This window comes from Syngnathoides biaculeatus, chromosome 6, assembly GCF_019802595.1.
Source record: "Syngnathoides biaculeatus isolate LvHL_M chromosome 6, ASM1980259v1, whole genome shotgun sequence".
Classification (NCBI taxonomy): domain Eukaryota; kingdom Metazoa; phylum Chordata; class Actinopteri; order Syngnathiformes; family Syngnathidae; genus Syngnathoides; species Syngnathoides biaculeatus.
The window spans coordinates 28,289,013-28,399,355 of NC_084645.1; the positions used below are offsets into that span (position 1 = coordinate 28,289,013).

Here is a 110,343-nt window from a genome sequence, read left to right on the forward strand (position 1 = left end):
CACACACACACACACTTTCAGATTATTAATCCCACTCGGGGAACAGGCTGTGACCCAAAATCTCATCGGAAGCAACAGATGGCTCACCAAACAACAACAAACACAAAACATTGACTTGTGTGTGTGTGTGTGTGTGTGTGTCCCACCTCTATTAAAGCTGCATTTTCACTTCAAAATCAAGAAAACTTTTTAGTCCTCGGAATTTGTCGTTGACGGAATTATTGCCAAAAGTTCTTGGTTCCAGGATAAAGTTTCTTGCTTCTCAGAAGGGTCTTCTTTTAGCCATGATTTTCTACCTTGGAAATAGTACAATATTGTACAAAACAGGAGAACTTGCACTTGCAATGTTTTGTGTTGTAAATATTAAAAATGCAGTATTATATGCTCATACAGAGACTAACTTGGAAGAGTTTCACTGTAGATGGCATGAGTTGTTTTACACAGAGGATGAAATATATATATTTTTTTTTTAGCCCCAGACACAAACCTGGAAGAGTTTCACTGACTCTGTAGACGGCAAGAGTTGTTTTTAACAAAGGATAAAGAATATGTGCCTGCACATTAGTAAAGGATCTGTCTACATGAGTTGCTGCATCTTTTCTGTTCAATTATCCACTGTAGAGGCGGCACGGTGACGCAGCTGGAAAGCGTTGGCCTCACAGTTCTGGCTACCCGGGTTCAATCCCACCCCGCCTGTTTGGAGTTGTTTGCTAGTTGTTGAGTTGTTTTTCACAGAGGATAAAGAATATGTGCCTGCGTATTAGTAAAGCATCTGTCTATGTGAGTTGCTGCATCTTTTCTGTTCAAGTATCCAACGTAGAGGCGGCACGGTGGCGCAGCTGGTTGGCCTCACAGTTCTGGCTCCCCGGGTTCAATCCCACCCTGCCTGTTTGGAGTTTGCATGTTCTCCGGTTTCCTCCCACATCCCAAAAACATACAACATTACTTTGACACTCTAAATTGCCCATAGGTGTGATTGAGGGCGACTGGTTTCTGTCTCCATGTGACCCGCGATTGGCCGGCAACCAGTTCAGGCTGTACTCCGCCTCCTGCCAGATAACAGCTGGGACAGGCTCCAGTACTCCCGTGACCCTTGTGAGGATAAGCGGCTAATGGATGGATGGATGGATATCCACTGTAGAGTCATATATTTACCGCACCGTTGATGTTTTTTTTTTTTAGCCCATATATGGCATTTTGTATTTGGTATGTGCATTCAGCTAACAAGTATTCAAAGGGATGTGGTTGTTTTAACGATGTGTCTTTGTTTTAGGTTAAATTTGACTGTAAACGCTAACTGGGAGCGGCATACGGTGCCTTGAAAGTACATTTCTTATTGTTTCTTATCTGTAAAACTACTCGCTGTGAACTTCACTCATGGTGGCACAGTTGGTTGGATTAATAATCCATTTTTCTTATCAGTCAAAGCAAAAGAAATCAGCATTGCGACAGCTCGCACTTTGAAAATCACAAATCGGGTCACTCGTACGAATGCACTACGCCCCGAGCTGGCGAGCATGGCCTCCCGTTAGCGGACTGATTTTAGCATTTGGAGCTAACAGCCGGCTGGCATTATTTTACTGTGACTTTCGCATCATTTTCACACTCGTCAGGGCAGGGTGGGAGCAAACGGGAAAATCCTTCCTGCCTTCTGCTTCATTTCTTTTCCCCGCTTCTTCCTGGTTCAAGTCGTGAAAGTCACACGTCACATTTGAAGTTCGGGGAAGGAATGTGTGCCGTGGGAGGACAGGACTGTGTACACAGCGGCCTCGCTTGGCTCCCGGGCCGTCGTCACCCGCGTGCTTGCCGGCCTTTTCTGTAAGATCGTCTTTGCAGAGAAAACTTGGACGCGAAACAGTTGACATCTGGTTCCCACTTTTTTTGATCAAAGGCAAAAGTCAAGCGCGTGTACATAGTGGCGCCATTCGAGTCCCGAACCGTCGTCAACCGCTTGGTTCCTGAAAATTTCGAGAATCATGTGGCAGCTCTGTGTGAAATTTCTACCGCATTGGTGCCTTGAGATCCATGTTTGATTCCTTCTTTGACCACGCTCAATCTCAAAATACAACACAGAAACTGCACTTTAGAATATCGTACTTAATATCCATTCATTCATTTTCTTTGCCGCTTATCCTCACAAGAGTCGCGGTAGTGCTGGAGTCTATCCTAGCTGTCAACGGGCAGGAGGCGGGGTACAATCTGAACTGGTCGCCAGCCAATCGCAGGGCACATAGAGACAGTATCACAATCACACCTATGGGCAATTTAGTGTGTCCAATTAATGTTGCATGTTTTTGGGGGATGTGGGAGGAAACCCATGCAGGCACGGGGAGAACATGCAGACTCCACACAGGCAGGGCCAGGATCAAACCCAGGACCTCAGAACAGTGAGGCCAATGTTTTCCAGCTGTCACACCGTGCTCCCTCTAGGTTAAATATTTGAACAGAAAAGATGCAGCAACTCATGTAGACAGATGCTTTACTAATGGGCAGGCACATATTCTTTATCCTTTGTTAAAAACAACTCTTGCCGTCTACAGAGTCAGTGAAACTCTTCCAGGTTTGTGTCTGGGGCTAAAAAAAAAATAACAATGGCGTGGTAATTATATTTGATTCTAAAGGGGATAACCATCCATTCATTTTCTTTCCCGCTTATCCTCACAAGGGTCACGGGGAGTGCTGGAGCCTATGCCAGCTGTCAACAGGCACCCTGAACTGGTTGCCACCCAATCGCAGGCCACATCATGACAAACAGCCCCACTCACAATCACACCTAGAGCCAATTTAGAGTGTCCAATTAATGTTGCATGTTTTTGGGATGTGGGAGGAAACCGGAGAACATGCAAACTCCAAACAAGCAGGGTGGGATTGAACCCGGGTAGCTAGAACTGTTGAGGCCAACCAGGTGCGCCACCGTGCCTACTGTACTTAATATAAACTAATAATTTCATGAGGTTGGCTCTAAAGAATTTTACATTATGATTTAATGCTGCAATCCAGTGCATTTTTCTGCTCCTTGTGTGGTTCCCGATTTGACCACTAGGAGGAAGTATAATAATATACTGTCATGCAAACGAAATATTGTTTTTTTTCTTCTACTATGACTACTGCCATTGCTACTGTAAATAACTCAGTAAGATGCCTTAATATTGGTCTTTTTTTTTTTTGCTAAATGATAAAGAAGACACGTCTATGAGTATTGTGACATTTTCTGTCTAAATGTGTTGCTCCACCGTTTGTGTTCAAATAAACATTGCTTCTAAAACTGCAACCATTAAGCTAACTGTCAGCGTTTCAGTGATGTTTTTCATTCTTTGTTAGCATTAAACTAAGAGGACTTAAGCTACGTGATGAAATTATTCATTGTTTGTTTATTGTTTTTTTTTTAGAGTAAATTTCAACTGAAAGTGTCATTAAACACCTTGAAGGCTGTTTTGGGTTTAAATAATTGTTCACTATTTGCCAAACTCCTGCTTGCTGTGAAGTGAGCTGAAATCACTGCTCTCTGCGTAGCGCTCGTATCTATTATTAAGTTTGCGTCTGTAAATCAAAGCAAAAAAATTGGCCGAACGACGGCTCGAAGCACCACTGCGTACTGTTAAAAAAAAAAAAAAAAAAAAAACACTGACAAATAATATCTTAAGTAATCCGATAAAGCGTAGGTAGCCTGTAGCACATATGCTGCCCGATGATCGGTCGAGCACTTTCATCACGGACGTTAGACGTGCGTGTCGGGATGTGTTGCGATTAAGGACATTTTTTCCCCCCCGTTGAGCGTCGGCGGTCTACCCGTAACCTGTCGGCTCACCGCCGAGTCACGATGCAGACTTATGAAAGCTTTCCGTCCGAAAAAAAAAACAAAAAAAACTATCTATCTTTGGCTCCTCTTCAGCCTTTGAGTCATCCGAACTCACTCGCCCACGCCGTAACACTTCAGGGCTCTCTCACACAACACTACATGAATATATGGATGGATGGTTGGATGGATGGATGGATGAAGGGAGAGAGAGAAAGATTTGTCCATTGAAAAAGGTTAAGTGTGAAGGTCTTGAATCATGTGTGCTGTCTTCATGCAGCCCACAGAGTACTGTATATAAATAGACGCACAAAGACGGCAGCCTTGGAGAAAACTGGGAAAAAAAAAGTATAAAAACAAGTTCAAAATGAGAGAACACAGAGAGCTGAGGACACGGATGAACCGTACTCTCAGCTCAGTCATTGATTGAATGCGCGCCATCGCTGAATTTACACTGTCGCGTCGATCAATTCGCTTGATTGGCACAAATGAAAGATGCGATTGGTGGATGGTTGAATAGATTGGGTTATGCAAGGTTGAGTCGGTTGACGGATGTTTTCATGGATTCATGAGTGGATCGATCAATAGGTTAAAGGATGGATGGATGGGATCAAATGATAGATGATTGAATGGATGGAAAGATTAATGTTGATATGGATGATGACAATGGATGGGTGAATGAATGAATAAAGGAGTTGATGGATGGATGGATGGATGGATGGATGGATGGATGGAAGGCAGATTGGTGAATGGTAGATGGATGGATGGGTGAAATGATAGATGATTGAATGGATGGAAAGATTAATTGCGATACGGATGATGATGGATAAGTGAATGAATGATTAAATGAAGTGATGGATGGATGATGGATGGATGGATGGATGGATGATGGAAAGGCAGATTGGTGAATGTGTGGATGGATGGAAAGGCAGATTGGTGAATGGGTAGATGAACAGATGGGTGAAACAATAGATGATTGAATGGATGGAAAGATTAATTGCGAGATGGATGATGATGATGGGTGAATGAATGATTAAATGAAGTGATGAGTAGATGATGGATGGATGGTTGGATGGATGGATGGATGGATGGATGGATGGATGGATAGAAAGGCAGATTGGTGAATGGGTAGATGAACGGATGGGTGAAATGATGGATGATTGGAAAGATTAATTGCAATATGGATGATGACAATGGATGGGTGAATGAATGATTAAATGAAGTGATGGATGGTTGCATGGATGGTCAGGAGCTTGGATGGATGGATGGATGGATGAATGGATGGATGGATGGATGGATAGAAAGGCAGATTGGTGAATGGGTAGATGAACGGATGGGTGAAATGATGGATGATTGGAAAGATTAATTGCAATATGGATGATGACAATGGATGGGTGAATGAATGATTAAATGAAGTGATGGATGGTTGCATGGATGGTCAGGAGCTTGGATGGATGGATGGATGGATGGATGGATGGATGGATGGATGGATGGATGGATGGATGGATGGGAGAATCACTAAGCAGTTGGCTGAATGGATGAGTAGTTGGATGAGGATGAGTGAGTGGTAAAATTTATGGATGAAGAGATGGGAAATTCATGGATGTATGAATGAATGGACAAACTAATGGATGACAGAGGAATGGATGACAGAAATAGAGGAATACATGGATGATGGATGGGTGAATGTAAGCCACAGTTTGCCAAGTGCATTAAAGCAGTATATGGGCCAGTTTGGACTTGACACATCTTTCTTGTGGGTTTGTGGGAATGGATTTTATTTTCTCAAACAATTCGGCAGCTCAAAGAATGACCTCCAAAACCTCATTTTTCTTGTGCCTAATCATCATCAGTTCCTGTGCACCAATTTCTCGCAACCTAAAAAATTGTTATCAAATCTGGGACCTCCACCAGCCTAGCGCTTTAATTACTACGACTACTTTACTTGAACTACTAAAGTACCGGGACTTTGATTCTTTTGTGAGGAAAGAATGGTCCGATTATTTAAAAAAAAAATTTTATTCAACAATTCCCCTACCATTTTCCCCATTTCTGCTCTGGAAATCCGGGAAAGTTGTAGAGAGAGATGGAATCATACCGAACTGTTTGTACAAGTAAACACAAGAACTAAAATTAGAAAATGATTTTAAGGAAAAAATTAAACATCTCACAAGAAGAATATGCAATTAATCCGACAGCCCAATCTGCTGCCCCTATACATCAACTGACTTGCACACGGCACAAATTTCCCCCGCATGCAGAATTCCGCTGTCATCTCTTGTGATTGGTCCATTTTAGTCACATGCCGTGATGACGTACTCACCGTTCTTCCCGACTCCGCACACTACCTACGCCGCCGCTTTTTCCTTGAACGATTTTGGAATATAATTAAGCTCAATATCTGGTCATCCAGGTCCGTTTGCTCCACGTTCACCAAAGTTCAAAACAAACACTGGGATGGACCTTTCCGACCTGTCAATCACTCGTACAATAATAGCCAATCAGATAGCCGCATTGTCTTAACCACGCCCCTGCCGCCATGTTGCCCCACAAGCAATGCCGCTTGTCAGTAGCGTGTGCTTGGAAAAGTTAATGTTATGTAGAAAATGGTCCTCGGATGCGCTTGGGGAACGTGCAATTCTGATGAAAGATATCCGGCTAGGTTACGAGGGGCCCGGTTGATACATTTTCCAAAGCCTAAAACGCAGATGACGAAATGTCTACGATGGATTAAGGCTCGCGGAAGACCCCACGTACAACTAAATGTGGACAAGATCAACAAACACGAGGTTGTATGTTCGAAGGTAAGTGAGGGGGAAGTATCTTCTCTGAGTTTGATTGAATTATTATCAGTGCTTTACACATTGCAGGAGAACAACATCTTTCACTTTGTTAGTGTATCACTGACCCGCTGAACGAATTGTGTAAGGTTTTATGCCGAAGAGTCGGGTTAGGGATACGTAAATGCGCCATGTCATGCAAGAGAAACGTCCATTTGCCTATTTGTATCACATCGGACTTTTAAGACAGAGCACTGGGTTCAGTTACGAGCCAAGTCAAATGAATACACCCACTCGATATTTCTCATGATCTTTCCATGTAAGAAATACTCACCCTGCTTTACATGCGCAGTACGATTCCACTATTTTATCCTGTTGGATTTCAATATGAACTTTGTGAGCCGTCAAACTTTTTTCGCATCGATCGCCGACGTTTCACTGTAACTCTGACATTGCATGCTGCTCCGTCCAAAATCTTAATTCCGCATACATATCTTTGCGTGAAATAGTTGAGACCTCTCTGTAGAACTCTCTTAGACAAGTCTGGCGCATTTAGCAAAAAAGCATACCCCGATATTATCCGGAATACGCGATAGAGAATCCACTTCAAACGTGATCTGTTCAATCCCCATTTTGGAAGATCGTGGGACATGGCTAAGGGGGCGGAGCTTAAGATGGCATTCGGAAATGCGGAGGAAACTCCACCCCGCGGCGTCCTAGCCAAAACCGGCCGCAGCGACATCGCCGACTTGGACATTTTCAAAACAACGTGCCCTGGGTTGTATAAAGAAACCTTTGCCTTGTCGTGGTCTTCCCTCACGGCGTGTCGTACTACTGCCCTACACAACACCCATATCGAATGTGTCATTGTCTTTGATATATAATGATTGACTGTCTTCATCTTGTTTTGTCTTTGTTTCTCTCTCCCCTCTAGAAACCTTGTTCTGTCCGACTGATGGATTCTCAATAAAGTTCCGACCAAAAATTCAAAACTGACACAGATCCTCCATTCTGCTTGACCTAACAGCTGATAGCACAACAACAAGAACAAAAAGATGGGAAACAGGACAAACGTGGAGGTGGATGGACGTTACATGAGGCGATGAATGGCTGGATGAATAATGGATGAATGGATTAACAGACGGATGAGCGAACAGGTCGGTCTGCGGGTGAATTGATGGATGGGTTGTGGCGTGGTTGGTGGAGTAGATTTGCGGATGAATGGGTGGATTATGGCGGTGGGAGCGTTGGCCTCACACCTCTGAGGACCGGGGTTCAAATCCCGGCCCCTGCCTGTGTGGAGTTTGCATGTTCTCCCCCGTGCCTGCGTGGGGTTTTCTGATGGATTGATAAATGCGGTCATTGGATGCTAAACAGATAAATGAATGATTGGTTGAATGGATTATAAATTGATATCGGTAGCGACAATGCTAAAGGCAGCCAAGATACAAAATGACAAATACTAGCAACAAATGTCCACCATACGTATTACCGTATATGCATTACACAAGCAAGTTTTCCAATTTTATGACTTTTGTCACTGAGTTGAGCATTCGATGTTATCAGCTCCTTTACTTCGCCGTTGCATAATACGCCAGTGAGACATTTACCAATACGTACCGAGCAAAATGTCCAATAACAGCGTACTAAAGAGCAAAGTGCACGAATAGAACAAAGTACTGTGCGTATGAAAGCGAGCCGAGGATATTTCCTCGAAATCGAGGCGACCCGATGGAGCTGGAGGTGGAAGGCGGCAGCTTCCTGGTGAAGGTAAGCGCCCGCCATTACGATCGCGAAAACGTGGGAGAGAAGATGAGTGAAGGGATGATTGTGTACGGTTCTTCTACGTTCTTGAGCTCCTCCAACATATTTGTTCATTTCCTTCTTAGAATAATTTTTGGTGTCTGCGTGACTGCGAATGGTTGCGAGTGACTGGCGACCAGTTCAGTATGTCGTCCAAAAAAAGCAGCGATTGGCTCGAAATAGAGACATAACCGGATAAGCGGTATTGATCGTGGATGGGTGCAGTATTTTTGCAACTCTTTGGATTTTTATTCTGTCAACTTTAAATGTGCTTTTTAAAAAAAAAAAAAAAAAAGTGATTGCATAATGGGTTTTAGATATATATTTTTTCTGAAATAAATATGACTTCATTTACTGTAGTTTATTGTAATTGATTTAACTCTTTTATTTCACTTGTAATGGCATGGGTATAATGCCAGATTTTTAGTATTTATTAAATGAATGTCTTTTTAAAACAATTATATTACTTTATTTTTATTTTTGTGATAGAGGGCTGTTTTTTATTTGTTGTGTTTTTAATCAAACCAACATGACTTTATTTACACTTTATTTTTACACAAAAATTTTATTGGACTCAAATTGAATTTAGTTAATGTCTCGCTGTATGTTGGATGCATTCCCGTCTTTATTTATTTTAATTCAATAAATTTTACATTTTTGAACGTTTTATTAGGCTTAATTTATTTTTGTGTGCTTGGTAAATGAATTAAAAACATTTTTTTTAAACTTTCTTTATTTCCATGGGATTGCATTCTAGGTCTACTCTGGGTGCTATATTGTTTCCCCTTTTTTGTTATTGTCATGTATTTATAAATACAACATATTACTTAAAGATAATTTTACTTCGTTTGAATTTATATTTTAGGGATTACACCTGGGGTCCAAATGATTATTATTATTATATACATGTTTGCATTTATATAATAAATATTTCTTTAAACATTCTATTTTACTTAATTTTATTCTACATATTTTTAGTGATTACACCTGTGGTCCAAATTATTATTATTATATGCATGTTTGCATTTATATAATAAATATTCATGTAAACATTTTATTTTACTTAATTTTCTTCTACATATTTTTTGTGATTTACTGACAAATGCCACATTCATTTAAAAAAATTGTTCTAATTAATTTTGACTGTTGTATGACTACAATATTTTGTCACTTAGCTTTTTATTTTTACACTTCCATTTTTCGATCAATTTTTCTTCATGTGTTTTTGCAACTGCATCCACGGTAAACGTCAATATTTTACCCATTCATATTCATTTCATTTGACCTTTATGCATTTTAATTGCATGTGATCACAGAATACAATATTTGATCAAAATGTATTTTTCACCCGTGACCATAGTGAAGATGAATGAATGAATTTTTCACTCACTAACTGCTCATTCACCATTTTTATTTCATACTTTCATTCTTAGAATGGAAGTGAGTCCAACTGAATAACTTGTTCAAGATGTTTTCATTTAACTTTTTTAATATGCATTTTTTTCTGTATTTTTATTTGCACCATATGGAACATTTAAATATTTTTTTCATGATTCTTTTTAACTTACATTTTCATTTATTTCTACCTTTGACACCAGTAAAGTTGAGTTTAGTAATATGTCAGCGCTACTGAAACACAGATAGACTGATAAGAAAATTACAGTAGGCAGTAGTGTGTGTGAGCGTGTAGCTGCAGACACAAAACACTATCATCAAAAAGATATGAGGTCTTCCTGCAGTCAGGAAGGCAAAGATTGCATTTTCTTCCAAGTAGTCGACAGCAGGATGACATACTGTAATTCACAGGACACTTAAATGATGAATGCTTCCATTTTTTTTTTCGGGGGGAGAGAAACTGCACCATTTTCTCACTGGGATTTTATTCATGTTTTTTTTTTTTTTTAGAATTTTTTTCTTTTACCCCCAAAACGGTTCTCATAAATTAAAATATTTAATGTGCCATGTTTTTAAAACCGGAAAATCAAAATTTCCTAAAATTATGCTACTACTCATAACAATCCGTTTTTTAATTTACTGTAGAAAAAAATACTCAAAGAATTGCTTAGTTCACAAAAATACACGTTTATCTTTGCTACTTTTTTAAAAACGATGACTTTTTTTTTAAATCCCCAAAATGCTTTCGCATTATTACTTTTTTTTTTTTAAATCCCCAAAATGCTTTGGAAAAAAATGCCAACATTTTCCCTCTTCAAATTTTAGAATGCATTTGTTGTTGTTTTTTTCTTCTCAAAATGAAGATGCTTATTTCCACCAGAAATGCGTGTTGTTGCGTTTTTCCAAATGTGAAAATGCAGTTGTTTTATTTGAGTGTTTTTTTTTTTTTTATCGTATCTTATTTTCCGGCCAGCTTGGCCAACACCTGAACCTGGCCGGGCCAACCTTTACGCGACGACTGCGCTGACCTGTCCAAGTAATTACAAGAATAACAAAGCCCAATGCGGTCTGCTTCCAAGAAAGGTGTAAATATTTTCTCCATCGCTTCCAGCTCAGTTTTTTTTTTTCCACTCCGGAATCCTTAACGAGGCTTGGCGCGACAGCTGCCTTTTTTTTTTGTCCGAGGGGGCGGAGCCAGCACACGGAAAGAAGGAAGTGAAAAGGCATTCTTTCCGAACTGAAGGGGGCGGGGCGTGCTAGGTGTTGAGGTGAAAATTCACCGGGGTTGCGGCGGACATGCAAAATTCACACCTTACTTGGTTGTTTAGCGAGTGAATAAGATAATTGGTGAGTGAAGGAGCAAATGGGTAAGTTTACGAGTGAATGACTTATTGGTTATTTATTGACTCGCAGCCACTGTTCCAAAAAAAAAAAAAAAAAAGCGGTGTTGTCCATTGGTTGAGGCCAGTTGGCCGCCATTTTGGTAATCCCAAAATCTGTGGGTTCGATTATGGCGGGCGGTTTCTCGAAATTTGGCATGTAGAATTTAAACTAGTCGCATGAGCATGACATTTTTTTCAGTTGTGGTAACATGAAGGAATTTTAATTCGACTTGGTAAGCTAAAAAAAAGCGTAACTTCAAAGTAAAAACATAACAACGTGACTAGCAAGAAAAATTGCATATTACCTTGGGCCCGATTTCCGTGACATGTTAACTTTTCCCAAAATACGATGTGAAGCACTATCATCATATCATACCAAACAAAAACATAGAATTTTAAGTCAGTTAGCTATATTTTTGGAAATAAGGACTCGCAATGGGGAAATACATGCACAACGCATTGTTCATTTGTTGTCTCTGCGACGTCCTATTTCAGACGGAAAATTTCAACTTGTTTCCTCGCATTTGAAAATCAGATTCAATTTGCAGAGTTCTGTATTATGAAATTCATCAAAACATTTCACGGAAAATGTGTTTTTTTTTTCTGATCCGCTGATGAAGTTTGGGAAAATATTTACATCGCTTTTTTGCGAAAAACAAAACGCTAGTTTATAAAGGTGAAGCAGGGAGTGAACAACAACAACAACTGTAAACAGAAAATAAAATAAAACCTTTACCAACAAACTTTAACAGTGTCAAAGTAAATCTTTCTAATGTACATGCGGAATATTTTCTCACTGGCGATTAACGCACAGGTCGGCATGCTTGTTTCGGGAGTATCGAGATGGCGGATGGCGACCGGTTTTGGTGGCCAATGAGCCATCCAGTCTTTTTTTTTTTTACGATAAGTGCTCGCAGCCCACAATTCTAATGAAGATTGGACGCTGTGTAAAGAGTGAATGAAAATGGAGTAAAATCATTTGCAAAACCATTTCAACCTGTACTCATTTGAATACACGAGGGGACCCAAGATTTTAATGTTTAAATTAATATACTCTTGTATGCATTTACATGACTTGTGAATGTCTGCTTGTTGTAGTTCAAATGTGTAAAATGTGTGCTATACTTCATATTGAATAGTTATGCGATTTGTATTCCATATGCCGTATGTATGCAGTATCTTTTTTTCACAGCGTTACTTCAACCCTGCGCTGTTACTTTGGCCTCGGTGAAAAATTAAAACAAGAACATGTCCGAGTTTCTGTCCCTAACAAATTGAAGAAAAGAAAAAAAAAAAGTGTAAAGTGTATTGAAAGCTGCCATTGTTGACCCCGGTCAGGTTTTATTGACTCTACCTCTGACCCGTGCCCCCCACCCCAACGCACCTCCCCCTTTAAGAGCCAGCTTTCAAGTGGAACACTTGAGGAATTCCCGGCAGGCGTTTGGTGCTGTAAAAATTCCTGAGCATCCTGCCAAGTAGAACTGACCTCATCCACGCAGGAAGTACGCAAGGTCGCCGTTGATGACGGTGGGCCGCAGGAGGGGGGGGGGGGGTCTTTTTTAACACAACGCCTGATAACCAAGCTGATTACAACTTTGACCCTTTTTCCACACAGCTGCTCAGAGCTGATAGACTGGAGCACATCGCTTGACCGCCGCCCAAACAAAAATTGATTGAATTGATTCAATACATCGACGTCCTTTGTCTTGTTTTTGCCGTTTTGGCCGAGAAGTTCAGGATCCCAAGCGAGGTGACGAACGAGCGCCCTAAATGAGAACGCCCCGCACAAAAGTGTGTTTTTCTTCTCCAGACACGCTTATGCAAGGTGTTAATCATCACTTTATGATTCATGCCTTGCGCTCCATTTATAAACTGCACCGCATGTCATCGTTTTGCAAGCGACTGGAAGCGAGTGACACGCGCATACATGACGTTCCATATTTCGTTTCGTTCGTTGCCACATCTGCGTTGGTCATGTTTATATGATAACTAAGTTTGATTTTTATAGCCATCTTCCTATTGGTTCTTCTAAATAATTGAATTTATTTTAATTGATTACCAACTCTTTAGTGATTAGATTTCTGTTTATTTGATTATATTTAATTCTAATTCAACTTTGTTTAATTTCTATAATATCGGTTCAAACAAAAACCAAGATGAGTGAATGTTCCATGAAAAAAAAAAAAAATCCCAAATTAAAACTTAAAATTATTCACCGTTGTTGTGTACAAAATTCTAAATACAAGTATAACTTTAAAAAAACAAAAACAAAAGGTGTGGCTTCAATTTCATATTATGTTATGTTATTATGTTTGAGACCGCAGCAGAAAGGCACATGACCAGAGAGAGCCAATCAGGTGTTAGCTTTTGAAGGATGTGATGATATAAAATAATAATGATAATAATTCAAAGCTTTTACAGTTAATTGAAATGAAATTAAATTGTAATCATGGAAATGTTCAAATTCAATTAATTTGATTACACCTTTTCTCCCATCTAATGGGTTACAGTTAGATTCATTGCGCTTATCCTCACAAGGGTCACGGAAGTGCTGGAGCCTCTCCCGGCAATCGTCGGGCGGAAGGCAGGGCACACCCTCAACTGGTCGCCAGCCAATCGCGGGGCACATCGAGACAAACAGCCGCACTCACAATCACACCTCGGGGGGATTTAGAGTGTCCAACTAATGTTGCATGTTTTTGGCATGTGGGAGGGAATCTCCCCCCCATGCCTGAAACATGCGAACTCCTCACAGGCGGGGGCCGGGATTTGAACCCTTCCTCAGAACCGTAATCTTATTACGTCGCATATCGATAGTGGGTGGCGGTACAGTAGATCAACGCATCCCCTGCTAAATGCTAAAGCGCAGTGCACCATCGCCGCCATCCTCATCCTCAACATGAAGGATTCCTCCGTTGCATCACAGGGGAAGGGGGCGAGGTAGGAGGTCGCATTTGCCTCCGACCCCCCCCCCCCATCATATCCTTCACTTGACCTCCCGCCATTCCTCCTTCCTCCCCCCTTACGTAACTCAGTGACTGCGACTATGAATGAGTGTATGACTGACTGAGGGCCTTAAAATGATGAATGAGTTCCGCCCCCCAGCCCCCTCCTTGCGCTTCCTCCCTCATCTTCATCTTCCTCAGATTAAGCTGTAATCCTGCAGGATGATGTCGCTGCAGCATGGATGTGTGGTGGTGTTTGGAGGCGGGGGTTTTGGGGGGGGGTGGCAGAATCATGATGATGTCATGCTTTCTGGGCTCATTCATGAGGATGAGAGAGAAAGAAGGGAGGGAGGAAGGGGGGGGATCAGATGCATTTTTTTTCCATTAAAAAAAAATCCTACATCTATGACGGTTAAAAAGGACGAATTATACCCTGAACACTAAAGTAAGGTTTGGGGAAAAATTATTTACATGATTTGGAAATTGATGCATAGGATTCAATCTTTAAAAAAAAAAAAAAAAACGGAATAACTTATTTTTATGAGGCTTGTTAATGTGACTAGAAATCTATCTATCTATCTATCTCTATCTATCTATCTATCTATCTATCCCCTTCTCCGTTTTTTTTTTGACGCATGCGTTCACTGCTACCTCCACCACCACTTCCTGGTTTATGTTGGAGCGTCCCCTGGTGGCCATTATTGCTCAGTATTTTCCATGACTATCCCCAGGAAGAAGTACAGAAGTTTTCTGGTTTAACGCCTTCATTGGAGTAAATTTACTTCAATACAACATTTTAAAAAAAGAAATAAAAATGAATTTTTAAGGCCATTGACCAGTGATAGCTGAGTTGCAGACGGTGTACATTATAAAAGTTGCAACTTGACTTGGACTTGAAGAGCGAGGAGCATAAAGATAACAAATAAAAAAATAAATATGACAGTTAAATAGGATGTACAGTACATTTAGGAAACAATGACATTTAACGTAACTATATGGAAGTTAATTATTGGGAAAACAGAAAATAAAATCCACACTGCATTCTGGGAATTCCGCGGCTTGACGCGGCATATGGTTGTTTTCTTTAGCATTAGCAGCTAGCTTTGTGAGCAACTACGCAAATTGATTTGCGGTGGGCCGGCTGTGCACTATCTGGACTCTCCGTACATTCCAGTCTGGTTTATTCGGTCTTCCCACAAATCAGTACTGGATTTTATTCCTTTTTTTTTAAAATTCAGTTTATTTACCAATCGATGAGAAGACAGCATGTATTACACATAAAGCTAAATTATTCTTCGTGTCCTTTTCTTTTCCTCTTTTTATCATAATATTTTGCCACCCAGTACATTTGTAAAGGAAATACCATTTGTGAGATACATGCGCCGAAGCCGTGTAAAAGCCGCAAGTGCCCACATTGAAACCAACATTGAAACCCGACATATTTGCAAAGAAAGACGGTACACAGAGAGTTTAACACTACCACCACCGTGCTAGCACTAATGCTAGCACTGCCGCGCTCACGCTGGTGCCTCTCCGTGCGCTAACGCTAGCGCCGCCGCGCTAACAGGGCCGGTTAAAATATATATACATCTATAGATATACTGGTATAAATCACTGCGTTGACACGGCCGGACCGGTAAAAGTCACTTCCTCAGCACATATATTCCTGTCTCACTCACAGCACTAACGCTAGCGCAGCGCTAACAGGGCCGGTAAGTCACTTCCTCGGCACATGTATTCCACCGGTCCCAGTCTTACCTTTTCCGTTCGAGTGCCCCTTGCGGCCGTTAGAAAAAAATGTACAAATTAGCCGCATCACCGCATAAACCGCAGGGTTTAAAGCGTGTGAAAAAAGTCGCGGCTTATAAGCCGGAAATCATGGTATATATTTTTTTAAATTCCCTCACTAGAAATATTTTTTGAAAATGCAATTTCCTGCTATATGCACAAGTCGATTTTTAAGAAAACTACAATTGATCATCTAAAGGAGTAAACCAATTGGTCCTTCATTATGAAGTGAAATGTCTCTTTTTCTCTTGTGTATTCATAATTGCTCTTTAAGCATAGAAAAATCTCTTTTATCAAAATATTTGATCATTCCGATTGAACTGTCAGTAGAATGCTTGACGCTTAATTGGTGCACTACTGGATGCAAATTCTCATTTGTGACGGGTCAGGGGGCACAGTGATGGTTTGAAGTTGAAGTTTTGCTTGACTTTTGAAACATATGACAAATTCTCAAGTTTGTAAGCGACACTTCCGGTTCTTTTTAAAAATCATCTTTTGAAGCATATTTTAAAAAAGAAGAAAAAAAACCCATAGTGTTTGTTGTGTTACTTTTGGAGGGTGTCAATATAATAGATTTCCTGTTCTTTGTTTATCTTCACCGTCGCTGGGCTGAAGTCTCACACGATTCCTTCACATCTCACTTTGGGATGTTTGAACTATGAGTTTTGTTTGACTTTGAAGGCATTTCAGGATGAACTCCCAAATTGTTTTGACCCCAACATCCGACTGCGGTTGCCTTGAGGGCCCCGCCGGGCTGAAATTTGACAAGGATTTGCTGACCTTGTGTTTTGAGTCATATTGCGTCATAAAACTTTTTGTTTTAATGTTTTTCAAATGGGAGTGTGTTCGCCAGCTGAGCATTGACATTGTTTGTCCTCATACCAGCCTGCGACTGGTTCTTTATTTGTCTAGTGGCTGCTCCATTTCCGCGCTTCGATGATAACAATAGTCATAATACATTTATTGTCTTGAGCATGTCATTGACTACATGTGCTAACACGCCTCGTTTGTATATCGTCACACATTTGCAATTCATACTGTTCGTGCGCGCGTGCGTGTGTGCGTGACCACTTATATTAGAAGTGATGACGGTAAGGTCACAGCACATTAGAAGTGAATAATGATGATGTCAAAGTACGCCACACCCTGTCATTGCACCAGAAGTCAGCAGTCAATGCAAAAATGCAGCAACCGTAATATAATTGAACATATTTACATTTTATTTAGCATCTATACTCCTCTATGTTGCATTTTAAATGATGTTTTATACAGCTAATGTAGCATATTTCCAGAATATTTCATGTATACTATACATAATGAGGCGGCATGGCGGGGCAGCTGCACAGTGTTGGGCTTACAGTTCTGAGGTCCCGCGCCCGCCTATGTGGAGTTTGCATGTTCTCCCCGTGCCTGCGTGTTTTTTTTTCCGGGTGGTCCGCTTTCCTCCCACATCACAAAAACATGCAACGTTAAAGGTCAAGTGTCATGAAATGCATGATTTTTAGTGTTATTAATGGGGAAAAAAAAAGTCAGCCAGAATGAACCCATCCATTTTTTCACCACGGAAAATTATTTTGACGTGTATGACTTTTTGTAACTCCTGCCATGAAAATCCTCTCGAGGGATTTTTTTTTTGGGCAAGAAGCAGGAACGTTGGAGGCAGTAGCGCGCTCAAGTGGACTCGTTCGTTTCTATTAGTTTTACCTGCAGGAAGATACCTTTTTGTTCTTTCGTGTTAGCCAAAATGCCGGCTCGTTGCATTGCTGGATATTGTTCGAACACTCGGGAGGATGGATTTATCCTTCATAAGTTTCCAAGAGACCCGGTTCGTCGTGAAAAATGGATTGCATGGGTGCAAAGGATGAGAGCTTTGTGGGTTCCAAATGACCTGGTATGTGTGTATCGAGCTACAAAAAAAAAATAATAACAGTGCGGGGGCACCACGCAATTTGTCTCTCGTAACGTAACAAAAGATTCGCGTACGTATGACAGGGGTGCTAAATGTGTCGATCTGCGCGTCGGACGACTTCTGTGTCGGGCTCACCAGCCAAGCCATGCCTCGCAGACGAGCCGCCGGCCAAGCCCTGCCTCGCGGACGAGCACGGCTTCGGCCGGGCTGGCTCATACATACCGTCTGGGAGTCTGTTGTTAGTGAGAAGTCATCCGCATATCATCTAAACATGGGTCGAAACAATAGGGTAATATTTCCCCGGACACTTCACTCGATTGTGAGATGTTCTCTTCTTCAAAAAGAGCTTCAGTGTCTGAAGGGGGGTGTTCGTCTCCCATAGTAGGGGTCACAGTGTGTTTTTAATGGCGAATGTCCGGGGGGACTTCACGGGCAGGAGATGCAGCCAATATGGCGACCACTTGGATGTTGAATGAGACTTCCGCAACTTTGCGCATGGATGACGCGCTCTCCGCTCATATTTATTTTATCATATATAGATTGGAAGTGCATCATGTTATATATATTTTTCATTTCAATATCTATTTTAGAATGTTTATAGGGATGACACTTGACCTTTAATTGGACACTCTAATTTGCCCCAAGGTGTGATTGTGAGTGTGGCTGTTGTCTGTTTGTCTCAGTTTCCCCCACGATTGCCTGACAACCCGCTCAGGGTGTACCCCGCCTCCTGCCCGATGACAGCTGGGATAGGGTCCAGCACTCCCCCGACACTCGTGAGGATAAACGGCTAAGAAAATGGATATACATAATGAAGCATATTTATATCCCATATAATGGCTATCGACCTTTATTGTCTTCTTCTTTTCCTTTCGGCTTGTCCCGTACGGGGTCACCACAGCCTGTCATCTTTTTCCATGTTAGCCAATCTGTCTCCTCCATCTTACTCTCATGTCTTCCCTCGCAACATCCATCAACCTTCTCTTTGGTCTTCCTTTCTCTTTTTTAACTTTCAGCACCAATGCACACTCACTCTCTCTTCCCTTAAAATAGTAATTTAATTGAGTTTGTGTCCTAAAAAGAATTGTGCCATGATTGTGGCGCTGACGTTGCAAAACACATGCTAGCAAACACGCACACACATTGGACGTCCTTTGAGGTCAAGCTAACTTCCTGTCACAATGACACGCGCTAACTCGAGGCGAAGCTTTAACGGGTTTAGCGGGGCAATGTTTGACACAGTCTAATGTGCGGCAGCCAAGTACCGGGTGTCACAAGGCTCAGGAAATGTTTCCCCCGATTAATTTTACTTACGTTATCTTCCATTTTTGTCACGCTCGACCCTTGGACGGGAAGGTACGCTATGCTACATTAACTCCACCAACGCTAGTTATGCTTAGGTGGTGACCTGAAAGAGCTAAAAAAGGACAACGTGTCATGGCTAGGGTGTGTGGTTATGATGATATTTTGGTGAGTTACGCTATCAGTATACTTCGTATTCTATTTCTGTACTTTTTAAAGGTCAAGTGTCATCCCTATAAACATTCTAAAATAGATATTGTAATGAAAAATACATGTAATATGATTCACGTCAATGTCTATATGAAAAAATAAATATGAGCGGAGCGCGCATCATCCATGCGCAAAGTTGCGGAAGTGTCATTCGACGACATCGAAGTGGTCGCCATATTGGCTGCATCTCCTGTCCATGATGTCACCCCAGACATTAGCCATTGAAAACACGCAGTGGACCCGACTATGGGAGACGAACAAGCTCCTTCTGACACGGAAGCTCTTTTCGAAGAAGAGAACATCTCACAACCGAGTGAAGTGACCGGGGCAATATTACTCTATTGTTTCGAGCCATATTCAGATGATATTCGATCACGGCCAAACCGCCTCCCCGTCCGATCCACTTCCGCGGTGGAGATGAGCCATCGCGGCCCGGCGCCGTGACGGGCCACAAGATAAGATGGGACAAGGCCGGGGTGGCTTATCATGTCGCCGGGCCGCTTTACGGCATTGTTCGTAGCCGCCGCCGTCCGCAATGAACAACACCGCCGAGCTGAGGCGCTATACGGCATTGTCGTCGCAAGTGGCTGAGTGCGCCATTGTCGGCAGCGTTGTTCAGAGCCACCGCCGTCCGCGAACCCAACACGGCAGCCTTCGCCGAAGCCGTGACCGGCAGACGCGGCGCCTCGGCCTCATTTTCGACGCCGAGGTGGCTTATCACGGAGCCGGGCCGCTTTACGGCGTTGTCGTCGCACGCGGCTGAGTGCGCCATTGTCGGGAACGTTGTTCATAGCCGCTGCCGTCCGCGAGCGTAGCTGTATACACACCTACCTGTCATTTGGAACCCACGAAGCTCTCATCCTTTGTACCCGTGCAATCCATTTTTCACGATGAACCCGGGGTCTCTTGGAAACTTACAAAGGGTAAATCCATCCTCCCGAGTGTTCAAGCAATGTGCAGCAATGCAACGAGCCGGCATTTTGGCTAACACGAAGGAACAACGAGCTACCTTCCCGGAGGTAAAACTAATAGAAATAAACGAGTCCATTTGACGGCGCTCCTGTAATAGACGTCGCTTCCTGCTTCTTCTCGAAAACAAATCCCTCAAGAGGATTTTCAGGGCGGGAGTTACAAAATCATGTTTTGTGGTGGGAAAAAAACGCATGGGTCCGTGTTGCCTGCCGTTTTTCTTTAATAACATACTCATCATGCATTTCATGACAGTGGCCCTTTAAAGTATGAATGACTTTTTTTCTCATCTATATTAAAATTAATTCATGATCATTTTCTTCAATTATTAACTGTATCACGATTAAAAGAAATTAAAAAATGGGAAAAGCAATTATTCAAATACATTATTGTGTGATTTATAGTCATTTTCCCACCGTTGAACTACACGAAAATACAAATTGTAAATAAATAAATACAATAATTTTGGAAAATAATGAATTAAATGAAAAATGAACACATGTATTCCAATTCCATCCATTCATTTTCCAAGCTGCTTTTCCTCACAAGGAGCAGATATTGACACCTTCACTGCGCGGGAATTGAAACCACACTGCCCACACCAAAGTCAGGCATGTGTATTTAACGACAAAATAATAATATTCAATAAAAGATATTCTTGTTATTTTAAGTGAGAAATAAATTCAAAGACACACTTAAATGTGTCCTTAAATTAATCTACCAAAGTTAAAAAACTAAAAATAACTAATTATATGATCCCCAATTATAGAAAATAATAATCATCACTTTGACCAGGTCTGTTTTATTTATTTTTTTTTTATACTTGAAAAATGGAAGAATAGTTCTTCAAAAAAAAAAATAATAATAATAATTCAGGACACGCTTTTGCTCCATCACATTTTAACTTTTGCATCTGAACCAATTTGATTCTTTCATGTTTATTTTTCCCCATTCTGATTGGCTTTTCTACATATTAGTTCCATTATAATGTTATTTTATGCTGCCATTTAGCCATTCTTTGCCCAAGTACACTCTGGTGACACGATGGCTCATCTTATCATTGATCTATTGATCATGCCTGGATTGGCAAAAAGAAGACCGCTCTTTTTTTCCCCACACTCGGCTCGTTGGGACTGATTTCCAACGTCTGGCGTCACGGGCTTCTTCCTGTGGTACGCGAAAAGAATCATTGCCTAAGTACAGTTCAGGTGTATTTAACTTTTTAAACGATTGTTTAAAAATTATTTCATGCATTTGCATTGCATTCGTCTTTAAGAAAGTTTCAGTTTTAAATATTTACCCATCTAATTTCTTTACCACTTATCCTCACAAGGGTCGCGGGAGAACTGAATCGTATCCCAACTATCTCCAGGCAGGGTAATTTTTAAATTTACCTTTTGCTGTTGGATATGTTTGCGCAGCGGAATTGTTCACACAATGCATAATGTGACAGCTGTTTAAAATAAGATGAAATATACTCTTTAGGGTTACTGATGGTGTAGTGGTACACACACCTGACTTTGGTACGGGCAGCGTGGGATCCACGACTGCTGTCTGTCTCCATGTGCCCTGCGATTGGCCGGCAGCCAGTTCAGGGTGCACAGGGAGAACATGCAAACTCCACACAGGCGGGGCTGGGATTGAACCCTCAGAACTGTGCGGCCAACTGTGATCCCCTGCGATTGGCGGGCAACTACTTCAGGGTGTACCCCGCCTCCTGCCAATTGACAGCTGGGATAGGCTCCAGCACTCCCCCGACCCTCGTGAGGATAGGCATCTAATAAAATGGATGGATCTACTCTTTAGGACTAAAATCTGCCCCCTGTGAGACGAACACCTTTTGTGATTTGATGTTGGTCATTGGGGAGCTGCAGTATTTTTTTTTTGGGTGGTTGTTGTTGTAGCCAAGTACGACGGTCGTTATTGCGTATGAAGGTCCAGAAAGTGAGCCACATCGGGCGGGACGCTCAACAGGTAATCTACCGTGAGCGTGGTCTGTGTTTGAGCACAGTTGAACATATGATGCGTATTGTGGGGGTGAAGTCACACAATGCGCATTTATCAATGATGTTGTTGTCGAGACGATGCTGGTAGTTGCTAGTTGATAGTAGAACGCAGTTGTGATAGCGTCGATTTCACGGGCTGCGGGAGTTGTCTTTCAAATTCAGCTACTAGAGGCAGGTAGGCGCCCAACTCGATGCTCGTTCGAGATTGATCTATGTGCCTGCACCATGCCTCTCCACCCCTAGATTCGCCCAAAGTCTCGAACCCCAAGTACGAATGGTCAACCGTTTTTAGGTGGTAGTTGGTGCAAAAGAACCACCGGGGTATGACATTGAGTGGACAGGAGAAAACCGGCGTACCTCCGACAAGACCAGGCGGTCATAAAACGTTAACGTGAATAGAGTGAACGAACACATGAGAAGTTGCTTGTTATGTCAGATGCTGGAGACCCCACCGAGTTGTGTTTTCACTACGGTGCTTGTGCCTGATGTGGTCCGTTCTGTTGACAAAGCTGGATAATCGACTGAGACCAGAGCTATTCGTTCGCTTATTGATACAGCTGACCATTTCCCATCTAACAATCCACCTATCAAATTTTTAATCCATTGTCATTCATGCATCAAACCATCCATACAGGCCCAAACCATTCAATCAGTTCATCCCTCTAATAATCCATTGAACAAGCATTTTGCCATCCAGCAATCTTTCCATCGTCCTTCCTGTTTGCGGTAATAATGGATAGGCTGACAGATGATGTTAGACTGGATTCCTCTTGGACCATGATGTTCGCAGATGATATTGTGATATGCAGTGAAAGCAGGGAGCAGGTGGAGGAACAGTTAGAAGGATGGAGACATGCACTGGAAAGGAGCGGAATGAAGATTAGCCGAAATAAAACAGAATATATGTGGATGAATGAGAGGGACGGAGGAAGAAGAGTGACGCTCCAGGGAGAAGAAATAGCGAAGGTGGACGACTTCAAAAACTTGGGGTCAACAATACAGAGCAATGGAGAGTGTGGTCAGGAAGTGAAGAAACAGGTCCAAGTGGGGTGGAACAGTTGGCGGAAGGTGTCTGGTGTGTTATGTGACAGAAGAGTGTCTGCTAGGATGAAGGGCAAAGTTTACAAAACAGTGGTGAGGCCGGCCATGATGTACGGATTAGAGACGGTGGCACTGAAGAAACGACAGGAAGCTGAACTGGAGGTGGCAGAAATGAAGATGTTGAGGTTCTCGCTCGGAGTGACCAGGTTGGATAGGATTAGAAATGAGCTCATTAGAGGGACAGCCAAAGCTGGATGTTTTGGAGACAAGATTCGAGAGAGCAGACTTCGATGGTTTGGACATGTCCAGAGGAGAGAGAGTGAGTATGTTGGTAGAAGGGTGCTGAAGATGGAGCTGCCAGACAAAAGAGCGAGAGGAAGACCAAAGAAAAGGTTGATGGATGTTGTGAGGGAAGACATGAGGGCAGTTGGGGTTAGAGAGGAAGATGCACGAGATAGGCTTGGATGGAAAAAGATGACAAGCTGTGGCGACCCTTGACGGGACAAGCCGAAAGGAAAAGAAGAAGAAGAATCTTTCCATTGTCCATCCGTTTCGGTGTTTGAACATCCACTGATATCATACAGCCGTTCATTCATCAGTGAAGCAATTCTCTGTCCAAAGAAGCCAATCAATGAGTCATTCATTAGTTCATCCATTCCATAGTACATCCATCTATCCATCTCACATTCAGTCCGTCCCTCTATCCATCCATTCATCCATCCATCCATCCGTCCTTCATTAGGACAGTGAACAATTCCAACCTCACGTAAAACATGAACCCGTTGACCTGGGAAAGGTTTTATAACGTATCGATTTGTAGTCAATGCAACTCATTGCAATGGTCAATTTAGTTGGTTGGTTGACCGAATTGAACTGCTGGTGTTGGACTTGTCCAAACTACATTTGGGGTCTCTACAGTCAGACTCTTTCTGACGGTCTCCACACGTGAAGCGTACCAGAATGCTTGGGAGGTGAACTGATGACTGGTCAATGGTTAAGTCACCCTTTCTTGTCACTCCCACGTTCCGCTGCTAACGAGGGTGACCAATGAAGCGGCACATGTGACGGACACGCTCTCACAGGACCAGTCCTGGTCACGCATCACATGACCTTTTTAGTCCAGTCCAGGGGGCGGGCGATCCCAGAATCTCTCAGCAAACTTCTTGTGAGTTGATAGTGAGCTTCAGTTGCCGTGGCGACCTATCGTCTGAGTACTAGACTTTTGCTTTTTTTTAATCTCCCCCCTACCACTCCTGGGCCGGCGTTTGTCGTTTGCCCGCCCTACAGGATGCACCTCACTGTCAAGGAGGAGTGCTTGGAACTGGGCCTGAAGGAGCTGGGAGCCCACAACCTGGCTTTTGGGGTGAGTTCAACCACACGGCGTGATCAAAAAACTAAACCAAAACTTCATTTTCGGACATATTTGTAGAAATTGTGCTTGTTGTTCTTACGGCGTTACAGCAGTAAGCCACTGTGGAATGTGGAACTGTCGTAAAAGTGTGCTAAATGTCAGGGAAATCGATTGCAGCTTGCTTGGGTGGAAAAAAAGCCAAGATGAAGGATTTGTAGACTTTTTGACAGTTTGTCACAACACTTAATACCTGGTGGTACATGCACGGCAGTACTATTTAGCTGTATTTCTCTTTTCTACATTAACATCAACATGTTTTCTACCATTGTTTATTTCTTACAATTGGAATTGAATCCTAGAATAATTCTTCAAGAGGACTTCGTCGCCAAATGACCCTCAGGTTTGATCTATCGACCTTCTCTATGAACTTGACAAATTAGAGCAGGGATCGCGAGGCAGTTTTGGTCGATCACGACGGCGTGCCGCGAGGGAAAAAAAAAAAAAAAAAGCAGTATCAGCTGTATTTTTCTGATTTTAGCTTACCGCGCATGTGAAAACAACGACAGTACAGGTAAACACGCTAGTCGGCGGGTTCCCCCCTATTTTAAGCCCTCGCTTAAGAAATCTTATCAAATGTGAGTATGGATGCTGGAGTAAAGAGGACAAAAAAAACGTATCAATTTCATACGGAACGTGAGGCGGACTGCCAGTGTACTGAAATGTTTCGTGGCATTTTCGAGCCGACAGTCCGCCAAAAAGCGAGCTGAGAATGAGAAAAGTGAACGAACTAAAATCCCAATTGCCCGCACAGCAGTCACTTTTCACACAAAATAGTTCAACAGCGAAAGCCGCCACCGGAGCACCGTTCCGGGTCCGTCGCATCGTCGTTAATAACCAGAAGTCCTTCCAAAGCGAAGACTGTAAAAGAGGCATAGCTGACTCCTTGTTACGATCTTTTAAAAATAAGGCGGTAATATTTTCTTCAAAAAAATGCTCTACCGAATCCACTGATGTGTGAGTTGCTCAGTGCAGGTGTGCATTTTCATCTGTGTGGTGTTTAGTGATCATCAACGTGAACCCGGATAGTTACAAAAAAATATTTAAAGTTAATTATGTTGTGTAATATTGGCTCATGCGGTTATGCAAGGCACACAAACATACGTTTACATATAAAGAATCCCCCCCGACTGGCTGCTTGAAAAGTAGATCTTGTGGTAAAAAAAAAGTCTGGGAACCCCTGAATTACAGTTTTCTATTGTGTGAAAAATCATCAGCATGTTTTTGGAAGAAAATTATCAAGGACCAGTTTGGATCCCTGGAAATTGAGAAATTCACCCTATAACCAAAATGGCAGACCATCTGTTCACTTTCAAGCACGGCTTGTACAAACCGTCCAAAATTTATGTCGCTATGTTTAATCGTCTTTGGGGGATGAATCATGAGTTTCACCGTTCAATAGGCTCGCTATTTTTGTTGAATGTGAAAAGTAGCAACAATACGAAGTGGCATTGTGGACAGACGGGCAAATTCATACATAATAAATCTTACATCAAGCGGGCAAGAGCGCGTAGTGGTCGTAAAGTCTTCTACGGTGTGTTCGCAGCTGAACGGTGGCCGGCAGGACCTCCGCAGGACCGCCACAGCTTTGTACGAGGTTGATTTGGACCAAACGGACAGCGCTGGGCACAGATGTCACTCAATTGCTCAAAATGACCTCGTTTCCTCTGTCATTGACTAGCACATTTAGTCACCCTCGTTTTTTTTATTCCCTGTGATAAAATAACAACACAAGGTTGCAGCAGAAAGTACAACCAGACTTTCCATTTTTGTACCTTTGACATTTTTGTACATGGAAAAGGTACCAGAAAATAACTTTGGAATCCAATGATCCAATATTATTGATCTATTAGACCACGCGTGTCAAACTCAGGGTCCGGGGGCCAGATTTGGCCCACCACATGACTTTATGTGGCCCGCGGAGCCAAATCTAGAGTGTCAATTTTCATGATTCTTGCAAAATCTGTACCAAAATTTCAAAATGTCATTATCATAAATGATGATGTTGAGATATTACATGTATTTTTCTTACCAATTGGAAAACCACATTGCCCTTGATTTCTGATTCCAAAAGCAGCAAAGTTAAATAAGAAAGATCTTATTTTGTATTTTTTTTAAATGGTTTTAATCTTAAAATAAATGTCATGCTTAAAATTTTGAATGTTATGAGTCTCATATTTTTAGGGGAAAGTATGATTTTAACAAAAATTGTTAATTGTATTTGTTTGTGCCGCAGATGTAAAATTCTTTTTCAGGAAAAAAAAAATCTATGAGACTAAAGCCTTATAATTTTTCATCAAAAGTACGTACATTTTTAAAATACAGTTGTAGTTCATCGAAAAGAATATTTTTTTTCAAGGAAAAAGTCAATTTTTAATACTAAAAGTAGCAATACAGTATAATGACAAAAAAGTTGTATTTAAAAAATAAAACGACACCCCCCATCCTCAATAAAGTCTGTTTTTAACTTTTCAAGTAAAAAAAAACCCAAAACAAATCCTTTGAAGGAAAAAAAAAAACGTATTTGTGAATAAATAGGACTATTGGAAAATGATGACTTGAATTTGACCTGGAAAAAAAAGTGGCCTTTTATTTTGGAAAAATGAGCATTTTTGCCGAAGCCCCAAGAAATGAGTGAGCACGGAATATGAAATCCATTTCCGAGAAGCGTTGAGTACGCCACCAGATGTCCCCAAAAAGCCACGAATGACGTCGGGACACAGACTGAAGCGCAGGGGGGCGCACAAGCAGCAGATGTGCTTGCTGGCTGCCGTTTGACTTCATGCCGCTTATGAACATTGAAGTGGAAACTCCATAAATTTGCGTGGCTTTGATGTGTCAGGCCGGCAGATTGACGCAACGTGCCGGACGCGCTGATGGCGAGGCGCTGACATGCCCGATGTAGTGACTGATGTGCAAAACGGATGTCGACGCTCGTGGGGGGTGAGGGGGGATCTTGCACGGGAGACTTTTGGAATAGCTGGCCGTGACTAACGAGACTGATGACGTTTGGACCCGCGCGGAGATGACAAAGTTTCTTTCGGCTTGTCCCGTTAGGGGTCGCCCACAGCGTGTCATCTCAGATGAACGTTCATATTTGTTTGGCACAGTTTTTACGCCGGATGCCCTTTCTGACGCAACCCCTCGGGGGGGCGGCCAGTGACATACGAACTCACGACCCCTGGTTTACCAAATCTAACCACTGCGCTATGGGGCCTTGCAGAGATGACAAAGTACCCTTTTGAATGGCTGTAGTGACTGATGTGAGTGTATGGAGGAAAACTAGTGAATAAAGTGCAGCTTCGCCTTCAAGTTTCATGTTTTTGGGAAAAAAAAAAAAGATTTTTAATAGAGGTTGATGTGCAACTTTGTCTTTAAGACTTGCGATGAGAAGAAAAGCACTTTTAAATACTACTATAGTGCCTGATAACACAAATCATGTATTGCCGACAAAATAAACTTTAAATGGCACAAAAATCATTATTATTATTAATAATTATGGTATTTTTGAAAAATATTTTCCAAGACAAAAATGTGTTTAAAGAGTTGTAATATTACGAGACCAGTCATTCATTATATATATATATATATATAGAAACAAACAACAATTTGCATTTACGAAAAGCAACGGACAATTTATAGTCTTCAACGTACCTACACTGCATATTTTTGGGATTAGGGAGGAAAGCGCCAGTACCAGGGAAGACATTCAACTCTGGTCCTGGCCCAGACCGACAAGGGCTTTATTTTCCATTCAACAAATCCAGCATGCAGGTGGTTTCAGGTGTTTAGACAATATAACACAGGAGATGAAGCATGGCTTGCTTGAAAATATATCCATCCACCCATTTTCTTTTGCTGCTTATCCTCATGAGGGTGGTGGGGGGTGCGGGAGCCTATCCCAGCAGTCAACGAGCAGGAGGCGGGGTCCACCCTGAACTGGTTGGGTGAGAACGGGGGGGAGAACATGCAAATTCCACACAGGTGCGGATGGGATTACACCCAGGTCCTCAGAACCGTGAGGCCAAGACTCTTACCAGCTGAACCACTGCCCATGACAATGTATCAAACTAAAAAAGAAAAAAAAAGAAATATCACTTTTCAAGTTTAGGCTTTGGAAACTATCAGACAATAATACCTTTGAGGTCATATGTGGAAAATTATGTCATGTTTGAGACTTGCAGATAACCAGTGAGAGACAATTACAAACATCAACTTACAAAGTAGCAAGACTTAAAAATAATGAAAATCTGACCTTCTGCAGGTATTTTTCAAACGTGCTGCAACTAAAATTGTAATCGTTGAAATTCCCAAATGCAACTGTAATTTAGCGACACATTTTCTCGCAGTCATGTACAATTTCAGTTGCCTACATTTGGTAATTACCGGTATATTATGTAATCTCGTCTCTTGTGGAATGTCATTCCTTGTAATTAGTTACTCTTGTGTAAAGGAGCAAATAGTGCTGGGTCAGAACAAAATTGAAATCTAAGCGTAAACCCATATATTTAGATGTAAGTTCTATTAAAAAAAAAAATAAATAATAATAATAACTTTTCCTGGAACAGGCACTCAGTGAAGCTGTACGTTATTTTTCCAAAGTCAGAATCAGCCGTAGATCGCAAAACAAGCACTTGCACGATGCAGGTGGCTGTTGCCCAACCGTATTGTTTTTCTTTTTTGCTCCTCGACGATTGGCAACGCGTGTCCATCCCTGGCAAAGGTGGTCAGCGTGTGGGCGGAAAAAAACCTCAACTTTATGCCAACCAAAACAAGACTTTGGTTTTTATTTCACCCTCGGCTCGAAGTTGTGCTGCAGGTCTCAGGTGTCACGGGAGGTTATTGGAGGAAAGATCAGGGTGTTGACAACAAATAGACCCCCCCACCCCACCACATCCCCCCGCCCCCAAAAGAAAATAGGAGTTCCAAAGTCCTTATTGCAAGGACAACCGATTGACTGGACAGAGGGAACCAGAAGAAAGATGTGAAAATCAGATCTGAAAGGAATAGGAAATGTTTATTTTCTTATCTCTATAGATTTGTGTGTGTACCGTAATTCCCGGCCTACAGAGCGCACCCGGTTAGAAGCCTCACCTTGGGCATTTGTAAAGGAAATACCATTTAATACATACATGCGACGTAGCTGTGTAAAAGCCGCAAGTGCCCACATTGAAACCCACATTGAAACACGAGATATTTACAAAGACAGTACACAGAAAGAGTTTAATGCTAGCGCCGCGCTAAAGCTAGCCCTAACGCTAACAGGGCCGGTTTAAATAAAACTTACCGGTAAATATCACTGAGACATGCCAGTAACACTGCAGCAACACGCTAGCACAGCACTAACGCTAGCGCAGCGCTAACAGGGCCGGTAAAAGTCACTTCCTCGGCACACATATTCCACGGGTCTCATTCTTACCTTTTCCGCGAGGGGGCAGAAAAAAAAAATGCGCAAATTAGCCGCATCACCGCATTAACCGCAGGGTTGAAAGCGCGTGAAAAAAGTCGCAGCTTGCAGGTCGGTAATTACGGTATTTCTGTTATTCCTGTGAATGTTGATGCAAGGTCATGATGGTGGTGGTGGTGGTGGGGGTCTTGTTGCAAAGTTTAAAGCTTATTGGTATCGGGGAAAATGACGGCAAACCTCGAAAGGGGTTTGGGGGCAGTGGAGTTACTGGTTGGTGCAAAACTCATGTTCAATAATATTTTCTCCTTTGCTCTGTCTTTAAGCAGGAGGAGAAAAATAATCAGGTCAAAATCATAAAAATTGACATTTTATTTGAATGTCACGTTCTCGGCCCGAGTGGGATCAAAGCGTCTCGTTTTCGCACGATGCCAAGGAAAGCGATCGGACCCGTGTGGCTTTTCTGAACAGGGAGTTGACTTTTTTTTGTGGTTTTAGGCACCGCCAAGCCACAAATCACATGACCTTTGCTCCTCATGCTTTTAAATATGCCAACAGAGTAAGTAAAAACCATAAGGATGGATGACATCACAGACTGGGTCTGCAAGCGTGTTCTGACCGTTGAATCCTTTGGGACGCACAAATAGTTAATTTTTTTTGTCCTTATCTAGATGACACGCAACAGCGTTTACTTGTTTGTTCCACACTAATTGTTTGGTTTACATCAGGGCTCACTCGATGGGCATGAGGGGAAATTCCTGGCCCAAATGGAGGCGGACGACGTCCCATTTTCATTTCATGGAATATTTCAGCTTCCCATTTTATGGAATGTTCTACTTCATTCTTTGTAGTTCGGTCCCTCCTGGTCTGGCCTGTTGATGGCCACATCGCAGGAGCCTTGTTTAAAGTTTTTTTTTTTTTTTTTTTGTGAAAGGGTGTCTTCATGTTAATCAATTCAATCAATATATTGGGACATTTTTATTACTCTGATACTGATGTTGTTTGCTCTTTTTGTTTCTGCTTTTGCGTTAAAGTAGCAATTGTTTGAAGGGACTCAACTCCTGGGACAAAAATGCTAATTTCTGTTAGCTCATCGATAGTATTTGTGTTAGCTAGCATTCAGCTAGCAGACTTCCGTGAGCTGAAATGATCTGGAGATTGATATTCAAAATGACGCCGGTCAGATTTCCGCACATCAGAAGTTCTTGGGGCAGAGGTGGCTTGGAATTTGTCAGCGATCAGGTGTCTTGCCGAGGCCTCCGAATTTTATACAAATTAAATCCCTGGGTGTGCACCACTTGTTATGTTTCAGGGTTTGCTCATTTGGGGCGCGCCAGGATTATTAATACGTCTAATAAATTACAGGGTACACCGATTTGTGTCCCAGCCGATCGCTTTTTTGGTATACACCAGGCTTCGGTCATTTGCATTTGTGCGTCAGTTCTTGTTTTTTTTTTTTTTTTTTTTAACCCGGACCAGAGATCCAGCTTTGAAGCAGGAACACGCCCTTATCATTTACTGTACCACAACACCTTGTTAAACCTGAGCCTGAACAGGGCGCTTTGTTGTGACATAAATACGAGAACACAAAGACACCAAAGACAAGATAACAAAGGCTATCGGATTCAGGGCCACAAAAGAACCCTTGTGGCTATTTCTGACTGCATTGTGCTAGTAGTGCGTCGTCTCACTGGACGTCATGCGACGTGGCGGTGAGGTCAGGTATCAGAGGCGCCTTTATGTACGGCAGAAAAGTGCACCAATTGGTCTTGATGTTTAACATGAAACCCAATCGGGTGCGTGTCAAGCGACCATCGAGCAACGTAGTCCACTCTTTTGTTCACCCGCCCCGTCATTCCCGACCGTGACTTTTTACCCGAACCATTTTGGAATGCCTTCTTCGTGCGATTAATAGCGGATACATAAGATGAGTGTATAAGAAGTTTGGGCTAAAGAAAAAAAAAAGTCAGAATTGATTAGGGCCGTACTTTTCTAGATTAAAAAATTACTTACGGGAGAACAAACTAATATTACAGCAACAGCCTTTTTATTTTTTTAATTATTTAGATTGTCCAACAAAAAAGCAGTAATGCAAGTCCTTTTTAAAAATCCCCTTTGCAAGACAAAATTTTTAGAATGTTTAAATTTATGAAAATAAAGCCATGAAAAAAATAACACTTGAGAATACACCTGTGGTTTTTATAATGGGGGGGGGAAAAGATTTATGGGAGAACAAAATAATACACCAACAGGCTTTTTAAAATTATTTATTTATTATATATATTATTATTATATTATTTATTTATTATTTAGATTGTTTCCAACAAAAAAAAAACAGTAATAAAAGTCCTTTTTTAAAATCCCCTTTGCAGCACAAAACATTTTACATTTTTAGAATTTGTTGATTTATTTAAATAAAGCCATTAAAAAAGAATAACACTAGAGAATACATCTGTGGTTTTTATAATGAAAAAAAAAGATTTACGGCATCAGGCTTTTTCTTTTATTATTTAAATTGTTTCGAACAAAAAAGCAGTAATACAAGTCCTTTTTTAAAATCCCTTTTGCAACACAAAATATTTAAAATTTTTAGAATGTTTACATTTATGAAAATAAAGCCATAAAAAAGCATAACACTTGAGAATACACCTGTGGTTTTTGTAATGAAAAAAAAATGTCCATCCAGCCATCCATTTCTCAGCTGCTTATCCTCACAATGGTCACGGGAGTGGTTGAGCCAATCCCAGGTGTTATCGGGCAGGAGGCGGGGTGTACCCTGAAGTGGTCGCAGGGCACATAGAGACAAACAGTCGCACTCACAATCACACCTTGGGGCAATTTAGAGTGTCCAATTAATGTTGCATTTTTTTGGGATGTGGGAGGAAACCCACACAGGCACGGGAAGAACATGCAAAATCCACACAGACTGTGCCAGGGTTTGAACCCCGGTCCTCAGAACTGTGAAGTTGACACTATAACCAGTTGTTCCACCGTGCTGCCATGACATTTTATAACAATGTTTATTTTTACTGATTAAAAAAAAAAGTAATGTATTTCAAGGAAAAAAAAAAAAAAAAACACTGACTATAACCTGGGCCACCTTTGTTCCTTATAAAATGGAGTTATTGCTCTCCAGATGTTGAGCGAGCGCTGACGCAAAGGAAGGCGCTGATGACTGCGTAAATCGTGACAGTAGACTGGACCGCTGCGGCAACCCTACCCTAACCCTAGACCCAGTCCATAAGGTTTTCCTTTGTTTGTAGAGGGTTTCGGCTAAATTGACTTTGGATGCAATGATGACGCCCACCGTCCCCCCCGCACTAATGTAAGCCATACTGTGCCTGACTTTCATCTCTGGCCTGTAAACTCAATACGTCATTCCCGGCTAATGCAGTTCAGACCGCACGTCAAACATGTCAGGGTGATGTTGTATGCAAATCTGCTCTTCCTTCTCCCTCCCCCTCTAAAAATAACTTTTGCTCATTCCAAAGCCACAGGTGGTGATATGTGTGAACGCAACCCATTCCCACACCCTCCACTTATACTTAATAATGATATTGCTTGTAAAAAATAAAAAAAAAAAAAAAAGAAAATGACATTCCATTATTCAAAACGAATGAGGCTTGGTCGCTTGGTTGAAAAGTTTCCAACATGTTGATAAACTTCTGCTTTTGCGACAAACGGGTCAGGCCGGGCAGTTGTTTTCACGATCACCGACACCTTGCACAACAAAATATGACTGCAGATGTGACGAGAACACACCCAAACGGGCCGAGACTTGAATGTGTACATTTTGAGGTTTGAGAAGAGCCCCTAAAACAAAAACGTTATGGGAACACACCCAAATGGGCCGAGACTTGAATGTGTACATTTTGTGGTTTGAGTAGGCCCGTAAAAATTGGAGTCTGGTCTTAATTCAAGAGATGAAGTAGGAGGATCGGGAGGTGCTGAATTATTAGTTGTGAACAGATTCAATGCATGTGTCTCATTACCTCTGCAGCAAAACAACATCAAGTTGGAAGGTTGGTTGGACCACCGGGGCTGACAAAAACCTTCATCTGTGTGTGTGTGTTCACGCTCAGTACTGTATTAGCTTCTCAGGTGAACTGTGGGCCCGTTCCATTGCACACACCAAGATCCAAATCTCAATAAACAAAACCTTCTGCTGTGTTCCCCGTCTTGTCAATCGGGATTCACAAGCGACTTTGCAATTGGGTGATTTTCCTTTGACGATGCGCATCTTACGAAGGGCAAAGATGACGACGAGCAGCCGCCGGAGGACGCGGGGGCCCGGCAGCGGACCGCCGACTCGGCCGCCGGCCTGATCTACAGGCTCAACGACCGGCCGCCCTGGTACCTCTGCATTCTGCTCGGATTCCAGGTACGTTCACCTCCAGCTGCTGCTATGAAGCATGCAAGTTTTTGGAATAGCTTCCTTTTTCACTTTTGATTATATCCATATATATTTTACACCTCTATTAATCATGTTTGATGTAATTCTATATATATGACATACCTTATGAATTAATATGTGAGAAACTAGTGTGTACCATGCCTCAGTACACTATATATGAAAAATATAATGTAGAGTAGAAGCTCAAAACTTAGGATCTGTTGTCAAATTAGGTCTTAATGTACGCAATTCACGGGATTAATAAAGGGTTAGTAAAGGGTTCCAAAATAGTAAATGGTCAAAAGCGATTATGGCATTCAGGGCTAAGTACAAAATAAACTCACACTCACTCATGCACACTCGCAAAGTACTAGTGCCACAGTCCAAGACAGTAAGCCTGATGTTCTTCGTGCAAAAATATTATGGACCGAGTACTCACAGGTCCCGGTGTGACGGTCTGAGCGCTCCCGGTTTGCTCAAAAGTCTTCTTGTGATTAATGCGCGCGTGCGTATATTCATGCGCGTATATTTTGTAAAACTTACAGCCAGTCTGAAACATCCGCATCCATGCTTCAACGTGTGCCATCTGACAACTTGTCGCCGCATGTTCATGTTCGCTATGGACGTCTCAGGAAGACGAACCCAGCGAATGTACAGATATGTGTTAACTTTTGTTTTAAGGTTAGGCTATAACGTATGTTAGCTCCCTCTATGTAAAAGAAGGGGAACTATGAGACCCGGTGATTTCCCAGTAAGCGCCTGCTGCGTACCCAGAGTTCCCCTGTTGGTAACTCATCCGCATTAATCACAAGGGGACTTTTCAGCACGAGGGAGCACTCAGACCGTCACAGCGGTGAGTGGGAGTGGCGGGGACGTAAAACTCTTTTAGAGAAAAGGAAGACTGAGAATGGAGGAGAGAGTAGAAAATACAAGTGACAAATAAGGAAGGCAGAGATGAAGTAGTCACATGTTTCACTGAACGGAGAAAGTCAGACGTCCGGCAGCGCGGTTTCCTGACTGCTCAGGATTTACCAAAACTGTTCCAGAATTAAAACGACAGTACTGAGATTCAAGTATATATACTATTTTGAATACAACTACCAGGAAATTGTCTCTCAACTGGCATTAATAATACCAGCCAGAGCTATCTAACATCACTGGTTAAGCAAATTGCAATTAGCTTTAATGCTAATTTGAACAAAACAGATGGTAATTTTTATTATTTTTTTCAAACACAACTAAACAGATGTAATTACCTCTTATAAATCCAGGGTGTGGAAACATCCAGCAAAAACATGCTGTTTACGCTGATAGAATGTGCAAAAAGTTCAAAATCGTTCAGTTCCCTCCAGTTTCCCTCCCTCGTAAAATGGCTGTATCAAACTAAAATGGCAGACATCATCTGTTTTTGTTTATTTTTAGGGTCTAATCCTAATTGACGTGCCTACCAAAACATTAGGAGCTAAGCAGAACTGGCTTGAATTGAATTTTGCCAAAGGTTTGACCTTTTTTTGACACTCAAAGCAGGTCAGGCCTTGCAGGTTTGTTGGCAGTTGGAGAAGATCAAAAACTGGCTTTGCCCTCCACCCCCGACCACCACACCTGCCATCTTGTCTGAACCTTCCCCACCCATAGTGGTACTGCCCAATAATCCCGCTGGGGGAACATACCTTGCCTTGAGGCTTCCTCCGCCATAAAACTGATTCCCCTCTCCTGGCCTACCGTACAAGCGTTCAAAACGGTCGCCATAAATCTGTCTAATTTTAAGTGGAATGTCTCACACACACACACACACACGCACACATACGCAAAAGTTGTAAAACAGGCAACAGATTGAAAGATAATGTAAACATCCCGGTGTTTGATTGCCCTGCGGCGTCGGCAGAAGTGAGAACGCAAGAGCGTGGGCAGTGTCAGAAAAATGTTAATTTGTTTGATGATAGGAACTGTGTGTCTTTGTGGTATACTGTAATGACGACTTGGCCTTCTTTTCAACCACCTGCACTTAAACAGCTGGGAACCCTGCAGAGTTTTGGAGGGGGGGGGAACCCAACAAAGGCTGCTTGGAATCAAGCAGCAATGAGATGTTCTCAGCTCAAGTTCACTCATTGTGAAAATTTCCCAAAGAAATTCATGGAAATTTGTCAAAAAGGACAGCAATGCCTTTTAGTTCCAAACTGTTTGTGTGTTCATCAAAATACCAGTAGTAAAAGTAGTGCTAGACTCGTACTTATGAATCATAATTGATGGGATATTTCACAACGTGTGAGTAATTATGCATTTACGGAACATGGATTCCTTTTGTGGTTGAAATAACGGACAGTGTGTCAGTGAAACATTGCTAGGTTGTGAGTCATAACTTGCTAGCTAAAGAGCTAACAGCTGTGTTGCACATGCGCAGAGTAGCTTGAGTTAATTCAGCTTTGATGACGAAAACTTAAACAACAACAAAAAAAAAAAAACAAATATCTTCCCAGTTGGCTTGTTGTACGGATGCTAAAAGTCCCAGAATTCTTTTGTCACTGTGACATCACCCATCACTTGGTAATTAGCGTTCCCGTAGTGAGTTCTGAAACTTCCGTAAGAGGAAAACACATGACATAAGTCAAAAATCAAACTGTTGCCTGGATTACTTGTGTCATTCCTATACTGTAGTTGAAAAAGTGGACAGTATGTAACGCATTTTGTCATCTGTCATAAGCGTTGTCGAATGCCGCAACCAGCTAGCCAAACAGCTAACGTAGTCTCAGTTATCATCATGCGCACTAGAAGCAAGTATTTGTGCAGGTATCACGTAGAACCTAAAAGCAAAGCTCGTTCGGCTTCTTATTTGACTTGAATGGCGGTTTGCCACCAAAATTCAGGTCCATGAAGACCACCTACCGAACTGGAGTGCGGCTCAGTGGATAACCTGGAACCAAGCCCTAAGTCTCTTTCTTCTTTTTCTTTCGGCTTGTCCCGTTAGGGGTCGCCTCAGCGTGCCATCTTAGATGAACGCATATTTGTTTGGCACAGTTTTACGCCCGATGCCCTTCCTGACGCAACCCCTCTGCATTTTAGCCGGGGAGAGAAGCTTACAGCACCTGGTATTCCCATGCGGTCTCCAATCCAAGTACTAACCAGGGCCAAACCCGCTTAGCTTCCGAGATCTGACGAGATCGGGCGTTCTTCCTTCGATCCACATGGTTTTACATTGCCTTGCCAATTCTCATACTACATGTTATTTCCTTTGTCACACTTTTCATTCTATTTGTTCCACGTCTTAGGCAAATGCCATAGTGTCAGACACAATAATCTGTTAAACTTCCTCGGGTTTCATACCGGCGTCAGATCTCCTGTAAAAGTAGAGCGATGTTCCCTTCCACAGATACAATAAATTAGCTTAGCTCTTTGTTTGCATTATGCATCACGTTCCCCAGCATATCCCGTGCTTTGCATGGATCTGCAAAGAGTCGCTACGTGCCCTTACTTCTGATTTTTTTAGCACCTCGCTGGCGGTAGACTTGCGTTATAAAGTCAACACTAACTAGTTGGGAAGCTTTCTTCATCAAACTTTATCATTAGCAAAAATCCTGGATTGGTCACCGACCAATTACGGGTCACATCAGTAGACAGACGAGCATTTACACTCGTCTTTGATGAGGTTAAAATGCTTCTTTTTGAAACATAGAGATGAAACTTAACCTCAGCACAGAAAGGCCCGAGCCCCACTGCCAACAGATATTAGATCTAAAACAGGGATCTTATTCAGGGATCAAAACAGGATCTAACTAAGAACAGAAGAGCAATGCTGGTGCTCACAGATCTGATTCAAACATCAGTTCAAAAAAATCGCCAGCTGTTTTCAAACAGAGTAGTACACCCATATGGACTGGCTTATTAAAATTCATTTATTGCGTAGCTAATTTCATGAGGAGGTTATTGCGAGGCCTAATACATTCTTTCCAACAGCCGGAAATGTAATTAGTTTCTTGTGTCCATATTTCATCCACGTTTAAAGATTGCTTGAGTTTCCTTGTGTATGAAATCTGCTCTGTCAATACATTTTGCTTGTTATCATTTGTAACCGTTTTTTTTTTTTTTTTTTATTCCATCACGTGACTCCGTTTGGCTCAAATCTCAGCGACTTACCCGCACGAACCTCAGCTCACTTCGGCGCAAAGGCCAACCCTTGCGTTCTTCAGTCATCGCCTTGCTGATTGAGACTGAAATAGCGATTTACCCTAACACCAGATCTTCATGCTCTAAGATTGAGTCGCCAATCAAAATACTTGTGATACTTCAGTCATTCAAGCGGTAATGTACAGTATATAATAACCGGAGCAGCATGGGGAGTAACTAAACTTTTGAGGTCTTGTTGAACTAACTTGTGGTTGGTGGGAATGAGTTTTTCTTCCGCTCGGGTAAATCCAAATTGGATAAGTGCAGCAGCACACCGCACCGCTCTGCCAGTCAATCCCATTCGGATTGCGTCCTATGACATTCTGGATGAGTGTTCAGCTATTTTGGCTCGAAAGGTGATGTTTGCGGGGAAATAATTAAGGAACTGTGGCAATGTAAATACATTCTCAGGTTAAACACGATAAAGAGTTCGAGGCATTTACAATGAGGCTGAGGCGTGGGCAAAAAAAGAGAACATTGTCGTTCCTTCCGTGCAGCAGGGAGGCAGTATCCAGGTACAGATGGAGCTTTAAAGCTCAAGTGTCATGCCGATAAACATTCTAAAATAGATATTGTAATGAAAAAATACATATAACATTATTCACGTCAATGCGGATACGAAAAAATAAATATGAGCGGAGAGCGCGTCATCCAATGCGCAAAGTTGGGGAAGTCTCATTCGACATCCAAGTGGTCGCCATATTGCCTGCAACGTCTGTTGATGACGTCACAGAGGAACAACAGAGATTTTCGGATTTTTTCGACTCCCCTTCTGACACGGAAGCTCTTTTCGAAGAAAACCTCTCACTGTTGAGTGAAATGATTTAGGCAATATCACCCTATCATTTCGGACCATATTTTGTTGATATGCGATCACCTCTTACTAACAACAGACTCCCTGAGAGTATGTAGCGTACTCAGGAAGACACATACCAGGGAGGAAGCTCCTTTCTCCTCCCGCACGTGGCCAAACCACCTCCGCATCAGGGCCGACGCGGAAGCTGTTCGACGCGCACATCAACACATTTAGCACCCCTGCCAGATCTTTTGTTACGTTACGAGAGAGAGACGGATTACATCCCCCCACCCAACTATTATTATTTTTTTTTAATTGCTCTATACGCACCTACCTGTCATTTGGAACCTACGAAGCTCTCGTCCATACACGCGTGCAATCCATTTTTCACGACGAACCGGGTCTTTTTGAAAATATGAAGAATAAATCCATCCTCCCGAGTGTTGGTGCAATATCCAGCAATACAACGAGCCGGCATTTTGGCTAACACGAAGGAACAAAGCGCTACCTTCCCGCAGGTAAAACTACTAGTAACATACGAGCCCGCCTGAGTGCGGTCCCGCCATGTACGTCACTTCCTGCTTCTTCTCGAAAACAAATCCCTCAGGAGGATTTTCATGGCGGGAGTTACAAAAAGCCATATACATCAAAATCATGTTTTGTGGTGGAAAAAAACGGATGTGTCCATACCAGCTGCTGTTTTTTTTTTCATTAATAACTTACTAAAAATCATGCATTTCATGACAGTGGACCTATAAGTATCAATACATGTTTTCATAAATAGTTGCATGGTTCCATCTTGGAGTCATTTGTGTATCACTGAGATAATCTCACATGGACAAAATAGCGGTGGTATATTCAGTTTTATGAAAAACCTGAAGTGGATTGTGAACAGTAGACTACGTGAGATTGAACTACACAGGATGTTTGTGACTTTCATCTTGTCCCATCGAGATTGTCAAAGCGAGCAATTGAGATAAAACAGCTGAATTTAAAAAAAAAAAAAAAGATTGAGTTGAATATGCTTTCATTTAGTTTCCCATGGTGTATTTTCTTGAATCCAAAAAGGTATTGTGACTTGTTCAGAGATTTGAACTTTAACAAAGATGTCGACTGTGTCGTAGCATTACGTCCTGGCGTTTGGTGGCATCATCGCCATCCCGCTCATCCTGGCTGAGCCGCTCTGCATCGGTAACGACAACGCGGCCAAAAGCCAGCTCATCTGCACCAGCTTCTTCGTGTCGGGCCTCAGCACGCTGCTTCAGACGACTATCGGCATCAGGTAAGAAAAAAATGAGGAGGAAATTCCATCCATCCATTTTCTTAGCCACTTCTCCTCACAAGGAACGCGGGAGTGTCTGAGCCTATCCCAGCTGTCAATGGGCAGGAGGCAGGGTACACCCTGAACTGGTTGCCAGCCAATCGCAGGGCGCATAGAGACAAACAGCCACACTCACAATCACACCAAGGAGCAATTTAGAGTGTTCAATTAATGTTGCGTGTTTTAGAAGAATTTAAGGTGGAGGTGGGACTGCATCAGGCATCCACTCTGAGCCCCTTCCTGATTGGAGTAGTAATGGATAGGCTGACACATGAAGTTAGACTGGAATCCCCCTGGACCATGATGTTCGCAGATATTGTGATCTGCAGTAAAAGCAGGGAGCAGGTGGAGGAACAATTAGAAAGGTGGAGGCACCCACTGGAAAGGAGAGGAATGAAGATTAGCCAAAGTAAAACAGAACATATGTGCGTGAATGAGAGGGGCAGAGGAAGACGAGTGAAGCTCCAGGGAGAAGAGATGGCGAGGGTGGATGACTTCAAATACTTGGGGTCAACAATACAGAGTAATGGTGAGTGTGGTAAGGAAGTGAAGAAACAGGTCCAAGCGGGGTGGAACAGTTGGAGGAAGGTGTCTGGTGTGTTATGTGACAGAAGAGTCTCCGCTAGGATGAAGGGCAAAGTTTACAAAACAGTGGTGAGGCCGGCCATGATGTACGGATTAGAGACGGTGGCCCTGAAGAAACAACAGGAAGCAGAACTGGAGGTGGCAGAAATGAAGATGTTGAGGTTCTCTCTCGGAGTGAGCAGGTTGGATAGGATTAGAAATGAGCTCTTTAGAGGCACAGCCAAAGTTGGATATTTGGGAGACAAGGTTAGAGAGAGCTGACTTTGATGGTTTGGACATGTCCAGAGGCGAGAGAGTGACTATATTGGTACCTAAAAGGTTGAGGAAATGATTAAACCTCTTTGGTTTTCATGGTTTTCAAACTCCGTGTTTGCAAGTGCGTCTAAATCCTGCTGAAGATGAATAAATTCAATTTTAGGTGTCCTGAACTAGTCCACATAAAAACTTAACCCAGTAGCAACTCCTGGGAAGTTGAGCAAATTTTTTGTTTTGACCCCGCGGATAGGCCTCTGATTACACCCATAACTGGTGAAATCCCAACACCAGTTTCATAAATCAACCCTAAATTGGGCAAACATCCATCATAACAGGATGCACGAAAAAAGTTTCAAGGAGCCGTGCCAAAAATTGAGCAGAAAGGTCAGTCATTGTTTTTTAAGCGCGCTTTTGACGAAAATCCAGAGCTTGTACTCGGCAATTCGCCCAAATGAGTATCAATCTTAGGAGATGGCTTGGCAATGCTAAATTCCCAGCTTTTAACCCGTCATCTGATAAAGCATGGCAGAAAAAAAGTTGAATTGTTTTGGGCATTCGCCATTGAAAATGGAATGCGAGGTTGCTCGTTCATTTTTCTTCACATCTTTTATTAATACTTGTCCTCAGATCAGGGTTTGGCGTTCTAACAATAACCTATTTTCTGTCATTCGCACCGCTGCAAAATACTCAAGAATGCAAAGTTTTGATGACATTGTGAGAGCTTTGCTGAGGACTGCATACACACACGCACACACATAAATGTGCACACATTCTTTCTCATATTTCATGCCCAGAGAAATTTCGCAAATCAGGCTCACCTGCTCCCACCCTCTTGCACCACATGAATAAAATATTCACTGTGTTCTCAGCTTAGCACGCACAGCTCACGCGTCTATAGGGAGCTTTTGTTAAGCGCACTCGCGGGGGTGTAAGGTGAGATGACGATGATGATGAATATGATGATGATGACGGCGGCGATGCATCCATCTTTACGAGTGCGGCGCTGCCCTCCCACGCACGGCGCACAATGAAGTCGGACATGCTCTGTACTGCAAAACCCGAGCAAATAATGGAGTCCTTTGTCGGAGGTGCCGGCCCACGCAGGTCGCAAGAAGCCAGAACGCAAAATCAACAAAGATCGGGTCAAACGCTTGGGTCACATTTAATCTTTGTTTGCTTTCGTGTTTTATTCAAACTGCCAAACGGGATCCAAAGACAAACAACCTGTTGTGGAGTCGACGGGGTAAAATGTGCACAGTGAACATGCTTTTGTTTTTTTTTTCGTAGTCATCTATTCATTATCTGAGCCGGTTGACCTCACGAGGGTCGCGAGAGTGGTGGAGCCAATCCCAGCTGTCATAGGGGAGGAGGCGGGGTACACACTGAACTGGTTTCCAGCCAATCGTAGGACACGTGGAGACAGACATCGGTCGGACTCACAATCACACCTAAGAGCAATTTAGAGTCTCCAAATTTATGCATGTTTTTGGAATCTTGGAGGAAACCGGAGTAGCTGGAGAAAACCCACGCAGGCACCTGAAGAACATGCAAACTCTACACAGGAGGACTCGGGATTTGAACCCCTGTAATCAGAACTGTGGGGCAGACGCGCTCCTCCTTTTTCTGTAGTTCATTCCTCTAAATTTGACATTTAATTGCTCTAAATTGAAAGAAAATTCAAGACGCTTTGTTTTCTGCACTAAAGATAACGCAATCTTTACACCCTTGAATTATGTCGCTGACATATTTGGGTCATTCCAATTTTTCATACTTTTGTGTCAAGCCCTGCTTTGCACAATCCGTCTAAACGCTCTCGGCCAGACTACCGCGTGATTATATCGGAACGCTAGATGGCAACAACGCTCCTTTTTGTTCCTTTCGCCGTCGTGTTTCCATCACGAAAGCTGCTAGATGATGTTCCCACTCGATAACCGCACATGACGGTGTTATGCCTCTGTTACGATGTCAGAAGCCGGAAAATTTCCGGGCTTAAGTGGCTTAGTGTGGAAAAAAGGCTCAATTCTTTGCTTGTCAGCACAAGGTATCACTTCAAAGCCCTTGTTATCAACTAGATGTAAGACAGTGGAGTGAATACAAACACGTCAACGAACGTCAGCGTTTACATCAATTATGTTAGCGGCACCCATTTATGCAGTCTATGTGCAAATTTTCTGCTAGTTGGACAAACATTCCAGGGAGAGATACCTTAAAAAAAGCCAAATTACCCTCAAACAGTCGCTCAAGGGTAGAGGAGGGAGCTATGACTACGAGGTTTTTTCTAATGACCAAAAACGCATCTTGTTGCTTTTCCACAATTCTACTCAAAAATTCTAGATTGGGGACCATGGTGAACGAGTTCTGAAGGTCAGGGTTCAAATCTGAACTCGTGCCTTCCTACGCAAAAGTTGCAGGTTCTTCATAGCTTTCTCTCAGTAGGGTTAGAATTGGGATTGGGGTTAGGGGCCTAGGGTTAACTCCTAACCCTAGGCCTTCTCTCCAGATCGCAACAAATAGCATGTTGGTTTCATTAATCTAAATTGCCAATACAGTGAAGAAAATAAGTATTTGAACACCCTGCTATCTTGCAGGTTCTCCCCCTTAGAAATCATGGAGGGGTCTGAAATTTTCATCATAGGTGCGTGTCCACTGTGAGAGAGATAATGTAAAAATCCAGAAATTACAATATATGATTTTTTTTTTAACGATTTATTTGTCTGCAAATAAGTATTTGAACACCTGAGAAAACCAATGTTAACATTTGGTACACTAGCCTTATATTTCCAATTACAAAAGTCAAACGTTTCCTGTAGTTGTTCACCAGGTTTGCACACACTACAGGAGGGATTTTGGTCCACTCCTCCACACAGATCTTCTCTAGATCAGACAGGTTTCTGGGTTGTCGCTAAGAAACGCGGAGTTTCAGCTCCCTCCGAAGATTTTCTATTGGGTTTATGTCTGGTGACGAGGTTTGACTATGAGTGGTCTGTCTGTCTTGTATATGCCCCGCGGTTGGCTGATGAGCAGTCCAGGGTGTACGCAACCCCTTACCTAAACTCAACTGGCTCACCCGCAACCCTCATGAGGATAAGTGGTATAGAGAATGAATGAACAGATGTCAGATTGTTGTAGTAAATGTATTGTGATCATTTTTAGATGTGCGCTCGTGCTATCTAATGAGATTCAATCTCGCTGCCGTGCAGGCTGCCAATCCTCCAGGGCGGCACCTTCAGCTTCATCACTCCCGCTCTCGCCATCCTGGCGCTACCCAAGTGGCAGTGTCCGGCCCCACACGGGCCTACTGTGTTGTCTGGGCATAACGGCACCAGCCCAATCCAGGTGACGGAAAGCAGGGACGAGGTGTGGATGTCCAGAATGCGCGAGGTAAGTCCAAAATGTTCACAGCTTTGAAGTGACATGTAAAGAGACACCCTGAGCATAAACACGGGCACCCACGTATTGTGGATCAGCCACAGTTTAAACCCATTGATTTATCGAAATTGAAGTGAGAATTGAGTGAATTCTGAAGTCCAGTAATCGCAGTAAATTGTATTGGAATTCTGGTGACGCATCTTGAAAAATCACTTTGTAATTGGAGTCAATCCTATCGTAGTTGGGGTAAATTGGAACATAATTGGAGGGAATCATTTTGCATTCTAATCGGACTGAATTGCATCGTCTTAATAATTGGAGTGAATTGTTTCTTAGTTGTAGGAAATTCCATCATAACTGCTCTGAATTGGATCGTGTTGTGAGAATCATAAGAATTGGAGAATCACATCATAATTGGATGTATTGTGTGTCGATTTGGCAAATTGGGTGAAAGTGTTTCTTTTTCAAAACACCATAGGAACTTTAAATATCTACAATGTCTTTTTTCAAATCCAAAATATCAACACAGAGCCACAAAAGATGCCAGCAGGAGTACCTTTGCTAGCATTTTATATGGGCGGTATCATACTGAATAATTGGTGCACTCATTTTAATGCGTTGAATCATCTCACAACTGATTGATGACAAAAGTGGCTGGTTTCATCCCTCACTCGACAGATCCAAGGAGCCATCTTGGTGTCGTCGCTGGTCCAGATCATGCTGGGCTTGACTGGCCTGGTGGGCTTCGTGCTCCGATACATCGGACCACTGGCCATCGCGCCTACAATCAACCTCATCGGCCTCTCGCTGTTCATCGAGGCCGGCAAGAAGTCAGGCCATCACTGGGGGATCGCTGCTCTGTAAGTCCGCGTAGCTAAGAACTGATGAAAACATTCAAACGCTCATGATAACCCTTTTCAATTTATGAGCATAAATACAGAAACTTTCGCAGTACTGTATTTTGGTTTTAATGAACAAGACTGATTTTGGTAGCCATCATGGATAGACTCCACCAAAAAAGTTTAAGGAAGGCAAAAGTCTGAAGTCTGACATTGGTTTGAAACGGCCGATTTCTGGTCATTTCGTCTGTTTTCCACTCCTACTTGATAGATTGGTGGCTTTACGTTTTTAAATGTTTGACTTGACGGGGGCATAGCAAGGAAGTTTGCTCGCTGTCCTGCATACCAACCTGTCAGTCACCTGCCTTGTGGCGAAACAGTTTGCTCATAGACACTCTTCCCGAGCGCTCACATCTGCATTCCCTGAAGATGCTCTGTGGAGAATCTGTGCGGCAGATGAGAGGTTTATGCCCCCACGGCGAGGGGGGGGGGGGTACGTCTTCATCCCTGTGCCCTGATGGGTTTTGATGGTGGTTTTTCTTTTCTGGTGGCCTTGGCGCTAAATAGCTCAAGTCATGAAGTGGGATTTGCCACAGACGGTCTGGACGCCAGAGCTGCAAGGCGAACGAGCGCCTTTATTCATTTGACGTCATTTCCACGTCGAAGTGAGCAACTTCTGCGTTTGCACGGAGGCCCGCTTTTGGGGACTCTCATGGTGCCCTGGTAGACCTTTACCCAGTATCCACCAGACAGGCACAAGGTAGCCTAGTCGTCCTCAGAGTCAAGACAGACACACTAAGCTTATAAGACACTGGAAACAAATTTATTCTCAAGTCGATTTCTTGCTTCCTGATGCACATAAATGTTTTTGTAGATAGCAGAGATGGTTTTCATCCATCCAACCATTTTCTTTGCCGATTATCCTCACGAGGATTGCAGGGAGTGGTGGAGCCTATCCCAGCTGTCAACAGGCAGGAGGCGGGGTACACCCTGAAGTAGTTGCCCGCCAATCACAGGGCATCACAGTTGACCGCACAGTTGTGAGGGTTCAATCCCGGACCCGCCTGTGTGGAGTTTGCATATGTTCTCCCCGTGCTTGCGCGGGTTTCCTCGGGCACTCCGTGTTCTTCCCACATCCCAAAAACATGCATCATTAATTGGACGCTCTAAATTGCCCATAGGTGTGATTGTGAGTGCGACCATTTGTTTCTATGTGCCCTGCGATCGGCTGGCAACCAGTTCAGGGCGTACCCTTGCCTCCTGCCTGTTGACAACTGGGATAGGCTCCAGCACTCCCGCGACCCTCATGAGGATAAGCAGCTAAGAAAATGGATGGATAGATGGATGGACTTGCTACAAAGGCAGAAGAAATAGCTAACTAGCATGGCTAACATCAGTTTGTTTAGGCACTCTTGTTACTTCACAAACTGGACTCGAGGAGAGTAGTAGGTGCTTATTTTCTCTGAAAAAAAAAGAAAGTATTGTTGCATTTGTGCTTAGATTTTATGTTGAAAAATGTAAATGGTGAAATTTTTTTCACGTTAAGTAATGTACCAACAATTGTTCAGTGGAGAAAAGTTGCTTTTATCCGACCAAACATTTTGAAATAATCCATTTTAAAGTTATACTTGGTATGCCAGGATACTCTAAAATCATATTGTCAGAATCTGATATTGGCCCATATTGATGCCAAACGTATGTAACAAAAAGAAGGTTTCTCTTTGTAAAGCTACCGCATAGGGTTGTATAAATGTAAAAGACAATTTTGTCCCGGCAATAAGCATTTTTGTACAGGTCACAGTCCCGACATTTTATAGTCTTTATTACTTTTTTAAATAATAAATAAAATGTAAGATGATTAAATTTCTATGAATATATATAATCTAACAAATAAAATGTAGGGTTAGTCTTCAATGAACGTGACGTATGCATTTTTGTAAGCATCAAAAACCATTTCAGAGCCTTAACTGACATTTTTTTTTTTTGCAAACATTAAAGAAAAGTTGGAGTCCAGATCAGCAACCATACGTGCTTCTACAGTTGCCAAAGAAAAATGTTTTTTTTTTGTTCTCCTCTGACTTTATTTATGATTCGTACACGATTGCAAATTCCAGGTGTAGGTAGGAATCCTTGCAAATGTTGATTGAGGTTCGTGTGCGAGGAGGGGAAAAAAATGAATTTTCAGCATTGATGCTTGCCAGGTTGGACCCGATGTTTTGAACATTTCCCTGGAATGAACAATATTGAACAATGTTTCTGCCTGTCTCCAAGGGGCAGCCGCCACAGATGATTTGACTCTTAATATTTAGAGACGGAGGCAGTGCATGATGTCTTGTGACAATGAGGATGTTATTAACTTGTTTTGCTGTCTCATAATGAGGAATTATAGCAGCATCGCGCCCGTCACACATGGTTGGCATCAATTCCTCCACTCTTCTTTCATGGAGCGTTTTGAAAGGTGCATAATTCAAGATGGGCCTGTTGTTGTCCCTCTGCCAACAACGCAGGGTAGTGACTGTCTTCTTCTTCTTCTTTTTTTTTTTTTTTGTTAACGCATTCCCACAACTCCTTCTCCACCTTAGGGCTGTGGTCCCGCTTTGTAACAGCTGCAGATGAGCTTCTTGTCAACACATGAATTTCGAAGCCATCCATCACGCCACAAGAAAGTGTCACACTGTTTTTCCCACATGAAGAAATACATGTAAAATCATCTATTTTCCAGGAAAAATGTTCTTAAAGTTACTGGTAAACTGAAAATGAATATGGCTTGAATTTAATACGCCACAGGAGGACCATGTTGGTCATAACCCTGCCAAATTTGGATGATTTAAGAAACAATAATCACTAAGTAGGTGTCAAAATCTTTAAAAATTAAGCCGTTTAAAATGGCATGAAAACAATGAAAATGACAAACAAAATATTAAAAAAAAGACAGTTAAGACCGCATACAGTGCAAGTAATATGATCAAAAAGTGTATATATTTGAAAAAGCATGAGAAAAAATGAGTTTTCAACCTGGATTTAAAAACATTTACACAAAGAGGAAAGATGGGAATTCACTCAAATAAATGTTTGATTTTTGCAGTAAAATTCCCTTCTGATAGCAACAGTGATCGCTTTCTAATTAAAGCAGCCGAGTAACGTGTTCTTCTTTTATCTGAATTTGGATTATTTAAGAGACAATAATCACTAAGTAGGTGTCAAAATCTTTAAACATTTTGCCGTTTTGTCTCTCAAATACCGAATGGACTGAAACTACGCTGTGTGTATGTGCTGATATTTATATCGCTTCCTAATGCTGTTGTATTTCTACTTGAGTTCTCATATTAGCAAAGCAAATGTATTTGTATAGCGCATTTCATACACAAGGTAACTCAATGTGCTTCACATGATTAAAGGCATTTGAAAACAACGAGATAAAACGTTTAAAATGGCATGAAAACAATAAAAAGGACAAACAAAAATATTTCAAAAAGACAATTAAAACCACATACAATGCAAGTAATATGATCAAAAGAAAGAAAGAATGAGAAAACAAAAGTTTTCAACCTGGATTTAAAAACATTCACACAAAGAGCAAAGATGGGAATTCATTCAAATAAATGTTTGATTTTGCAGTAAAGTTCCCTTCTCATACCAACAGTGATCGCTTTCTAATTAAAGCGGCGGAGTAACTTGCCCTTCTTTTATCTGAATTTACATCTTTTCACAATTTTGCCAAGAACATTTCTGTGCGACTGTCAGAATCCTTAATAAGTTATGGCTTTAATACATTTTTATTACATCAACCTTTTAATGGTGGATGCAGCTGCAGCCTGAAGCGAAGTACCAGTATATGAGATCTCCACATTCCATCATCAAAGATCTCTGTGTCTATGGATGAATTCATTTTGGCAATGATGCTATCAAAAGTGATTTAAAAAACAAACAAAAAAAGGTATCTATTCGAGCGGATCGTCAAAATCAAAACTTTGCACTCTGTTTATAAAACAGACAAATAACTGCTGACAGACTGCAGTAGATAGTTTATGTATGGACAGTCATTTTTCGTGTCTATTCTGTGCAATGTACTTCTTGTACACACACAAAAAGTACATGTAATTTATATTACATATTTATAGAGGTCGTGCACGTGACGTCACCATTTTCACGGCGCCATATTGCCGGTCAAATAGAGCTGCTCGACAGTGTCGGGGACATTGAACTGGAGCAGAATATTCACAATGCCCGAGACTTGTTGTGCTGTTGGTTGTTACAACGGATGAGACAGATATTCAAAGAGATCATTTTATGGAATATCAGCTGAAAAGACCGGAAAGGATCGATGGATTTTGGCAATTAAACATGATGGATGGTGCCCAACCAAAATACACACACGCCCGTGTAGCGATCGCTTTATTTCAGGTCAGAATTATTCTTCTCAATCTCAAATTATCAAGAAGTATTTTTCATGCCAAGTTGGGTCATTTGAGAACTATGCGTATTTTTTTTTTTTTTAAAAAAGGTCTTTCACAGAGAGGTTTATGGAGGTGTGTGTGTGTGTGTGGTGTGTGTGTGTGCGTGCGCATGTGGTCGCAATACGCTTCCGTGTACTGAGTAGCCGACTCCCTTTCCTCTTTTTTTTCCCCAATCATAGATAATGAATGTGGTTTGTGTAAAACCAGGGGTCATTTATTTAAATATTGGTATTTGTATTGAGTACCAGCTGAAAAGTCCAGAAAAGATCGATTGATTTTGGCAATTAAATGTGATGGATGGTGCCCAACCTAATACACACGCCCGTGTAGCTATCACTTCATCAAGTAGGATTTATTCTTCTCGATATCAAATAACCAAGAAGTATTTATAATGCCAAGTTGACTCATTTGAGAACAATGCGTATTAAAAAAAAATGAAACAATCTGTCACAGAGAGGTTTTACGGAGTTTAACTTGTGGCAGCAATACGCTTCCATTTACGGAGGAGCCAACTCCCTGCCCCCCCTCCCCTCCCAATCATAGTTAATGAATGCGAGTTTGTGTAAAACCAGGGGTCATTTATTTAAATATTGGTATTTGTATTGAAAGAAGCTGAGAGGCTCAATCACAATGTGGGATTTATTCTTGATTGAGAACAGATCCAGCAACAGAGTATTCGTATGCGTCCAAACTTTTCTACACTTTCAAACTCTTCTGTGTAAATCTCAACGACTTACTTACCAGATACATGTGTAGATCCAGTTGTGCAAGACAAGCGGAACCAGGTTAACACTCCGATTTCTTATCAGTGGAAACTTCGGCATTAAATACGGGTCCTCTATGCCACGTGTCTCTCATTTTTCCACGTACCTTCATTTATTATCACCTTCTAAACGTTTAACGGTATCGGACAAAACTCTGGGCGTCGTCCTATAAGACGGATTTTCGTGTCGTCTCAACGGACTTAGCGTTGAACAATGCTTTGCTTGACCGACACTTCCGGCCAGTGACGTGATTCGATGACGTAGGTGCACGAGCTCTGTATATCCCAGATATAATTTTTGTACAAATTAATATGCCCTCAGTATTTTGTGTTCCAGCCATAACACGGTAGCCTGAATAAAATCAGAATATATAAGGATATATATGTATGAATACGAATAACGACACCAATCTGTTCTGGAAATTGTGACATCCACAGAAGATGTATTTTCAAATTGTAAGCATTGCTAGCTCGCTAATTAATTCTTGTAGTGAGAGAAATGGGGGAAGGAACTATACGGTAATTACACATTAACTGAGAAACTTTGATAACCGCTGCTGCTCATCAAGGTGCTCAAGTTCTTATTTTGTAAGGGGGAGGGGGCACTTAAGCCAGGCGTGCTTCACTCAGCCCCATTTTGGCCACATCTACAAGTCAGGAACAACAGAAATGCTGGAAAAGACTTCTTCAGTGCACAGTTCAGCGCTACGTTGTTCTGAGTCTTGGCTCAGGTTGTGGGCAGTTATCTTAAAAAAATCCATCGTGCATTTGGAAAAAGAAACGTCTGAATTCACTTTGCATAGGGTTTAAATTTTCACATGTGAAAAGTCATTCATGCACCATTCATAGCTCAACTTTTAAATTAGTCGTTCGAGCCTTCTCAAGATAATTCGGGTTAGGTTTCAACTTTTCTGTTCAGGTTTAGGGTTTGATATGCGGTCTTAAGGGCTGAAGCCCAGGTTAGCCTTTACGGCAATTGATTGAAGGCTTATTAACTTGTTATGATTTCAAGGCAGGGTCGCATGATGATTCAAAACGAGGTGTTCAACATAGTGTCTCAAGCGATTTCCGAGTCTCAACCAAAGTCAAACGTGTAAGTCGGCGCTCACCTGTTTTTGTTGTGTGTCACGCATCCACAGCACCGTGTGCCTCATCCTGCTGTTCTCGCAGTACCTGAGCAGAGTGGACGTGCCGCTGATTGCCTACAAGGACAAGAAGTGGACGGTGTTCCGCTACCCTCTCTTCAGGCTCTTCTCGGTGAGTCAGCGGCTTCCGCGCTTGAACTCCTTTGCCCCCCGCCATCCAAAATGTTTTGCGTTTCTTGCGACTGTTGAGCTCACACTCGCACCTGGGATGCTGGCCCGACTCCTGGAGCGCGTCAAGCGTGACTTTGTGGAATGTACGGGGGCGCCAGTTAACTGTGCTCCTTCATTGACGTGACATAAAGCGTCAAGCTGAGTGGCAGAGCGTTATCTTTAATTCAGCCAAAAGCTGTCGGAGTCACTTCCGCTCCTGGCACTGGATGAGAAACAATCAATAAATATTGCGCTTGTTTTTCAGTCTGCGCTTTAGTCCATGTTTCCTAGAACCACTCAGCCTGGCTGATTTTACTGGATCTCTTAAAAATAATAAATTCCTCCCCTTGGGCCTTTCAGTTAAATTGGTGTGTGTTTAAACCTGTGCCCCCCCCCCCCCCCCCCCCAGTGAATTTGGTCAACAACTGCCACTGTTTTAAGTCATAACTTCATTGCCATATACTAAATAAATGTGAATAAGTATAAGGCGGCCTCAGCCAAGCTCCTCACAGCTGAAAATGTGAACATCCATCCATTTTCTTCACTGCTTATCCTCACGAGTGTCGCGGGGAGTGCTGGAGCCTATGCGAGCTATCATGGGCAGGAGGTGATGTACACCCTGAACTGGTCGCCAGCCAATCGCAGGGCACATAGAGACAAACAACCAATCACCCCTACGGGCAATTTAGAGTGTCCAATTAATGTTGCATGTTTTTGGGATGTGGGGGGAAACTAGAGTGCCCGGAGAAAACCAACGCAGGCACGGGGAGAACATGCAAACTCCACACAGGCGGGTCCGGGATCGAACACGGGACCACAGAACTGTGAGGCAAACGCTTTACCAGCTAATTCACCGTACCGCCAAAATGTGAAGAAGTAAAGAAGAAAATAAATATGGCTGGAGCGCGTGCTGTTAAATCCACGGGAAAATAAATAAATTTGGCTTTCAAACTATGATTATTGTTTGAAACAATGGTGTTGGGGTTTCAAGCCATCTTAAAATTTTCCATCAAGGTGCAAATGCAAGAGCAACGTTTAAAATTGGGGTCCCGAGCCTGGGTTCAGAGTTTCATTTAAGGTTTTTGATTATTTTTGTTTGTAGGAATAATTTGTCTTTCAATCTTCCTTTAGCATTTATAGTAATGTTTAGGGGTTCAAATTTCAGGTGGCACGGTGGCGCAGCTGTAAAGCGTTGGCCTCGCAGTTCTGAGAGTCAGAATAATCTTTATTTGGGCAAGTGTGTAAAAAAACACCCAGGGGAATCTTTCTCTGGCAGACGGTGCTGCCCTGGTACAACATACAGAACAAAGAACCAAAAAGGCTCCAGTGTTCGATCCCGGCCCCGCCTGTATGGAATTTGCATGTTCGCTGGATACTCCGGTTTCTTCCCACATCCCAAAAACAGGCAACATTAATTGGACACTCTAAATTGCCCCTAGGTGTGATTGCGACTGCGGCTGTTTGTCTTGTGAGGATAAGCAGCTAAGAAAATGGATGGATTAGGATTTCAAGCCTGATTTAAGGTTTTAAATTAGGGTTCTGAGGCGGAGTTAGCATTTCACATGCAGGTTTTCAGCAAATATCATGGTTTAAAGCCTGTTTTACCCATCTGCGGCAGACATCAAACAATGGCACCAACACAAGAAGTCGAACCAGACCGATTTTTGAAGATAACTGCCCACAAATCGTAATGTGGATTTAAAAAAAAAAAAAAAAAAATCACGTATTGTCTTATCGCTCCAGGAAAAATCAACACCAAGCAGGCAAACAGGTAAACAAATAACTAAAAACTAAAGTAGCTTTAAGGGTTTTAAAAAGTCTTAAATGGCCTACCTTGAAGCTTCAGGTAACCTGATCCGTGCACATTATCTGCCTTCTATAATCCTACACATCCAGCAACAAGTCCCGATAGCGTCAAAAGACGAAATCCACAAAGTCCAAATCAAATATTTCAAGGGATTTTGCTCGGGCTTCGGGCAGTCTGCATCTGATAACGCGCTTGCCGCCCTGCGGCCGTCGCAATCGCCCTGATGCAGCAACTTGTGCTCGTCAAACTGCAGGCCTTGTTCGGAATGTGCGGCGGCTGGCTGGTCTGCTTCCTTCTGACCGTTTTTGACGTGCTGCCATCCCAGTCGGAAAAGTACGGCTTCTCGGCGAGGACCGACATTAACCTGGACGCCGTCGCCACCTCGCCCTGGTTCCATATTCCCTACCCAGGTAATCCCCTGGAAAAAAATAAAATTAAAAATGTAAGTATTAGCAAATTCAAATATAGATTGACGCTAACGTTTGTTGTCATATGTTTTAAATGTGGTGGCCGTAACAATGTTCAGGCTATTTAAAAAAAAATTGGGCAGCAAGTCTCAATTTCAGTGCAAATAGTGTCCTCCATTTTGTCTCCACTTGGTCACAAGGCAACAAATAATTCCCATAATCCACTGAATTCATAATGATCAGTGACTCAAGGGCTAGCTTGTGGGGTTGAGTGGTAGTGGGAAAACTCCTCGAGATGTTACAGGGAAAGGTCTGGGCGGCCATTAAGTGGTGGGTGTTAACACCCGATCAGCTGCTCATGGTAACGGCGGTGAATGCCCAACTAGAGATATGAGTTTGTTTCCAATATCCTGTTTATATTTAAATAAATGAGAAACAAATATGGCACTGAGTCAAAAACGCAAGAGACCGAGGACTGAATGGGAAAGGAGATTTGAAGATTTCCCTTAGCCTTTGTTTTTTTTGTTTTTTTTTTGGGGGGGGGGTGTGAGGATTCTTGGAAATACACAAACTGTTGTGGCAAAATAGTAGTGATTTGTTTACATTCAACCCTCGGGTACAGCTGCCAACTCGAATGACGTCACACTTTTATCGTTAGGTTACAAAATTGAGCGTCGCGGCGCCCTCATACTGGTCAACCGACACTTGATTGTGATCCTTTCTTCTATTTTATATTAATGTCACAGAATGTGTTGACTATGACGGGAAAGTGAATTCAATTCTGGCCCTCCAATATTCATATTTCAGTACTGAGGGAGCATTTGGCTCTTCTTCCCGTCCTGCGTGGAATCTCACCACAACTCCAGATATTTTGCCACTGACTTCCAACATGACGGGCAGAACATCAGGAGTGTCTCGATTACTTTTGTATTGATGATTCTTTCTGTTGTTTAACTTTGATTTATCCATCCGTCCATCCATTAATTTTCGGATTCACTTATCCTCACAAGGGTCGCGACAGCTGTCATCGGACAGGGGGCGAGGTACACCCACGCGCGGGTCACGGGGAGTATATACAAACTCCACGCTAGGCGGGGCCGGGATTTGAACCCTGGTCCTCAGAACTGTGAGGCTGATTCTCTAACCACTTGCCAGTTTGATTTATTAGTGATTTTTATTCATGTACAGCCCGTTGTTTTTTTGCTCTCAGTGTTAAGGTGAGTCACTGAATTGACACTGCATAACAAAAACATGGGACATGTTTGCTGTACCGTAAATTGTTTTGTTAATTTTCACCCGCCCCCCCCAGCCCCACATGTTAATATAAAAATGTCACAATTACACGGCACAAACACCGAAAAACCCCGTTGCAGGGAAGCACTTCTTTATCTCGATGATGAATGAAGACAGCTGGTATGGGAACCATGGCGCAGCCGACGCTCGTTAGGATTCCATTTGGTTATCTTAAGCTTTGCCAGCAGAAATCATTTGTTTATTCTGTTACAAATACACACTTGGGGTTTTTGTGTACTCTCTGTTCATTTTGTGTGTGTTTGTGTTCCATTCTTGGAAGCTAACCATATACGGACCAGTTGTTGCAATGCGTTAGTCTCCGAAAAACTCACATTTTTGTGTTTAAGGTGTCACAAGATGGCGCCAAACCCTAGCTAATGAGAAAGTAGCTAAGGTGTCAAGAATGGAAGGGAGCAGCTAGGTTTAGCCTGTGTTGTTGGTGGAAGTTACAAAGTCTTTTCTGTACGTGTATGTAGATGTAGCCTTCCACTCATTTGTTCAAAGTCAAATAATCTCTAAGCCACTTTTTTTAGGGGGCGTTGTGAAATGTATCTGAATTGATGATGATACCGTGATTTCCGGCCTACAGAGCGCACCTGATTATAAGCCTCACCCAGTACATTTGGAAAGGAAATACCATTTGGTACATACATAAGCCGCAAGTCCCCACATTCAAACCCGCATTTAAACGAGATATTTACAAAGAAAGACGGTACACAGAAACTTTTCAAAGTTTTAATACATTAGCTTAGCTTAGCTTATCTTAGCATAACATAGCAACAACACAGTAGCACGAACTGGGCTGGTAACCAAAAAAAAACAACAACAACATACCGGTAAAAAACTAAAAAACAGCCACGGCAGCTACATAGTAGTAACACGGTAGGACAGCACTAACAGGGCCAGTAAAAAAAAAACATACTTAAATCACTGAGATCCAGCTAACGCTAGCGTGGCGCTAACAGGGCCAGTTAAAAAAAAGACATACTGGTAAAAATCATGAGACATGGCAGTAACACAGCAGCAACATGCTAGCACAGGGCTAACAAGGCCAGTTAAAAAAAAACAACAACATACTGGTAAAAGTCACTTCCTCGGCACATATATTCCACCGGTGTCACGCTTACCTTTTCCACTCGAGTGCACCCGTGCGGTCGTTAGAACCCTGCTTTCCCTGGACCCTGACCTAAATAGTTAACTCTCGAGTGCGCGCTCACTACTCACCTCGTCGCCAATGGCCGCTCTGCTACAAAAAAAAAAAAAAAGCCCACTGGTCCTGGAGATCATGGTGAGGGTGAACGGGACTGATAGAACTCCCACCTCAACCCCACCCCAGAACCATTGGAACCAGGTGATTGTGCAAATGGATGTACAATACTCTGCAATTCTTTTCCCCTTGCAGATTTTGGCCTACGAATGTAATAAATTGTCAGAAAACACCTGGAAACTGTTTGATATTGGGGGGGGTGCATAACATCTCCATTAGATGCACACATCCACTGTAGTCTCACGTGTACTTGGACCGTAAATAAGCCTTAACGTCTGGCATCCACAGTCCAAAAGGCCCTCAACAATCCGATTTAATTCAGTGCATCCAGGATATGGTTGGCCCTGCGCAGTTGAAGTAAAGTTACAGCTGCAATTTTTTTAACCTCTGAGAAATTCAACACAAATGGATCCCATTGCAAAACAAGTCGCAGCAAGCACCAACGCCAGAACTAATGCGCCTTTATGCTTTGTTCTAAATATTCATGACCCGTTTAATTCATGCGGAGAGAATTCTCGGCACTACTTCTCTGTGAATACATTGAAATAACTGAGTGAAAAAAGAATATACATAAAATTAACCATCAACACATTGCTTTGAATTTGTGGTTCCACAGAATTGTTTTAAAATGCAAACTCCAGAAACTACGTCTAAACCTCAGCATCTTCATTTCTGCCACCTCCGGTTCTGCTTCCTGTTGTCTCTAATCCGTACGTCATGGCCGGGCCTCACCACTGTTTTGTAGACTTTGCCCTTCATCCTAGCGGAGACTCTTCTGTCACATAGAACACCAGACACCTTCCGCCAACTGCTCCACCCCGCTTGGACCCGTTTCTTCACTTCCTTCCCACACTCACCGTTGCTCTGTATTGTTGACCCCAAGTATTTGAAGTCGTCCACCCTCGCTATCTCTTCTCCGTGGAGCCTCACTCTTCCCCCTCCACCCCTCTCACTCACTGACATATATTCTGTTTTACTTGGGCTAATCTTCATTCCTCTCCTTTCCAGTGCGTGCCTCCATCTTTCTAATTGTTCCTCCGCCTGCACCGTGCTTTCACTGCATTTCACAATATCATCTGCGAACACCATAATCCAAAGGGATTCCAGTCTAACCTCATCTGTCAGCCTAACCATTACTACCACAAACAGGAAGGGGCTCAGCGCGGATCCCTGACGCAGTCCCACCTCCACCTTAAATTCTTCTGGCACACCTACGTCACATCTCACCGCTGTTCTGCTGCCCTCATACATGTCCCGTCATTGTTACTGTGACTCCAATTTCAAACATGATTCTGATGTTTAAGGTTCACCGGACTGTAGCCGACCTCCCTTGGAGTGGCCGTGAGAGTAAAATGGAGGAAAAATTCGAGACCAGGGACCGTTATGGATCATTCTTCCAATCGGAGTCCCAACTATATTATTCCAGTGTGTACAATTCACTGAACTACGGGTATATTCAGTTTGATGAAATTCATCATCGCTAGCCGATGCGTCCATTAAAAACAGCCGCAAAGAGAAAATCCTGCATCAATGAGAACTTTGAGTCCTTGACAAAAAATATTGTCTCCACGTGTGCTCCTCGCGACTTCCTCAGAAGAACTCTTAACTACGTGTATCGAATGCCGATCTCCCTGACGGTCTCTGACTTGGCTGGATCTCTTGCTGACTAATTATGTATAAACGATATCCAGTGGCAAAAAAAAAAAGCCATGATGAACATCCTCAGAGGGGAGTAGTAAAAAGAAACATCTGCCACATGAAAGTGGCGCCATTTGATGTTTTATACAAACATCTGGACACATGGCAACATTTCTCGGTGCGTTTTTGGCTCTCCGCCGCGCATACTGTGCAAGCTTCCTTACAACGTTTTTGACCGATTATCTGTCCTGTTGCACTACGCAACCCGTGTTTGCAAATCCTGTCCAATCGCTCTCAGAGTCCCCGCGTTGTGTTTCGAGCTCAATGAGTTCCTCCCGCGTGACCTTCCAGACGAGTTCTGGACTTTGTCGACGACTTGACTTGACGCTCCGGATGCTCAAATATTTCCATGTTCACTGCGCTGATGTCATCCCAAAGCAGGGACTGATTAAAAGTTTTCGCACCACACGAACTGGCCTTGCTTAGACCAGGGCCGGGCGATATTGCCTTCAGATAAAATCCCATCTTTGTTTTTAAATTATTTTATATTTGGATTCATTTTCTACTCTCTCCTTGTAGATAATGACATTGATTAAAACTCTATCTATCTATCTATCTATCTATCTATCTATCTATCTATCTATCTATCTATCTATCTATCTATCTATCTATCTATCTATCTATCTATCTATCTATCTATCTATCTATCTAAGCAACACGGTGGAGCAGCTGGAGAGTGTTGGCCTCACATTTCAGAGGTCCCGGGTTCAATCCCGGACCCGCCTGTGTGGAGTTTGCATGTTCTCCCCGCGCCTGCGTGACTTTTCTCCGGGCACTCCGGTTTCCTCCCACACCCCGAAAACATGCAACATTAAGTGGACACTCTAAATTGCCCCTAGGTGTCATTGTGAGTGCGACTGCTGTTTGTCTCTGTGCCCTGCGATTGGCTGGCAACCATTTCAGCGTGTACCCTTGCCTCCTGCCTGTTGACAGCTGGGATAGGCTCCAGCACTCCTGCGAATCTTGTGAGGATAAGCGTCCAAGAAAATTGATGGATTTCTTTCAAAGATGAGGTTAAAAAAAACAGGAAAGTAAACAACCAACCAATGACTTGGTTGGACTAATGAACCAAAGTAAACCACATGAATATTTTTTAATTCACTGGTCATCTATCCATCTATCTATTTTCTTGGGCGGTTATCCTCACAAGGTTCGCGAGAGTGATGGATGCTATCCCAGCTGTCAACAGGTGGGAGGCGGGGTACACCCTGAACTGGTTGCCACCCAACCGCAGGGCACATGGAGACAGACAACAGTCGCACTCACAATCACACCTTGGGGCAATTTAGAGTGTCCAATTTTTGTTGCATGTGTTTGGGATGTGGGAGGAAACTGGAGTGCCCGGAGAAAACCCACGCAGGCACGGGGAGAACATGCAAACTCCACACAGGTGCGGCCGGGATCAAACCTGTGACCTCAGAAAAATGAGGCCAACGCTTTTTACCAGCTGAGCCACCGTTCCACCTATAATATATTCTCTTTTCGCTTCACACACACACACACACCTACATATTGCATGTGTGTTTGTGTGTGTGTGTGTGTGTGTGTGTGTGTGAGTGCATATTTCACCTATTTAATTCAAGCAGGGCCTTTCATATGATAATAATCTGATTTTTTTTTTTCAAAGTCAAAACCACAAGAAATCCTATCAAAGTGACGAACAAAAACTATTATCCACAAAGTATTTCCTGTGAAGCCAAAAGACGGGGTAATTTGGCAGAACAAAAGCATATTGTTGTTTATGACATCAAAGAAATTCCGACTCAAGTGGATCTAAAATGTAATATTGATGATAACTGGGTGTCCAGAGAGCTTTCATGCTCGTGTTGTGAGGTGGGTCACATTGAAGTGTGGAAGGATTTTTTTTCCTCAGAAAAAAGGAGAGAAATTTATTTGGCTGGCCTCTTTTTTCCTTTTTTTTACTATACAATTTATGATTACTAGTATTTGTAAATATTTAAGCACCTACTGATGGTAACTGATGGATTATATTAAATTTGGGGACATTTTCATTTATTATTTTTTTGGGGGGGAAATTATTATTTTCAATATATATCTATATATATAATATGATATGATTAATATCATGAAACACACAGCGGGGTACTTTGAATCATTATTGGTGGTGTAGCAAAGAAAAAAAGATGGTGGTCTTAAAATGTCTAAATCAGGTGTGAGAAAAGTGTGCCACATATGGACCACTTAATTGTTTTGTCAGGCCCACCGAGCATTTTCCTCAAACTGGAGAGTTAAAAAATATTCATTAGTCCAATCAAGTCATTGGTTGATTGTTTACTTCTTTTCTCTCTCTCTCTCTCTTTTTTTTTTTTAAACCTCATCTTTGAAAAAAATGTCCGTCTGTTTCAAAATGAAAACATTAGCACCAAAGTTTGCCCTTCTCCGGTCTAAATTCAATGTAATTTTCCGTGACCTACGCCCTAATTTGCCTGGTAAATTTATGCTTAATCCATAAATCCGTCATTCCTAGGTCAGTGGGGCCTGCCCACCGTCAGCATGTCCTCGGTGTTGGGCATGATGGCGGGAGTGTTGGCGTCCACCATGGAGTCCATCGGCGACTACTACGCCTGCGCCCGTCTTTCGGGCGCGCCGCCGCCGCCGACTCACGCCATCAACCGCGGCATCGCCGTGGAGGGCATCGGCTGCATCCTGGCTGGCCTGTGGGGCACGGGCAACGGGACCACCTCCTATAGTCAGAACATCGCCGCGCTGGGCATCACCAAGGTATGGGGAAATTCTCGTGGTTTGTGGTTCACAAATTTAACAGTGATAAGCACCGATCAATGCAGGCAATAAGGAAAACTCACAAGCAATTGACGCCTCCCCCGCCCCCCATGATCCTGCACCAGTGTGCAAAGACTTTCCGCAACTACCCAAGCTAAACTTAGCTCCTCCCAAAATACAGCGCTTGTCTCTCAATCAAGATGAATTACTTCAATATACTTCCATGGAACAATTACGCTACTGCTTTCCTATTTAGACTGGGCTTTGTCACCACCTTGTGTCCTCCTCGGGAGAGAAATGCACAAAAAATGCAAATATTTTTGATGATTTTTGACTGGTTTCAGAGGAAAAAACGCAAATAGGTTGATTTGTGAAGTTTAGCGCTTCCACCCTTGCATTTTCCGTACCGCTTATCCAACTAGGGCCGCGGACGTGCTGGAGCCTGTCCCAGCTATCTTTGGGCGAGAGGCAGGATACGACCGCAACTGGTCGCCGACCAATCACAGGGCACACAGAAACAAAATCCATCCAGACTCACGAGCAATTTCGAATCACCAATCGACCTACCGCGCATGCCTTTGGAATGTGGGGAAAACCCACGCAAGCATGAGGAGAACATGCAAATTCCACACAGGCAAGGCTGGATTTGAACCAGGGTTCGTCAGGACTCTGAGGCGTATGTGCTAACCAGTCGCCCACTGTTCCACCAAGTTGAGTCCAAGCTACCTCATTTGTGTTTTTTCTTTGGAACCTATTCCCTTCTTACAGAGTTTTAGAGAGTCTTTGTGACACGTACAAGCACTTGCAATGCATTTTAGCAAAGCAAATTTATTTGTATAGCGCATTTCATACACAATGTGCTTTACACGATTAAAGGCATTTGAAAACCCTAACCCTAAAGAGATAAAACATTTAAAACGGGATAAAAACAATAAAAATGACAAACAAAATATTTAAAAAATGAAGACAGTTAAAACTCAATACAGTGCAAGTAATGTGATCAAAAAGTGGATATAGTCTAAAAAGCTTGAGGGAAAAAAAAAGAAGCGTTTTCAACCCGGATTTAAAAATATTTACACTTGGGGTTCACCTCACCTCTGTTGGCAACTTATTCCATTTTTAATTTTTTTTTTTTTGCTGCTTCACCATGTTTGCTTTGGACCCTGCGCTCCACTATTTCACCCGAGTCAGTCGATCTCAGAGCTCTACTGGGTTTGTATTCCGTAAGCATTTCTTTCATGTATTCAGGACCTGAATCATTTAGTGATTTATAGACCAGTAGCAGAACTTTAAAACCTATTCTAAAGCCGACTGGAAGCCAGTGCAATGACTTTAGGATTAGAGTCATATGCTCCGACTGCTTTGTTTTGTTCAGAACGCGAGCTGCAGCTGTTAATACTCTTTTCTTTTTTTTTTTTTTTTTTCCGGGAGTCCATTCAGAAGACCGTTACAGTAGTCAAGTCTACTTGAGATAAAAGCATGGATGAGTTTTTCCTGGTCTGCTTGACACAAGGCAGTTTTTGTTTTGATTTAATATGATTGTTGAAAGTCAGGTCGGAATCAATCAGAACAGGTTTCGGTCTTGGTCTTTGGTTTTTAAAGATGGAGGGTCCAGGTGTTTACTAACAGCAATTCTCTTTTTTATTGCCAAAAACAATTGTCTCAGTTTTATTAAAATGAAAATTTGGCTCATCCATTCATCTTTATTAGGTCTTTTTTATTTAGGTTTTAGGTGATGTTGTTAGTTGATTTTGAAATTATACCAAAAGGTGATTTGGGATCAGAATTTGGATTCAGTTCAAAATATTATAGCGGGTCTTGGTTCACCGGAGGAATAAACCCGTATGCAACTGCTTATCCCTAAACCGCAAAGAGTTCTCGTCAGAGGCTTTTAGTTGCCAACCAATAAGGTGAAATGTTGGGAGTTCTGCAAGGGACACACAACAAGGTTGTCATTGTTTGACTTGGAAGCAAGGGAAAACCTCAGGAATCGGCCTCAGTCATCGGCTTGTCAGTGGCGGCGTCCGCAAACTGGCGTCCGTGTAATACCAGATTTGTGTTGCTGTGATATTCGAGATGCTGCCTAAAGTGAGGCCTAAAAAAGTGCGCTCATGGTCGTCTTTAATTCTTCTTCCCTTCATTTTCAACCGTGTTCGATCTTGCATACGTGTCCCAAGTTAAACCTGTAAACCTTCACGAAACACTAATTGGAAACCCTGCCCTGCAGCTCTAATTATTTTGACATCCTGGACTTGGTTTGACCCTGCAGCTCTAATTATTTTGACATCCTGGACTTGGTTTGAAATCTTCATTTGAAATTTGGGATTAAAACTCCAATTTGATACCCCAATGAGGATTTAGGACCCGTTTGGAAGGCTAACGCTTGTGTGAAAGACAAACACTGGCTTGAAACCCAACTTTGAAGCCGAACACTTGTTGAAAACTCTGGTCCTGACTTTAAATACGACTTTTACACACGGTCTTTGATTTGAAACTCTCATGCGGGTTTGAAACGCTAATCTTAAACCCAAATCCTGGTTTGTAGCCCTTTCTTGAAATTCTTACCAGTGTGAGCAACGGTTTTCTGTGGGCTGTTGTAAATCGCAACAACGAAGGCCAATAAAAGGTATTAAATTGCATTTTATGAGACATTACATTTTAAGAGACTTGCAATGTCACAATTACTCGTACAAAGTGGAGATTTTATGCAGCTAATAAATCCCCAGATTTGCCTGTAATGATTTACTAACGCCTGCGACCAGATGAGAAAATGAAAGTATATTTTTCTTTTGGCATTTCTGCAGAAATTAAACTAATATGGTGCTACAGGAACCATGTAAGGAGTACTCGTTAATTCTGCGGTTGAGAGACGATCACCCAGGGGCTGTACCCTACGTCTCGGATCGAAAATCAAGTCAACGTACCAAAACGAAACCAAAAAAAAAAAAAAAAAAGCCTGATCCGGCACATTTGAAATGTTGAGGACTTTTCGGGCTTCCATCTGACATGACAGCAGTGTTGACAGGAAACTCCTCAAATCTCAAACGTTTACCTCTGTGACAGCTCATGCTGCTTCTCTCCGCCTTCACTTAAAAAAAAAAAGAAATTCCTCATCGACATTTATGTCAGCTCAATCAAGTAACACGATGAGAACTTTCCGAAGGCCGAGTCGCGGTCACGTTGTACTACTTGCAACGGATCTTATTCAGAGAAGGTTAACTCCAGGTTCAGGTTTGGAGTAAGGTTACTTTACGGTTAGGAGTTAAGGTTAGCTTGCCAATTTGCCAGATGTGGTTGGTTGGTTAGAAATAGGAGGGTTCGGGTTTGGTGGAGTGTTGCGGATTGGTTATTGGTAGTGCACATTAGGGTTTGGGTCGGGGTTATGATTGTGGCAAGGCCATGTTCTTTTTGTTCGATCATTTTCATGGCTTTTTCAGTCATCTCCTTGTTCCAACTAGAGGTCAAGTCCCCCTGCTTGAACCCCATTTACCTGGGAGCATGATTACGATTTTACGATTTGTGGGTTAGGGTTTAGTCTTTGGATTAGGTTTTGCTGGTTAGGGATACTTAAGGGCTGGATGGCTCAGGAGGCTGAGCTATAAGGTTTTTGGGTTTTACAGTCACCTCTTTGTTATAACTAGAGCTCAAGTCCCTCTGCTGAACCCCAATTATCTTGGAGCATGATTACGATTTATGGATTACGGTATGGTCTTGGGGTTAGGTTTTGCTGGTTAGGAATACTTAAGTGCTACATGGTTCAGGAGGCTGAGGTATAAAGTTTTGGGTTTTTTCAGTCACCTCTTTTTCAATCTAGAGCTCAAGTCCACCTGGGAGCATGATTACGATTTGTGGGTTAGGGATTTGTTTTGGGGTTAGGTTTTGCTGGTTAGGGGTACTTACCTGCAAGTGCTAGATGGTTCAGGAAGCTGAGGTATAAATTTTTGAGTTTGTTTTTACCTCCTGGACCCGGCAGGACAAGGAAAACGTCTTTGCCGATTCAAAAAGAAAGCTCAGATTAAATCGCCCCCATCGGTGGAGACCTTGGGCTGCTCCTCTCGTAACGTATCTCAAATGAGTGAGTGGCACATGGATAACTTTGAACACAACAGGCTCTCAGATTGTTTCCTTGTGTGGAAAGGTCAGTGCAGGAGCTTATTTACATGGCCGTGGTGACAAAAGGTAAAAAAAAATCCCCAGTACACATCCTGAAATGCCATTTTGAAGATTATGTGAAATGGAATCCAAATCCAATATGGCTGTTAGTTCCTATTTTTACCCAATCCTCGTTAAACCTTATAAATTAGGACTGAACACTACAGATTTTTGAAGGACTGCATGAAGTTGTTTGAGACCCTCTCCGTGACACGTCTGTGGCTTCGGTCAGAAACCGCAAACCTCCAAAATCATCACCTTTCAGGGAACCGAAAAAAAGCCATTAACATTGCACCATCAAAGAGAGCAAGCTACTTTCAATACATATTTGTCAATAATTAATTGAAATAACATATACCCACAAAGGCATTGAACATTTTTTTTTTTAAATGTGAAATATGGACATTGGAGGTTTTAGCCAGAAAAAGGCACACAATGTACGTTGAGCGTATATGTTTGAGGTACTTGACACGTCACTCATCCGCATCCAAGTCCACAGCAACCCTGCCAAGACCAACATTGTGGAAACTCTTTCAAATTTTTTACATGTTAAGATGAAGACGTTTCACTCCCTTTGCGCTGTACATTGCAGGTTGGTAGCAGACTGGTGCTGCAGATGACTGGAGTACTTTTGATCGTTTTGGGAATCTTCGGCAAGTTCGGCGCCATCTTTATCACCATTCCGGATCCAGTTATCGGAGGGATGTTTCTGGTTATGTTTGGGATGATCGCCGCCGTGGGCATCTCAAACCTGCAGGTAAATGTACTCGGTACATAATATCCAGGCATATTTCACACATTTTTCTCGTTGATTTATATAGAGTCAGCTTACCGCAAATAGCTGCTTCCCGTATTAGATATGCAATCTACATCTACATCTACATCTACAATTAGTTTGGCAGATGTATTGGAACCGCAAACTGATATATGCTACATTCCCATCGTTATTAGAATTAAAAAAAGATGGTGGAAAAAAAAAAATCCCAGAATATCCTAACTCCCTACGACACAGTCACATGAAAATAAAACCCTGCAACGAAAGTGAAAAACTTGTTTCAATGTAGGCAAACTATTTTATTTTTTTTAAATATCTTGACGCGCGGCCACATGCAATACATGAGATTCTTTGGCCTACGGCCTAACTGCAGATCACATCAAACAATGCAAACTCGAACCTGCTAATTTTTTTCATGTTGATGGATCTTCCTACTCTAAGGGAGATTAGTGCTGAGATTTCAAATACATACTCTATTTAATTGAAAACAAGAAGAAGGCACTTGATCCGAACACGGAGGAGTTGGCGATGGTTTTATTTGTCGGATCCGGATTCCATATGGCTTCAGTGCTGTGCTACAGATGCGCGTCTCGGTCATACGACTCTGTCTACAGCGAAGCTTGTCGTGGATAATTCGGAATCCTGAGACGTGCAAACCTTCCTCGGTGCACTCAGTGACTCCTACAACATGATCCAAAACATGTATCCGTTGCGGGTGTAGTGCTACAGTCTCCGAACTTCAGTGAAGGCAGCGTGAGTTCGGTTCACACTCGGTGGCGGTGTGTGTAAGTGTGAATAATTGTCCGTGTCTTTATGTGCCTTACGACTGACCGGCGACCAGTTCAGGGCGCAGTCCGCTCCGGCACCACCCCCCCCCCCCCCACGATACGGAACAGGATGAACCTAATTGAGAGTGGTTGGATGAACCAGTTGATCAAAGCGTTATAGCCTATTATGGCAACTTAGGACCGCAAGCTATTTATCAATGGTAAACAAGTCTGGTTCTGATCAAAATTATGGATCTTTTTCATCACACACATGGTATATGTTTCATATGGAGCTCCATTGAGGCAGGATAAACGCTTCAGAAGCAACGCTTGCGGCGCCGACTCATTCCAGCCATTTTCAGATACTCAAATACAAAACTGAAACGGACTCGCTTTAAAGGGAGTAGTTGATTTATTTCTTATCTACCCGCGGAGGAGCAATTAGAAAGATGGAGGCATTCACTGGAAAGGAGAGGAATGAAGATTAGCCGAGGTAAAACAGATGTGCGTGAATAAGAGGGGGCGGAGGGGGAAGAGTGAAGCCCCACGGAGAAGAGATGGCGAGGGTGGACGACTTCAAATACTTGGGGTCAACAATAGAGAGCAATGGAGAGTGTGGTCAGGAAGTGAAGAAACTGGTACAAGCGGGGTGGAACAGCTGGCGGAAGGTGTCTGGTGTGTTATGTGACAGAAGAGTCTCCGCTAGGATGAAGGGCAAAGTTTATAAAACAGCGGTGAGGCCGGCCATGATGTACGGATTAGAGACGGTGGCACTGAAGAAACAACAGGAAGCAGAACTGGAGGTGGCAGAAATGAAGACATTGAGGTTCCCACTCGGAGTGAGCAGGTTGGATAGGATTAGAGATGAGCTCATTAGAGGGACAGCCAAAGTTGGATGTTTTGGAGACAAGGCTCGAGAGAGCAGACGTGGATGGTTTGGACATGTCCAGAGGTGAGAGAGTGACTGTATTGGTGGAAGGGTGCTGAGGATGGAGCTGCCGGGCAAAAGAGCGAGAGGAAGACCAAAGAAAAGGTTGATGGATGTTGTGAGGGAGGACATGCGGACTGTGGGTATTAGAGAGGAAGATGCACGAGATAGGCTTAGATGGAAAAAGATTACATGCTGTGGCGAACCCTAACGGGACAAGCCGAAAGAAAAAGAAGAAGAACAGGATGATCAAAAACACATTTTTTGAATGAATGGCTTGTAATTGAAGCATAAATCAGGATTTTCAATGGAGATTGTCTGAGCCCAAGCTGAAGCTTGGTGGCGTACGTCAACAGATGCTGGCTAAACACGAGACAGAGGTGAAGAAATTGTGAACATGTTATGGAAATATTTAGCGGGTTTGTGTATGTGGGGTTCCCACGATAGAGGAGATGGTGGGGGGCACAAAAGCTCTTTCGTTGAGGCTTTGACGGCGAGCTGGGGGACAGTGGTCGTCATTTATTGCCAGGCTGAGTCACTTCTGTGGCTAACTGCTGCAGACGTTTCATTACGAGAGCCCTACGGACAGATAGTATAGCCGCTTTGAGGCGTGTCGTTTCTGCGTGGTCCATTTGGGGCCAGAAATTTTTGTAATGGCTGGAAAAACAAGCGAACCCATGAAAAGCAAAGAACCTTTTGCGGGAGAAGGACAAACCACGGTGGCGATCCCGGACCCGCCTGTGTGCAGTTTGCATGTCCTCCCTGTGCCGGTGTGCGTTTCCTCCGGGCACTCTGGTTTCCTCCCACATCCCAAAAACATGCAACATTAATTGGACACTCGAAATTGCCCCTAGGTGTGATTGTGAGTGCAGCTGCTTGTCTCTTTGTGCCATGTGATTGGCTGGCAACCAGTTCAAGGCGTCCCCTACCTCCTGCCCGTTGAGGGCTGGGATAGGCTCCAGCACTCCCGCGACCCTTGTGAGGATAAGCGGCAAAGAAAATGGATGGATGGAAGGGTTCTTTGAAGGTGTCAAGGAACTAGCAAGCACCACAATGAGTTCTGGGGTTGCAGGTACCAAAAACTGACTAAAAAACTAGTATGCAGAGACATTTAAGCAGTACTGAACTGGACATTATTTTTGGACAAAGTGGTGACAGGATTGGATGAGTGGAATCAGGAATCAGGTGTTGCCTTATTTAGCTCTGGGAATGGTCAGCACACAAGCATACACACAAACACAGGGCTGTATGTATTTCCATAGATCTGGCATAAACAGACCCTTTGCGTTTTAAAACTTCAATGGGAAAAAAATTATTTGCAGGCATTAACAGTAAGCAATAAATACAGCGCCCCCGCCACATCTTGCGAGAATTATTTGGAGCAGGAGGGAAAAAAAGACAAACAAGCTCATGAAAGAGAGAAATGAAAATTCATTCAACCATTTTCTTGTTTTCATCCCTCACAGCAGTATTCGCCATTCCTGTCTCGGTTCCCAGAATTCTTAGCAGCGGGGAAGCAACTTGCTGAGGAGTTGTGGAAAAACAGAAACGGGAAAAAAAACAAAACCAACAAAATCAGGCTTTCCCACAATGTCCGTGCGAAGTCTTTCCCGAAATTCGACTGCGACGATTCGCACACAACTGCTGCAAAACGGAGACTGACGCAAATCTCGAAAAGCGCAAGAAAATGACAAAAAAGATGATGGGTTGAAGGTACAAAAAAATGCTCAGGAACATTTCGAGAAGAAATAAAAATAGTCAAACTTTGAAGGAATATTGGGGCCTCACCAAAAAGAATACTACCAGAATAACTTTTTTTTTTTTTTTGGGGGGGGGAGACAACAATTAATCTCAAAGAATAAATTGATTAAAACTATTAGAATTCAGTTTTTCTCCTCAAAAATGTAATGTTTTTTGAGAGTCATATTTTTGTGAAGTGATATTTCTTAAACTCATGTTAAATATTTTGAGGGCAAACATTATTTTTTGTGACTAAAGTGTTATGACCTAATATTCTGGTTAAAACGTTTTTACTAAATATTGGTGATTTTTTTTTTCCAATTAAAAAAAGGACTATCCTCATAATAAAATTTTTTCTTAAAGAATAGATTATTTTTTTATCTTTGAAAAATACTACCTTTACCTTTTTTTTCAAGTTCACTCTACATTAGTCTTTAATCATTTTTACTTTCCCCCCCTTAAAAACAGACTTAATTCTTTCTTAATTCTTCTTAATTCTTTTTTTGTTGAAAAATATGAGGGGTCTCAAAAAATATGCAATTATTCCTTCCAAAATGTATTCTCTTTACTAAAATTGTTTTCTTTTCCTTGATCTTCTTGGCTAGCCTGATAAAATACACAAGAAAACAAAACTCTATCGTGACGGTAAATCATAAAATCCCCCACAATTAGATTTTTTGATTTTTTTTTTTTTTTTTTTTTTTAATTTATGTTTTATTTTTTCCCGTCCATGCCAACATTCCATATTATATCACATTGCGGGGTCATAAATGGATTTCAGCTGAGGCAATGAGAACAAGAGCAACTGTAATTGTTTGCATCTGTCAATAAATGTAATAAAGTTTAGATGTTGTCTTTTAATGTCTTCAGTATGTGGACCTCAACTCGTCCCGCAACCTGCTCATCCTCGGCTTCTCCACGTTCAGCGGTCTCGTGTTGCCGACGTGGTTCCACTCCAACCCGGGCATCATCGACACAGGTAAAACCAGTCCCTTCGGGGTTTTTTTTTCTTTTCCATCCATACGTTTTCTTTGCCGCTTATCCTCACGAGGGTCGCGGGGAATGCCGGAGCCTATCCCAGCCGTCAACGGGCAGGAGGCGGGGTACACCCTGAACTGGTCGGCAGCCAACTGCAGGGCACGTGGAGACAAACAGACGCACTCACAATCACACCTAGGGAAAATTTAGAGTGTCCAATCAATGTTGCGTCTTTTTTGGGATGTGGGAGGAACCCACGCACGCGCGGGGAGAACATGCAAACTCCACACAGGCGGGGTCAGGATTTGAACCCGGGACCTCAGAACTGTGAAACCAACATTTTCCAGCTGATCCACCATAATGCCCTTTTTCTCTTATTTACATTTTAATTGTATTTCTTTTTTTATTGCATTTTTATTAGAATTTATTTATTTGATTTTTTTTTGCGTTAAAAAGAATAAAAACATATGTTCAAGGTACTATTCACATACTTTTGTATTTTATATTTTTCTAATTTTATTTTGTTTAATTACATTACATTTTACTTGGTAAACACTTTTAATTTTCTAGTTTGAAAATCGTAAGACACCATCGATCCCGGGATTTACCTTTTTTAATTTGTTCATTTGAATACAGGTAGGGCGGCACGTTGGGACAGGTGGTAAGGCGTTGGCCTCACAGTTCTGAGGTCCCGGGTTCAATCCTGGGAATCTGTGTGGAGTTTGCACGTTCTCCCCGTGCCTGCGTGGGTTTTCTCCGGGCACTCCGGATTCCTCCCACATCCCAAAAACATGCAACATTAATTGGACACTCTAAATTGCCCATAGGTGTGATGGTGAGTGCGACTGTTTGTCTCGATATGCCCTGCGTTTGGCTGGCGACCAGTTCAGGGTGTACCTCGCCTTCTGCCCAATGAGAGCTGGGATAGGCTCCAGCACTCCTGCAACACTTGTGAGGATAAGTGACTAAGAAAATGGATGGATTTATTTTTTTTGATTGCGTTAAAAAGAATAAAAACAGACATTCAAGGCACTAATTACATACTTTTGTATTTTATATTTTTTGAATTTTATTTCAGTTTCGTTTAATTACATTTCATTTGGTAAACACTTTTAATTTTCTAGTTTAAAAATGGTAAGATACCATAGATCCCGGCATTTAACTTTATTTAATTCGTTCATTTGATGCTCGTATGCTAAAAATTGGTCGAGTATGAAAAATGTGATTTGACTTTTAACGTATTTATTTTGGACAAGGTCATCAAGAAATCTTGAATTGGTCATCTTTTCCATGCCTGAGTCTGATGTGGAAATTGCACATGAATCACCGCATTTGACATGCAGCATATTTTCTATCTCATTTCAAGGACGACAGGAAGCAAAGTCGAAAGCAAAATATGGTGCAGCCCAAGTTTGCGACAAACATACCCTTTAGAATTATGCCTAAAAGTTCAATCTTGTTATAATGCGTACATAATAGCGGAAATACAAAAAAAAAAAAAACAGCACAGACAGGCTTGATCAAGCAGTTTTGATTATCGCCGAGTTTGCCTTTTTCAGCATGTCCGCATTTTGTTTGTTCAGGTGTGCGCTGAAAATGCACCCCATGCTTGGCACTGAACAAGAGAACCCTGGTGCGCGTTAAACGTGCAAACGCCCAAAGCAAGTGCGCACTAAGCACGTGAAGTCTGAAAAGCGGCTCGTGCCAAATAAGCCCACTTCTTGAGTACAGCGCTAGGTACGGTACGCAACAAATAAGTGGTGCGTGGCGTACAAGTAAACGCTGAAGCGTACCAAACACGTCGACAAGAGTGAGCATCAAATAAGTCAACCTCGGTACCCGCCCCAAAAAAGTGCCGCATGCCAGAAAAAATACCAAATAAGCCAGGCCAGATACACAAACAAATCAAGCAGCCACTGTGGCCTGTGCAAGCGAACACTGGCACATACCAAACTAGTAAAGCTTAGTACACACCAAAAAAAAAAAAAAAAAAGTGGAGCTCGTCATACAAATGAACTCCGGAATGTAACCGGGGAGCGCCAAATCGGTTTAGGTACAGTGAAGAAAAAAAGTATTTGAACACCCTGCTATATTGCAAGATCTCCCACTTAGAAATCATGGAGGGGTCTGAAATTGTCATTGTAGGCGCATGTCCACTGTGAGAGAGAAAATCTCAAAAGAAAAATCCGGAAATCAAAATGTATGATTTTTTTTTTTAACAATTTATTTGTGTGATACAGCTGCAAATAAGTATTTGAACACCCGAGAAAACCAATGTTAATATTTGGTAGAGGAGCCTTTGTTTGCAATTACAGAAGTCAAATGTTTCCTGGAGTTGTTCACCAGGTTTGCGCACACTGCAGGAGGGATTTTGGCCCACTCCTCCACACAGATCACAAACAGGTTTCTGGGCTGTTGCTGAGAAACAGGGAGTTTCAGCTCCCTCTGAAGATTTTCTATCGGGTTTAGGTCCGGAGACTGGCTAGGCTACGCCAGAACCTTGCTATGCTTCTTACGGAGCTACTCCTTGGTTTTCCTGGCTGTGTGCTTCGGGTCATTGTCATGTTGAAAGACCCAGCCACGCCCAATCTTCAATGCTCTGACTGAGGGAAAGAGGTTGTGACCCAAAATCTCACAATACATGGCCACGGTCATCCTCTCCTGAGTAGAGTACAGTCGTCCTGTCCCATGTGCAGAAAAACACCCCCGAAAGCATGATGCTACCACCCCCATGCTTCACAGTAGGGATGGTGTTCTTGGGATGGAACTCATCATTCGTCTTCCTCCAAACACGGTGAGTGGAGTTATGACCAAAAAGTTCAATTTTGGTCTCATCTGACCACAAAACCTTCTCCCATGCCTCCTCTGTATCATCCAGTTGGTCATTGGCAAACTTAAGCCGGGCCTTGACATGTGCTGGTTTTAAGCAGGGGAACCTTCCCTGCCATGCATGATTTCAAACCGTTGCGTCTTAGTGTATTACCAACAGTCACCTTGGAAACGGTGGTCCCAGCTCTTTTCAGGTCATTGACCAAGTTCTGTCGTTTAGTTCCGGGCTGATTCCTCACCTTTCTAAGGATCATTGATTGAGATTGACCGTCATGTTTAGCTTTTTCCATTTTCTAATGATTGCTCCAACAGTGGACCTTTTTTCACCAAGCTGCTTGGCAATTTCTCCGAAGCCCTTTCCAGCCGTGGTGGAGTTTGTTTTTTGTCTCTGGTGTCTTTGGACAGCTCTTTGGTCTTGGCCACGTTACATGTTTGAGTCTTACTGAATGAACGGGGTGGACAGGTGTCTTTATGCAGCTAACAACCTCACACTGGTGCATCTGATTCAGGATAATCCATGGAGTGGAGGTGGACTTTTAAAGGCGGACTAACAGGTCTTTTAGGGTCAGAATTCTAGCTGGTGGACAGGTGTTCAAATACTCATTTGCACCTGTATCACACAAATCATTAAAAAAATCATACATTGTGATTTCTGGGTTTTTCTTTTTAGATTCTCTCTCTCACACTGGACATGCACCGACGATGAAAATCTCAGACCCTTCCATGATTTCTAAGTGGAAGAACTTGCAATATAGCAGGGTGTTCAAATACTTCTTTTCTTCACTGGAGGTGGGACATTAGTTTGTACTGTTTCAGGTTGTGAGTTTCCAACTGCGCGTGCATTGTCGCGTAGTGTCGGTGAATGGGCGTCTTGGCAGTCAGATTACCTCAGCAGGATGGCAGCGCTAGTGCCAGCCTTTAATCGCCCGTAAAACCCGAGAGTCCTTCCCAAATCCCGCAGGGTCCAGATGGCAACGGCTGCTCGCTCACCTTTTGAGTCCCCCTGGCCCAGATTTGGAAAAAGCCTAATTGCCTTAAGGTCTCTGCTTCTGACTGGCCTGTTTGTTTGGGCTGAAGTGAGGATTTTGGGGAACGGATGTTTGTAACTGGCTTTGTCAGCTCTGACCCCGGCAGCTCGGCCTCTGGGGGGCGCTACGGCGAGTCTGGCAGGAATGTATCCGATACCCTCGAAATCCACGCGATAGTATACATTGGCACGTCAACAAATAAAAGTGTTTTATTCATGATTCGATTCCTCGGGATTTCCCCAAAGATGTTTTCCATTTTATTCAATTTTCTTCTGGATTGTTCTACTAGTCAGAACAAAGCGCATACCAAGGCTAGATGTCAAAGATTTCAAAGAAACCTTCTAGCGACTTGCCAGAGGCGTTGCTGAGACAAACCTCTCTTCCTCTTCGGATGTGAGCTTGCAGTGTGTATTTTTTTAAATTGGGGGTGGGGGTTTGGGGGGGGGGGTATTCTTAGCGAGTGCAAGGTCGCCGTGAACTTGCCTTTCGTAATTGTACTTAGCATTAGCTGCGGGGCTGTCTCGGATACTTGGGCAAGTTATTTCTTGTCCGACTCCTGCGGCAAACTGATATCAACCCTCATTTGAACAAATGGATTACAGCACCTGTCATCATCATCATCATCGAGTGCTGCCGTGGAGAAAGTTTCCGTTTGGATTTTACGAGTTACTTCCTCAGATATGAATGCTAGCACAACTGCGGTGTAATTCTTTCAATTTCACTTTGAAGCGGGAGGACGAATTGCATACTACAGCATAGTCAACTTTTCAAACCCACGACAAACTACGACCGCTACTGCTACTATTTCAAGTTCTTCCACGAACTTCTACTACTTCTGCTACTACTATTTGCCTTTGGTACTTCCTCGACAACTAGTATCACAATTATGACGTTTTTTTTTTGTTGTTGTTCTTTTGGCTTCTTTTTTTTCTATTTCAAATTCTTTTCCACTAGTATATTTACGATTTACAAATTCTACTACTACTGCTTCTATTGTATTTACGGTGGTACCTCGTTTTTCGAACGTCTCTGTTTTCGTACAAATCGGTTTCCGAACAAAAATTTCAAATTGTTTTTTTTTTTTGCTTCGGTTTTCAAACGAAAATCGGTATTCGGACCCCTCGACCATCTGACCCACGACGATTTGTTATTGTGCTTTCGAGCGCACCAGTGAAAAAAACAAACAAAACGGAAACGACGTAACGCGCGCGATCGATAAAACAGGAAAGTGGTGCGTAAAACTGTCGACTTCAAGAAGGATTTATTATTATTTATTATTAGTGCTTGATTAAAGTTATTCTGCACCTTTGTTAAATAAAAAAGGTTGACAAGGCCGGGGACCGAGTCGCTACAGATACGGCAATGCACTCCCAGCCGAGCCTACTCTTCTACTAAAAGCATACATTTTAAGCGAAAACTAAATATATTTCTTAAATCATGTAATTATATAAAGTATTTAAACCATATATGTATTTCTACTATGCGGTTTAGTATCAGGAAAAGCTAAAAAAAAAAAAAAAAAAACGCTTTAAAAATGTTTTTTAGGCTTGGAACACATTATTTGATTTTCTATTCATTGTAATGGGAAAACGCGCTTTTGGTTTTCGAACGTTTCGATTTTCAACTGCCCTTCTGGAACGGATTGTGTTCGAGAACCAAGGCACCACTGTATTTCCACCACAAGAATGTACTACCACTACTAGTGCTTCTTTTGACTACTACTAGTTTTCTCCTTCGACTAACTCTATTTATACATCTACAACAATTTCTACTACTACTACTTGTGCTACTGTTTCTTCTTCTAATTTTACACAAGAACTTCTACTCCAAAAACTACGATTCCGGTTCTACCTACTATGATTACTTCTCCTTCAGCTATGATAGATAGATAGATAGATAGATAGATAGATAGATAGATAGATAGATAGATGGATAGATAGATAGATAGATAGATAGCATTCACACTCATCCACATAGATCTAGATAGATCATATACATTTTTTTTTACTTTCGAGCTAATTATATTTCCCTTTATATGACTAGCGCTACTACTTTTCTCGTACCACCTTTTTTCCCACTACAACAGTATTTCTACTCATTCTATTGCTTCTATTTCTACATTGAACAACTAAATCAACTACTGTGACTTCAACTACTTCCTCTCCTTTTTCTACTTCTAATTTTAGGTCAACAACTCCTACTACTATTTCAACTACTACTACTAATTCTTCTATTGCTCTTTCTACAACTATTTACTGTTCCACTATGAGTTACCGTTGTTTTTTTCTTCAGGTATTCATAGGAATATACAATTTTTTTTTTACAGAGGCAATGATATTTCTTGTACTACTCCTACATTTTTTTTTAAATAACTATCTGCGACTAAAAGACTTCTGCTACTAATTGTACCATTTCTAGCTCTGCTGCTTTTACTACGAGCAGTACTACTCGCTTTTTCCCACTGCTGCCGTGCCCCGCGTTTCCTAAAGCACGCACCGGCGCATCTGCCCCGGCGCGGTGCGGCGCTCGAGCGTGTCCTCTTTCAATCTGACACCGTGCGACCTTTGACACACGCCAGCGGGGAGACGCGTCGGGCCGACGACTCCGAGATCCGTCGGCGAGGAGCGACGCGGCTGCCGGAGATGAAAGGGGGCGCTGACATAAGAAGTTGATCCCGGTATCTCCTGAGGAAAGTGCTAATCCGCGGTGGGAGCGGTCTGCCGGTCTCGGGTCTAGGCCGCTTAGCTTCCCCAATCCTCTTGACTCTGCCTCCCCCACCCCACCTCCACCCCCTCTCGCCATCGGCTGTAATCTGCCCGGCTCAGATAAACAACGCTCGCCGGAGGAGGGCCCCGCGGCTCGACTGTCGCTCGCTCGCACGTCCGCCCGCCAGACGAGTTGAGACGAGGTCGTGAACTTTTGACCCGCGTGGTGGACTTGAAGTGACTCTTCCGCCTATTCTCCGCGACACTTACGCGGTCGACCGCTCGAGCGGGTCTCGTGCAATAAACCTGACCGGATTCAAAGCGGTCCGACGCCTCGAGTTTCCGTTCTGTCGCTTTTCTCTGCGCTTTTTTTTTTCTGGTTAGCACAATTGCCAGTGAAATGACTTCAAGCTTTCAAACGCAAACGTACGAAACCTTTCAAGACATTTAGCACTACTACAAGTTCTGCTCCAACTAATTACCTCTCCTACTTCTACTACTATCAATATTGTTTACCAATACTAGAACTTATGTATATACCACTACTACATTTTGGATATCTATGTCAGTCACCACTAATTACTTTGATTACTACTATAATAACAATAATACATTTTCCTTACTATTATTATTATTTTTAAATATCCTTCCCACTAGTTTCACTGCTACCATATACTCTACCCCTCTTACTTGTTCTACGACTACTGCTGTGACCACTACGTCTTCTCCGATTATTTCTTCTCCAACTACTCATCCTACTACCGTAAATCCCGGCCCAGAGAGCGCACTTGGTTACAAGTCCCACTAAGTACATTTGTAAAGGAAATACCATTTGGTACATACATCTGCCCGCAGCTGTGGGAAAGCCGCAAGTGCCCACATTGAAACCCGCATTGAAACACAAGATATTTGCAAAGAAAGTGTTTAACTCTAGCACGGCGCTAACACAAACGCTAACGCTAGCACTGCGCTAACGTTAACAGAGCCGGTTAAAATAAAACATATTGGTAAATATCACTGAGACACGGCATGCTAGCACAGCGCTAAAGGTAGCGCTAACATTAACAGAGCCAGTTAAAATAAAACATACCGGTACTGAGACATGCCCGTAACACAGCAGCCACATGCTAGCACAGTGCTAACGCTAGCACAGCGCTAACAGGGCCAGTAAAAGTCACTTGCTCGGCACATATATTCCACTGGTCTCATTATTACCTTTTCCACTCCAGTGTTCCCTTGCAGCCGTTAGAAAAAAAAAAAAAGCACAAGTTAGCCGCATCACCGCATAAAACGCAGGGTTGAAAGCGTGTGAAAAAAGTCGCGGCTTGTCAGCCGGAAATTAGGGTACTACTATTACTATAGTTAACTTACCTCCATTAGTACCGCTACAACTACTTATACTAGGTAGAAAGTAACTTCCAAGACTAGTACTTATAGTGCTACAAATAATATTTCTCCTATTACCTGCCATTACTCCCTGCACGCTGCCCTGGGAGTACCCGATCGTGTCAGTTTTTTATTTTATTTTTTTAGTGGGTTCTCCAGACGGCAAGAAATACTTCCTAAATAGTCAATTTTTTTTTGACAACATACGATTTTAATACACTCACCCATCCCTTCAAAATATCCGGAAGTGCTCGTTTTTTTTTCCATTTTTGTTAGCTAACGTATGACCACAGGATATTTCTGTCTTTTTAAGGAGTCAAAGAGCTGGACCAGATCATTGTGGTGCTCTTCACTACACACATGTTCATCGGCGGCTTCTTCGGTTTCATCCTTGACAACACCATCCCAGGTAGGATCCAAATGCTTCCCCTCCAGTACATCAGCCCACCTCCACATACCGTAGGACTAGGTGATATTTCTTTAAAATAAAATTTCCTTTTCCAAAAACATATTTTTTTCCCCCCCTTATAAAATCTGATTTCTAATGTTGAAGCATCGCCCCCTTAGGCTCCGCAACCCTCGTGAGGATAAGCAGCAAAGAAAATGGATGGATCTTTCCTGACACTAAGCTATTAATATTTTCTTTCTTTATGCATACGGCGATGTCCCGCCTATTTGCAATTCACTAATTGTGACATCACCTATTTAAATTTTTTTTCTATGGAAAAGATATCCTGATAGTCATTTAAAAAGTCACCGAAGTGCAGAATCTCATCATAAATGTGTATTTAGCATTAATATGGACCATGTAATTGATTTATTTATAGGTTTATGATAACCTTTTGTAAGCGGTTATTGTTCCATTATGTGACTCTACAGCAATCCTCTGTGTCCTTGCAAAGGTGCTCAATACAACTTTTTAAAATATAAGGATGGCGTTTACACCACATTTACATAAAGCAGACTCACTGCAATGTTCATGTTCACTTTCCAGGCAGCGCCGAGGAGCGAGGACTTCACAAGTGGCAGCACACGGCAAAAGAGGGAGGCCAGGCCGCGTCCGACGAGTCTTGCTACGACATTCCCTTCTGTGCCGTCCTCTGGCGGCGCTTCCGGGTCTTCCGCTACCTGCCCTTCCTGCCGTCGTACAAGAACGGCCGGCGGGGGAAGCCGCCCGCCCCGGTGTGACAATCCCCCCCCCCCCCCCCCCCGTTCGCCGCATTCGACACGAAACACAAACGCAACAGTTTACAGACTATGCAACAAAATGGATGGTACTACATTGCAGCAATAGAGGGGAAAAAAGATGGCGAAATTACGAGTACTTGCTAATGGGGGCTTTTTATTCTTTATTCTTTTTTTTTTTTTTTAACTTAACTGGAAACAAAGGAGGCATCTGTCAGTTGGTGTTCTTTAAAATGTTCTGCTTTTAACGTCCGGGAAGATGGACGTGTCCGCTATTAGAAGGAGCTCGCTCGCTATTTGAGGAAAATATGGTGAATAGAGAGGATTTTTGGTGTTGTTTTAGCAGTTTTGTTTCAAAAACATTAACATTTTTATTCTAAGTAAAAAAATCCTCAGAATGTTGTATTTTTACAAAATGAAAAAATAAAGTGCTTCATACAGTTAATTGTGCTAAATATCATCCAAAAGTGGGACTCAGGAGTCAAAATCAATATTTTTGACAGTTTTAATTATCAAAATGAATTTTTCTACACTAATGTTGGGAGTAATTGCCTTATAATTATTTTTAATAATATAAATAATATATATTCTATTATATTATTATTTAATTAATTGTGTAATTATAATTGCCATATATATCAAATATTAAACTTTATCATTTCACCACACAAGGGGAGCAAGAACAAAAACTTGAAAAAAAAGCCATTCTTTAAAAGTGTGATAATGTGCAGTTATGTCCACAGGTATATTTAATAATTCCGTGCTGGAAGTTTTCAAGTTTGAAATTTCACCTGAAGTTTTTATTTAAAAAAAAAAAAAAAAAAGACAAAGGCTAGGTTAGGTTAGCAAAACTTTCGTGCCGGTGATCTTACCAGTGGCATACCGATTCTTCTTCTTCTTATTATTATTATTATTATTATTATATTATTATTATTATTGGTTGTGTTTCATTAGAAACTCATTCAGTGCCATTGACGCCGGCTGAAGTCAAATATCCCTGGAAAACACGGAGGCCTGGCAGTGATTAAAACAATTTGTAGCAAGTATGGATTTTTGGTGATTTTTTTTTTTTTGATGATGTCACTCCTCCGGTCCCGCGCAGCTGTACCGACAACGTGGAAGTGCTGGCTTGTGGCGGCCGAGTCTTCGTAACGACGTCGCTTTTTGATACTTCGATGTCGGCTCTTCGAATGATTGTCAAGCAGAATTCACCAAGCGTTGGATTGTTCACCCCCTAATAGGGAATATGAGCGAGGTTTAGACCGTCGTGAAAGGTTAGTTTTACCCAACTAGAGTTCAGTGGAAACCTAAATCCTTTTTTAGAAGCCCCAATGGTAGCTTTGAACCTTCATTTCAAACCCTAACACTGGATTTCAATACTAACTCTAAATTGAAAATCTAATCCAGACTTCATACTGAATTGAAATCCTTGTACTTGTTTGAAACCCTTCTTCAAACCCTAATTTGAAACCCTACCCCAAAATCCAAACCCTTGATTGAAAGCCTAACCTGGCTAAAAATCCAAATTTAAAACCCTAGCCCTTGATGAAATCCAAATCTGATTGGAATCCTCACCCAGGTTTAAAGACCGCATTTGAAACCTTAATCTTGTCTTAAAACTTAATTTGACTCCCAAACCCATGTTTTAAACCTTAAACTTTGGTATTCACAGTTATGGAAATCCTTAGCTAACCCAAACCCTATAACCCCAACCTAACCCAAACCCTAAACCTTGGCATTCAAACCAAACCCCAGTTTAAACTGTAACTCATTTGAAACCCCAATCCTGGTTTGAATTCCGAATTTCAAAACCCTAACCCTAACCTGAACTTGAAAATCGTTTTAAAACCCCTACCTTAAGGCTTCCGACCCTAAATAGAAATCAGGACCCAAACGCAAAACTCCTAAATCAGGCTTCAAACTCTAAGTTAAACCCTTACCCTCGTTTTGAAACCCTAAACGGGGGCTTGAAATGCTAACCCTTCGATAAAACTCTTGCTTAAAACCCCTACTGTGGTTTCGAAGCCCCCTTTGAAACGCAAACCCTGTCTTCAATGCCGACCCTGAGAATCGGACTGTTCGAGAATGGGACTGCGTGCCACCAGGCCGTTACTCGAAGTACTTCTAAGAGAGCTGAAAGATGTTCCTCCATTTGCATTGAGACATTTCTTTGCTCCTAGCCAGACAATTATTGAGCAGAGCAGGAAGCTCATTTACAACCTTAACGCAGCTTTAAACGGCTAACTGCGGCGTAATAAACAATTGGAAGTCGACACGTTGCGGCCGCATGGCATTTCACACGCAATGCCGCCGCGACGGCATTCGTGCGATTTCTTAAACGCTTCAGAATGCTGCGGATGATCATGACGTCGCAGTCTGGCAAACGACCGTCGGGCATTAGCGCAATGATAAAAACACACACGATATGATATATTTAGTCGCGTTTCGTCCGGCATTTCTTCCTCGCCGCCATTTCGTGACACGTTCGGCGTGAGGTTCCGGGTTCCAATCTGCGGGAACCGTGTTCTCCTCCTCGCTCTGGATCTTTTGTCTCGCAATGAATTGTTTGCCGAGAACAAGGGTGTCGAACTCGTTTTAGTTCACGGGCCACGTCCAACCCAATGTGTATGATATACCTTGTACAATAACACATTGGATTTGGCTGTTGTACACCCTGTGCGGGAAGGAGAGGACAATATAGAACAGTACTGGACAGGAGAGGGACAGAAGGGGAAGCATGCGGGGGGAGGGTCGTGGACCCGGCTGTAAAACTGAAGTGAACTATTGAGACCGTTTCGCATGCGCAGGACTGTCCTGTACTCCCCGTGTCTGCACCGTCGGGCCGGGTGGACCCTGGTCGGCCTGAGAGCGGACACCTCCCACGCCGAGGGATTCAGGGCGATCCACTGGCTCTTCCTTCAAAGACGACCTCATTTTTCCGTTTTAAAAATAATCTTATTGGGAGTAATGTGGAGGGTTACGCTGAGGCGACTGACGCACAGATGTGGGGCCATATGACTTGCGCTGGATGCTCTTGAACGAATCAATTTTTCACATTTAAAGAAAAGAGTATTTTAAATGGCTCCACTGTGTGCGCTGTTCCATGTGTGCATCAGATTCAGGCATTTATGACTCCCCCAGTCGCCGTGTAGTCATTGGCTGACCTCACGCTAGCAACGCAGTCGCTTCCCATGCTTCGTCTCAATCTTGACATGCAGCGCCAGATTTCAGTTTTGCAATCAGCTCTTAAACTTGTTGGAGGTTTTGGAATTTCCGTGTTTTTCTATTCTTTGAAATGTAGTAAAGCCTGCCAATCAAGTATCCTGGAAGCGGAGTTAAAGTGAAGAAAAAAAGTATTTGAACACCCTGCTATATTGCAAGTTCTCGCACTTACAAATCATGGAGGGGTCTGAAATGTTCATCGTAGGTGCATGTCCAGTGTTGGAGAGATCATCTAAAGACAGAAATCCAGAAATTATAATGTATGATTTTTTTAAATGAATTATTTGTGTGGTACAGCTGCAAATAAGTATTTGAACACCTGAGAAAACCAAAGTTAATATTTGGTATAGTAGCCTTTGTTTGCCAAACGTTTCCTGTAATTATTCACCAGGTTTACACGCACTGCAGGAGGGATTTTGGCCCACTCCTCCACACAGATCTTCTCTAGACCAGACAGGTTTCTGGGCTGTCGCTGAGAAACACGGAGTTTCAGCTCTCTCAAAATTTTTTCCATTGGGTTTAGGTTCTGGAGACTGGCTAGGCCACGCCAGAACCTTGATATGCTTCTTACAGAGCCACTCTTTGGTTTTCCTGGCTGTGTGCTTCGGGTCATTATCATGTTGAAAGACCCAGCCACGACCCATTTTTCAATGCTCTGACTGAGGGAAAGAGGTTGTGACCCAAAATCTCACAATACATGGCCGCGGTCATCATCTCCTTAACACAGTCCAGTCGTCCTGTCCCATGTGCAGAAAAACACCCCCGAAAGTATGATGCTACCACCCCCATGTTTCACATTAGGGATGGTGTTCGTGGGATGGAACTCATCATTCGTCTTCCTCCAAACACGCTGAGTGGAATTATGACCAAAAAGTTCCATTTTGGTCTCATCTGACCACAAAACCTTATCCCATGAGTCCTCTCTATCATCCAAATGGTCATTGGGAAACTCAAGACGGGCCTTGACATTTGCTGGTTTCGGCAGGGGAACCTTCCCTGCCATGCATGATTTCAAACTGTGACGTCTTAGTGCGTTACCAACAGTCACTTTGGAAACACTGGTCCCAGCTCTTTTCAGGTCATTGTCAAGTCCTGTCGTTTGTCCTGGGCTGATTCCTCACCTTTGTAAGGATCATTGAGACCCCACGAGGGGATATCTTGCATGGGGCTCTACTCCGATTGAGATTGACCGTCATGTTCAGCTTCTTCCATTTTCTAATAATTGCTCCAACAGTGTTCAAATGTTTATTTTCTTCACTGTATTTGGCTCAATCTCCTCAGAAAAGATGGTTGAAGGACAATCAGTTGGGGTGTCTGATGGGCAGTGGAGGTTTGCGAACCCCAGGAAGTGTGGCGGTTCTTGTGGGTGGAGTGGATGGGCCAGTTGGAATTTTAGACTGGTCTGGTTGTAGTTGCCCCTTAGCAATGATGTATTTCCCCCCCAAAAAAGACCGAGGTGAGATGTGTTTGACATAGACGCGTTCTGAAGCACTCGGCGGGCATCTTGCCCACGTTCCTCTAGAAAGGGGGAAAATATGAGCATGTCATCTGAGTAGACGAATACAAAGAACCGGTTAAGCATATCACGCAGCAAGTTGTGGATGAATGTTTGCAAAACTGCAGGGGTGTTGATTAATCCAAAAGGCATGACCAGATACTTGAAATGTCCTAGGAGGCTACTGATCCCCCACACCCCCCCTCCTTGATGTGAATGAGGTGTTGAAAAAGCGTTGCACAGTTCCAACTTTGGTAAAGATGTGAGTGTCAAAGTTGGGTTCAAATGAGAGGTCAATGAGGGCCAGCGCGGTTTAGATTTAACGGCGACGGCACCGATCCCGCAGGAGTCAATTTCCGGCAGAGAGCGTCATTTTTTTTTTTTTGTCTCAACAAAGAAGAACACTGGTCCCGGGGAGGAAGAGGAGGACCGGATGAGTCGAGAGGCTCCAGGATCACGGATGCAATTCTCCATGACAATTTTTATTTCAGGGCGGAAAAGGTTGAAGAGGCGACTGGAGGGGGAAAGGGAGGTTGATGGTGCAGTCACAAGGGCGGTCGGAGGAGAGGGGACAGATACGGCTAAATCCTTGGGGAAAATCTGGCTGAGGTTCACAAGAGCGAAGACAATGAGAGTGGCAAAAATGGCTCCGACCAGTAATTGACAGTTTAGTCCACATTGCCGGCAGTAAGACGGATTCGTTTCAGGTTAGGTTTGGAAAATTCCAAGGCTGCCGTTTGTCACCGATTCCGGATAGAATTTCTGGGAATAGCTCAGGCGTAGATTGAGTTCAGTTTGGGGGGCTTCGGTATAACAGATGTTTTGGTTCTGTTGGCTTCATCAAGCCGTGGTCTCCAACACTCACCGGGGCAGTTCGCAGCCGAGCGTGACGAGGTGGGGACGAAAATCTGCACCTCTAAATCTGAGACTTGCCCCCAATCGGAAAAGGTGGAGTACCCTCTCCGGGTCGGGAATGAGATCCTGAACCTTTCGAATCTTAATTTACATCGATCTGCATTCCTACCCATACCGATGATAATGAGCACCGAGTCGTGACCGAAAGAACAAGATCCCAGATACAAGCGGCCAAAATGATAAACTCTGTCATCTGGGAGGACCTCAGAGTACAGTCACTGCTCCAAAACATTGAGATGAGACGGCTCAGCCATCTGTTAAGGATCCCTCCTGGAAACTTCTTTACTGAGGTGTTCCGGGAAAGTCCAATCAGGGGGAGACCGCAGGGACGTCTCAGGACACACTGGAGACAACGTGCCTATTGACTGGCCTCGGAACGCCTCGGGATCCCTCCCGGAGACCTGGATTAAGTGCGTGAAGGGAACCGGATGGGCTTCCCTGTTAAAGCTATTTTCCCTTTTAATAGAGTTTCTGTGTGTTGCTGTTGATGTGCGTAGCAGGGAGGTTAGGGGGCGCCAAAGAGTGGGGGTCATACCCAGGATTTCATTAGAGCTTAGACCGCTGAAGGGGAAAGCTCACACAGGACTCCATTCAAGCTCGGACTGCCAAAGGACGGAGTCTCGCACAGTGCGCCATTCAAAGTAAGATGGCCGTTGATTCCAAGGAGCGCGTGAGGATATTTGAACACATAAAAAATGGACGGCGTAAATACTTTGCCCCTAGCTGGAAAATTTGTTCAAGAAATCGCTAAATCCAATGTTCCCATTTAGCCTCGGTGAGGTTTTATCCATTTCGCCGTCGTGTAGACACTTGCATTGTGTTTTGAGAGAGAGCACACAAGTGATCCTTTTTGGCGTCAAAGGATCACTTGTGTGCTCTCTCTCTGGGTTTCAAACCTTCGCGTTTGTGTGACGATATTAACGTGCGGATCCAAGGCAAACAAGTGCAACCTCAAGGTGTGTTGTTTTTGTTTAAACGATTTCACGCCTCAAGGCGGGTGAGCCGAGTGTTAGCGTGCGCTAGCACGTCCAGCCCAACGCGTTAAAAGCATTTCGAAGTATAAATTCTGAGGACTCAATGCAAGCGACGTTTTGGTTGCCAGGGTGAGAAGATCGTGTGAATGTGCGAGCACTTTAGCGTCTCACGCGTCCGTGGAGTTACAAGCTCGGCTAATTTGTCCTCTCCTCATAAGTGATAAGGGAAGATGCCAGAACGGATTTTCTGTGTGACCGAGACGTTTCCTCTCCGGTTATTAGTTTTGTGGTGGATTTGAATTGAAAGTTCACTCGGGCAGAACGAGGTTTGAGAGGGGACAAACGCAAAGGGAAAAAAATGACAAGACTCAAAGCAATACGCGGCAGCCTGGTGGAGTAGTTGGTAAAGCGTTGGCCTCACAGTTCTGAGGTCCCGGGTTCAATCCCGGACCCGCCTGTGAGGAGTTTGCATGTTCTCCCCGTGCCTGAGTGGGATTTCTCCAGGTACTCCGGTTTCCTCCCACATCCACAAAAAAATGCAACATTAACTGGACACTGTAAATTGCCCCGAGGTGTGATTGTGAGTGCAGCTGTTTGTCTCCGTGTGCAATGCGATTGGCTGGCGACCAGTTCAGCGTGTGCCCCGCCTCCTACCCGTTGACACCTGGCATAGGCTCCAGCACGCCCCGCAACCCCAGTGAGGATAAGCGGCAAAGAAAATGGATGGATGATGCTTGTCAGTTTGTGCGCCGGTGTGACGGTCTGAGCGCCCCCCCCCCCCCCCGTGCTGAAAAATCCCCTTGGAATTAATGTGCATATGCGTAGAATTTTTGGAAATTTTCTAGGCGGCACGGTGGAGCAGCTGGTAAAGCATTGGCCTCACAGTTCTGAGGTCCCGGGTTCAATCCCGGACCCGCCTGTGTGGAGTTTGCATGTTCTCCCCCCGTGCCTGTGGGGGTTTTCTCCAGGCACTCCGGTTTCCTCCCACATCCCAAAAACATGCAAGATTAATTGGACACTGTAAATTGCCCCTAGGTGTGATTGTGAGTGCAACTGTTTGTCTCTATGTGCCCTGCGATTGGCTGGCAACCAGTTCAGGGTGTACCCCACCTCCTGCCTGTTGAGAGCTGGGATAGGCTCCAGTACTCCCTTGTGAGGATGAGCGGCTAAGAAAATGGATGGATGGATTGGGATTTCAAGCCTGGTTTAGGCTTTTAAATTAGGGTTCCAAGACAGAGTTAGCATTTTACATGAAGGTTTTAAGCAAATATTATAGTTTAAAGCCTATTTTACTCATCTGCGGCAGACATCATACAATGACATCAACACAAGAAGTCAGACCAGACGTTAAATCGTGAGGATAAGTGGCAAAAAGAAAACGGATGGATGGATTGATGGATGGATGGATAGATGGATGGAAAGCAATACGCTTGCCTTGTTTGTTTTTTGGGGACTTCTGTGAGCAGTATATGCAAAAAGTTGAATTTATCCTGCGGAATGCGATTCATCAAATTTCATGGAACACCTATTTTTCCCCGCTGGTGTAAATATTTTTTAAATGCCAGAAACAAAAAAAAGATTGCGGGATGTTTTGGGGGTCCTTTCGTGTACAATTTAACATCCATCCATTTTCTTTGCCGCTTATCCTCACGAGGGTCGCAGGGAGTTCTGGAGCCTATCCCAGCTGTCAACGGGCAGGAGGCGGGGTACACCGTGAACTGGTTGCCAGCCAATCGCAGGGCACATCGAGACAAACAGCCGCACTCACAATCACACCTAGGGGCAATTTAGAGTGTCCAATTAATGTCGCATGTTTTTGGGATGTGGGAGGAAAACCGGAGTGGCCGGAGAAAACCCACGCAGGCACGGGGAGAACATGCAAACTCCACAAAGGCAGAGCGGGAATCAAACCCGGGTCCTCAGAACTGTGAGGCCAATCAGCTGTTAAATTTTAACAATTTAAAAAAATCAAAATAGTGCATCCTCATTGAACAGTAACCAAAGCTCGCTTTTTTCCATTTTTTTTTTGTAGCTTTGAAGGAAAATGCTTGTCGTGCCGCCCGAGCTCCCGACGATCTACAGCAACCGCGGCAAGAATATTATGCCGAGCTGTGGAGGCGTACTTTGGTCTCGCAACCGCTGTCACTGCAGAGTAACTCGCTCATCATCGCCTCCGTGGCTGCGAATAAGGTACTCGTCCCACAAGTATAACCATCACGAAGGGAGGAGGGGAAGTAATCAACAGAAGAAAAATGGGGATGTGATGCTAATTGCTAAAGCTATCAAAAGACCAAAATAAATGATTGGCCTATGCAGTGCACTTGTCACGTCCGTCTGCCTGGAACCAAATTATAGCGGAGATTAAACAACTTTGAAGGGCAAATTAATGTGTACAGAACACAGGTGTCAAACTCAAGGCCCGGGGGCCAGATCCGGCACACCACATTATTTTGTGTGGCCCACAGAAGTAAATCATGTGCATCAAATCCTGTGATCCTTGCTAAAATCTGGACCTACATTTTAAATTGTTGTTTTACAGCAACTGAATCTTTGACTTCTGATTTCAGAAATGTTTTTTCACAGCAGAGTTGTGTGTTATTAAATTGTATGAGATGTTCAATGGCCCTCTGAGGGAAATCGTAACTACAGTTTGGCCCGAAACAAAAATGAGTTTGACACCCCTGGTCGAGAGAGAAAACATTTTCACGATAGGAGGGACCGGAACCAGAAATTAATTAATATGAATTAGTCCATTGTCACTTAAGAAAATTGGCCTATACGGTTTAAAGTATATTACTATAATAAAATGACCTTATTAACAAAAAATGTTTAATTTTTCAAAATTTCCATCTTTAAGTAGCAAGTGGAGACAAAAGGTAAAAAATATTTTTTTTTTCCCCAACTCATGAGGAACCTTTTTTTGTTTCCAAATAATTGTTTGAGTCTGTTAATTCCCAGAAATTCCTGTTAAATTCCATCCTTTAAAATCTCTGGAATTTTTGCTATTGTAGTGTATATTAGTTTGGATTAAAAAAAAAACCCCAAAGATAGACGAATAAGACTGAAGCGACACTTGTGTTACTTCCGTTTTGGCATGATTTTAACTTTCAGTGTGAAACTCGAGTTATTTTAATCTCGAAAAGGGGCACCACGTCCGTTTTTAGATATGCAAAATGGAAGGACAATGTGACAAAAACCTTTATCTTGTAATCTAAAGGTTATGAGAAGAACTAGATGAGTGATTAATAACCAGATGTCTTTTGTTGAACCCAAACACAAATGATACAGGTCGGACTTTTAAAATAAAATGAAAAAAAAATGTAATGAGCTATAACAGGGAAATCTAAAAGGGAACAATGTAGGAACCAATGTTCCCTCTATGATGCGCAATTGCGCATTTGTAGTGCATACTCAGCGCACATGAAAACTGATCCAGCGCAGTGAACCACAGCCTGACTTTTTTTTTTTTTAAAACATGGCAGCACACGGTCTTAACATTCATTAAAGTTGGAGTATGTAATAACATTATATAATAATAATAATAATAATAATGAAGAAAAAGTGGTGAAACTGGATGAGATTTTCTCTTGTTTTGAGTAAAAAAAGGTCTGGCCTGAAGCCAAAATAGAAAGTACAGGATGAGATGGTCTATAACGTTAAAATTCCACCTTGGCACAGACAATACATTGCTCAAAAAGCTAATTCTGTATTTTGAAAATGGGAGACCTCATAACTGTTTGGTAGCATCATTCAGCTTTCAACATGCATTGCGAAACATATTCTGCAAGCAATAATTCAGTTTTAAGACGGGGATATCATTGTGAGTTAAAAAATACATAAATGAAAGTTAGAGGCGACATTTCAAATTTACAGTTCATAGTTGGCTTGGTTTAGTTAGCAATGTTTTTTTTTTTTTTTTTTTGCTTGTTGACATTTTCATTGCAAGTTTGCAAAAACACAAAATTGTTCTGAACATTTTCTGATGGGAATGTGAATGCTGTAATCTGAATCTTTGAATGAGGCACGTAGCTTCAATGGATGACACCAATCTGACCACAGTGCGTACGCCTGATGTTGCCCACAGTGGTCAAAGGGGGCGCTCACGGGCTTAGCGTGTTTGCTCAGACACGTCAAAAATTAGAGGAAACGTTGGCTCTGGACAAAGACAATCGCTGGTAGGAGGCTGAACTTCTGACGAGAGGGCAAAATGAGCGGGCCATGACATTGCATCGAGCTGAGGGTTCCTATTCTCATTAGGTTAAACCATAAAAGGGACCATCGGTACCTTTAGAACACAATTTAGGCAGGCTGGTCGATTTCCTGAATGTTTGGGGGAAACAGGTGTCTTTGGCGGAAGAAGAGGGAGGAAGGAAAAAACAAGAACAAAGAGTTCTGAGGCAGGGGAGCCGAAACCCGGGTGTCCCTGATCGCAAGCCGCGAACCGGACGCTCCCTTGTGGATCCTCCAACGCCGCCCCAACCTTTCTCTGCCGTCGAGCATCCGCACGCTCAGCATTTCCGGGTCAGCGTGCTCTTAATTAGCAAGCAAGTTGCAACACAACACGCTGCAACGGCCGCAACAACATGCCAGGTGATCTCTCGCCGCCTGCCACTTAAGCGGATTAGCATTAATGCTAAAGCGGCGCGGGGGGGGGGGGGGGGGGCGGAGATGGGTCGTCTGCTGTACCGGCAGACGTCGTGAACTCCTCCCGTCAAATCCCTTTAAATGTAGAGGCCACCTGGTTAAGTTCAAGCGCCTTTTCCCGTCTGCTCGCCGACAGCCTCTTGAGTCAGCGCAGAACGCTAACCGGCAAATTAGCTGATAGCCTCGTAGACAATGATTCCATTCATTGACAACTAATTGATTATAAAGTTTCTCAACAACTGGTCACCAGTCAACTATGGGAAATTGATGAGCAGTTTTTGCTGTACTTGGTCGGCGATTGACTGGCTTCTTTCTTGTCCCAAATCAGCTGAGATCGCCTCCTGCTTCCTCCACAACCAACGCCTTCCAGAAGAAAATGGATTTACGTCTATTGTCATTTCCGCCTACAAGCAAACAGCATTATGTCATTGTTTCAGAGATGACAAAAGTATATTGCTCGGAGAGCATATGATTTATTATTGCTTTGATAAGATGTCGTAAATCTACTGAGTTCATACAGACCTGTGGAAAAGCCGCCAGCAACCGCTAGCGTTGTTTTTAATGTGCGTTCTTTTTCAGGATAAGCGGTAAAGAAAATTGATGGGTGCCAAACAGTCAAGTAGGACAAATTCTAAAGTGCCATTTATATATACATATATATATATATATATATATATATATAAATTTATTTATTAGGAGTCGCAATTCTGACATTTAAAATGAGCATAATACAACATATGTTTTCTTTTTTTAACCTCTCTCTCTCTCTCTCTCTCTCTCTCTCTTCTCTCTCTCTCTCTCCTCTCTCTCTCTCTCTCTCTCTCTATATATATATATATATATATATATATATACATAAAATATATAAAAAAATATTTTAAAAAACGTTTTACACACAAAAGTGAACAATATTGTGAAGGGGCGACACTTACTGGCTCATTTGCTCACGGACCACCGAACATAATTCTGTAAACAATTAAAATTAAAACAAATGCGCTGAAAATTTCATCTCCAAAAAAAGGAGGCGCGGCAAAAAATTAAAAATACAAATTGCGAACCACTGGTCTAATTAGGCCGAGAAATCAAGACCCCAAAAATAAAAAAATCTATATAAATGTTACAAGAACTTCTTCTTCTTCTTCAAATTTATTTTTACATTTGTAAACAAAGGAACTCATTTCAATTAAATTAAATTAAATACTCATCGTTTATTTCCCAGACAGTGAGCCACAGCAGATGGATGAAACCGGGGGTTGTGAAGCCCTGATGAAATCTGAATTCGTATATACAAGGGATCTTTTTTTTTTTTTTTTTTTTAATCTTGGTAAATTTTAAAACCATTTTCATGACCCGACCTACCAATTGAAGAATCACCAGTAATGACACAACACGGCCGCCGACTGCTTTTTTCAGTTGACTCAGATCGCAGGTCAATTAAAATATTTTGGGCGCAGCGATTCTGCGACGCGTCGCAGTGCGCTAGCGTTGAGGCGCGAGGCGGAAGACGAGACAACTTTCTATTTTCTCCGAGGCATGAACCCGATGGCCGCACGCTGGGCGGCAGCCAGCCCGTCGGGGATCATCTGTTCCCTGGCTTCTTGATCCCTGACCGGACAGCCATTACGGGAATCACGTGGTGGGAGGTGCCCGTCAGTAATAAGGAAGATCACGACAAATACTTGTTACGACAGGCCATCTTCAAGTAAAAGTCGGACATTTTGTCAACTCTTGACTTGGTCACCCCATGATATTGTGTTATCCATGTTTATATTCCAAGGATCAACACTACATATTTATTACTTGTTCTGCGCTAGTGCTATGAACAAGCCAGTTGTAAGTCGAGCTAAGGGGCGCTAAAGAACACCACCGCTACTTAGTACGACTTACTTACACCATTTAGAATCTTTGAATTTGAATGAAAACAGATTACAGAATAACATACTAAGACAAGATACTGCCCAAACGTATTTACTTCCTTTGTTTTATGGCTTATGTTTTGACATGTGCAAATGCACAATTTTACAGTTCTTGGGTTGCAATCACGTGATAATCGCCACCATTTCTACAGACAAGCTAGGCGTTGCAGACGACATCACCGTGAAAACGTCCACAGACCCGTGCTTACTTGGGGAGCGGCGGATGTTTTCTGCCTACTTTAATTCACTCGATGTCGCCAAAGTTAGATATGTACAGAAGATCAAACTCTGAAGATATCGAGCCGTATAATCTCCACAACGAAGTACTTTCAAAGGATTTGAAAGACTTCCCTGAAGTAAAATATCTGGACACTAGAAATACACATGGTTACCACTTACAAAATGGTCAGAACAGATTTTCAAATAACCATTTGCCTTGTGTACTCGAGCTTCGTTCAGATTCGCACGTCGTATATTTGCAAGACTCTTTTGTTGCCGTTTTTTTCGATAACTCCGTTGTATCTTCTCCTTCATGCAATCTAATCTTTGGAGCACAGAAAAATTCCTTCCCAATGTCTCTGTTCCCGCGATTTCCACATCCGTCGACGCAACAAAAATCTGGCGTGGTGACGATGGACGGCTGACTGCTTGTCCGCAACAATAGCGATCAAGTACCCGGATGAACAAGCGTGACGTCACGTGCAACCCGGCCATAGGTTCCAAGTTATGTAGCTTGACATGAATCATGGATGCACATAGCGGTCCTCTCCGGGACGATAATCTGCGGCGGCGAGGAGCTCTACGGCTGTTTGTCGCGTACTGCGACTCTGGAAGATAAACTGGATAAAGTTACGCAAGATTCATTCATTACGTGACAGTTGAATAACGAGAGCTAGCCAGCTAGCCCCGGACACCGAAGCTAGGCTAAAGGCCTCCGTCGCCACTGAAGCTCGGCTAAAGGCCTCCGCCGCCTGGAAGATCGGCTCGCGGCCTGCCCCCGGAGCTTGCTCGTCACTCTCCCCGTCATTCCCGTCCGAAGAACCATCCGCAGCTGCCGGCCCGGAGCTCCGGGGGCCTTTGTTTACACACTTACGTCCCGCCCGTAGGCCTCCGAGTAGTCAGACTCGGCGTCATTCCACCCAAAGAACCATCCGAATATTCAACAGTAATTACAGCCACAGGTTCAAATCTGTATGGGAGTATTCCTCCATCTTCCCGATCAACCGATACTGCTATTTCTTCATCAGATGAGGATAAATATGCAAAATCAGCGCTGGGCACAGTGTAACTGAGCATTTGGTGCACGTTACGCGAAAATGGCAGGGCCGCTGAAAATTCACAATTGTCGATAAAAATCTTCTCAAAACACTATTAAATGAGAGAGGATTTAACATCACATTGTCAAAATAGGGTACATATTACATGACCTATTGGATACAATGTTCATACAAAGCACTTGATTTCCCCTTTAAAGTAAACCATTTGAAACCACAAAGAAGTGAAAACATGCCAGCCAAAATAAATCATGTGATTTTCTGGTATTTTTTTGTCAACAAAAACACTATGACAAGGACTTAACTCGGGGGCGATAGATACTTTGCAAATACTGTAATCAAATTGATTTGTTGGACAACTTCCAAAAATGAGTACAATCCTCAGACCAGGCATTTGTAACTCATTTTCTTCAAAGCTAATGAAGGCTGTAATGACTCTTCAAAACGTTAAAGTATTTTTTTTTTTTTTTTTTTTTGTGGGGAAATTGGTTGGGCAGCACGGTGGATCAGCTGCAAAGCGTTGACCTCACAGTTTTGAAGACCCGCGTTCCATCCCGGCCCCCGGCTGTGTGGGGTTTGCATGTCCTCCCCATGTCTGCGTGGGTTTTCTCCAGGCACTCCGGTTTCCTCCCACATCCCAAAAACATGCAACATTAATTGGACACTCTAAATTGCCCCTAGGTGTGATTTGTCTCCATGTGCCCTGCGATTGGCTGGTAAACAGTTCGGGGTGTACCCCGCCTCCTGCCCGGTGACAGCTGGGATAAGCTTGAGCACTCCCGTGACTCGTGAGGATAAGCGGCTAAGAAAATGGATGGATGGATGGATGGATGGATGGCCATGGAAAATAATTAGGTTATGTATTTTAAGACACCAACTGTATAGTGTTTAATTTATGTTTCCGAGGGATTTGGTAAAGAATAAAATCTCTTTAATATCCATTCTAAGTGGTCCAGATTTTCTGACAAAATGAAAATAAATTCATTGAAAAGTAAAGACAACAGACATTATTTCCTTGTCTCTTTTCTGGCATGTTTTCCTTTGATCGCATTTGCTTGTTTCCTCTCTGGGGCAGTAAAAAGGGCAAATCCAATAAGCAAGTAGTAAAGAGGACACAGTCCAGTATTTGTTTGCGGCGGGCCGGTTCTTGCCTCTGGGCCTTGAGTTTGACATCTGTACCCCCCCCCCCTCCGACCTTGTCACATTAACGAGCTACATGACGACGTGGAGAGAAAATGGCTTATTGGGCCCACTTATGACATTTTCACTTCAATTGATTCAATTTTAGAGGACTGTACATTTTTTAATACGATGCATACACTGACTATTTAATATTTGAGCAAAGTGTCATTACTTCAATGTCCCTTAGAAAAGCAAAACGTACTTTTGTGAGATTCTGCATGTGATATGAGTCAAACTGCAGTGTTGACGATGGCCACTTGACATATGTGACCTGTACGATGAGTTGTTAGAACGCGAACATTGTTTCGTGTCCAGTGATTGTAATTACACCAGGAATGTTTTCATGGAATCAAGCGTTCCCCACTTGAACAATGTGCCTTCCTGCAACTATTAAACGTATCTGGCTGCATCTTAACCAAAGTCTCCAGGTCCACGCTGATTGCAAACTTTTTTTTTTTTTCAGGCTGGTGAATGAGGAGCTTTTTCTACCCCGTTGACTCGCGCAACCCAATCCGTCACGTGTCCCGTAAGTGACGTCACGTTTTGCCTCCAGGCGAGGGCTAGGGGCGTGCTGTGTGTTGTTTTTGGGAGAATACCATGACTGGTGATTTCAAAACAAATCTGAGCAAACAGAACAAGTGTCAGCAAAGATGTTTGATAAGTAGAGATTTGAGAGTTGATCTAGGTTCCTACCCTCACCTGTGGGCGTGAGCTGTGGGTCGTGACCGGAAGAACAAGGTCCCGGGTCAAAGCGGCTGAAATGAGTTTCCTTCGCGGGGCGTCCAGGCTCTCCCTTAGAGACGGGGTGAGAAGCTCGGTCATCCGGGAGGGGCTCCGTGTCGAGCCGCTGCTCCTCCGCATTGAGAGGAGCCAGGTGAGGCGGCTGTGGCATATGATCCAGATGTTTCCCGGATGTCTCCTTGGTGAGGCGTTCCAGGCACGTCCCACCGGAAAGAGACCCCTGGGACGACCCAGGACACGCTGGAGATACTATGTCTCTCGGCTGGCCTGGGAACGCCTCGGGATCCCTCCGGAAGAGCTGGAAGAAATGGCTGGGGAAAGGGAAGTCTGGGTGCCGCCGCTGAAGCTATTTCCCCCACGTCTCCACCCAGAAAAGTGGTAGAAAATGGATGGATGGATGGATGGATGGATGGATGGATGGATGGAAGTAGAGATTTGTAGAACCTTTACCTTGAGACATCGTATGAATGAAACATAAACCAGCCGTAGCAGGGATGGGCTACCTCCATATTTGAGCTCCCTAACAAATAAAACGTTAGATGAACTATTCGAAATATCGCAAAATATTTAGGCTTCAGACAGCAGATGTGACAGCACATCACAGTCTCCTGAAATACAAATTGACACAAGAGAAATCAAAATTGTTCAAAAATGTAAAAGTTGGTCCTGCGACCCTTGTGAGGATAAGCGGGTAATAAAATGGATGGATGGATGTAAAATTTGGAAGAAGCCTCCTCTACCTGGCTAATTTTATGTCACCTGGGCTCTAAAAGAACTACATCCGTCAAAACTGCTCTTAACTCCTAATACTGTGAGATAACTTGCCAAGAATGAAGTCAAAACACATTTTGAAGAATAGCCTTAATATTGAGGAAAAAAAATGCTTTTATCCAGATAATGTACTTTTTAAAAACTCATCTATATATTTTTTTATTCTTTGGCTTTCAATTCAGCATCAAACTTGAAAAAAAACATATCACTTTTTTCAAAGTTGCTATTGTTTGTTTTTGCCCATTTAACAGTTTTTATATCTTTTTCTTATATACAGTGAAGAAAGTATTTGAACACCCTGCTATTTGCAAGTTCTCCCTCTGAGAAATTATGGAGGGGTCTGAAATCCAGAAATCACAATGTGTGATTTTTTTTTTTAACGATTTATTTGTCTGATACAGCTGCAAATAAGTATTTGAAGACCTGAGAAAAACCAATGTTAATATTTGGTACAGTAGCCTTTGTTGGCAATTACAGAGGTCAAAGGTTTCCTGGAATTGTTCACCAGGTTTGCACACACTGCAGGAGGGATTTCGGCCCCACCCCTCCACACAGATCTTCTCTAGATCAGACGGGTTTCTGGACTGTCGCTGAGAAACACGGAGTTTCAGCTCCCTCCAAAGGTTTTCTATTGGGTTTAGGTCTGGAGACGCCAGAACTCATTTTCTTCACTGTACATCAGTTTTTGCGAAGCTGTGATTGTTTGAAAGTGCTCCATAAATAAAGTTGAATTGAGCTAATTTTGCATCTAAGTTTTACTCTCGTGAAATATTTCTCAATATTGTGAGAAAAGTTCTAATTTTACCAGATTGAATTAATCACAGTCCAACAAAAATTGTAATTTTACAAGACTAAAATCAGTTTATTGAAAGAATGGTTTTAAATTCATGAGGTTATCGTTTAACAATGTAGTAGACAAGAAATTCATAAAAATCACACTACCAAAAGTGTTGTCCCCATTATTTTTTTATTTTTTTTGGTTTCTAGATTTTTAAAAAAGAAATCAAACCAGAGGGTTACTAGCGGTACCTTCGACTCACAAAGAATGGCTCGCTTGTATGCCAAGTGGGAATACCAAGAGGACGTATTTTATTCTTGGCCTGCTAATCGTATTGGCCGCGAGGGACTCTCCACTTCCTGTTTACAAATGCGTTGTAAGCTGGGATGATTTTAGATTCCGCTTGTTGGTTCATCAAAGCATTTTGCTGCATTAAAGCCTTGTCCAAATGCCTTATGCATAACAAACAGGATTTAACGCGGATAATCGCCGAGAAACGGAAAGAAACAGGACGAAGCAAATTAGCTACGTAGCTTGTTATAAGTCACACACGACACTGAGAAGCGAACACATTTCCTAGCTACTGGTGCCCGCAATGACATTAAAAACGTTACCAGGTCATGTCAAAGCGCATTTAAAATTGAAAACGTTGTGGGATAAAATATTAGTGTCGTTCCGTGGATATTTTTGGACACAAAAAGCATTGTGGAACGAGCACAAATCATGCTGCAATGCAAAGACGTCTTCTCATAACATCGAATCGCCTCAAATACCGCAGATTATGTGGAAAATATACGTGGGGGAAAAGCAAACTGAGCGACGCGGCCAAACGAGATCGAAGTGTCTTGCACCCGTGCGGGGTTCGGCAAGTAGTTTTCAAGTGGAGCCGATTGTCAGGCACTGGTCATCAGGGAGAACATGCAAACTCCACACAGGCGGGGCCAGAATTGAACCCGAGACCTCAGAACAGTGAGGCCAACGCTTTCCAGCTTGATCCACCGTGCTGCCGCATTTTAATTAATTAATCAAAAATGCCTCATCACACGAGCTTTCAGAATAAAATATACGTTTACAGGTCCAAGCAAGATTGAGCTCAGCCACCATACTATATAGATACATTAATACATTTTACAATAACAGTAATCTCTATTTATCATTTCATATGCACCGGTGGATTAAAAAGTGAGCCACCGAGAGTTTCTGTCATGGTTTGTCAGTTAATGGTGCCAACAACCTCTCAAATACGACACCCACACGCTCGCCCTTATTTTGCGCCATTTTCATCTCTGTATTAATATAATACAGGTAGAGTATAGTTAAAGCATCGTGGGCAGTCTGCTTCTTCATTGCCAGTCGCATTATGTTGTTTCAATTTAAAAAAAAAATTACATTGTATTTTCACCCAAAGTCAGCTGGGATAGGCTTCAACACTCCGCGGACCCTTGTGAGGATAAGTGGCTCGGAAAACGTTGTTGAATTATCTTATTACTGACAGGCTAAATCATCTGTCCTCTTCCCAAAAAAGTTCATCAATAATAATAAATGCAATAATTGTGAATCAGACATATATTAAAATGGCACATTTCATTTTAAAATAAAGATTTACCGATATATTTTACGTGTTATTCATTTTATTAAATCCATTCATGCATGACAAGGCCATCAAAGTTTTTTTTTCCAACATCAGCGATCTCTTGGCAAGATCCGCAAAGTAGCAGCTGGATGTTCGACATGTCTGATGTTGCACGAGTCAATTTCGTCACTTGCTGTTCTCAAGCAGTGCTTTGACAACAACAGCAGAGTAACGATGTTATGAAAGACTAATATACATATGACAAATTCTGCCTGGGTATGTCACGGCTATAATTGTATATACGTGCAGTCACATGCACCCCTGTATTATACAGGGGAAAAAAGTCTAGGCTATACCTTTTGCATAACACTTATTTGGCGTAGTAGAATGAAAGTGTACAACTTTTCATAACCTCTAGGGGACAGTGGCATATGAGACTTAAAGTGTCCAGTCTTTTCATAAATTCTAGATGGGGGCATACATTTACAAAATGTTAAAGTCCTTTACATTTTCCCCTATCCCTATGTATTATGCGCACTATTGACTTTTGACAATTTTTTTCAGGGGGGGGGGCTGGAAATGTTCATTATACATATGAAATTAAGGTAATCTTAACCGCGAAGTGACTAGTACCAGTGTGTTGCATCATCCAAATTAATGTTGATGTGTTTCAACGGTGTTTTAACCAATAAATAATATATAATTCTTTGTGATGATTCATTGTATATCTCTCGTTTAGAGGAGAACAAAATTGAAAGGCCCAATTTGCGGCCAAATAGACTTTAATATTTGTGGCCAAATAGACTTTAATATTTGCTTCAACAAACAAATGAAACGTACATTCTACTTATTTGCATTATCTTGTGGCCAAAAATAGAGATAAGACTTGTAGCCTCGAGGCTAGGTCATCAGTTCAAATTCCTAATTTTCATGCTCCCAACTGAGTTCTGGAAAATGGATTTCATCTTCTAAACACTGCAACAAAAGCCTAACAGGGGGGTGGTGACTGACTGGATGTCTTGAGTGACATTCGTGCTTCCGATGTTGCTTCGAACACATACAGTACGGTCGGTCACAAGCAGGCGACAAGGTCACAGATAACTAGTGATATTACTCGAGTTTTTTCCCCCTCTTTTGACTACTAACATATATTTTCTTCTCATTTATGAGAGCTGGATCTCTATCCTTAAACTGCATATGTTGGTACTGAGCGATTGGTATTGAGCATTTGCGGCTAGCATTAGCGTGCTGGCGATCTGTCTTAAAAATCACTCGCGGTGGTTCATGCATTGATCCAAATATTAATAATATCATTACTAAATCAGGATCTGAGTACATATTAGTGTGGAATTATTGACACAGTAGTTTTGTAAGATCTTGTTTCTCTCTCAGCACGGCGGAGGCCCAATTTGCTCCTCCTCCCCCTCTTGTGTTTTAATGTTGTACATGTTCCATGACTTATCAGTACAAAGGAAGGACGTTGCTGGCTCGAGTCCGTTAGCCCGCTACCAATTAATTTTCAAAGTGAAATTGGCCATTTGTTACTTTAACCATCCAGACATGACAATGAAAGGCGGGAAAATGTTTTGTTACTGTTACTGTATTGTTTCTGAATTTGAATAAAGTATTTTATCTTTACCAATAAACTCTGTCCAAATTATTTCCTGGGGTTGAACTATTTATCCCTCCATTGATTTTTCTGGTTATCTGGTTATCCTCACTAGTGTCACTAGGATACTGTAGCCTATCGCAGCTGTTCGAGGGGAGATTCATTGTGCATTGTCACGGTCGGGGCATGAGGATGCGAGAAAGGCAAGCTAAAGACGTGGAAAACCCAAGTGCAGGGTGGCAAGGCAGGAGTTCAGGAATCTTAAAAAAAAAATCACATTTGATTAAAAAAATGGCAAACAAAATAGTCCAACAACCAGTAATCAAAGACAAAGAAAACCATAACTAGACCCAAACTGGAAACAAGACCAAACATGGCCCAGAGAGACAAAACCATGGTTACGGACAAACATGAAGTCAACAACCAAAGGACTGACAAGAACTGAAAGAAACCGGGGAGTTGAATACGCAGAGATTGATGAGACAATGAGGAAAATCTGGACAAGACACGAGTGGCTGGAGCGAGCTGATTGGTCAGCGCGAGGGAGGCTAACAACATGAGCACACAAGCAACGCAGGAATCACGAAACAAAACCAACCCAACCAAAACATAGATCACGAAACACACGAACAAACAACTTTTCACACTCACATTCACAATATAACTGGCTCCAGGGCACAAATGGGATAAATATTTCCGATGGTCATCTGGTTACATGTGCCTAGCCTCCCCTTTCTCACAGCATGGAAGCTATTCATGTTGCAGTGAGGCATGTCCTGCCTCGAAACTACTGGGCGAATCTTAATAACGCCCCGGTGGAGCCTTGAGGTTCTGTGTGAGACCAAAAGGATTACTTTGTCGGGCATTCCCCCCCATTTCTTTACAAAACATGGAATTGGACATCAAACATCGTCTTGGCACGTTTGGTTTGTCAGTCCCACATTAGTCCTGGAGTCATTCAGTCAATAGAGTCTTCAAAAATGTAACGACACTCTAATAAATGATTTATAACACACCTGTCAGGGCACGACGGGTCTAGTCTTTATGTAAGTCAGTGCATCTGAAAAAAAAATATTTTTATTGAAGTCATTTATGAACAGAGTACAGGACATGTATGAGGGCAGCAGAACAGCGGTGAGATGTGCCGTTGGTGTGTCAGAAGAATTTAAGGTGGAGGAGAGACTGCATCAGGGTTCCGCGCTGAGCCCCTTCCTGTGTGCGGTAGTCATGGATAGGCTGACAGACGAGGTTAGACTGGAATCCCCTTGGACCATGATGTTCGCAGATGATATTGAGATCTGCAGTGAGAGCAGGGAGCAGGCGGAGGAACAGTTAGAAAGATGGAGGCACGCACTGGAAAGGAGAGGAATGAAGATTAGCCGAAGTAAAACAGAATAAATGTGCATGAATGAGGGGCGGAGGAGGAGGAGGAGGAGGAGTGAAGCTACAGGGAGAAGAGATAGCCAGGGAAGACGACTTCAAATATTTGGGGTCAACAATACAATCCAGAGCAATGGTGAGTGTGGTAAGGAAGTGAAGAAATGGGTCCTAGTGGGGTGGAACAGTTGGCGGAAGGTGTCTGGTGTTCGCTGTGACAGAAGAGTATCCGCCAGGCTGAAGGGCAAAGTTTATAAAACAGTGGTGAGGCCGGCCATGATGTACGGATTAGAGACGGTGGCACTGAAGAAACAACAGGAAGCAGAACTGGAGGTGGCAGAAATGAAGATGTTGAGGTTCTCTCTCGGAGTGAGCAGGTTGGATAGGATTAGAAATGAGCTCATTCGAGGGACAGCCAAAGTTGAATGTTTTGGAGACAAGGAGGATGCACGAGATAGGCTTAGATGGAAAAAGATGACACGCTGTGGCGACCCCTAACGGGGCAAGCCGAAAGAAAAAGAAGAAGTCAATTATGAACATACATTGTGATATTACACTAACCCTCTACCAATATCGTCCTTGAATTGACTCGCCAACCGCGAATCGCATCATAAATTGAATTGTTACCAAAGCAGATCGTTGCACTCCTCCTCCGCCACCTTCCTTCCACAGGAGCTGCACTTAAAACACCAAACAAGGTTGATTTCAAACAGATGCGGTTCAGAGACGTCCCCCGACCGGATAACAAGATGAGATCGGGCGGGACGGGAAAATGACATCGCCGGCGGGCATCAGCGCGGAACATAACGCGCACAAGCGAGCTCCTGTGATGTGACCATTGTGAGCGAAGAGGGTTCAAAAATAGCCGGCGACATGTGAGAATGAGTAATCTGTAAACGTTGTGCGCAAACAGAAGGCCACTTTTCCCTTTTACCGAGAAAAATAGGACACATGTCCGAGTTAAAAAGCCTCATTGTACACATCACCATAGTCAAAATGTTGTCGGGATTTTTTTTTTTCTGCTGTCTTGAAGCAAATTATTATCAAACTGTGGTTTTGTGCCAACGAATCCCATCAATTTTGATACCTTGTTAGGGATGCACCTGGAAAAATGTGGTGTCACGAACTTAACAGCTGCAAAAAGACACACGAACGTGGCTTTTAGATGATAGCAGGACGTGCCAAACCGGAGCATAAAATTGAAGCTCCAAGCGGTGAAGAACAAGCCCGATGCGAATAGACTGACCTTGTGCGGCATTTACTTGAGCTGGATATTTTTAAAAGTTGAGCAAACTTTGGGGCATGCTGAAGTGTTATTGAAAAATCGTATGTCGCGAAATTTAGCATCACTTATCCATATGTTATACGTTAGCAGAACTTCATGTTGGGCGGATACGTGACTGAACCAGTAGTGAGTCAAACTTCATGAAATGTTCCACCAATACGCAACGGTTTTAATTCGTAATTTAGCGTCGGCAATCTGTCTGGTATGAGCAACCAAAATTTGGGAGATAAAATCTCTGAGATGAGTTTGAGTTTGAAGGACCCCTTGAAATGTCACTAAAATGGCTTCTTCTTAACCAAAATGGCAGGCTTTCATTGCGTTTCCAGACAATGGGTTCTCAGACGTTGTACTCATGAGTCATGACGGAAATTTTTCAATTCAAGTAAAGTGAAATATGTGGTCAGGAGCCGACCTTGTGGAGTTGAGTCAGTAGGGTTAAGTCTTTTAAAGCAAGTCAGACGGAATTGGCTGCTTGGACCTTAAATGGCAGACTTCTTGAGTCTCTTCTCGATGTCTAGACATGCCTACCAAATTTCACGTCACTAAATAAAAAGTGACTTAATTAGTACAGTTTTGTTTTTACGGCGAGTCAAATGAAAATGGTCAAAAATGTTTAGTAGTACAGTGAAAGAGACCACATCCAGGGGGGAGTAGTAAAAATATCCAATATTAGTCGATCTATGTTCCTACCCTCGCTTATGGGCACGAGCTGTGAGTCGTGACCGAAAGAACAAGATCCCGGATACAGGGGGCCGAAATGAGATAGGGTGAGAAACTCGGTCATCCGAGAGGGGCTCGGTGTCGAGCCGATACTCCTCCGCAATGAGAGGAGCCAGATGAGGCGGGCTGGGGCGTCTGATCCAGATGCCTCCAGGACGCCTCCCTGGTGAGGTGTTCTGGGCAGGTCCCACCGGAAAGAGAACCCGAGGACGACCCAGGACACGCTGGACAGACTATGTCTCTCGGCTGGCTTGGGAACGCCTCGGGATCCCTCCGGAAGAGCTTGAAGAAGTGGCTGGGGAAAGGGAAGTCTGGGTATCCCTGCTGAAGCTACTTACCCCGCGACCTAGCCTGGAAAAGCGCTAGATCATGGATGGATGGATGCTCCAAGATGGTGGCTAAGCACTTAAAACAAAGAATTGCAAAGCATCAACACCATGCGGCGGGGATGAATATGATCACGAACCCCATGTGATATAATTGACCGTATTCGGTAGTCAAATTATTCAACACAAACCAGCTACCTTCACCGAGGCTCAATGGTATGAGCTACCATAGATAACAAGTTATAGATAACAAGCTAACAGAAACTGACGTCATATTAGCTAAGTATAAGGACAAACAAATGCGTCCGCTGGCACTTTACACAAACTGCAAGACATTTACCTCATCTTGGGGCATTTGCCCGCAAATATAAATGTTAGGAAATAAAAACTAATTCAAAAGGTGGAGCAGCTGGTTAGCATATCTGCCTCGCAGTTCTGAGGATCGGCGTTCATATCGCAGCCGCGCCTGTGTGGAGTTCGCATGTTCTTCCTGTGCCTGCATGGGTTTTCTCCGGGTGCAGTACTCTGCTATCTTCCCACACCCCCAAAACATGCATGCTAGGTTGATTTCGATTGTAAATTACCTGTGGAAGTGAATATGAGCGCGACTATTGTCTGTCTCCATGTGTCCTGCGATTGTCTGGCAACCAGTTCAGGGTGTATCCCACCTCCTGCCCGATGACAGCTACGGTTGGGCTCCAGCACTCCCGTGACCCTCGTGAGGATAAGCGACTCAGAGAAAGGATGGATGGATGTGTGTGAAGGGGTGTGTTTGGCCACAAATATACATACAGCGCGTTGCCCATATATACCTCGTTATAAACCAGAAAAAAACTATTAGTGCCGTTAGCCATGTGGAGAATATTCTACTGGGTCACATGCGTCAGAAGACAAGAGTCTCAGTCATATGTTCATTGATAACAAATACCAAAGAAGAAAAAAAACACAGTTATGATCACAGAAAAATGTTTGCTGTCACATGTTGTTCATCGCTGGGACAAAAATTGTGTGGAACTTCACAAGGCCGCCTGTTGTTGTCCACCGAGCTGGATTCAGGTTCACCATGTAAGAACTCTCGCCCCAGACAGCTTTCGTCTGGTTCCAAAAAAAATTAGAAATTTTCCAAAATGTCGGCATGAAATTGAACTTTTGATGGCCAACCATGCTCAGTTATTTGTAATCCCGTATGGAAGGTTTTGCCTCGTGTACACTGAAGAAGTATTGAAGTGAAATTGATTCTGAAATTAGCAATACTGTTGAACACTATCATACAGGTTTGCATTCCTTGACATCAAAAGGTTTTTTTTTTTTTTAATTATTTAAGAAAACGTAATCTTCAATGGAGCTAAAATGCATCTTTCCATTTTTTTTTATCTTTACTTTGTAGCACTCATCACTGAAGTTGACCCATGCGTTTTTCTGCAAGATAAGCTAGACTATGTTCACACTGCGGGTCAATTTCAATTTTTATCCATCCATCCATTGTCTTAACCGCTTATCCTCACATGGGTTGCGGGAGTGCTGAGCCTACCCCAGCTGTCAACGGGCAGGAGGTGAGGTACACCCTGAACTGGTCGCCAGCCAATCGCAGGGCACATTGAGACAAACGATCGCATTCACAATCACACCTAGGGGCAATTTAGAGTGTCCAATTAATGTTGCTTGTTTTTGGAATGGAATGGCGGCACGGTGGGGCAGCTGGTGAAGCGTTGGCCTCACAGTTCTGAGAACCCAGGTTCGATCCTGGCCCCGCCTGTGTGGAGTTTGCATGTTCTCCCCTGTGCCTGCGTGGGTTTTCTCCGGGCACTCCGGTTCCCTCCCACATGCCAAAAACATGCAACATTAATTGGACACTCTAAATTGCCCCTCGGTGTGATTGTGAGTGCGGCTGGCGACCAGTTCAGGGTGTACCCTGCCTCCTGCCCGTTGTCAGCCGGGATAGGCTCTAGCACTCCCCGCGATCCTTGTGAGGATAAGCGGTCCAGAAAATGGATGGATGCATGTTTTTGGAACGTGAGAAGAAACCCACGGAGGCACAGGGAGAACATGCAATCTCCACACATGGAAAGTTGAGATTGAACCCAGGTCCTCAGAACTGTGAGGCCAATACTTCCCATCTCCAATTTTTATTCTTATTATTTTTTGCCCAATATGACACATCTGTGGATATGAGTCAGATATGTAGTGTTCGAGTTCGGTCGACCCTCTGTCATGGAAAGGCGACAAACATCACAATTGTTCAAACAGACTCACGACAAACGCGACGCTGGACAAATAAGCAAAAATGTGTGAATATTTTGCAATACAGCAAATGTGTTTTTCCTAAATAGCCAAGTCTTCAACAAACCTAGCATACGTGTCTTTGTGATCATTCGGGAACTCAGTGTTCAACGGAGCTAATGTTAGCGGTTTGGAAGTGCTGAAGGACATTTTAAAGGCTTTGATGAAGCAAACGTGTTTTTTGTGAACAGCAAAGGCCACTTCATATAACTAACGTGCTGTTTTCTAAACAGCAAACACTTTGAGACTTTAATGAAACTAAGGACCCTTTTATCCCCCCCCAAGTCAAAGAAAAATATGTGCAGTTAATGAGCTAATGCTTGTTTTTATCTATAGTTAACAGAGTCTTCATTGAAGCTCATATTTTTTTTTTGGGGGGGGGGGGGGATAAAGAAAATGTAGTCACAAATCCAGAGCATGAAATGCAAAATGCGTTGTTATCATCAAAGAGCATATTTAGCCTTCAATGATCCAAACATGAACACAATAACGTCTCCACTGAAGCTTAAGGTACATGATGTTGGAAACGGCGAAGAAATTATTTTAGTTTAAGATGTTAACCTCGTTTTTGTAAATCACAAAATATTACAGGGAGTCCTTGAGTTTAAAACAGTATCGACCTAAAATGTTTCGACTTTACAACGCCCGATGTGCCGGAGTATCTTCGCATTTTTCGCCCTCCTTTTTAGACATTATGGCCCCCCAAACAAGAAAGCTGTGTCTTTTAGCGATACTTTTGCAGCCAAAAAAAAGAACAAGATCACAAAAAGATCGGGGAAAGGAGAGACACCGATGAACATCGGTGAAGAGCTCGGCTTCATTCGGTTGACCGTGGTGACAATTATTATAGACAAAGCCCATATTTTAGCGTATGTGAAGGATTTCATTCCTATGTCGGATACAGTGATCAAAAACCAACGTTCTTTGATACTTGTCGGGATGGAGAGGCTACTTACTTTATGGGTTGAGGACCAGAGTCCTTCACAATAGCTAAGCGCAGCTTCCCTTCTTCTCCAGCCACCTCTCAGCAGTAATGGTAAGTATGGCATCTTGTTTGTTTATTTCAATGTACGGTAATTTCCGTCCGACAAGCTGTGACTTTTTTTTTACACGCTTTCGACCCTGTAGGTTTATGCGGTGATGCGGTGGCTAATTTGGGCATTTTTTCTTACGGCCGCAAGGGTGCACCCGAGCGGAAAAGGTAAGAATGAGACCGACGAAGTGACTTTTACTGGCCCTGTTAGCGCTGTGCTAGCGTGTTGCTGTTGTGTTACTGGCGTGTCTCAGTGAGATTTACCAGTAAGTTTTATTTTAACCGGCCCTGTTAGCGTTAGCGTTAGTACTAGCTTTAGTGCCACGCTAGCGTTAGCGGTAGCGTTAGAGATAGCGTTAGCGCTGCGCTAGCTTTAAACCAGGGATCACCAACGCGGTGCCCGCGGGCAAATGGTAGCCCGCGAGGACCATATAAGGCACCCGCGAGGTATGTTATAAAAATACCATAGGCCACAAATTGTTACTTTTATTTGTGCTTTAAATTCTGAATTGAACTTGCTTACCTGAATTAAAATTTTAAAATACCTGTAATGTCGTTTACTACAATAAATGAAACGTAAAAATATGTTATGTACGCGTAATGAACTGAGTCTGAAATTTGCCGCAAACAGGTCACGTAGCCCTTCATGCGATCGGTGCTCACGAAGTAGCCCTCAGCCTCAAAAAGGTTGCTGAGCCCTGCTTTAAACTCTGTCTTTCTTTGCAAATATCTCGTGTTTCAATGGGTGTGTGTATGTACCAAATGGTATTTCCTTTACAAATGTACTCGGTGAGGCTTGTAACCAGGTGCGCTCTGTACGCCGGGAATTACGGTACTTGTTTTTTATATGAAGTATTTTGACGTACATTCTGACTTTAATGATAAAATCCAACTTACAAAGAAATTGGAGTTACATTACCAGCATAGGAACGGAACTCGTTCGTAACCCGATGACTCCCTGTATTTCGATTTCAACGGCTTTCGCGAAGGTAAAACACAAGGCGGACTTGAACCAACCCTTTTACTTAGCTTGCCAAATACTGTTGAGCAACATACTTGGCTTGACTCCAATAACACCAAACCTTCTGGCACTCCATGAGTCATCAATTTACAACTCTCAAATGCTACAAATGTTTGAAGAATCCAATTATTGCAGTCACTTTATCAATTTGTCATCACGCAATTTCAGTCAGCACCATATTGTTCCTCCCCAATCTGGCACAATCCCCATTTTGAGATCAACAAAATACCCCTGAACTGCAGCGCATGGGAACAAATTGTGCATTTATTCAAAAGGTGAAAACGTCTTACAAGAGCATCAAATTGGAAATGGGTAATTTCCTGAAGTACTATACAGTTAAAAAAAAAAAAGCTTAAAGATTCTCAACACGTGAATATGTTAGGACTACCCCTTTTTGTTCATAAAACTGAACTAATTCCACAAAACCAAAAATTCCCTTCAAAAGTATACAAATTAATCTCAAATTGTAATTCAATAAAGTTCTCAATCGCAAAATGAGAGACATATCTACTGACGATGTTTACTGGGCACAAATCTTGAAAAAAAAAAAATAATTCTCAATGACGGCGAATCCAGGTAAAACTACTCCATAGATCACGCGTTACGCAATATAGTATGCAGAAAACGGGCTAATGAAAATCAAACAGATGCACTCATTGTCGCGAAAATATCCCCAGATACTTATTTTCACGCTCTTTGGTATTGCACGTATTGTACATGGCAAGTTACACGGAAACTTTCCCGTTTTGAATTGTAGGAATCTGATTTCTCGTCATCTTTCTCCGCTGGGTGATTTAAAACGTGTCGATCTGACAAATAAACATCATCAATCGATACGATTGCTTTAAAAAAATAGTTAAACTGGAAAGATAAACTAGTTATCAACATTTGTCAATGGCAAAATCTTGTCGTAGATCATATAACACGAGAAGCGTTCTGGGACCTGTTCTGGTCGCTGCTCAGTTTGGGCTAGGGTGGATTGGGGGGGGGGGGGGGGGGCTACCTCTCTTCTTCTGTGGTCTGACGGCCGCTCGGGCTTGCCCGGACCCACAGTCTTACCTCTTACTTCGCACACTACACATTTATAGTACTCATATTGTACACGCTTCACACATTGGGCACATTTCCAACTCCTTCAGGCTCCCATG

At 42.7% G+C, this 110,343-nt stretch overlaps 1 protein-coding gene and 1 long non-coding RNA gene across 2 annotated transcripts; both read left to right on the plus strand.

Annotated features, from left to right (window-relative positions):
* Positions 1-5,876: 5,876 nt before the first annotated feature.
* On the plus strand, positions 5,877-80,618 carry si:dkey-106n21.1 (solute carrier family 23 member 1). Its single transcript, XM_061823072.1, has 13 exons — positions 5,877-6,600; positions 7,511-8,346; positions 34,388-34,519; positions 40,613-40,770; positions 44,850-45,030; positions 45,697-45,878; positions 52,217-52,334; positions 54,433-54,589; positions 61,333-61,586; positions 66,331-66,495; positions 70,819-70,927; positions 79,188-79,283; positions 79,869-80,618. The coding sequence occupies exons 2-13, from the start codon at positions 8,308-8,310 to the stop codon at positions 80,060-80,062; spliced, it is 1,785 nt and encodes a 594-aa protein (XP_061679056.1). The 5' UTR covers positions 5,877-6,600; positions 7,511-8,307; the 3' UTR covers positions 80,063-80,618.
* A 10,150-nt stretch (positions 80,619-90,768) lies between these two features.
* LOC133502399 (uncharacterized) lies at positions 90,769-91,859 on the plus strand. The gene is made up of 2 exons (XR_009795475.1): positions 90,769-91,255; positions 91,638-91,859. It is a non-coding gene; the product is annotated as an uncharacterized LOC133502399 (long non-coding RNA).
* The last annotated feature ends 18,484 nt before the right edge of the window (positions 91,860-110,343 follow it).

Bases quoted from the DNA above. Each gene is read 5' to 3' on its own strand.
- si:dkey-106n21.1 (XM_061823072.1), top strand. From the start codon at position 8,308: ATGGAGCTGGAGGTGGAAGGCGGCAGCTTCCTGGTGAAG. The intron at 52,335-54,432 runs GTGAGTCAGCGG...GTCAAACTGCAG, and splicing joins CTCTCTTCAGGCTCTTCTCG to GCCTTGTTCGGAATGTGCGG. The intron at 79,284-79,868 runs GTAGGATCCAAA...TTCACTTTCCAG, and splicing joins CCTTGACAACACCATCCCAG to GCAGCGCCGAGGAGCGAGGA.